The following is a 143,695-nucleotide window of genomic DNA, read 5'->3' on the forward strand; positions in this document are numbered from 1 at the left end:
CTGGATTTTAATTTGTTTGTGTAGATGAATGGAAAATGAATGAAATCAAATAAAGGAGATAAATGGTTACAATAACTATTATATATATTTATGTAGTGTTTGATTCAACAATGGAAAGGAATCACTACTAAGAGCATCTCCAATGCATGGTGTCTTAGGGGGTGTCTTAGATGGTGGTCCCCACCTAAGACACACTCCTCTCCAATGCATTGGGTCTTAGAGGGTGTCTTAGATCCTCATTTCCACAAAATACATATTTCTACACTTTTATTTTTAAATTCCCAATTTCATTAAAATTAAAATTAAACATTACAATAATTAAAATAAAATTAAAGACATAATAATAAAAAAATACATAATTTTAATAATAAAAAAATTACAATAAATAAAATTAACAATAAATATTAATTTAAATACAATACAATAAATTAAATAACAATAATTAAAAATTGGGCTAAAAATTAAAAGGAATTAAAAAAGTCAAATCAATTACCTACCCACGCCACCCCACCCTTCTCTTTCTTCTTCTTCTTCCCCCATCTCTCCTCTCTCTGTAAATTTTTCGTTTTTTTTTTTAATTCTTCTTCCCCCATCTCTCTTCTCTTTTGTAATTGTTCGTTTTTTTTTTTTTTAATTTTCGCGCGTCTCCTGCACGCGATCATCTTTTCTCTCCTTCGCCCCTGGGTCTCCGCCAAGCCTCGGCTTCGAACCACCCTGGTTCTCCAACGCGGCGCAGCAATGGAAGGCCCGGATCGACGCCTCCTTCAATCCGGGCGTTGGAGATGCTCTAAGAAATTTCAAGGGGTAATAAATTGGGTGATTGAGCTACCCTTAAGTAAGGTAATAGTTAACTCATTATCCAAACCAAACAATATATAATGAATTTAATTAATTTAATCCATTTCTAACCTCCAAAAACGTCAAACCAAACATGGGCTTAATTTGTAAGATTTAAAGTCGGAGTGGACTACATAAATGAGAGCCAAGTAATATATTTGGTAGGTCACCTTAGATCATTTTCTTTAAGTTACCACAAATAATATTTTGGAGTTTTATTTTCATCACTAATAACTTTAACATGAGATCAGGAAAAGCCATGCAAATCAATATCTTCGACCCGGCCATCCACCCAATCTCTCCTTTCTCTCCACATGCTCATATATATTCAAATATATCATTTTTTATTGTCCTCTAGCTTGATGTCATGGATAAACAGCATGATATATATACACCATAATCTTTGGAAGAGCACTATATTTGTTTATCTCCTCAATAAATAGATCATATTGTTTCTTATAACTGTTGTAAGTGATCAAGTAAAGAGTAGAGCCTTGTGGCCTCCTAATTAAAATGAGCAGATATAAAGACAAAACAAATAAGTCATATATATCTTAAAAATGAGGAAAATTTGACATTACTTTTTTTTTCAAAGTTGATACTCTTTGTAAGTAATTAACTCCAGTGAATTATAGAATTTAGTAATTCAGATCAGATGTTAAATAGAACGATATGACCTAAATTTAGGTTGGTTCTGAAAGAGGGAAAAATAAAGAAAACAAATGACCTAATTCTATTACACTGCTAGCTTAGTTGAATACAGCTGAAGCTAATGACTTTTGCTGGTTACCAAATCATTATAGTTTTATATTTTATTTTCATAAGTGCTACTGTTCCACTTTTTGGCTTATCTCCATCAAGAGAAAAGGCCTCACGCAATTAGCACTATGTATTTAAATGTGTGCAAATTAGGTCATGAAAAAACTCAAATCCAATGATCTTTGTTGATGTTTCCCATTTAGGTCCTTTCCAATATTAACATAATATTGGTGTTGCTTAAATTAATTGCACTACAATGATTTTCCAAAATTAATTAAAAAATAAACTATTTTAAAAGTAGGAAAAATTAAAGGTATCTCAAGTTCAACTATCATGGAATGTTAGTCTTGCTTATGATACTTCAACTTTCATATATCATTATAAAATTAAATTACTGGCCAGTGTTGGATAAATTAATCAATCAAAACAGGACCACATGATTAATTCATCAACGTTTCTAGAATGCCCTCTGCTCTGCTGCTTGGGAACTTGATATGTAATTTACTGTATAATTTATAATATATATTAGCTATATATAAGTTGAGATTTACGTTTTAATACATATAGTGACAAGGTAACTTTATTTGTGGATTGTGGTTTTGATAATCGTACATCATCGTGCTACATGACGTTGTTTACCACCTTACACGTAGATGTCACTAGCTTAAGTTGTGATATGTATGTTTATATATACACATGCCTTTTTATATAGTTATATTGATTTCATTCAAATTGGCTAACGAATCACGATTTTTTTAGAATCACACTATATTATTTTGGGTTCAAAGGAAAGCTGTGTTTTTATTTGAACCCACAATGGAACTTGCACGCATCATGCTATTGTAATAATTACTCAAAGTGCAAAGTTAATGCTATATATTGAGATTAGTTGAAGTGGAGCATACACCTAACTACATATCGTTTAGTACATCATTAGGGATAATTGATAATTGTACGAAATTTTTTTTTAAAAAAATTGTATTTAAATGCATAACTTTTAGTTTGTGTACAAAATTAGAATTAATTTAATAAAAAATTTGTGTACTTAAGCATATATATATAATTATCTGAAAAATTGCTCTCATCAGGTTGCAAGGAGTAGATATTAGTTACATACTTGAAAAGCTATGAATATGGATATATCAAGGATTATAGTTGTGATTTGTGAAATTATTATTATTATTATTATTATTATTATTATTATTATTATTATTATTTCAAAAAAATTGTAGTACTAGAAAGGTCAGACCAATAAAAGAGAAAACGTACGCAAGAATTTGATAAAATCATGAAATTCGAATGAACTTATTAGGCCCGGTATACATCGACACGAGTAATTGGTAAAAGCTTTAGGCCTAACTTTAATATTATTACCTAATCCTATGTACTACTCCGTAACTCCAATGTTGATTGACTAAAATTTAATATTTAATTTATAAATTACAATATGGTAGTTAAAATATCCAGACATTGATGTCGACTTGTCCGCTCTACCAAATTAACTGTCGTATCAGATGATATGGAATTCCAATTTGCATGCTTACACCAAACTTAATTGCAGTTTTTCATAATCAAACTAAGATATTGATTTATCTCAAGATTCTCAGATTATATTATGATTAGCTCCACAAATCCACTTAATTAATTATATACTACTGATCAGCATGATAGATTAGAGGATCATACTTTGCTAAGAGGGTGTTTGGCTGAGCTTATAAGCTCCTCAAAACAGCTTATAAGCTGTTTAAAGAGCTTATAAGCTTCTTCAAAGTGTTTGGTAAAATAAGCTCTTCAACAGCTTATAAGCTCCAAAAATAAGCTCCAAGAGCTTATAAGCTCCCCGAAAAATAAGTTCATCTACCCCAACTTATTTTTTTATAATCTCATATGCAAAAATCTTTTTACAAATATTTTTCAACTATAATTTATTATTTCATCATATATCATTTAAGTTCATTTTTCTTCGATTTTCTCTCTCTAAAAAAAATTCCCTCTCTCTAGCAAAAAAATTCTCTCTCTCTCTCTAGCTTATAAGCTCAATTATCCAAACACTTTGACAACTTATAAGCTCCAAGAACTTATAAGCTCTTTAAAATAAGCTTAGTCAAACACCCTCTAAGTATAATTGCATAAAATAAAGATAATAGTAGTAATTATTATTATAATAAATTTTTGTAAAAAATTTGTATGGTGTGCAGGAACTTCATAGTCATGTGTATCCACGATTAAGTTGTTTAAATATATATGTTAAAATAAATTAATAAAAATCTCGAATAATTTATTCACAAAGGAGAGTGACTAATTTTCAACATTAACTCTGCCAAATGTCAAGTTCACCTCTTGTAAAAACTAAATACGTGAATTTGAAGTTGGAAAAGTGTTAGTTCATTTTCCACGATATATTAATTATTATAAATATATTCGAGGATAATGATTAAAAATTGAATGTGGATTTAAGGGGGAAAATATACTGTATAAGGTTTGATGTGTCTTGTGGTGGCAAGTTGCCCATTACATTGGAACGAAACGATAATTAAGATTTGTATATGGCCTATCAATTTCAACGGCTGCGTGTCATCTGTTCCACGATTTCTGTTTTATTTTATTTTATTTTATTTTATTTTATTTTATTTTTCATTGGTACGGCTCTCGTGCCATGCATGTACGGATCATGGTATATTTATAATTTATAATTTAAAAAAATAAAAAAACTATGCCAAAATATATATATGAATTTTTAGAAATTTATGAGAATTCGAATACAATTTATTACGCATGAATTCGCGAACAATTTTTTTTATAAATTTTTTAAATTACATTTTTTGCTTACTAAAATAAGAAATATGGAAAAATAAAAGATGCATGGATAATCTACTAAACAAATCTATCATTTATTTACTTACAATCTCTTCTTAACACAATAATACTTAAAAATGATATACTAGTATATATCATAAACATAAAAATTTAAAAATTGATAACAAATAAAAACCTTATTTAACATAAAAACTACAAGTCTTGCACTAATCTATAGAATAGCTACTTAAAGTATAAAGTAACTTCACTTTTGTTTTTCAAATAATTAAGAACCCTTAATTATTGTGAAAATGAATAATCAGTTTCAATCATTCGATCGTGAAGGCTTATGGTGAATGCATCACTCGGATTGAAATCTCACAACGAGATTTTCCTTTTCAAATGCAATAAACAACAACTTTATATGTCAAATGCAGTATTATCACGTTGTTATAAAAAAATATGGTTCTCATAAACCAATTGATTATATTAGTGTGAGAATATCAATACATAATTTTAAAATACTAACAAATATACATACAGATATCAAGACTTAATTTAATAATAATAAAGAGTATGGAGGTGGTCTTGGGAGAATTTGGTTGTACAATACATATGTGTTCTAATTAAATTTTAATTGAGTATGAATAAATTGTAATTCATAATTAATGAACCTCATCGAAAATTAGTGATTGGATGGATGCACCACATTCAGATGCCATGAGTTTTTGCAAAACTGATATAAATAAAGATATACTCCCTCCGTCTCACTGTATCTGAGACTCTTTCTATTTTAGGCGTCCCACTGTAAGTGAGACCTTTCCATATAAGGCAATAATTAACTTAAAATTAGGGGACCTTAATTACCATCTAAAAATAATTGAACCCTAAATTTCGATACCCCCTTCCCCCTTAGTGTATTCCAGCCTGGCACTTAGTTTTTTGCCTCTCTCGATTCTTCTCTCCAGAAACCCTATTATCTCCATTTTCGCCTCTCTCCCCTCTGAATCTACGCCGCCGCCCTCTCTCCTCTCTAAATCTATGGCCGATAATATTTTCGCCCACGAATCTTGACACATTTCCAAATAAGGTAATAATTATTATCTTCCCTCTCATACTTTATCACTTTTATTACCTTATATCTCCTACTTTATCACTTTTATACTTTATTACCTACACACTTAAAACACTAATCTACAATTTCTTAATTTCCGTGCCGAAACCAAACGTGTCAAGATTCGTGAGACGGAGAGAGTATTAGTAGTTAATTAGACAACTCAAATATAAAAAGTGTTTAGCCTAATTAATAAATAAATTAGCCCAATTTATATAATACCAAGCCTCAATCAATTTAACATCATTCGAGGCCTAAGTTTAATTAAATGTCAGCCCAATTCTGAATTAGAAGAAAATGGCCCATGATTCGAACCCAACCAATTTGATATGTAATTAAGGGCCCAACAGCATTTCCCTTTCTTTCTTAAATCAACACCAACGCCGACTCAGCACCATTTGTATATTCCTTGTGATTTAGGTGTAAGTATTTTCTTGTTGTTAAAAGAGCTCAAACATTCATATTTGTGTGGTTTGTAAAAGTAAGGCAGTGTATTGGTCTGTTGTTTTGAGAATTGAAATCAGGGGTAGCTCAGTTCTTACCCCTTTAGATTTATGGAATGAGAATTTAATGAACGGAGGAATTGTTGTGCCACCTTTACTACCTCCTTGAAGATACTACTAGGGGTGTCTATTCGGGACGCGGGTATCGGGTTACCCGTCCCGAACCCGATATCCGATCGGGTACCGGGTACCCGATACCCGCAATAAACGGGAATCGGGACGGGAGCGGGTATCAGATTTTCAAATTCCACGGGTATCGGGTATACCCGTCGGGGACCGGGTATACCCGGATACCCGCATCCAATATTAATATAATATAAATTTTATATTTTTTTATTAATTTTTAATAATACTAGTAAATAGTAAATCAATAATTAGTTTAGTAAAAAAACTAAAATTTCTACGGTACCCTAAAATCTAATTCACTGTTCACAGCCTCCCTCAAACCAGCCGCGGCCCCTCTGCCTCCCACCCACCCACCGTCCGAGCCGAGCCGTCGACGCCTTCTCACCCGCGCCGGTAAGTTTTTTTTTTCAAGAGTCGGCGCCTTCATAGCCTGCGAAATTGCAAATGATATTTGTAATTTTGTAAATGTGTAATGTGTTTCCAGATTTTTTGAGTTTGAGGTATTAGTTTAGTGTGTTGCAATCACATTTCTTACTTCTTAATGTGATTGCTTTATTTCTTTTTTCACCATCTCCGCTGGACGGCTGCATTCACTTTTCCCTTTGCATTATTACAAGATATAGAACTTTCATATATGTTCCAGTTTGTGTGTAATTTATACTCAATAATTTAATAAGTTTTGTGACGTTGTAGGAGTTAGTGGTAGTGCTTAGCAAGAGATTAGTGAAGAAAATATAGCAAAAGAGGCGGGTATGCGGGTACCCTAATACCCGCGTCGGGTATTAGGGTACCCGACGGTCGCAGCGGGACGGGTATCGGGTGCAGGTTTCAGCCAAAAGTCGGGGTCGGGTACCCGCAATTTTCGGGTAGGGTACCCGCCCCGCCCCGAATAGACACCCCTAGATACTACTACTAGTAGCATATAAAATTAATTCATATATTCACAAAATCAAATTTCAATGCATAAAATTTAAATAGCTTAGTGGGAATTAAAATAATATTTATTTTCTTCCTCCAGGCATGAATTGTCTTATGCTTCTAAATTTAAAAATTATTATAAAACTTAGTAAGAAATAACGGGGCATTAAAACTTAGTAAGAAATAATATTTTTTTTTTCCCGTTCTCTCTCTTTAAAAATGTCGAAAAAAAAAAGGTTCACGAAGGACAATTCGCCTGCAGCCCAACTTATTAAAAATCGTAAAATTACAAAAACAAAATTTTACGATAACTGGAGTATTAATAGTTAATTGTTATAAAAAGAAAATTCCACAACGACGGTGAGTGGCGGCCATAAATGGCTTCTCACTCACGGCGGAGCTACCAGAATAATGTTCTTGCTAGGAAAATAAATATCTCTCAAATTAATGTTACAAATAGTTTCTCAATTAATACAGGTAGGATACTATTTACTAACATTTCGGGCTATAAGAAGTAGGGGTTTTATTATTTTATAAAGAACTAGTACGTTCATTGTGCAATTTAGGATAGACAGCAAAATTAAACTATATATTTAAATAAATATAAATATTAAATAAAATTAAAATATAATTTCAAAATAAAATAAAATAATTCACATCAATTATTCAATAAAATTTAATTTAAAAATATAAATTTCCAACTGTGTATAAAATGTAATGATAATTATAATCATTAAATATTTTAAATTATTTGATAATAAAAATTAGTACAATTACACATTATTATAAGGGAGAGTTTACTTTAATAGTAAATTTTTCATTGGAAAAATGATGGATAAGAAAAAAATGAGGAAACATTATCATTTTCTCTCTTTTTTTATCATATATTTGCTAAAAACATTTCAGATCGATTAATGGCGAGAGGCTCGTTGTTGGCATCAGTCCTAATTGCTCAACTAATTATACTTAATTGTGAGGGGATTAACATTAACGAGGTCCCCTTCACATCTGTTGCAGATGCAATACCAGAAAGGGCAGGCAATTATTTTAATCTTATGTCACAAAGTTTATAGCCTTCAAAAAAAAAAAAATGAGAGAGAGAGAATTTTATAGTCTTCCAAGTATACGATTATCTGGGTATATTTCTTTTAGAAGAAAAAAAATATACATGCTATTATTTGGTTATTCTTCGTCTTATCTATACTATATTTAAAAGGCAAGATTTCAATTTGAAATCAATTTCAAATTAATTTCAAAATTGAGTGGCACCCCAACCTCAGGATAATATTTAGGGTTGTACACGAGCCGAGCTAAGCCGAATACTAGCAGGCTTGAGCTTGGCTCGTTTAAATATTCGGGTGTTCGAACTCGGCTCGAGCTCGATGCAAGCTTTTTCTTGTTGATCGAGCTCGGCTCGGGTGTTGCTCGATAATGTCAAATTCGAGCTTGAGCTCGAGCTCGACTCATTAGATGTTCGTATATATGATGTTCGAGCTCGAATTCATTATAAATTTAAGAAAAGTTTCTTAATTAATAGATATATTACTCGAGCTCGAGTTCGACTCGTTTAAGGCTCGTGCGCTAATTCGATTGAAGGCTCGACTGAAGGTTCGTGAACAAGCTCGAGCTCAACGAGCCGAGTACTGTTAGGCTCGAGCTTGGCTCGGTGAAAATCTCGAGCTTGAAATCAGGCTCGAGCTCGGCTCGTTTACTATCGAATCAAGCTCCGAATGTGCATTTTTCTAGCCGAATCTCGAATAGTTTGCGAGTAGCTCTGTTTATTTACAGCCCTAATAATATTATCCAACATTGGAAAGAAAATGAGTGAAAATGGGTTGCCCCAAAAAATATCTCACTTTGCTCGGAGAAAATTTTATATCATAGTAAACATGTGAAAATGATGGAAAATGATATTTTTTTCTCTCTTTTTCCCATCAAAATACTTATCTATTCTATCTGACTCTCTCCTCATTTACTTTACCTTTATTTATTTTATCTATATATTTTTTTTTAATTTACACGCTCCATTTTTTTGGGACAGATGAAATAATACATATTATAATTTTTAAATAATCATGCAAAAGAGGAAGAAAACAAAAGTAATTTAATTTTATGACTAAAAAATGATAAATACATTATTCTAAAAATGATAAATACTTCATTCGTCCCTCAAATAACTTTCTTGGAGGGAGAAGTACATGTTTTAAGATGAAATTATTGAATATATTAGAAATGATAAAAAAAATGTTATAATTAATATTGAAAGATGTTATATTAGTATTGAGAGTGATAAAAAAAATTAAGAGTAATAAGGTATTATTATTAGTGGTGAGATAATATCTTAAAATGTAAAGTAAAATTATTTGAGGGACGATCCAAAAATAAAAGTTAGATTTTTTTTTTTTGTTGGAACAAATGAGTATTATTTTCGCACTGTTGATATACTTTCCGGCTAAAACCTGCGGTCTTCTAAGGGCATCCACAATGGGGGTGCGGAAGTCGGTGCGCACCCCCCCTCCCGCGCAAGCACCCCCTCCCTTTCGAGCCGTCTTCTTCTGCTTCAGCTCCCATAGGTGCAGAGATGGTTTTGGTTGGGTGCGTGTATATCACCGTCCAATCACACAATTTTTGGGTATTTTTTTCTTTAAAAAAAATCTAAACTCACCGTTGGTAGAAGGCTGTTGTTGGCGTGAATTTGTGAAATAGCCGTTCCCAACAGCTATTTCATGTTATTATTATTATTATTATTATTATTATTATTATTATTATTATTATTATTTTTCAATTTTCCTTCATAAATACTACATTTTCCCCCATTTTCATTCACTCATATTATATTTTCTCATTTATATTCTCTCATTCAAAAAATATGTCATTTTCTAATAATTCTTCGTCGAATTCGTCCTCCGACGAAGAAGTGACAAACCAAGGTCATCTTCCATTTCCTGATCCGAATGTCGATCCCGGTTTATTTTTTATGCAGCTTGCTTCCAATTTCATACAAGTAGCGAGTACTTTTAAATTTGATCATCCGCGTCAACCAAAGATGAAGAGTCAAGTCATTCATTGTTATCGTGAAGGCGGTGGTAATCGACTTTATAGGGATTATTTTGCTCCCGAACCGGTGTATGGCCCTCAGTTTTTCCGCTGTCTTTTTCGCATAAGTCGGGAGTTGTTTCTACGCATTGTCAACAGGCTAGAAGTTGATCCATACTTCCAACAACGCGCTGACACCTGTGGCCGTGTTGGATTCTAACCGATCCAGAAGTGTACATCAGCAATTCGTCAATTGGCGTACGGTACTGTCGCTGATTGCTGCAACGAGTATCTCCGTATAGGAGAAACGACGACCTTGGCATGCTTGAAGAAATTCTGTAAAGTCGTTGTTTGTATTTTTGGCAGTCAATATTTGAGGAGGCCAACCACCGTCGATGTTTAAAGACCATTAGCAATGCACGAGGTGAAACATGGGTTCCCTGGAATGTTGGGGAGCCTAGACTGTATGCACTGGACTTGGAAGAATTGTCCGGTGGCTTGGCACGATGCTTACACTCGAGGGGATCACGACTAGCTCACAATTATACTTGAGGCCGTTGCTTCTCAAAATTTGTGGATCCGACACGCCTTCTTTGGAGTCGCTGGCTCAAACAATTACATCAATGTTCTCAACCAGTCGACGTTGTTCAACGACATCCTTTCGGGAAATGAAGCAGCAATGCAATTTGTCGTCAACAGCTCCCACCACACTCGAGGCTACTACCTCATCGATGACATCTACCCAAAGTGGCCGATATTCGTGAAAAGCTTTGCTTTTCCAAGCGACGCGAAGAAGCAGAGGTTCAAAGTGATGCAAGAAGCTGCAAGAAAGGATGTGGAACGAGCTTTTGGTGTTCTTCAACTTCGTTGGAATATTGTCAAAGGTTCGGCTCGTTTATGGAAGAATGAGCATATGAGCAGTATCATGTTTGCGTGCATCATATTGCACAACATGATAATTGAGGATGAAGGGGCGGACACAATCGATTGGAAAGTCGAGGCTGGCGGTGAGGGATCAAGCAGCGGTCCTCATACAGAGTTCAACACTGGAGCACCGTCGGATTTTGCTGCCTATATGGCCCAAAGCTCAAACCTCAAGGACAGCCGTTTGCACGCTCGACTCTGCGACGATTTAGTCGAGCATATATGGGCACGCTTTGGTCCCATCAAGTCATAGGTCGTAGATTCAATTTTCTCAAAATTATTGTAATGTTTATTTTAATTTTTTTAATTAATGTAATATTTGCCTTTTATTTTAATGAAAATTAAGTTGTTAACTTTAATGTTAAACTTAGTTTAAAATAACATTAAAATTAAATATAAAATGAAAATAAAAATTTAAGAGTTGAGGGGTGTGATTATCCCATTATGGAGGGTGTGTTCTTAAATGGCGGGGACCATATTTAAAAGTCCACCTTGGCTCTCTATTGTGGATGGCATAAATTACTGATATGGTCAAGTTGCAAAGAGCTCCACATTCAACATTAAGGTAATAGGCTCGCCGTTGTCACCTTTAGGCGAGTTAATGCAATTGGATTTGTCATAAAACAATTCACTTATCTTTTTAAAATCAATTGGAGTAATAGTGTAAAATTGCAAGCGATTGACGACGCTTCACTTTGTCATCCACTGTCGGCGCATCATTCTTTTCCATCGCCATTTTTTCAACCAAATTCACCTTCGCCAACTCTACCTTACATTTCACTGCCGACTGCGGCCCGGTGGAGGCGTTTTTCGAACTCAAAGAATAAGGAAATTGGGGATTTTTTTTTGGTTAGGGTTAACATAGAGGTCATTATCACGTATAACACCCTATATTCGACTTGGGCTCACCTAAACCCCCGAAGTCCTTAATTTCGTGCAATTATATCATCTGCCCTAACGTCAACTAAACGTCGTCTGTTTTCAATTTTTTTTTTAATTTTAATCGGTGGGCTTTTCGTTCTCTCTATCCTTCCTGTTACTCCCTCCCTTGCCACTTCCCTCTGAGTATTGCATAAGACTTAGAAGTGCCTAATTATGGCTTATACAAACTCTTCTTCTCCATCTCCTTGTTGATCTGGACAATGGAGTGGATGCTTTGCAACCCGGATTTGAGCTTAGAATCTTCCATCAACAAATCTTGTGACATCAAAGTCACAAGAGGGATAACATTCTCCCTTGCGAAATCCTCTTGATCCAAGGGGTAGTGCTCTGCCATTCTCGCCATCAAATTTGCAACCCTACCTGAACCTTCATGGTTGAATCGCCTAAAACTTGTACAATAGTTGGAACCCCAGATTCATCAATGATTGCTCGAACCCTTAATACATCATTAGCTAAATTATAGAGTGCGGAAGCAGCGACAACTTGCTCCTCTGGCGAAGAACTATACTTTAACAACTTCAACAATGGCGGAATACTGCGTTCTTCGACTATAGTCTACTTGTTATCTTTGGCTAATAAAGCTAACACATTCACAACTTCGATTTTATCCGGCAATTGACCCATATACAGTGAAGAATCGAAAGACCAAACCCAAGAAATCATAGGATCGTTACTAGCGATGGAGGGTAAAGTGAGGACGATACCTCCGCCGCCCGCTTCGTAGACGCTGAGGACCCATTTCATGTCCGCCGGGGAAGAGTCGAGAAGGTTGTGCAGCTTCCTGAATTCCGCGTTGGAAACGATGGTGCCCACCGATTAAAATTAAAAAAAATTGAAAATAGACGACGTTTAGTCGACGTTATGGTAGAGGGTTTAATTGCATGAAATTAAAGACTTCGGGAGTTTAGTTGAGCCCAAGTCGACTATAGAGTGATATACGTGATAAGGGCCTATATGTTAGGGGCGTATTTGATACTTAACCATTTTTTCTTTAATAGTATGGTATTTAAAGAATGAGACATTTTTGCCTATGAACACTTTATATATTATGGTAATTTTACGAACCAAGTTAATTTTAGAGTTGAAAATTTGATACTTCCCCATCACAATCCAATAGACCTAGAGCTTAGACGTGAATATTAAGAAATGAATAATTTATACTCCCTCTGTCCCGCTCAAGATGCTACATATTCCTTTTTGGACCGTCCCAACCAAGATGCTACATTTCTATATTTGGCAAAAATAAAGAATTTTAAACACTTAATTAACACTAATTAAGTACTTCTTTATTACATTCTCTCTCCTACTTTATCACTTTATTATCTTCTCTCTTACTTTATCACTTCATTATTTTCTCTCTCCCACTTTATCACTTTATTATTACACACTTAAAACATTAATCTACAACTCCTTAAATCCCGTGTCGAAAAGTAAATGTAGCGTCTTGACCGGGACGGAGGGAGTAATAAAATAAGAGAGATAAATTTATTTTTTTAAGAATATATTTATCCAAAAAATAAGAGATAATTATGTGTGAGATACAATGACATTTTGATGTAAATAATGATTTATGTGAGGATATTTGTTATGTATTGACTTTTCATTTTAAGATGTGATCTACTGAAATGAGACGCCCAAATACAAAAAATGACCTATTGAATTGGGACAGATCAAATTTCAATAGAGACAGATGAAATACAAATGATATAAAGTCAATAATTTCAAATTAAAAAAAAAATAATTTAAAAATAATAGTACAAAAATAATTCAAGATTTATAACAAATATTTAAACTTAAAAAAACTATGTTTATCCACCTAAACCAAAATTTGGACGGGACTCATCCATTCCCATGGATTAATTACTACAATGATACTTTTTGTTTAATTAAAAAGAAAAATTGGAAAAAGAAAGGCTTTATCTGGAAAACCGCGATCGGAAAAAAGCAAAACAAACACGCCACACACCCGCCCTCCTTAGACACGATTACTCCATCATTTCGATCACTCCGAACCCGTCCCGCCACCTTCTACGACGCCGTTCCATCGATTATCCGGGTCGGATCTATATATCGAATTCGGACCCAAACGCGATCGGCGATTATGGGAAAACTCTACGTGCAGATGGCGCCACCGGCGGATCTGAACCGGAACACCGAGTGGTTCACCTATCCCGGTGTATGGACTACCTACATATTGATTCTCTTCTTCTCATGGCTTGTCGTTCTGTCCGTCACCAATTGCACCCCCGGCATGGCGTGGACGATCGTCAATGTCTGCCATTTCCTCGTATGTTATCGCCGCTCAATTTTTGTCTCTTCTAATTATTATGTTTGGGGGAAAGATGGGGAGGTGGTTTATCTTGGATTTAATTTGGGCGTTTTGTGCACTAGGGTTAGGTGGTTATTATTTTGGCGTAGGTTCTGTATCCGCGCCCGATTGTAGCTCGGATCTCCTGTACGCCAACATGATGCTCGAATTTCGGCTTGAGTTCTTTTATTTGTTTTAATTGTTAGATAATTAAATCCGGGATGACTCAAATTGGATAATTTGTCAATTTGTAATTGTTGAGTCGGTCTCGATTTTAGATTTGAGAACTGGCAACTGCGAATGTGTTAGAGGTGCAGCTCAAATAAGCTTATTGGCTATTAACCCTAGCCAAGATGTGAGCTGCTTGGTTCATTGTAGCCCGATGTTTATGTGATTGTTCTTGGACTGTCCTTGGTACGTTGTTATATACTTTTTCTAACCCAGAATGGTCTCTGATTTATGGCTCTTTCGGGCCATTCTTGGTGTCCTGAACATGGTTACATTTTTGAATATATGATTCTTTAATGGGCTGCTTTTTGGACTCTCAACTGGTGAGAAGTTTTTGTGCTGGGCTTTGGTCTATTAATAAAATTGGGGCTATGACTAGGCGACTCAAAAATCGTATAGCTGTTGGTTGTGCTTGTTTCTCACATGAACGGATGAGCTAGAAAGTGGTGCGTACTAGTGTTTGTGGAGGGTGCTTCTGATATGGTAGTGGTTCTTGCATCTGATCTATTTTAGAATTTTGTTGACATGATCACTTTCTCCTTCCGATGTTGCATTCCTGGAATTTGATGTTTAGAATGCTTTTGCACCCTACTATAATAGTACTCCCTCCGTCCCCGAAATAACTTCCTAGGAGGGGGGTGGGGGGCATGGGTTTTAAGACAAAAAAGGTGAAAAGTAAGGGTAAATCAGGTATTGAGAGTGGTGAAAAGGTGAAAAGTGAGCGTAAATGGGGTATTGTTAGTGGTGGGTATAGACCAAAAATAGAAAGGGAAGTTTTTTGGGGACATACCAAAAAGGAAAGTTAGGAAGTTATTTATGGGATGGAAGGAGTTGATACTATCATCCTTTTCCATATTGCCTAGTAGGCAGACCAATGGATTCTTGGCCATTGGGAACTCAGCGGGAGAGACTCTAGTATCAAATATTCAAAATGTTTGTTGAGTTTGCTTATGTAGAGATTTGTATGGTGTCTCTTTACTGCTTGTCCAAGAACAGTACTCTTGTTGCATGCAGTGTGATAGTTTTAAATCTAACAACATATAGGAGTGTGTGTGTGTGTGTGTTTCTGCAAACCATGAAGTTCTTCTACATATGATTTTAAGCTTGTTTTTAGATGAAGACCAATAGCCTCCTTGATGTGCCTACAACTGAACTTTTTTCTGCTGGCTGAAGATTAGTGGGGGTTCTTTCTGACATGACAGTTTTGGTTCTATGTGTAGGTAACTTACCACTTCTTCCACTGGAAAAAAGGAACTCCTTTTGGTGATGATCAGGGAATCTATAATAGCTTGACATGGTGGGAGCAGATTGACAATGGAAAGCAGCTCACTCGCAACAGAAAGTTCCTCACAGTTGTTCCAGTCGTTCTGTAAGCACTCACCTCCTTCAGTTTTGTTGTTTTATATTGAGAACAATGCTATATATCTATATCTCTTGAGATTATATATGAGAATGAGGACTGCTGTGTATTTGATTACAATATCTGGTGGCTTCACCCTGATATTGATATAGTTTTAGTCACCCTCTGCTGTGATAAAAAACTAAAATGTCATGTGTCAATGGGATAACTACTTTTCTGGTAAGGTGGCTGTCAAATGAGTCTTGAATGACTTCTAAATTCTTAAAGAAACAACATAGTAACAAGGTGCTTTTCTGACTATACTTCTGTTGTGAAAGAAATTTGGTATTTCTTCTTTGTTTCTTGCTACATAATAATCATGTTCCTTTTTTTCATTTGCTCTGTTGACAGTTACTTGATAGCCTCACACACGACGGATTACCAATACCCAATGCTGCTCTTCAACACAGTGGCAGTGCTTGTGTTGGTTGTTGCCAAGTTCCCTAATATGCACAAGGTCCGAATCTTCGGAATCAATGGGGATATGTGAACTGCCACTTCTTCCAACAGTTCATCTTAACTTAGTAGTTGGAAAATGCTTGATCCTCACAATTTCTGTAAAGAAGGTTATGCATCTTTGGTTTATAGAGTCTGCATCTGGAACTGATGAGTACGTTTTGGTCTATGTAGCATATTTTGCTCTACTGTTTTTATGGGCACCCTTAAACTGAGAAGCACTAAATTGTAAACAAGTTGTTTATTCACACTAGAAATTTTGTATACTTGGAAGATCACTATGTTATCAGTGTCTTGCTCTGGCTTATAATCGATCTTCGTATCATTGACTGCTCTTATTGGCTGAAAATCATGCATATCAAGGGGTGAACTACTTCAATACTTCCACCAGTACTTGTCACTCAATCATTTTATGCTCTATTTTTCGAATTCTTGATTCTTGATAACTAGGAATTGTTGGTCAACCTAGAAAAGCACTTTTCTTACCTCTGTAAATACACTTTTCGAATTTTGTTTACTTCTGTTTTTGACATAGATTTGCATGAATATTTCTGGGTACAGTTTCATTTAGGCAATGTTTGGAAGGACCCTTGAATGCTAGCTCCAAATTAGTGTATAGTGTTTGTGTCGGACTTTATATTGTGGTCTGAACGTTAAGTTGTGGGACATGTTTGCTATGATTGACACTCATGACTTATGGCTATATATGTAATTAATCAGCCAAACAATTGATTAGGTGAGATTTTGGGTTGAGGCAGGTAAATTTGAATAGGCTTTTACGCACTATAATATAATTTAGGTCTGATTTCAAATGACTATCGAAGTTTATGGATAAAACACCTTATTTATAAAGTGATGAATTGCTTATATATTTTCATAATTTAAAAATAATTCCTAATTTATCTTCTAAAATAAAATTTTATTTTATCCAAATATCTCTCTCTATATATATATCTATAGAAAAATCGGATTTAGAATTCCCCTGCATTCGGGAGTTGAAAATGTATGTGGGCTCTCAAGAATTCAAACTCACACTGTGGCCATTGCAAGTGTTTCTTTTTTTATGATGTAATTGATTACTCTTATTTGAAGTGCTTTCTTAGCTGGAAGAATCTCAGTCAAGATGTGACCATTATTATAAACATGGACCTTAAAGACTTCCATCTAGGGATCGGGGCTTCTTTTTCCCCTTCGGTGGGTTGTGAGTGAGGCTATTTAAAATAAGATCAACTTTTCATTACACCTTGAGAGAATAGTGAAAATATCTTATTTTATAATTAATTTTATGATAGAATATATGATGTCAAATTTCTCATTTTCTCTATATGATCGATGTAAATAATTCTTTACATTAAGTCTTCTCATTTCATGCTTTAGTTAGAGGTGTAAATTGGTACACTTCCTTGATGCAAGAGCTCTGAGGGCTGGTGATAATATGCACTTTAACACAACAATGATAATATGCCATAAGAAATGGGGAACATTACCTCATGCTGCTAATATCATTTCCCTGCAGCTTTAAGCTTTACGGTGGACAATTATATACATATAGCAAATGTTAATTAATTATGCAGATAATTAATAAATCGAGTGTAAAAGCTAAAATTCTTGATAAAAATTTCGAGCGCTAGCTTTATTGTCTCCTCTTTCGAATGATTCAAGTACACAGAACAGTACATGAAGAAGATGAATTTGTGGTTGTCACCCCCATTTATGAAGCTAATTGAAGACACATAATTCTCAAACATTTAAGAGGAGAATAATTAATACAATAATGTGCACAAAATAAGCAACAACTTTAATTTTGGTAAGATAACGAATAGTACTAGAAGCTCACTTTAAGCAATTGAAGCTACCTAGTTGGCCTCAATTACTACTTAAAAGTGAAATTAAAAAAAAAAAAAAACACTAAGAAATACATAAACACTTTATGCAGTATGTATGTTAGTTCTGAACAACTCCCAAACAGCTAACCAACCATGACACTAGAGAAATTAAGAAAAAGATTGACAAAAAACAAGAAATAAATTTGGAATTAACTTTTTTTATAAAAAGAAAAGGTTCTTCACCAAGAAGCTCCACCTAACATTCCATTCCAGAATCCATTGGAATTCTCGTGGCCCTTATCTTGATCTTGATCGCTGGAGTTTCGTCTGGCTGCACCCAACGTAAACATGAGGCTTCCAATATTAGCGTTATTCTCTTGAGGCACGTTGTACGAGCTCTCCGTTCGGCTCCCACCGACGGCGACGGGGAACGACAGCTGCGGCGGCTTGCATTCTTGGAACGGGAAACCAGCTGATGCGAAGATGGCACTGTTTTGATCGTGAAGAGGAAAGAAGCCCCTGGCTGCAATGCCGCCGTTGGTGAAGAAATTTAGGGGTGAGAGAGGAGTAGTGGTTGTGGAAGAGGAAGTGTTTGCATTGCTGGTGTCGAGGAAGTGGGTGTAATCAGGTTGGAACCCTAGATTGAGATCCTGGCCGGCTTGGTCATGGATTTTAGGGTTAGGGTTTTGAGATGAGAATGGAGGGTTGAGATCAGGGAGCTTGTGAGGGGTGATGATTGAGGAGGAGGAGGAAGATCTCTTGTTCTTGCGAGAACCGCCGCCGACGGGAACATTCCTTAGGGTTCCGCCCTCGGTCCAGTAGCGGCGGCAGGTCTTGCAGAAGTATCTAGGCTGGGTGAGGCTGTAGTTGTTGTAGTAGCAGAATTTGGTGTTTGTGGAGTGGCATCTTGGGCAATTTATGGCTTGATCTTTCTGTGGCCTCACTTTCCTTTCTGTTGATGGCTTGCTGCTGCATGCATTTGGACCACCTTCTGCCATGGATCTTGCAACTCCGAATTCCTTAAGGAAAAACAAAAAGGTGAAATTAATCATCAATTTCTCAGATTTGCTGGAAAAAAAGATGTGTTTGGGATTGGTGAAAAATGCTAGAAAATGTTTTTTTTTGGAAAAGAAGAAGAAGAAGAAGCTATTCCTAGCTAGAAAACTAGGATGAAGAGAGAATTGGAACCTTTTTCCTAATTATTGAAAAATATCAATTACTAACACATGCACCTTATTTGGATAAATTTTAAGAATTCTGGAGGAAAAAAAAGGTACAAGCTAGGTGAAGAACAAAAATGGAGAAAGAATGTAATTAAATATAGAGTGATTTGTTTCCTCTCTTGTATATATCTAAGAGAGGTTAAAAATTCAGCAAAAAAGTGAGTTCACAAAGCAAATAAAATAAAAATCAAGGCTATGTGTACATAAACCCTAGCTAGTTCTACGCAAAAGAGTTTTTTGTTTTTATAACAGAAATCAAGAAAAAGTTAAAAACTCTTCGCACCTGCGTCCATTGAGCACTATCCATGGATGTTTCTGAAGAAGGAAAAAAAGGGGGGGTTATTACAAAAAGGCAAAGTGATGGAGAAAATTCACCTAGTTTGTCTGCAGCTGTCTTTGATGCAAGGAAAGAATGTTTTTGAGTTGTTTGTATGTTGGCTTTCTTTTTTTTGAGTTGGCTAACTTTATGGATGATGGGAGGAAAAAGGGGAAATGCTGTGGATTGTTTGTTTTGACTGCACTCATATCAAATAGATAATAATATAAATTTTTAATATAGTGTGAACTTTTTTGTACTAATCTTATTTAATTCTCTGGTTAGTGCTATGTGAATGTATATCTTCTCTGGTGGGTTTCTGCTTTTTTGACTCTTGAGATATGTATTCTTCATATTTGATCCCCACTTTGTTATATATTGATTAATTATTTTCTCAGATTATGGTTTGGTCAATTTGTTCTCCATCCAATTAATTCATGGATGTTTCCTCGGTGATTTTTTATTAAGAAAATGAAAACAGGAAAAATCCTCTGAACTTTCCTAATTCTTATGGATTACAAAAGGGGTTAATTAAAACTTAAAAGGGTACATTGTCATAGTTTAGAGATTTGAAATTTAAAAATAAAAGGCATCATTGTTCCACAAAGACACATATTAGACCATCTTTTCTTTCTTTATGCTTTATTGATGGATAGTTCTTCCTTTTTATGCTTCTAAAGGGGTGATGTGTTTGCATGTTCAAAACCATCATCATCACAAGAAAACCCTTTTTCTTTAAGGGGAAAGTGACTAAATGAGAATGATATAATTACATGCATGAAAAAATTAATTTATTTCATGACTTCATAAATATTAGTATTACATAATATATGTACACACATATATCAAAATAATCTTGAAGAAATCTTTTAAGCATTAAACATCCATCGTTTCTAACTCTCTTTTCCCAACTGATAAATCATTCTTCAACTACTTTTAAAGATGAGTCCAAGAGAGATTGCTTACCAACCAAAGCATTTTGCAATTTATCTTTTTGCTACTTGTTTGCATATATCTTTTGCATGCGTGTAACTTTCTATAATGACCATCATATATGTGGGAAATTTTATTCCCACACTTGAGTATTTTGCAAAAGGGATATGATCGTCGTTGAATAAATATGTAATATTACAAACAAACCATTAAAGTCCAAAATCTATCTATATTAATTCTCTCTATAAATAGTTTAGTTTCATCATTGTATATACATGTGTTAATCAGGTGCTAATTAAACCGATGTAACTAAAAGAACCAGATATATGAGACCGATTATTGAAATAAGATAGGGATTTTTACTAATCTCATGCGATATTTAGAGTATTTGGAATTGGTACACAGGAAATTCCAACACCTGCTAAGTTGCTAACTCCTATTTATATTTGACATTCTTAGCTATCTCTTTCTTAATGCTTCATTGATCAATTTTGTTGTGCTTTTCTTCTATATAAAATGACCATTTTGCTTAGTAAAATGTAGATGATAATCAGTGGCGACTCTAGGATTTGTCATTAAGGGGTGCTGGATTTATTGAAATATGACGTCTGAAAATATTTGTACGGTCCCGAACTAAATTTTTTTGAGCATTCCATACGGTTCATTTTTATATCTAAATATAGTCTAAATAGACTTAATTTTTTTTTAGGAAAAAATGGACTTTATTAGAATTAGAATCAATCACTTAATATAATAAATAGCTATTCGTAATTTCATTAATTCAACAACAACTACATTCAAAGCATATAAAGTGAACTACTTAATTCGATGCATTTTTTTTTTAATTACTTCACCTTCTAAAAAAATAAACTAATTTATTAATAATTCATAATTTTACTTTAACTCGATGATTGACTCAATATTCAATATTAAAAATTAACTAAGAAAGAGAAATGAGACAAAACTATCACAACTTTAACAAACTAATATAACAAATCACTGTAAAATGTTAAGCAATTAATGTGGATATATAATTATTAAAATAATGTATATTTTTTCTTGCATTTCTTTATATATATATATATATATATATATATATATATGTATATTTAAAAAAATGGGATAATTGTACCCTCTTGCACCCATGTACGTCCGCCCCTGGTTCGAAGGTAATGTTTTAGAGCAGTGATATTTTATACTGCTTATTTTCGTATTTTTATTGCAGTATAGATTATGAATCTAGGTCTAGAATTTCGTGTTCTTATTTGCGTTGCGTGAAACCGATTTCGCACGAACAAGAAGGATCATGCGAACTTCATATGTTTGCATGAAGTTCACACATTCGCATGGACGCGTGAATTTCGCTCTTGCATGAATGAGTGAATGTCTCTTTCTCTCTTAAGTGTGCATTTCACATGATCTCGTAACAATCCAATATTTGTGTGCGATTAATATTTTACTAATAAAGTTATACTCCCTCTGTCCCAATCTAATAGGCCACAAGGTCTGGGCATAGATGTTAATCGAGAAATGAATAGTTTATAATAAAATAGGAGAGTCAAAGTATTTTTTTAGGCTATATTTGTTCAAAAAATATGAGAGAGAAACGGAGATATTATTTTTTAAGTGAAATGAGAGATCATTATGTGTGGGCCACAATGACATTTGGTGTAAATAATTAATGAGTTATGTAGGAGTTTTTGTTATGTATTGATTTTTCATTTTAGAAAGTGACCTATTGAAATGGGACGTCCAAAAAAAGAAACGTGACATATTAAATTGGGATCGGGGGAGGGGAGGGTATGAATTACGTAATGTAGATGACCACAAAATTTATGATATTAACACATGAAGGTTCACTGAGAAATTATACTCATGTGAGAGAATCATTCAATATATTCCTAACAATCCGAGATAGAGTGAACGACAATGTGTTGCTCGCATTCGAATTGGCCCTCAATCTTTAACCTCTTCACGTGCGCGGGATGACAAATGGATGTGGTCTCTTGGGGATGATAACTTGACATGGAGTGCCGTTAGTAAGGCTACGAGAGCCAATGATCCTATTTATAGCACTAGAGGGGCATTTAGAGTTGATAAAGGAAATGGTGTTATTGGATCGAGTTCGAGAAGACTCTTAGATGAGGATGAGGATGAGGATGAGGATGAGGATGGGGCGGAGATGGAGATAGAATGGGACATTGGTGAAGAAAAAGTTGATGAAAGAGATGGAAATGATGCATTTTATGTTTATGATCATTGATTAATGATTAGTTGCTTGAGATTTGATCGTACTTTAAGACTTAATTATTTGTGTGTTTTGAGTATTTGTGTGTTTCAAATTAAGTATTCGTGTGTTTAGTAGAAAATATATTATAGGTCAATATATCATAATTTTTATACTTTAGGTACGCCTCATCTACGAAAAGCCAGCACATGCGTTGAAAGCCATGCGCCTAGGCTCCAGGCCAGTTTGAGCATCGATGCACCTTGTGCCTTTTAAAACCAAGCATAAATCGAATATCTATGCTGCTTAGATTGAAAGTACAAATCTGCCCAAGTTCACAACTAGCGAATTCTTTCACCAACTCACTTGCTTTTCTCTCATACATTTGTCCTTAAATTTCAAATGTACAACTTTCTGTAGCCAAACTGCAACATAAGCATTTCATAAAACAAGATAGGTACATAAATTCCTCAGTCAAGATACTCCTTCCATCAACATAAATAAAACGAATGACATGCATACAGTAACAAATAAGAACACCAGAAAAAGAAAATCACTTCAAACATACTAATAATTTTGAATTCTCCAAATCTTGTTACAATTCAAACTTCAAAAATAAATTGTATCAGACTATTGGAGTAGTTAAGATCGTATAAAGAATAACGAAAACTAAAAAGCTTACATCCATTAATTAGTGATTACCATTTTAAGGCTTTGAAATAGGGGAATGAGAAGATTATGATAATAGATCTCCATGGACAAGGCAAATAAATGGAGAGATACAACGATAGAGAGAGAGATAGGATGACATAGAGAATGAAGGGGAGAGAGAGAGATGAATCGTAGAAGTAATCACGAAGGAGCGGCAGCTCAGACGATGACAAAGGCACGACAACGACAATGATTCTTGCCAAACGGGATAGAATTGAAAGAGGGAGAAATTGAAACCCTAGATATTTAGGAGTCTTGAGGTTTAGGGGTAAAAGTAGAAAATGATAGAGGGGAAATGATCATCATTTTTCTCATCACACCAAAAGCTGCGAGAACCGATAAAATTATCGGAGAAGGAAGAGGGATAGAGATGCGGTAGAGAGAGAGCGCGCGAGCGCACAAGGTGAAGGGGAGAAAGAGAGAGAAGGGAAAAAGAATTTTGTTTTAAAATTAAGGGTTAAGTACCAATTTTCCCCCAATCGATGGCGTCCCTATCGCGTACAGGACCCTATAGTCAGTGTTAGAGTTGTTTACTACCTCAACGTGGCAAAATCGAACCAATTTCCTTCCCCCCCCCGCGCATTTTAACGGACACTAACGCCGTTAATTTTTTATTTTTATTTTTAATTATAGTGGACTCCAACTCGCCTTCTCTCTCAAAATTCCGGCCAGGGTCACCACCGTCTGCCTCGTCTCTCCTCTTCTTCTCCGGCGACAAGTGACCATCGCCAGCCCGAAGGTCGCCGCCCTCGTTCTCCTTACCCTCTCGCCTTCTACCCTCCACCCAATGGCTCCCCTCTGCTCTTCACACACACACCACATCAAACAGATACACACATACAGACACCTCACCATCGTCTTTTGCCTATCCGGCGGGGGCCGCTGTTGGCCATAGCCTCAACGCCTCCTCCCTCCCCCCCACATTCCTCTCTCTTCTTCCCTAGCTTCTCTTTCTAAACCAAGCTACAGCAGCACTGCGGCCGCTGTCCTCGGCTCTTCTCTACTGGCCCAACAACATGCTCTGAAATAAAATTGAGAAGAAGCTCAAGGTTGGGAAAATGGATTGAGCAGAAAGCTTAAAATGGATTGTGTGTATAATTGAACAGGCGAGTGAAAGAAAAATTTAAAAATAAGAAACCCTAGATCTATTTTGATTTGGGGAAAGGGAATAAGAGAAGAAGTGATGGAAAATGAGAGAAGAGAAGAAATGACGGGGATGGAGAGAAGCCAGCCTCGCCGCGCCGAAGGCGGCGAGAATCGGCGATGTTCGTTGGAATCTGTGTGTGCGTGTTTGATGTGGTGTGTGTGTGTGTGTATGAAGAACAGAGATGAAAATGGTGAAGAACAAAAAAAAAAATATTTTTTCTAACGGCGTTAGTGTCCGTTAAAACGCAGGGGGACAATTGGTTCGATTTTGCCACGTTGAGGTAGTAAACAGCTCTAACCCTGACTATAGGGTCATGTACGCGATATGGACGCCATCGATAGGGGAAAATTGGTACTTAACCCTAAAATTAAAAGGAGGATCCAATAAATTAAAAAATATATTAAATCATGATCGATGCTTATAGATAACAGTTGATTTAATGGTTGAAATAAGTGTTATATACAAATTAATAAATGCACTCATACATAATATATGGCTTAACGGTTCTGTAACACCGTTATATATGTTATTAAAAGATAACATTCATACGTAACATATGACATGATATTGTATATATGCATATCGATAACACTGCATACGTAAAGGATATTTATTAAAGTGTTATCTTTCACAAAATTTGGATTCACGCATAACAAATTTTCAAAATATTCGTTATGTATGAGTGTTTTCCTAGTAGTGTGATTTGGAGCGGTACTCAAACTAACCTTGGTCAAAGACGATAGCCTCAAGCACAATCCTCTGTCTCCGGAATTTGTTCCATTGTGCCCATGGTCCAACGAAGTTTCTATTCTGAACAGTACTCTCTGATCAGGTTACGACGTCTTGCTTCAGTGCTTGACATATGACCTTCTCTTCATTTAAGCTTTTTTAACCCACAAGCTTCTAATTATCTTCACTATATATTCAGTTGTGCTCATTTCCACTTTCATCATGCTCTGCTTCAATAGTGTGTCCTCTCAGATACAAACTACACGCATAACACATAAAAAAATTTCACAGTATCCAGACAACAGAATAATGATTGATGAATTGAAATTTAATATAACACAAAGCAATTAAAAACATAGAACAAATCAAATAATAAACAACTCTGACCCTAGGAATGCACTATCATTAATTAAACACATGCATTCAATCTATTGATTCAATTACCAATTTAATCCAGCCCTGATGAAAGATCACAACACTATTCATAAGCTTCTCTAACGAACACCTATGAACGTAGATTAATAAATCCCTTATCGCATTCAAGACTCAAATTAATAAATTAACTCTTAACAGCACACAAAGAATAACTTCCTATAGCTTTACCTGTCGCATTCAAGACTCAAGGCTAACACTATATCACGCATTCCTGAATCGACTGAACAATTATCACATTCATGACTCAAACTGAACAGCTAGACATGTAAACTATTGATCAGATAATTCACAAGATAATAAGTATCAGGAATCATGAATCACAAGCTGGAGGGCAAAATGATATCAATAAATCAAACACACATATTTAATTAACTATGTACAAACCCTAGGTTCAGATTAAGAAAACTAGCCAGACATAGCAAAATAAAACATAAACATAATTAAAAAGAACACAATTATAAAAATTAAATTAAATAAAATTCTGAATAAAACTGATGAACAATCTTGAATCTTCAATCCTTGCAGAAATCCGATCCAAGTTCTAAAAACTAGAAAGTAATGAAATATAAAAGTTATAAATCTAAGAAATAAAGTTGGGAACCCTAAATAGGTCAAAAGAAGACCTATATATAGGTACAGGAGATAAATACAATGTAGAACTCGAAAATACTGATAAAATCCAAAAATCTAGCAAAATCCCGAAAATTCGGAAATTCCCGTCAGGCACTATTCACTGCTGCGTGCAAATTTCCTATTTCGGTCATATCTTTCTCGTTCGAACTCCGATTTGCGAACAGTTTGCGCCTATGAACTTGTATCTAGACGAATTACAACTTTCATTAAGACCACCGGTCCAAATTCAGACTACATATTTCTGTAAAATTCATCAAAGTACGAACAAGTAACATATTTCACAAGATAAAGCAATTTAAGCACAAAATAATCATCAAACACTCAATTTCCTATAAAATTAACATCTTATGAACACTAAAAACCATGAAAACATGAGTGTTATCAACAGGCTTTCAAGTAATTGATTCTAAGTTTAGGATAAAACAGGGGTTACCTATATTTATAAGAGAGTTTAGGAAATCAGTAAAACTGATTTTACAACGATTGAGTACTCTCTTCTTCGATTCAAAGTTTTGTCTAAGTTAGGGCTGGCTTGTAATTTTGACAGATCTTCAACGCATGTCTTTGAATCGGTGAAGATTGAAGGCGATCCTCGAGCTCTATTTATATGTGAGGTCCCGAATATATTCATTGGAGAGATGGTCTTCAGGATTCCAGCCGTTGTGAGATGTTCTGTGCTTTGGGCTGAGGCTTCAATCTTCTTTGCTCCTAATTGGTCGAAGGTTTGAATCTTTTTTGTCCTTGGAGCAGCGTGCTTCTGAACTTTAGCACGAAAAAGGAAAGTTGGTGTACTGAAAAAGGACGATCTTCATATCTGATGCATTAAATGCTGTTGCAGGAGCATTTAATGCGGGTGCCAACATTTCAGTCTGATGAAGAATGTTGACTGATATACTCAAGTTGAAGCTCCGTTGTTTACACGTGAGATTTTATGTTTAGCTGAGGAATCAGTTAGAGCTTTTGTCCTTTACTTGAGCAGTCGTTGTCTTCAGTTAAATTGTCTTCCAATTTAACTGAACGTCTCAGTTCACGATGTCCTTTGTATTATCAGCGTCTTCCTTCAATTATACTAACTTTAGTCGAGCTTTGATCTTCTAAGTCTTCAGTCTTCAGTTTCTTCGGTCTTCAATATGGAGAAATTTCAGTTACCTGTAACCTTTAGTCTAGCTAAAAGATTGAACTCTAACAGTTGAGTTCAAATACAGATGCTAGTCTAGGATAAGAGAAATCTAAGGGTTTTGGGATCATCAAAATTGGGATAGGATATTTCTTCTATTTCCCAACAGTTAGGCCAACATTAGGTGAATTTCCGATTGCCAACTGAGCTCTAGTTTTGCCGAAAGTCAAACTCAGGTGAAAATTGCAACAAAAATATAAATTCATGTATTTTTTTACTTAATTGAAAGTTCATGTGAAAATTGCAACTTTTTCCAAAGTTCGTGTATTTTTTGGCCATGACCCTCATTTAAAAAATACAAATTTTGATCATTTTTTTACGTTTTAAGACTGTTTTGCCCTTAATTAAGGCGGATCAGATTCGAATTTGCGTGTGTATCAATTTACTTGAATTTTTTTTTCTATCGGTACTTTTGGCACTATTACCTAGCCCGTGCACAAATTCGAATTCAGTCCGTCCTAATTAAGTGCAAAATAATTCTAAAATATAAAAAATGATTAGATTTTGTGTTTTTCAAATTAGTAATCAAAATTTGTGTTTCCTTCTTTAAAATAGCCACGCGGATATATTTTTTATATATAATATATTGCTCAATGATGCAACTAATATTTATTTTCCAAAAGCTAAATATTGTTTGAAAAAAACAATTAAGAAGAAAAGTCGAAAATATTGTGTGCTACCATGCAGCATGTCATCAAATATTTAGAATTATCCTTTGTAATTACGATTAATCTCCAGAGTGTATATGAACCTTGGGTTTACTAAAAAAGTAGTTCAGTTCCAACAACGGGCTTTGGGCCAGGCCCAATTTTACTACCGAAACTATCCCTGATCTTGTAAGCCCAAAATGCTGCCGAGAACTTGGGTCGCCGCCGCCGGCAATGGCAACGAGCAGCGCGGCGACGGCGGAGGCGTCTTGTTACTTGCTTATTTACCGATAATTGAATTCTGAATTTTCTCAGCTGAGTGACTTCTCCTGATTCCTTTCGTATGTTTTGTCTTTCGCTTGTTTCTCGTATTCATAATGAATAAATGCTAGATTTTTAATGTTAATTGGGTACAGGGGCGGAGCCAGACTTTCGACTCAGGGGGTCCAAATTTTTTTTTTCAAAAAAATAATAATTAAATAAAAAAATTTAAAAAATAAATAATAATAATTAATATAATTATAATGTTATTTAAATTATATAGCAAGTTAAAAAAAAATAAACATAATTATTTAAAAAAAAAGTCCAATATAACAATTAGCAAGCATATTAATAACCAAGCACAAGTTATATTGTAAAGTCAATACCCAAAATCATCATTTGCAAGCTCTACAGAAGCGGGGCAGAAAACTAGAAAAGTCTCAAATTATAGCATATATTTTCTTTAGAAAAGACATACCTTACCATTTAGCAACATTACCTTTGTTCTGTCACAATATACATAATACATCATACCAGAAATATTGTCTGTAAATGCATTTGAATTATTATTATAGCAGATGAGATAACCACCACATTAATCGTCTAGCATCACTAAACTAGTACGATAATTTATTGTTTTATTTTTTGGAAGGACACTGGAATAAATTTATGTGAACATGAACTTCCCCCACACCCCTTAAATAAAACTAGAGTAACAGTGGGTAAGGAGCAAGGACTAAGGAACATGAACTTCCCCCACACCCCCTTGAATAAATTTATGTGAGCATTGAGCTATAATTGACCAAGAATAGGAAGCACAACATTTACTTGCGGAGCAACGAAAGGCAAATGAACCGATGGGTCTAGCGAAGTTAAAGATTGAAATTCGCAGAAGTTAGGGATTGGAATTCCAATTAGAAAAATTAGATAAAATTAATATTTTTTATTTTTTTTAAATATATTTGTAAAATTACTAAAATACCCCTGGGATTTTTGGAAATTCCAGGGGGGTCCAGTGACCCCACTGCCCCCCCTGGCTCCGCCCCTGATTGGGTACACATATTTTGTTTCTGCTTTGCTATTTGGATTGTGAGTTGCAATGGTCTTGAGGGAGATCTTGCATGCAGCTTTAGTTCATGCTTGTTTCATGTATCAGAGTATATTGTTCCAATCAGCTATTATTGGGATATTTATTGATCTCGATATTGCAGAATCTGGCTGATGATCTTCTAAATAGAGTTAACATATGTCTTATATATGTTGGGTTCTTGTTATTCTCTTATGCCTTTGAAATTTGGTTTGCAATGTATAAAAAAATATGATATGTGTACTTTGCTCTTATGCTATTGTGTACAATATGTCACCTCGACTTAGAGTTTCTTCATCAAGTGTGTAACAATTTGAGCTGCCATCTTTGATCCTTAAATCTACACTACTATAGCTGCTAACCTGCTAAACTTCATTTGTTGATCATCATCTTCCTAAAATCTTTACCCTGTCTTGCTTCGTGGGCTCGTGTTTGACGTTGAGTAGTGAGAGGCTGGTGATACTGTTTTCAGAAAAGACTAATGAAAGATGAGGCTGATGTGTGTCTTGTGATTAAGTAAATGTTTAGAATCTCATCGACTCATTTCATTCAGACTCGGAATCAAGAAATAAAGTTACATGCAAACATCATTGCAGATTCAACTTACTTGCTCTCTTTTTTTGTGATTGATGCTGTAGTCTTTCTGTCCACCACCTTAACTGACTAATACTTGCACAACTAATCCTCAATTATCATTATTATTATGCTTCTTCAAAAGAATGTTTGTCTTCCTTGCAAAACATCTCGCTCGAATGAGTGTCTCAGTCATGAAATTTTTTTCAGGAGCAATAAACTCCTTGTCTGAGTTGTGGGACACTCATTTGAGCAGGATGCTTTCCAATGAAGATACTCGTAATACCATATCATGTTTCTGAGAGGAACTCGGCCTATTTATACTTGTGCTCGGGGGTTTATCGAGTAAATAGTTGGCAGCTCAGTTACTCTTATCTTATTGTGAGAACTTTTAGCCTGTTATTGTTTAACTGAGAGGATATTAAAAAGGTTGGAAAACTATATTTCATTGTCTTTTGTTATGTCTCTTTAGAGATGCAGTACAGAGAATAATTGTACTTACAACAAGGTATTTGTCAGTACATCAAGTTAGTACCCTCCTTTTGCTACTATAAATACATGGATTTGTTGGACTAATTATGAAATAGATTCGATCTTCTCCCTCTTGAATTTGAGTTGTTAAGGTATGCGTTTACATAATCTTAGTTACCGTGTAATTTCTCTTCTACACTTACTGATGGTTTAATCTGCATCTTATTGTTTGAGGATAGCCATGGTTTTGGGGCCACTTATACTTTTCGCATGAGCTCTGAGCTTCGAGCAGCAGAGAGAATTGATTCAATAAGGTACTTTTCAGCATATTCAGCTCGCAGTTCATATGACCCATTGACACATGTCAATGAACTAAGCGATCCACTTATTGATCTTAGGTTTTCTTGAGACGCATATACTAAAAGTAAACGAGAAAAGGCAATGCCTTGTCCCAGAGTTTATTAAATCTCGACTTCTTTTAAACATTTTTGAACCAAACAAAAATAGAATGAAAATGCCATGTGATGTTGGTTAGTTTGTCACTTTTGTAGTACAGAAGTTTTTACTCTGATATATATGCCTTGAAGAATCAAGTTGGCATTTAATTAATTAAAAGTTTATAGTACATACTTTCCATTTTTAATAGGTACATTCAGCATCTTCTACTTCATGCCTTCTTTATTAAATATGTCACCATCATCATGTGCTTACAGTAATTTACAGCTTCTCTTCCCTCTGCCTTGTTTTTTGAAAAGGGTATCATTATAGCTTACTTTCAATATCACCATGTTTGTCTTCTCAACGTGCATTCATATAATTAAGATGTGTGTCGTCACCATTCATCAATATACAACGGCTTCTTATCGGCGAAAAAGCTAACAAAATGAATCTAGAAACAGAGAGATTTTTATTGAGACAACCAAGCCATACATAGACATAATACACACTTGTCCGAAAGAATCCAATCATGGAAAAGATCAAAAGCCCTCCTCGTGATTCTTGTTTTTCATCTTCTAGCACCGAGGGTAATCAGCTGGAGGGTGGGGGAGGGTCTCGAGTGGTCCTTGCCCATTCTTGACAATAATTGCCACAGACAAACCCCATGATAAATGTATCTCCAGATGGCAATGCATAAACCAGACCCCTGCACCACATTCATAAAGTCTCATCAAGTTTGTCTCGGGCAATGATGCAGATGTCTGTGTTAGTATATGTGTCTAAGAGCGTGTGGATGTCTCGTAAATGTATTTTCTTATGCAGCATATATTTGATCCATCAATTTTCTGGTTATGCATAACATTATATTAGGTAAATAATCGATGCCAGGACTGATTTTAAGTAGATGCAATACCTGGATTATCAGCTGTAAATCTAATTGCTGCCCATCCACCAACAGGAACTCCAATGGTGTTCATGTAAGGCGGATCCATCAAGTTGAAATTAGCCGTATCCGGATTGTAGTTACCCGTGCCATACCCCACGACGTAGAAACTGTAGCCATGAAGATGAATTGGATGATTCTCAGTCGAGACAGTGCCAGTATCCTGCAAAATGAGTTGAACCCTTGTCCCATACTCAAGCACAAACAACCTCGTCCCATTCATCGCGTTGGTGTCATTAGGAGCATTGTTAGGCGCCCCGTTAACAAAATCGTAAAATTTTAAGGGTGCCCCGGGGAAATCATCAGTGAAGTAGCCAGCTTTATCCCTGTAATAAGCTTCTAAAAGTGAAACATTAGGTCTAATGAAACTTATATTGTTCATGGAAGCAGCAAACACCCCACCATTAGTGCCTTGGCAGTTTTTCTTGGGGTTTTTTCTATTACACTTATTCACATTCACACCTATGGTGACAAACAAGTTCTTGTCAATTACTTTAGGAACATCCGAGGTGTTGAGGCCCCGGAGCCCGTCCATTACAGTTTTAACGGCAAGATTGTCGTTGAAACTAGGTAGCATGGCTGGTAAAGATATGCTGTTTGGTGTTGCACCTAGGTACTGAAAATATCCTACTGAGGTTATGTTCTGAAACGGTACGTTTCTTGCAGACATGTATGGCCCGACAGCCATGGAGTATCTACTTATGGGCTGATCTGCTGTGACGAGGACGTTGAGGGTCTGGCCCGGCGCGAGCATCACCTTGTCGGTGTGGAGCGCCTTTGTGTACTCTGCATCTGCTTCGACTATGGTGAGCTTGTGATTAGCAATTGCAAAGAAGTTTTCTGTGTTCAATCCCGCGTTGATCAACCTCAGCAGGTAGGTCTTCCCGGGTACCACGTTCATCCTGTACACATCTAAGGAACGTTTCTGCTTAATTTACCTTTTTCTTACATCTCATGTAACTATTTTTATCCTTATTACTCCTAGACTTGAGGCTTACCGTTGACGGAGCAGTTATAGTTGGGGCCGGGGTGGCCGTTGATCGTGTAAGCATCAGCGATGGGAGCGCCTCCGCCGCTAGCTAAAACTGCCTGCTCGATCTTTAGAGGATCTCTCAACCAATATTCCCCTATATATATTGATTGCAACATTAATCTCAACGTATGATGTTTTAAAGTATTTTTGGAAGGGATTTGAAATGAGGAGAAGTGAAGCAACCTAGAATAACAATATGCTCCTGGTAGGGGTAAGGGAAAGGGTAGGGTACACCGGGTCTGGGGTAAACGATCAAGGCACCATAAACCGTAGCCCGGAGCCACGAGACATGAGCATGCCAGAAAAAGGTGCCCTTTTGTTGAACCAGGGTGAACTCGTAACTGAAAGTCTGCCCCGGTTGGATCGGACATTGTGTCACGTAAGATGGGCCGTCGGACCAGCACGACAACCGTTGTCGGACCCCATGCCTGGATTACTCAAATTAGTTTTACAACAAACAAACAATGCTTTGTCTTACAACATTTTCATTTTCTTTGGAACATAACCTTATTTATTATTCCGGGCATCATTTCGTAATTGAGAAAGTGAAGTATTTTGAGTATACCAGTGAATTGTGGCATTGTGAGGCGTCAAATTGGAGACTCGGATGATGAGACGATCGTCTTCTTGAGCGTAAACCACTGGACCGGGGTACATCTCATTAATGGTCACGATCTCCTTGCTGTTGCACAACTTCGTCACCCTCTTCGTTTGCACCTATATATGTTCATGCTAGGATTAGATCAAATAAAAACTCATTTTAAGATATAAACTGGATTCATCATTTCATAGTCCCAGTTCAAATCCCATAGAGGGAGAATTTTTCATTTTTCTGAATTTGTCACTTTTACATTGTAAATTCATGGTTCATAATTTCTATTTTAAAGTGTGTTTGTAGCCTATCTACTTCCCATAGTTAATTAAGAGAGAGAGAGAGAGAGAGAGAGTACCTTGAAGTCGTAGAATCTGGTGGAAGCCCCGCCAGGCCATCTCTTGATTCCATGAACGCTATGAGAGATGGAAAGCAAACTCAACAATGCACACACGAGGGCAGTGGTTGTGACTGCCATGCATGAGAGAGAGAGAGATGGTTCAATCTAACTCAAGTGAAGGGCTTTTTAATGTAGCAAACAACCAAATTAATAAATAAAACCTATCCAATTACGATGCATGTACGAGTTTTTTTTTTATATAAAGTTGATGAAGAGTTGGATGAAAAATATGATTATTTAAGAATAATGTCTGTCAGCTCAGCTTCCATGCATGATTGCAGCTTTTGTTATGTTTTTTCTTTTGATTAATTCACTGATTCATGCAATTCTACTGAGAAATACTCAAAGAATTTATGCAGATCCATTGTTATCAATAACAGTTGTCGTGTTATAATTAATTAGATGAATGAATTATATCAAGTAGATTTCTCAGCGTAGGGAGGTAAATTTGATCCAAAATAATCACATTTATATTAATCCCATCAAGTAAGATAGAGCTTTCCTAGATATCTTAGCTAAACTTATTCTACTATTTTGTTTTGTATTTTCCAACTTTGATTTTGTCTTAAGTAATTAATAAATGTGTTTCCGCAGTTATATTTCTACTGTGGGATCAGTTTACTAAAGCAGTTGGCCTAAACAAGCCCATGCAAAACGTATAAGCTAAGCCCATTAATGATTGTAAATTATTTAAAAGCACCAAATTCATAATTAAATATTTTTGAAGCTTGACTTTGATGTACTGTATCCACCGGTTACTCTAATTTCCTCTATATACAAATATATGTTCATTGTCAAAATCAGAATCTCAGATAATCAATTGCTCATGCGTATGCATTTTGTTATTAAGCGAACTGGTAGTTGGAATATATTCATATAATATATCTATATATATATATATATATAGTGTGTGTCTGTGTGTGTGTCTGTGTGTAAATGTCATGCTTCAAAGTTTTTATTTTATAAAAGAGCGTTTGCAGGAGGAAAAAAAATCCCAGTTATATGCGCTGACAAATTGAAATTACATAAGGATTGAGTGTTACAGTATAACTAACTTTAACAAATCTTAAAAATTAATGCACAAAAATTTAACGGCTTAGACACTTTTTCTTCTTACTTCACATATTTAAATCTTGTCGCATCTTGCTATTATAGTTACTTTGAATTGTCAATTTCTTGTCTCTGTTTGAAATAAAAGAGATGATCTTTTAACTTAATTTGATGAATCCTTTAATTTTCAAGTTTTACAAATTTCCGGAGTTACAAAGAAACTTGTTCAAAGAAATGGCTATTTATTGCTAATGATGATTGGGTACTAATTAAATTTACAAAGAATTGTTGGCTCTTATTTTGACTACACAACAATCTTTATGCCTTGAAAATTCTAATAGTATTCAATTTCAACCAATCGATCTACAACAACTATAAATAAATGAAAGTCACCGATAGAGTTGTAAATGAATCCAAATAGATAGCTTGGCTTCTACTTAGGGGGTGTTGCTCCAAAAAAAGAGTAATGTATCACGAGTTTAATTATAAGTTGTTAAAGTATAATTGGATAATTGAGATTGTAAATTAGAGTGTGAAAATCCTAGTAAGAGAGATGAAATTGAGGAGTTATAAAATTGCAAGTACATATGAATTTATAGTAAAATTATTTTTGTAAAATAATTGTTGGTTAAAATATTATGAAAAAATAAGTTGGGTTGAATAAATTATCTTTCAAGGAGATTATAAGTTGCACGAGCTTATCTTTATAGTTGATAGTTGTTTAGGGGTGGGGCAGGGGGGTCACTGGGCCCCCTGGGATTTTCAAATATAGTAGGGGTATTTTCGTAATTTTATATTAAAAAATATAAAAATGATTTTATCTTCATCATAATCGTGCTGAGCTATTTTATATTGTAATTGATATGTAAGTTTTAGAGCTAAGACATTTTGAAGAAGTGAACACATTATTGATTGAGTGATTTAAATTTAAAATGCCCTATTTAGGAAGTTATTATAATGAAGGCCAATTAAGAAAATGCCATCTTTTATCGAAAGTCTGGCTTCGCCCCTGTTTAGGAAGTTATTATAATGAAGGTCAGTTAAGAAAATCTTTTGTTGTATATGATTTCGTAAGCTTATAATCTAGTTTGTATACTCTGGAGTTGTAAAGTTTACTCTGGTGAAGTTGCCAGAGCAGAGGAATCACTGCTGGCAGACCAGAGGAATCGGTACGCCAGAGGAATCGGTTCGTCAGAGGATTCGCTGCTGGCAGACCAGAGGAATCGGTACGCCAGAGGAATCGGTTCGTCAGAGGATTCGCTGCTGGCAGACCAGAGGACTCGGTTCGCCAGAGGAATCGGTTCGTCAGAGGAATCGGTCTTCTGCCAGAGCAGAGAGATCGCGCCGCTGGCAGAGCAGAGAGGTCGCGCTGATGCCAGAGTCAGAGCCGAGGCATATCAGAGTCAGAGTTGCCAAGGCAGAGTCAACACTCCAGAGACAGAGTCAAAGTTTCTTTTGCAGAGCTAACTGTTTTGCATAACGGTTTCTTTGATGGTTGTTTACAGCTCGTTATTTTCAAAGTTTGCTATATAATGAGCAATTGGGTGTCTAATGTAAAAAAAAAACACCAGTCAACACTTGTAACACCTTGTAAAATTCTCAGTTCGCGAATCAATAGTAGAAGTTCCCTTTCTTGGTCCCGTGGATGTAGGGTTTCAGCCCGAACCACGTAAATCTTTTGTGTTCATCGCAATTTCTTCGTCAATTCTTAACAAGTGGCGCCGTCTGTGGGAATTCTTGATCCACAACCGACGCAGGAATGTCGATGCCACGAATTGAGACCGAGAAGTTTACGGGGAAAAATGATTTTGGGTTATGGCGTATCAAGATGCGTGCATTGTTAACCCAGCAAGGTTTGGCGGCAGCTCTAAAAGGGGATGATGAATCTTCTTCATCGGCGGTTACAAGGGATTCCGCGGCAGCTGTGGAGGCAGAACTCAAGAAAGCAGAAATGCGTGAGAGGGCCCATAGCCTTATCATCCTATGCCTAGGTGATAAGGTTTTGAGGGAGGTAGCCAGGGAGAAATCTGCAGCGGCGGTGTGGGCAAAGTTGGAGGCGATTTACATGACGAAATCGCTTGCGAATCGGTTGTTCTTGAAGCAAAAGTTGTACTCCTACAGAATCTTGGATGGAAAATCGATTGATGATCAATTGGAGATATTCAATAAGATCATTGATGATCTTGAAAATGTTGATGTGCGAATAGGAGATGAGGATCAAGCAATTATCCTACTCAATGCTCTCCCGAGTTCATATGATCAACTCAAGGATGCTATGTTGTATGGGATAGAAAGTGACATCACAGTGGATGAGGTTCAGTCTGCTCTGAAATCTAAGGAACTGCAGAAGGCATCATCAACATCAGCTCACAAGAAAGAGTCTGTTGGTGAGGGCTTGGCTGTAAAACAGAAAGGGGATAAATCCAAGAAATCCAAGAAGGAATTCAAGAAGGGTAAACAGGAGAAGGGAAACAAGAACTCTGATGATGATATTCAAACTTGCTATCACTGCAAGAAGCCGGGCCATTGGAAGAGGGACTGCCACATTTGGAAGAAAAACCAAAAGCAGTCCAACACTACCAAGAAGCAAGAGCCCAAGGAGCAAGAGCAGTGTGACACTGCAGAGGCTTTGAATGTGATGCAAGGTGATTTGGATGACCAATGGATACTGGATTCAGGGTGCTCTTTCCACATGTGTCCAGTTAAAAGTTGGTTTACTGATTTTCAATTTCAATCGGAAGGAACAGTGGTTCTTGGAAATAACCAGACCTGTGAAATCAAAGGAAAGGGGAGTATAAAGTTCAGACTGCATGATGGCACCATCAGGACTTTGATGGAGGTGAGGTACATCCCTAGTCTAAAAAAGAATCTGATATCCCTTGGATCTCTTGAAACGAAGGGGTATGAATGGAGATCTGTAAAGGGTGGAGTTGTTGTCACCAAAGACAACAAGGTCATTTTGAAGGGGATGAGGAGGAATGATTTGTATTACTTAGAAGCCACAGCCATCACAGGGCAGTCTGACTCCATGAAGAAGGATGATTCAATCTTGTGGCATAAAAGATTGGCTCATGTTGGAGAGAAAGGGCTCAATCAGTTGCTGAAACAGAACAAGATCAGTAACCCTATTCCATTCAAGGTGGACATATGTGAGCAGTGCATCTTAAGCAAAAGTAAGAGACTCCCATTTGATACAGGTAAACATACATCTAAAGCTCCTCTGGATTATGTTTACTCTGATTTGTGGGGACCAACACAAACTGAAAGTCTTGGAAAAGGGAGATATTATATGTCTATAATGGATGATTACTCTAGGAAGTTGTGGATTTTCATCTTGAAGGATAAAACTGAGGCACTAGAGAAATTCAAAGTGTGGTGTAATGAGGTGGAGACTGAAAAGGCAACCAAGGTGAAGTGCCTGAGGACTGATAATGGTTTGGAATTTGTGTCCAAGGAATTCAATGATTTCTGCTCTGGAAGGGGAATCCAGAGACACAAGACAGTCCCAGGAACTCCACAGCAGAATGGGGTTGTTGAGAGGATGAATAGGACCATTCTGGAAAGGATAAGGTGTATGTTGTTTGACTCAGGGATGCCAAAGAAATTCTGGGCAGAGGCTGCTGTCACTGCAGCCTATTTGATCAACAAATCTCCTTCATCCGCTATTGAATTCAGAATTCCAGATGAGCTCTGGTATGGTTCTACATCCAACTATTCACATTTGAAGATTTTTGGGTGCAGAGCATACATACATGTCAGACAAGAGAAGCTTGAACCAAGGGCCTTAAAATGTGTGATGTTGGGCTACCCCAAGGGTGTGAAGGGGTACAAGTTGTGGTGCACTGAACCAGGAATGGGGAGAGTATACATCAGCAGAGATGTAGTTTTTGATGAAGCTCTCATACCTTATAAAGTAGGATCTGATCCAGAGAAAGAAAATGCAGATGGTAAAATTTTGTTGGATGAATTGTTTGATAGAAACCATGCTGATAATGAATCAGGTGGAGCAACTGAAGTCTCTCAACAAGCTGCAGATGATGAAGATGTTGGGAGCAGCTCTGATAATCTAAGCTCATACCAACTAGCAAGGGATCGAGCAAGGAGGCAGCCCAAGCCACCTCAGAGATATAACCAAGCTGAGATGGTATACTTTGCTTTGAGCATTGCAGAGGAGCTGGAGTATCAGGAGCCCAAATCCTATGCAGAGGCTATGAAGGGACCAGAGAGAGAACAATGGCTCTTAGCCATGAAGGAGGAGATGAACTCTCTTGAAAGGAATGGTACCTGGATACTGGTGTCAAAGCCACTGAACAAGAAATTAGTAAGCTGCAAATGGATCTTCAAAAAGAAGATTGAGGTTATTGGGAAGGAGCAGACCAGGTACAAAGCAAGATTGGTGGCAAGAGGTTTCACTTAAAAGGAGGGAATTGATTATAATGAAGTATTCTCACCTGTGGTTAAGCATACTTCCATCAGAGTTATGCTGTCAGTTGTAGCTCAGTTTGATATGGAGCTTGAGCAGATGGATGTTAAAACCGCATTTCTACATGGAGAGTTGGAGGAGGAGATCCATATGGTCCAGCCTGAGGGGTTTGTACATCCAGAGACAAGCAACAAGGTGTGTTTACTTCAGAAAAGCTTATATGGTCTCAAACAGAGTTCAAGGCAATGGTACAAAAGGTTTGATGAGCATATGGAGTTGATGGGATTCACAAAGTCTGCATATGATAGCTGCGTTTATTTGAAGAAAATGAATGAAGTTACTGTTGCATATTTGCTGCTATATGTAGATGACATGTTAATAGCTAGCAAAGATAAGGCTGAAATCAAGGTAATCAAAGATGGTTTGAATCAAGAGTTTGAAATGAAAGATCTTGGTGCAGCCAAAAGGATTCTTGGGATGGATATCGTGAGAGACAGGAAGGCTGGAAAGCTATGGTTATGTCAAAAAGATTACATATTGAAGATGTTAAGGAAATTCAATATGCATGAATCAAAGGCTGTTACAGTGCCCCTAGCTGTTCATCTGCAACTTTCAGATAAACAGAAACCAAAGAATGACACAGAGAGACACCAAATGATAAATATACCTTACTCAAATTTAGTGGGAAGCTTGATGTACACAATGGTCTGCACTAGGCCAGACATTGCACAAGCTATAAGTGTTATGAGCAGGTATATGGTGGATCCTGGTAGAGAGCATTGGGAAGCTCTCAAGAAGGTGCTGAGGTACTTAAAGGGCAGTGCAGACAGAGCTGTTTTGTTCCAGAGGAAGGAAGACATCAGCAAGCCTTTCTTGATGGGATACACTGACTCTGACTATGCTGCTAACACAGACAACAGGAGATCTCAGTCAGGTTACATTTTCACACTCTTTGGATCAGCTGTTAGTTGGAAATCTTCATTACAATCTGTAGTTGCATTATCAACCACTGAAGCAGAGTACATGGCTGCAACCGAAGCTGTCAAAGAAGCTGTGTGGCTCAAAGGATTAGTGCACGATTTTGGTATTGAGGAAAGTTCTGTAACTTTGAAGTGTGACAGTCAGAGTGCTTTGTATCTTATGGAACATCAAACTTTTCATGAGAGATCTAAGCACATAGATGTCAGAATGCATTTCATAAGGGATATAGTTGATCAAGGACTGGTGAAGATGGAAAAAGTTGGGACAGAGGAGAATGCAGCTGATGCGCTGACTAAGGCTTTGCCTACTGCGAAGTTTGAGCATTGTCTTAAGTTGGTAAATCTGCTGATTTGAAGTTTGATATAGAATTAAAATGTTTCGGAGAAAGAACTGGAGCCTTTGTTATTGTTGTCGATTATTAGCTTAGAAATCAGGTGGAGATTTGTTGTATATGATTTCGTAAGCTTATAATCTAGTTTGTATACTCTGGAGTTGTAAAGTTTACTCTGGTGAAGTTGCCAGAGCAGAGGAATCACTGCTGGCAGACCAGAGGAATCGGTACGCTAGAGGAATCGGTTCGTCAGAGGATTCGCTGCTGGCAGACCAGAGGAATTGGTACGCCAGAGGAATCGGTTCGTCAGAGGATTCGCTGCTGGCAGACCAGAGGACTCGGTTCGCCAGAGGAATCGGTTCGTCAGAGGAATCGGTCTTCTGCCAGAGCAGAGAGATCGCGCCGCTGGCAGAGCAGAGAGGTCGCGCTGATGCCAGAGTCAGAGCCGAGGCATATCAGAGTCAGAGTTGCCAAGGCAGAGTCAACACTCCAGAGACAGAGTCAAAGTTTCTTTTGCAGAGCTAACTGTTTTGCATAACGGTTTCTTTGATGGTTGTTTACAGCTCGTTATTTTCAAAGTTTGCTATATAATGAGCAATTGGGTGTCTAATGTAAAAAAAAAAACACCAGTCAACACTTGTAACACCTTGTAAAATTCTCAGTTCGCGAATCAATAGTAGAAGTTCCCTTTCTTGGTCCCGTGGATGTAGGGTTTCAGCCCGAACCACGTAAATCTTTTGTGTTCATCGCAATTTCTTCGTCAATTCTTAACATCTTTCATAATTGAGATCGAAGCTGGAACTCGACTTAAGAGAATCATTAAGCTTGTGCTTAGCCTGAGTTCAATTTATAGATTTAAACAAGCCTATATCTTGAGCTCGACTCGCTAAGAAGATATTGAAGGAGAAAATATTCAAGATGACTCCATGAATCTTATTACAAATTTTGATTTGGAATGACACTTAGCTTGGACTACAAACTTATCAAGTCTGTCACCTTCTTCAATAAAGTTGAGACACAACACATGATTAACCCATACTAGTATATGCAATACTAATTCTTTTATGGATGAACAAGTAATTTAAAAAAAAAATGAACAAGTAATTTATTTTTTCTTTTTATGGATGAACAAGTAATTTTAAAGATGTCCCCAAGGGGACACCAAGCGACAGTGAGGTCTCGAGTTCAAACCCCACTGCTCCCCATCCCCAACTCTCCCAAATCAAAAAAGAAGAAGAAGTAATTTTAAAGATTGTGTAACTGTAAACTCGAACATCAGTAGGGATGGCAACGGGCCGGATCTGGACCGGGTCTGGCCAATACCAGATCCAGATCCGTTTTCATATACTAGATCCAGATCCAGATCCGTGGATCTGAAAATTTTGGATCCAGATCCAGATCCGTCAGATCTGCGGGTCCACGGGTCCAGATCCATGGATCTACTATTTTTAAATTAAATTAAAAAAAATTCACAAAATCAACAACATCTAATTTCCATCATGAAAAATATAACACAAAATACTTTTATCTAATTACTTTTAGTTTTTATTCTTTTGAATATAATTTATTTATTATTTTTAATTTAGTTAATATTATTATTAAACTAAATATAAAATATAAAATATATATATAAAATAAAACGGATCCACGGGTCGGATCTGGGCCGGATCCGGATCTAATATTTCAAGATCCAGATCCATATCCGTTTTTAAAACTGAGATCCAGATCCATCGGATCCAAAAAATTGAGATCCAGATCCATGAAAACGGATCTGGATCCACGGATCTGGACCGGGTCCAAGATCTACTGCCATCCCTAAACATGAGACAGTCTCATGCATTAACCACACCCACTACTACTATTACTATATATGCAACATTATTTTACTGTTGAATCTTGATTGCTCAGTCAAAGTCAAATTGAAAGCTATGTCAATAATTCATGTACAACACTTTGATAAATTTAAAGCAACTCAAACATTGGCAATCCAACTCAAACGCAAACACAAAATCAATTGACAATAATTCACTACATTTTGAAAAATATATATTTGGGAAAAGCACATTGCATTTGAGCCAAGAGTTCTACTAAAAAAAAGGATGTAACTATCGATATTATAGTTTAAATTGAATGAACATCAATTTTGAAATATTGAATTATTGAAATGTTGAGCATTTTTATCTTTTTATTTTATTTTATTTTATTGAATTAGTGATAAACAAAAGGGTGTTTTCGTGTAATTAAATTATTTTGGCGAACATGTTTATAGAAATGATTTAGATGGTCATGAAATTAAATAAACTATACTTCAATTTGGTCGGGATACTGGGTAGTCAGTCAGAAATTACATCGGTTGTAATTACGTATTTTAATATTTATCTTTCTCTTTATCTTATTTGTAGATGGATAAATTTCCTAAAAAAATGTCATTGTGAGAAACATGGGTGAATATGAGGACTGTAACTACGTTGGTAGGGCTGCAACGGTGGTTGCAATTTTAAATGTTGATATTATTAACTTGGAATACCAAATTAACTATGTATTGCCCGAGGAATGATGATCATCTACCTACAAGGTATTTTATCTATCAAAGAGTTAGCCGGGTAGATTAAAAAATATCCAATTTGTGGGGATGAAGATATTGCACAACAATCATGTAGTGTATATATGTTGAATCACAACATATTGAATTAGGTCTTGTAGTAGAACAGTCGAGACAAAAAGTCTACGTCCCTTCGTATAAATGCCCTCGGTCTTGAGAGTATAGATATGATTCACAATCTTCACAGCAGGTTGATGAAGGGGTTGGAAGTAATTCAGAGATGTCGGTCTGAATTGGTTGGCTGATGGCAAACAATGTAAGCAAAATACTCCTTCTTGGCAAATCAATACATCACAGTCCTGGACACCTAGGATCAACAACAAATTCACGCGGGTGTCCAAGATTGACATCACACTACATTACAATTCTGGGGAGACTAGGATCAACCACAAACCGCAGCGCGTGATGAAGAGTAGTTGAACATTGCTTCGTTGTCCATGATGCCTTAGGAACACGGTGCAACCGCACATGGAGATCATCAGCTTACCCATGGATGAAGATGAGGCGGGTGAAGACGAAACCGATTCGAATGCTACTGAAGATACGAATGGTGAGCAAATAAGCCTGTCATAAATGTTGAATAGGCCTATCAATTTCATAGTCAGTCTGTCATAAACTCATGATGAGACAGAGATCATGAAGCTCAAGGTAATTGTTAACGAGCTACAACGTGAATTCGGTGTGCGCATCAAGTACGATGCCGATTTGCGGGCACGAAATCAGGAGATTGAGATGATATACGGTCAACATGATCAATTGTTTCTTATGCTGCCTAAATATCTTCACATGTTAAGGTAGGAGAACCTCGGGTCATTAGTGAAGATACATGTAGGATCCGATGGATGAATTCCATCACTTATTTATTGCCCTCGAGGCAACTATTGGGTGTTTCATATTTTCACTGGTGATCATCATCAAGGAGACACACCTGAAGGGTAAAAGTAATAGTTGATGAATTCAAAATCAACACCTAACTATAAAGCGATAAATGACCCGAGGATTTACGTGGTTCGATCGTTAGATCTACATCCACGGTGGGTTTTTGAGGTTTTCACTATACTTTTTGTGTTTACAATTTACATGGTGAGAAAATGAGTCCAAAGTCTCCTAAACTAATAATAAAATGTCCTATTTATAGCCATAAGAGTAAAACTAGAGCACTTGGGCCCATTTGACCCCTAAGGCCCATTAATTTAAATATTGGGCCTAAGCCCTTATTACATGAGTCTTGAGCTTGGAGCTGAGTCGTTGAACTGCCAAGATAATTCTCGATTGATAAGGTCAGCCCTGTCAAGTCAGCGCTACACAAAATATTTGAAATAATAGTAATAATTGTGTCAATAATAATAATATAAAAGAAAGATTTCAGTCATGTTAATTGCGTAGAGTTGATGCAGAGTTTACTCCTCATCACCACAATTAATTATCAAAAGAAAACAATTCATAATTAAATTCTAGTACGAAGCTACGATTAATTATCAAATGTCATGATTATTATAAATTATTAATCCACTATTATTATGAATTATCGAAAGAAAATAATATAAATTCCACGATTAATTATGAAGTCATGATTAATTATCATAAGAAAACAAATCATAATTAAATAAGTATGAAATCCCGATTAATTATGAATACTAAATTCATAAATTAGATCACTATCAATCAATAGAATTATAAAAATTAACAACAAATCAAGAGGTAGCCGATCGGCAATAAAATTATAAAAATTAACAAGTAATCAAGAAGTAGCCTATCAACGCTTGTAGGTAGCCGGTCGTGATTCACGATCGGCTATCACAAATTAATCATAAATCACACCATCAACTACATGCTTGAGGAGCTAATTTAGTTTAAAACAAATACGAACAATTACAAATAATATGTAATTCATGCTCAATACATCCTAAAAAATATAATGAATGCGATCATATAATTAAGACTTTAATTTTAAAACTCTAAAACATACTTTAAATTAATACTAACGTTAAATTTCCTAAAGATTCGAATAAAGAACCTGTAAAAAATAAGTCATTATAGTAGATTAAACTCGAGCTTTGACCGCGGATTGATTCTTTCTTTCTCTCTCTCACCGTGAACTAGCCGTGGGTCTTTTTGTTTTGGATGAGGTAGTCATTTGAGGATGTGGTAGGAATTTTTGGAGGTGTTAACTGTGGGCTGTGGTAGGGTATTTATTAGGTTTTTTAAAAAAAATTGGGTGGGGGCTATATGATTAAATTCAAAAGGTAAGGGAATATTAGGTAGCCATTGATTCTTTAATTGCATTGCATTGTTTTCATTAAAAAAATTGGAGGTAGCTGCTCCTTTAATTGAGGTAGTCGGCTGAACATTTGACCTAGCTGCACGACTACCTCAAATATAAGGGGCCGACAACCTCAAGATAATCACTGTTGGAATGTGAATTTTGAGTAGTTGTGCATTAAATTCAAAAAAATATATAAAACACAATCATTTTCAGTCATATAGAGTAATATATATCATAAAATTTTTGTTCAAATGTATAAGATGGTGTAAGACATTTATTTTGTAGAGGAACTTGAGAATATACTTTGCCTTTTATGGATAGATATCAATATATCATATTCACAATAACTTTGTATGCGAATATAGATTTAAGATTAAATATGTGCTTACTGCCAAAAAATATATAAACAAATATGTGCTTATCTCTCTCTAAAAAAGATTACATATGGATTAGAAATCTTTTTAGGCGTGCTACGAGAGGATCACTTTCTCACTGCAGCGGGTCCTCCAAAAACTATTCTTTTTCATGGATTCTTCTTCTAACTAGGCTTGAGGAACAATTAGTAAAGAGGGTTTCCACAATACAATTCATGAATCCTAAAAAGAAACTAGTTCCACTTTTTCCGATTAAATTTCTATAACACAAAGCGGCAAACTGAATTCGATCACAACATCCGTCCCTAATATTTCTCATGGCATATTATGTGATTGTTATTTGTTAGTAAAATAAATAACGAAGAGAGAGAGAGAAAAAATCTAAACTAAAATTGAACATGTAAGATGGTAAGGATATAGTTTTGTAGACTTTCCTTTTCCTTACTTTTTTTCACGCAGAAACCGATAGGAGAAAGAAAATTTATACAACCAACGCGACATAAAACTGAAAGTTTTACGCTACATGATCAAACCATTGTCGAATTATTACAGAGCCCAATTTTGCAGACTAATAAATAAACAACATATAGTAACGTAATTTAATTATGATACACAGGCATGTATAATTAGATGCATCAAAGAGGCATAGGAATAGTTATAGGGTAATGGAGCTTATCGATGGAAATGCGGTGGTGGGAGGAGGCTTCGGAAGGGAATTTGGTAAACATAAGGGGGCGATCGTCGGCCTCCTCGTCGACGTCGAAGTCCAGCGTTGATATGTTAATACACGAACACTTCTCCAGAGACGAGAAGAAGGCCGCAGCCACGCTCGCCCCCACCCAGCTCGCCACCTTCTCGCACTTCATCAACAAAGGATTTCTCTTCTTTTTTAGGCGATGGATATATATCAAGAGGAGTAACTCAAGGGCTAATAATATTCCGTGCCTTGTAACGGCCGGTTTTGTTTTTCAAATGCCTTAGCTGGAAAGGAAGCAAAGGCGTTTTAAGTAATTCTGAGTAAAAGCACACGGTTTGGCTAGATCAAAGCGTCACTAGAAATAAAATAAAGTCGAGAGCTGAGAATTAAATACTACTCCTACATCAAAAGCCTCAACTTGTTTATGAGTATAATCATTGAAAAGCTGGGACTGAATGCCACATGAGCTGTTTATGATCGGAGAATTAATCACACTACTTAAAAAGAACAGATCCAGCACTTGTAGCCTATTATGGAGTATATTAACAAATAGTATGAATTTACATTTTCAACTGAAGCAAGCAGTAATTAATGGAATTTCATAGTTGGTCTAATTTCCATCTTATGCAACTAAAGATTATCTTTTATTGAAGAAACATGAGAAGAGCCACATGTTTCTAGAGTTTGTACCATTTTTGAAGGCAGTGTATGATTATCTTGAGTAGCAAGCTAGTAGGTCCATGAGGCAGAGCGGGTGAGCCTTGGCTTTGCAATCTTCTTGTCCTCTTCAAGAGATATGATGAGCAGATTGGATGGGTTCTCTATCATAAGCTTTGCGACCAGATATCCTGCAATCGACCATGTTTGGTGCTTCCTCGCCTGCTTTCCAATGTACCGCCCTGTGATTCCATCATAGTATTCGGGCCATCCATCTTTTGAGAGACGTTGTTCAATCAACTCTATCGCTCTCTTAGCAATTTGAGGCCTTCCAGTCTTTATGCTTGCAGCTGTGAGTAGCCACAAAAGAACTGCAAAGAAATGCCATTCTTACACATTGAAAGAGGAACCTTACTCATACCAACCATATGCTACAGTGTAGTCATAGACTATGATACATTAAATGACAAACTGTGAATAAGAAATCAGTATGAGGAAAGCTTTGTCACCGAATATTATCTATGAAAAACAATAAATCTAATTTTCGAACAAGCAGGTAACATGCTTCAGAGGAAAACTTTTACAAAGTTCTGTTGAGTACCTGGCCAAGAACCACCATTGTGATAACTCCATCTCGTGTTCTTTGGATCACAGCCGGTTACATTCTTCCATTCATGTCCTTCAAGTGCTGGATATGCAATTTTCAGGGGCATCTCCCCAATCAAGTCTGTCCAACGCTCCTCAATCAAATCCATAACTGCTGTAGCCTGTGCTGGTGTAGCTAAACAGCTCAAAATAGCAATGCAGTTTCCAACCAAGAACCACCTAAAATCCATGCGAGCTGGGCTTACATTGCCAATGAAATACCCACCCCTCAGTGGCATGAATTCGAACACCCAGTCTGGGATGGATTCAGGAATGACATTGAATTTGTTGACAGCAGTGTGAGAATATTCCTCAGTTTTGTAGCGATATATGTTGTTCAGTTGAGTGAAGTCAAGCCAGTAGTAATTTTGCATATGGTAACTCAGAGCAGTAATCCGTTTATCAATACGCTCAATCAACTCCTTACCATCATGCTCTGGTTTAAGCAATTGTCTCGCACACCTCAGAGCAAAAAAGAAGAGTGCCTGGATCTCAATTGGATAACCATAAACCCCCTGTCCATAATGCAAGTAAAGGCTACATCAGCTCAAATGCAATAACTCACTAGCAAAATCACAAAAGCCGGCAAATATAGTCTTTGAAGATGATTTTAACTATAAATTTCAGACATCATCTACATCATATGCAGTTTAACTTCAGGGTACACCAATCAGCACACTCAAGCATCATTAAGCTACTTCAACATCAATCAAATACAAACATGGAGATAAGAGATGTAGAGAGATTTCTACCATCCGCCTGTCGATCATGCTGCATCCATCTGCACATAAGAGTGTAGGAAATGTATCAAATCCATCCGATAGACACAGGTTAAGTATTAATTTGATTCCTCTCTGGACTTCAGGTAGCTCTGAGAGAGAGTAATCGTGTGTGCATTTAGTATATGAACGCAGCAATATAATCCACCAGAACCCAGAATCCACGGGTGCAACTCTTCCAATCGCACTGCCTCCAAAGTCTGCTTGTAAAACCTCCTTCTGCCGGATAGGGTCTTGGATAACCTTGAAACTGGCAGGCATAACACCTTCTCCAAGTGTAAAGTTATCTATCCTCTTCTCCCATCCCTGGAGGTGGAGGGTCTTCAGCAGAAAATTTTTCACTATCTCTACATCAGCATCATTTCTCATCAGGCAAGCCAACCCAGAAGGAACAAAGTCTCTCACAAATACCTGCAAATATAGGAGCTGTCAGAAGTGATATAGGGAGCAATTATCTACCAAATTCAGGATCGCAGCATGAGTTGTATCAATAATTATGTGAATTAAATGACTCAACAGCATCTTAAAATTTGATGACATTTTGAATCTGTAGTAATCGGTGAACAATCTAACCTGAAACAGAGAATGACGCCAGCGTGAATCGTGGAGCATGCGATGTAGATATCAACCACCAAAGCAACATAACATTACCAACAAAAGTAATTCAAACGAAAAACATAAGGTTCATAAACTAGAGAGACATACCAAAACAATATACAGAACAGAACAAACAAAGGCCGTGAACAGTGTTAAATGTGATTGATGCTATAGATTACAACGCGGTGTTAACATACAATTGTGCATCAGAAAAGTCAAAACTCAATACGCTTTTAAAACAGGGATAATATAACGTAAGCATCGCTTAGATATTTTCAGATTTTGAATTATAAGCTTTAGTGGAAACATGTCTAAATAGCTACCTGATTGTAGTTCAAGGTCTCGCTTCCTGGATCATCATTGGCTGCAATTGTACCAACACGCTGTCCTTTGAAGTAAACGTATGATTTGCTGAGCAGTTCCCACGCCTCCTCGATCATTGACGCAGCGGAGCCATTTTCCCCGCCACCGTTTCCGATCGGCGAATCCATATGATTCTCCAGACTCATCCCCACGCTAGGCGATGGTTTCAGAACCGACGTCGTCTTACCTCCACTAGTATTAGCCACCACCTCCGACTCTCCGCTGTCTGCCGTTCCACCGTTGGAACTGCTGGGGAACACCACATTTACGCTCAATTTCACGTTGTCCTTGCGAAGTTTTCCGGTATTCTCCACCGTGTCAGCTGAGATACCGAGATCGGAGCGAGTAGTCGAAACGTCGCGGACGATATTCTTCCACGCATCGGCGACAGTTTCCGGAATTTCTGTTTCCTCCGACGGAAGGTTTCCCAGTAACAGATCGGAACGATCGGCGATGACCTCGAGAGAAGACGCCGGAGACATTATGCAGAGAGAGAAAGTTAGGAAGTATAGAGTTGTGGTAGGAGAGATAGAGTATTAGAGAGAGAGAGAGAAGAGGAAAACTGGGAGTAAACTCATGCAGAAATGATAAATCACGGAGTATTTATGAAGGGGGTGGTGATCAATGAAGTAGTTTCCTACGGTTCGGCTGGATACAGTTCTGCATGAAATGTATCAAAGACGCTTGATTATAAAAAGTTAAAATTTTAAAGGTTTTAACTTCGCATAGAGAAACAGGAGAGAAATGCAGGCGATATGACGTGTGATTTTCATTTTGGCGGTTAACGAGGAAGGAGAATTTGAGAGGCCTTCTAACACCACGCGACTGCAGTGCACTGGTATGGCTACTTTGAAAGCCTATGGTAGTGTTAGAGCCTATAATCTCATGGCACGTGTTGATCCTCTAGCAATTTCCAAATTTAAAAAGAAATGAAATAAAATAGCTAATCCATATATCTATCTATATATCATATGAAAACATAGTTTATACTTCCTCGTTCCCAATAAAAGTGACCATTTTTTCTTTTTGGTGTGTCCCATTATTTATGTCCACTTTCTAAAATAAGGAACAATTTAAATTAATTAAGATCATTAAACAACTTATTAAGTAAACCCTAACATAGTCTACTTAAGTCTATTTTTCACCATCATTTCATCTAACCCTAGCTGCCCACTCTCTTAGCTCTCTCTCTCATTGTTGTTGCCTCTGAATCTAAGGTTTTGGTTGCTCTCCCGCCGTTCAATCGTCATTGAATCGTCGTTGCCCCTCTGAATCTTGGGTTTTCACCCTCGATTCATCGTTGACCGGAGCCTTTTGCCACTTTGGGTCTAAGGTTTTAACCCATCGCGATGATGAAGAAGCAAACTTCCGATGTTCCGGCTTCACCGGAGCCCGTCGCCTCTCTGAGCGGCGTCCTGTTGTACGCACCTTTCGTCGTCGATTCTCCCTTGATTCGGCGGAGATTGTGCAGCGAGAGCTCCCCCTTTCATCCCGCTGCCTCCACTTACTCTCCGACGAAGTCGGAGCCCGTCGCCTCTCTGAGCGGCAACCTGTTGCCTCATGCTCCTCCCGCCGTGGAGTCTCCGTCGATGCGGCGGCGATTGGTGTTCGATCCGCCATTGGTTGAGAAAAAATGTCAGATCAAGGGCTCCCCCATCGCATGTGATTCTCCACTGTCACCGTGGTCCCTTGGACCGTTCGTCTCAGCCGATTTACTAGATGATGCGGACTCTGGTGGCTGGACGCAAGTCCCGGAAATGAAGGAGCAGCCTGTGATGAAGAAGAAACTTACAAGATTCCAAATCTTGAAGCAGATGTTTCCTTATTCGGTGATGTCGCAGCCCGATATAGCCAGTGATAGCGTATACCAAGTATCGTACGACTAATAAAAGAAATGGTGAAAGAAACAGAATATACATCTTGTTTTAGCAGAAGCATTTGCAAACTTTACTCATTTTCAAGAAAGATTTTAAGACCAAAACATTTCCATACTTGGTTGAAACATAAATAAGTAATTGGAGACTTAGCAAGGGTTTGAAAAGTATTCTCCCTTATGGGATATTACAGACATAAGCAAATTGAATAAAAGAGTTTCATTAGAGTTATGCAGCGAGATTCGTTACTATATGTGTGAAGACATATAGCAGGGAGTTCAGTTACTTATAGAGTCAAAGCGTATAAAGATAAATGTGAGACATAGGAAGATACGGCTAACTGACAGTTCCAATAGCCTTCACCCATCATCGCGCCAAGCAAGACCTGCACATTTAGAAATATATGCAGGGCTGAGTACCAAAAAGCACTCAGTGGACTCATGCCAGAAATAATTGCAATGTTGCTCTTAGAGCTATATGTCAACCTTGTCCATTTCAATGCATCAATAAGATAAGTGAGATTAAAAATACATGTTCATGTTTTTCTGTCATAAACTCATTTGCATCATCATAATAATATCATTAGTCTGCAGACAATGTATATATTCAAGGTATGTGCCAACTATGAGAACTCATATATCATATATATATATTAGGTGAAGAGAAGGAGACCTCCTTCAAATCACCGTGATCAGCCGACTAGAGACGGCTCACGATCACCTCTGCGCGCAAAACCTTTACTGTCATATAAATCAGTCAAAGGCCAATATCTTGCATCGTGATCATAATCATTTCTTTCATAGAGGCAACATACCACATTTCATTCTCATCAATAATAAATATGACAAGATGACAATTTTCATAATACTTCAACATGCTTCATTTTCAAAAGATTTGCATTTGAACTCATTATCATGGTAACTTGCCATAATAGAGTTAGAATAAAGTCCACCTGTCTCAAGGACGTAGAGCTCAGAGTCGTACTAACGTCGGCCGTCACTCGAACCTTTGGTGGCGCACGCAATTTAGATTGCCATGTGACAAAATAAACTCTAGTTAGAAATTAATCTAACTAATATCTAATACTTATACTTTCATCATATGCATAATCTCATCTTATAACTTCTCCACTATTTACCCAATTGGACCTCCCAAGTAATTTGATATCTTATCCAATTAAAAGACTCTCAATCCTATAGGTAAATAACACTCAAATTATTCACATAGTCATTCATACTTCAAATTAATCAATTATTCCACATAGTACATTTTTACAATTTATCTCAATAGTAAAATGACTTAAAAGTCACTCCATGAAACTTGAAATCTTTTTCCCTAGTAAGTAAATTCTAAAATATTCATGTAAGCTATGGAATATATATATATATATATATATATATATATATAAGAGTTTTTCCACTCAAATATTCTTTTCAAACCTTTAAAAGTCCAAACCAATCATTTTCTATAAGAATTGTGGCAATTAAATCTCATAAATCCTTTTCGAAAAATTCCAAAAGTTCTTAATATATATATATATATATATATATATATATATATATGCCAGTAGCATTTTCATGAAATAATATGGTGTATACCATCACCAAAACTTTAAAATTCTCAATACAATTTCAAAAGTAAGAAAAATTTTTGAACACATATACAACTTACTACTTCTGCATTGTCTCGTCTTTAAAGAATAAACTGTTTCATCTTAGAACTCTCATGGATTCGAGAATAATACCGTTGAAAACCTCTTTGAGTCTAGTTTCATTTAAAAAAAAGTAGATTGAAAAAATCCAAGTGGTTTAAGAGATATGGATGTTTTCCCACAGTCTACCAGATTCGGTAGTTTCGGATGACTGGAAGTTAAGATTTTTGAAAAATAGTAAACGTTTCCAAAATGGCTTGAAATTTGGTGTGTATCTTAATAACACAATTATCTTTCTACCATAAAAATTTGAGGGGTAGAATATTTTGGAAAGCTACTGAAAAGTGTGACTCCAGTGACTGCCCTTCCAAATTTTCGGTAGAAATTTGCAGTAGAAGTTTTATAATTTAAAAATGAAGTAAACGAAGTCCAAAAATGGCTTGAAATTTTACAAGTATGTTCAAGAAACCTCTATCTACACACTATAAAAGTTTCAAGATTTTTGGACAATGAAAACCTCATCGACTCAGTAGTACAGAAGCTTAGTGAAGAATTCTCAAATGGTTGAAAAACCAAAGCTTATATAATTTCAAAGTCTACTTCACATATATCCTCATAGATCTATAATTTTCACCAATATACTCATGCTTTTTCATACCAAGAACTCATCATGCTTCACATAACACACATAGCCCTTAAGGGTGACCAAGAAAAATATTCCACTCATGTGCATCCAACATGTAGAGGTACATAAACTTGTGAGTTAAAAGAATGCTTGAAGAAATCTATGGCTTCTTCTCCTTCTCTATTTACGAAAATCTTAAACAAGAGAGGAAGGATTATCATGCTTCAATATATACATGCTTATTCATCTTATACCTACATATACACATATCATAAGATGAGGATATGAGCTTACTTCCAACAAAATCAAAGAAGGTGGATTAGAGGATGCCTAGGGTTTTCTTGAAGATGAACACTTTTAGAAACCTTTGCTCTTGCTATATTTGGTGGAACAAGAAGAAAATGGGGTAAAGTGAAGAGGGGGAGGGACGACCGAAGCTTATGAAGAAAAAAGGGGAGCTTGTCTTGATGAGAGGTGATGGGATGGTGTGATCTTATCACATAAATGTATAATCTTGTAGGGAGCATGCTTGATGATGATCTATGGAGATTTAGGCCATAGGGAGGTGAAGGGTGAGGTATCGTGAGGTAAGAGAAGAAGGAGAGAGAGAAGAGAGAAGAAGAGAAGAGAGAAAAGAAAAGAGAGAAGAGGGAGAGATGAGAGAGATCGAGAGTTGAGGGGGAGGGAGGAGAGAGAGATAGAACATGGTTTGTGATGAATTGAGGGGAGTTGTCTACTAGATGTAGGTAAGTGTAGTACTTTAGGTTATTAGATTACTATGCATGCATGTATTAGACATGTGGTGTTTAATGTAGGAAAATAAATAAATAAATAAGAGAGATAGAGAAATTAGAGAACCGAAAATGTGAGGAAGAAATTAGGGAATTTATCTTTCATCTTGTGTGTAGGAATATGACCCATGAAAATATATATATACATGTGTGCGGAAAATATATCTCAATTATGATATTACTAATATCATAATAACAATGCATCAATAATTCATATGTGAATATTCTACCAAGTAAAATATTTATATCACATAGACATTTCAATAAAAATATAGGGCGAAGATAGGTTTCTCAATAATAGAATTTATAAGGCCCGAGAAAATAATACTGTCTCCTAATAAACTCTCAATAAATCTTATCTCATTTATTCGCCCGCGTGCATAAATACTTTCTAGATGCTATTTAAAAACTCAAATTAAGTCTGAGCTAGGGCACAAATAGCTCTAAAAAATACGGGGTGTTACAAGTGAGAAGTTTCCTTTTAGCACTTGTTCTCTGATTTTTTATGTGCTTAAAGTGGGGATTGAAGCATGCATTGTTTGTTGATGGTATAAATCTTGCTGAAATGATGAATCCTATGTGACAAATTTCTTTGATGCTTGTTTTTAATGTTGTCTAAGAAATAATTTGAAAGCAGCATTGGTTAGTTGATTGTTTTATGGTATATGACCGCCTGGTGCCTCATATATGTCGATGTATTGGGTGTGAAATAGTTTAAGGCCGTCCGATGCCTTCATAATTGTTGATGTATAGGGTGTGAAATGGTTTGAGACCGTCTGGTGCCTCATATATGTTGATGTGTTGGGTGTTTGATTGATTTATAAGGCTGCACATTTGGTTTCCTATACTACCATCATTTCCTATTAAAAAACTTGCATTCATATGAACTTGCATTTCCTTTACAAAAATTGAAGCTGCATTGCCTTTACAAAAATTGAACTACGACATGCATTGCAACCACATTTGGTTTTTACAAAAACTCCACAACCAAATTCTAAATTCCTAACTGTCCAAACTAATTTAGGATTCCTGCTTCGTGTGGGTATCCCATCTTAGCCATCAACCCTTCAACTTGATGCATTGGTGCATTCTCATTCATATATTTGAAGCACTCTTCCACTAACTCTAGTGGAACATGTAAGTTTGTAGGCAGCTCATTAGCCCTCATAAGTCCATCCTTTTTCAAATAGGGGATCTTGTATGCATTGTGCCCTCTTTGCTTCATGATTTCCACCATACAAGCTTGTAAACTCAAAAAAATCTTGTTGAGAGTATGAGGAGAGAGCTGTGCATATGATTCCTCGACTGCCTTTGTCAATTGGTCAACATTGTAGCATGCTGATTTTGTTTGGATACTTTGAATAGCTCGAAACCATCCGAAGTCATTCACATTTGTGTCGGGTGAATTTGGGGGTTGATGAACTATTCAAATTTCAAATCCATCCAAAGTGGCAGCAGCCCTAAACTCACGGTCTGAGTCATGTATATGCGGTTTGGCATTATCCTGCTGAATGTATATGACTTTGCTTACATTTTGAGGCCCCTTGGCCCTAATAATTGGCAGCATTTGATGTGTGTTTGACAATACCAACAAAAAATTCATTTTAAAACAATAACACTAAATAGCAGCCCCACAATGTATACAAACAATAGGCTCAGCTCATACCTTGTTAATGAAACTGTCTTTACCTTGTTAATGAAACTGTCTTTCATGACTTCTTTTGTCACAGACTGAATTGGCTTCGTCTCTGAAGTCCCCACTGCCCTATTTTTACTGTTTTTTTGAGTTGGTACCTTCTGTATGAATGGGAAGATACCAATCTTTCCATCAAAAAGAACTTCACCATCATCTGAAAAATGTGGCCTGCAAATGGCACACAAAAATATAACCTTTTCAATGAAGCTCTTACTCTTGCATGTCCGGTGAGGATCTCCTTCACCGGGTGTAAGGTAAAACCTATGTGCAGCCTTTGTTATGTAGAACCATTTCTCGTTAATATGCACTGTGTTGTTCATGGCCTTCAACTTTAACGCCATCATGATTTGATCAAACTCCAATGCTTCTAATGAAAACTGTAGTCGAAGCAATTTATTCGGGGCTGTCAAGTCAGACTTAATTGCGCTTGTGTGGGCTCTGATCAGCCCTTGATTAACCCACCTCCAAACTGTGTTTTTGCTTCGATTGATCCCCACGGCCAGCCTACGTATTGTCGATCATTTTTGTTGATCTAAGCTTTGTATTAGCTCTAGGTCTACATGAACTCTCTTCCTTCTAGGTGCATTTGGTTTTGCACTTGTAAGATAAATTTGCTCACCTTTGTCTTGTTGTTTATTAGCTGCAGCCCAAAGACGAGTGACGGTCCGCTTCGAGGACTTGAAGACGGTGACAGCCTCCTTCATGGCTCCACTCCTTGGCTTGCCGTTTTTCAGATTTTGTAGTAGATATTGGACGATTCGATTCATCTCTTGGTTTGACAGATTTTTGCTCACCATTGTTGGTGATTTTTTTAGAATTGTGAAGGGAATAGTTATGTATAGGAACATCCCTTATTTATAGATGAATGTAGAGGGAATTTCAAAATCTATTTTGAGTTTTGGGAGCTTGTAAAAATTGCCGCCCAAATTTGGATTTGCATTTCTATGGAAAAAAGTGCATCTGCCGCCAGAATTTTGGTAAAGTGTTGTTCCAGAATTTTTTTTTCTTTTTTTTATAGTGTAGAATTTGGTTAAGTGTTCCAAATTTAAATTAATTTAAATTTTAATTTCGATTTCCAGATTTTATTTAATCAAATTTAAAATTTGTAAATGAAAATGAATTTAAATTTACTAATGTTAAAAAATGGAAAAAGTAGTTACAAGAGGTAGTTGGGATTAGCTCACTAATAAAGTCATTAAAAAAGTGGACCACACATGATTTAATCTTAACTAGCACTTTCTTAATCTCCGTGCCCAAAAAAAAGTAGCCACTTTTATTGGGACGGAGGGAGTAGAAGTTATTTTTTCCCAACAAAATTTAAAATTACAATTTCAGCAATAATTAACAAATTTCTCTCTCTCACACACGTTCTCTCTCCCCCTCTCCCACACGTTCTACCACAATCTGTCTGAGGCAATGGTTATTTATAAAAAAATCGTTCAATCCCTCTATCAACAGTGAAGCTATAAAGTTATTCCTCTCTCAATTTTTCAAAAACCCAAGCCATTATCCATGCAAAAGAATATGGTTCTGTAGGAACCATAGTTTGACGTATGATCCATTTGCCCGTGACCCATTCCGGATGCCAAACAAGTACATACAAAAATCACAAGTGCCTATTGCAAGGGTTCGAAACTTACTCGCAAATTCGACGATCAAAGACTCCAGTGTTGATCTTCCAACTTGTTCCCACGGTAGAGCTCGACGTTGGGTGGCAACGTGCTTCAAGCCCTCTCCCTCAAAGTTGGCGTCTCCTCACTCTCACAATCTTGCTCTCACGTGTGTGATTAATTAATTAGGTTTAGGGTTGTCTTATTACTTATACTAGGTATTAGACATACCTAAATAATAAGCCCAAAACATAATTAAATCAAACCAAGCCCAAAGGCTTAAGAGAGGAGGGGACGCCCCACTTAAGGAGTTGAACCTTTATTGGGCCAAGCGGGGATCTACTAGCTTGAATAAAGTTTGGCCTCCCAGTGCTCGATTTTCTTATTCAGCCCAGAATAAAATCGAGACACAAGTATTAATTTATTCCACTAGAAAATTAATACTGAATTACCTCTTTATTCTTTAGGTGAGTCGGGGCTAGTATTAGACTTAATTAATCCCCGTGTTTAAGATATCCAATATCCATTAATTAATTAATTTCTCTGATGATCAATTAATTAATTAATTATTCGTTTAATTATAAACGACATCTCGAGTGCTACCACTTAAACTTATCATCGTATTGGAACTAATTCCACCTGCAGGGTTTAATACGATAAACTTATTAAGTTCCTCGAGAGGATATTATCATCCTGTTATTAGCAGGACACGGTTCCTTATTGCAATATAATCGCATGTCAAATAATAATTGCTATCACCCAAAGTATCGAGTATATTGAGCTTCAAGAGAACTCTCACCCATGATAAATCAAAGCAATAATCAATCTATTATTCACAGAGATTAATCCAACTAAGGTTAAGACTATTTAAGTCGCCGAGATCTTGATTCTTAATTAGTCAGAATATAAGAATTCATCTCACTGTGATCCTGTTCAATACACGAAGGTACTAGCATAAATAAATAGCCAAGACAAACTATTTATCCCTTTATGCTACAATCTAAACCAGCAACTCGCCTATAGTTGCCTCGATTGTGAACTCCATTTATATCTCAACTTTTTCCAATTATATGATCTTCTGTGATCTACAACACACCATATAATCTATAGTATGAGATAAATTGGACTATAAAAGGATTATGCAATAACAATATTTCAGATAGAAGAATCACAGTGAACAAAGGAATCAATGTATACAAGCATAAAGTCTTGCTTTCAGTATACAACCCTTCAGGTTCAACCTCTCTCCAAAACTCTGAACAACTAGAATTTAAGTCAACAATGAATTTATAGATGATTTATACCCTTTCGCTTTTTTCATTCATTGAATAAATTAAATTATGTCATTGGGGGTTAAGGCTTAGATGTCAATGCGATTGAGGTTAATATTGTTGTTTATTTGGCAGCAATGAGAAAACAGCTAGGGTGCTACTCGGCGTTATTTCACCATCGCTTGACGTTGGCTTGATGCCGGTGTATCAGTGTTATTGCCTTGAACAGTTTGTCGGTCATGGATTTCTCGACGAAGTGGACTTCCGCAAAGGTACATGGCTTTTGGTGATATTTTTTACATTTTTCTTTTTCCGTTCATTGTGCTTCTTTTGGTTTCTCTTTCTTACATATTTGACTTGACAAATCAACCTCTTTTTATTTTAAAACATTGCGAATTGATATTAGGTTCAATTCGTAATCCAAATATGATACTCTAACATTTACGTAATTACATATTTTGAATTTCTAGAGAAAAAGATAGATAAATTAGATAGTTTGAGAAATTTCACTTATTGTTTTCAATTCAAGAGGTTTCTTCAGATTCTATTGTGATTATCATCTGTTAAGTTCCCTGCAAATGTTTTGACTGAAGTTCTTGAACTTGCTTATGAGGTAAATATATAGATCCCTTATTCTGTTGAGCTATTTCCACTTCATGTGGATGGTCCCACAAGCCAACAAAATTTGACAATGGTTGTGGAGATGAAATATTGCATTTATTGCAATAGTTCCCATCATGATTTTGGAGTGAAATTGGCAGCAACAAAATAGATGCAGTCCACCTTAATTTTCGGCAATGCGGCAATTACAAGATCTACCAGTCTCCTCCTATGAGTTCATTCTACAATTGCAACTGTAGGTGACTATAGAGGAAGAAATTTGCAGCCCAAATTTCACTATAAATTGAACTCATTCTGCAGAAGAATGAGTGTACAAGAGAAGAGAATTGTGAGGCAATAAGAGAGTTTGGTGAATGCATTTTGAGAGAAAAAAAAAGTATGAGGAAAAATCATAGGATTTTTTTATCTCTCTTAAAATAGTAGCTCAGTCTTCTTATGTGTTTTCCAGTTATTAAACTTGAGATTTGTGTTTCCCCTATTTTGTGTAGGGGGAATTTTGTAAGCCTACTATATACATAGTGGAAGATTTCTAGACTACGGTCTTGTGATTTTTCCCAATTTGGGTTTTCCACGTAAATAATTCTTGTCTCATATTTTCTTATATTTTTCACCAAATATTTTTCTTGGTTTGGTCCCATTTTGTAATCCACCAAGAGGGAAAAAAATTATCTAGTTCTGTTGTGCAAGTGTCATTTATTTTGACACTCTTGAATATTTATTCACCACTTTTTCAACAAGTGGTATCAGAGCCACCTTGGTTCTGAGGTGGATTAAAAATGGAGGAATCGTCGTCGCTTGGTGGTATGTTCAAATTGAGCGGATCAAATTACTCAATTTAGAAGCCGACCATGTTGGATCTTCTCTATTGTAAGGATCTCTATTTGCCCTTACATGGAGATGATGCCAAACCAAAGGATATGAGTGATGATGAATGACTCATCATGCATAGGAAAACAGTTGGTTACGTCCGGCGCTTCATTGAACACATTATTTTTCATCATTTTGCTAATGAGGAAAAAGATGACGTTCTTTGGAAGAAAATGAAAGTTATGTTTGAAAGGAAAAACGCCTTAAACAAAACTTCCATCATTAGAAAAATCATTCGCTTGCAATATGTAGAGGGTGCCAACATGACAGAGCACCTAAATGCATATCAGGGTCTTATAAACCAATCCATCAACATGAAGATTTCTCTTGATGATGAAGTCGTATCTTTATTGCTACTCAGTTCATTGCCGGACAATTGGGACACTCTTCTAGTGTTAATCAGCAACTCAGCTCCAGGTGGAGCACTGACCTTGCATATGGTCAAAGATTGTCTTCTTAGTGAAGAATCCAAAAAAAAAAAAAAAACAGATCAAGAACGTTCTTCTGAAATAAAGACGATGATTGCTGAAAACGGAGATGGAGGGAGAAGTAAAAGTAAAAGCTCTCAATACTCGAGAGATAAATCTAGGGGAAAATCTAAATTCAGAAAAGACTTCAAATGCCATTATTGCGGTGGTCCAAACCACTATGAGAGAGACTACAGAAAGAATAAAAGAGATCAAGAGCGTTGGAATAATGAAAAAGCTGAGAAAGACACAGCAGTGGAAATAATGAATAAAGAGACTTCGTCCCATTAATAATGGCTTATTACTTTTCGATATGAATATTAAGAAGAATACTAATTAGAAGATAAAAGTGATTTAAAGGAAAATATTATCATTAAACAGACAAAAAGGAAAATGAGTGTTATTGAGACATTGCAATTTACAAATGTTAATTAGGCAACAAAGATACAATACAAAAATCTGCTATGCAAGTTCAACTAATCGTTGTCCACATTATCGCGTACGATTGATCTATTCAGCCCCTATTTTGCACACAGCTAAACTGTAACTAAGTGTCACTCGACACATCTCGCAGCTAATTCCGATAATGGCGGAGGCTACTCGTCCCCCGCCGCCGCCGCTCGATGTCGCCTCCCGCTTACCGCTCCACTTAATCAAATCCGAGATTATTCCGCCCGCCCCCTCACGATCCGGCTCCGGATCCGCGGCGGCCGCCGATTTCCTGCTCGACTTCGCCGGGCACTCATGGATCGCCTACGGCGCCGCCTCTCTCGTAGTCATATCTCACTTCCCAGACCCTCAATCAGAGGCCGAAACGAGAATCGGGCCGATATATCGTCAAGTGATCGAGCTATCTCGAGAGGCCGACGCTCACGTCTCAGCCGTGTGTTGGTCCCCTGCGACGCCGTCCGTTGGCGAGCTCGCGGTGGCGTTGGGTGATCGCATTGTGTTGCTATCGTATAGCGAGGATGAAAATTCAACCAGTAAGTTCGTGATGTCGATTGTGTGACTTGAATTTCTGTTTTGAGTTTATCTTAAATGAGTGAAATTAGATGAGAGAGTGATTGCGATTGCTTATTAATTGAGAAACAATAACGCATGAGTTAAATTTGTGTACGAAATTAGGAATAATCCCGATGAAACTTTAAGCATTTACTCTTTGGCGTTTTATTTTGGAGTTTAGAGTTCTGAATCACTGGTAAAATGATTGTGGAGCTATAAATTTATGCGTGTGCATGCAGAAGCCGTTATAGTTAAGCATGTGCCAACTGAACTTGGGATATGCTAAAATGCATGGAACTCGCGGGAGCAGCTTCATATTTGTTTGGTTTGTTTGTTTGTTTCTATTTTTTTCCCGTCAAATATTTATTTGATTTATTTTCTTAATTAGGTTACATCAGAATTGAAACTCAGAGATATTGGGCATGTATAGGATCTAAGACCCTGCATTATTTACTTCTGTATATGTGATGATGGTAGAAAAAATTTATGGTTGAAAATTTTGAGCATCTAAATAGAACATTGTTTTGTAGAGTAATGTTAGAAGCTAATGTGGAGGACAGCGAGTGAAGGAAGCAAGCTCTAAACTTGATTTAATTATAGAAAGAGACATGTTGCCCCAAGGTGTCCAAATTAACGAATTTATACTGCACAATCTTTTTTAAAGGCCGGGATTGAAGCATGATACTGGTTTTCCCTATTTATCGTCTAAATCTTAATATCAAAGTAACACCATTGGATGGTCAGCTAGCACAAACATAAGCCATAACAGCTAGTTAAACCCACCAGTGCTGTTGCAGTGTTTCTTTTTGTGAGGATGCTTGCTTAAACTCTCTCTTTCTCTCCCTGACACACACACACACACACATTAAAAAGCCCTGGCCTAAGTAAGGAACGAATAATCATCTATCTCACTTTTTAGTCTAATCTAAGACACACTTCTTATCCACCCCTGGAAATAAAAGAAATGAATCTATCAGCAGTGGTAAGATTGGTTTTCTTTTCATAATCAGCTGCTGTGTGGGTTGTGAGTAGCAACCTAGTATATATCTCTGTTCGGGTAAAAAGCATATTTGGTGGTCTTAGACACTGGTAGTGACTATTGAGCTTTTCCTTTAGTTCTGACAACGTTTAAGTTTATCGCTCCCCCTAGCTCCCTCTCCCTTGGAATCGAATATGAACTTATTTACTGAGATTCAGGTTCTTTTTGTTGGAGGCAGACTACAATGCTTATCTTATCCATGAAGGTTGAGGCCATCCAGTGGACAGGTTCAGGAGATGGAATAATTTCAGGAGGCACTGATGTTGTAATGTGGAGAAGGAAGGAGAAGTCATGGGAAATAGCTTGGTCATTCAAACCAAAAATCCCTCAAGCTCTTGTCTCTACCACCTGGGCTGCCTATGGTCTTTCAGCTACTGCACCATGCAGCGAAGTACAAATTGGAGGTTCGTCTGCTCTCCCCAATGATGCAAGAGATTGTGTATTAGTTTTTCAATTTGATGGGCATTCTAAATATCCACAACACGAGCTGCGTCATCCAATGCCTGTTGGGATGATACAGTGGAGGCCATCAACGGGAAAACCATCAAGTAAGCATGCTAGGCATGCCCAGAGGTCAGTCTTGTTAACTTGCTGCCTTGATGGAGCTGTTAGATTATGGGGTGAAATTGATGACGGGAGGATTAGAAGAAATGTAAAGGATAATAATGACCAGAAAGCAAAGTTATCTTTTTGTGTCCTTGCTGTAATTGAGGTAAGCCAAACCCTGAATGGTATTCTAGGCTCTGATGTCTTTGTAAGCTGGGCAATGGATGTTGAAGGCGTGATGGTTAATGATAAAGAAGTGTGCTACTATTCATGCTCAGACAATCTTCAGCATGATACAGCTTCTAGATGTGAGTGGTTAATTGGTTTTGGTCCTGAAAGAGTGATAACGATGTGGGCTATTCACTGTCTTGATGATTTTGCTCCAGTGAGATTCCCGAGGGTTACTTTATGGAAGATGCAGGATCTAATCAGTTCTGTAATGGAAGCAAGCCAATTGCTTATGCATAAAGTTTGTATCATGAGGACTCAAGTTTCTGGCTCTCCCGCTCTTTGCTCGCTGGTTCAATTGTCACCTTGTAATTCGTTCTCTTGGTGGCAATTATATTCTCAAACCTCAGCTAGCATAGAATGGGAATCTTCTAGTGAAAATCATGCCAAAAGTACTTCAGCAGCTTGTGCCAAAGGAGTGGTAGAAGTTGAAGGTCACAGCAGTACAATTTTACAAATTGCAATTCATCCTTTTTCTTTTGAAACTGAACTTGCTGCCTCCTTAGATAGAAACGGAATACTTCTTTTCTGGTCATTTTCAACCTTTTTCAATAGTCATATAGGCCGGCCAATATCTACTCCCTCTTGGAAATTCTGTGGAAAACCTGCTGTTATCGATCACTCTCCTAAATACACATGCTTGAGTTGGGCCCCCACAGTGCTAGGTGACAATAATGTTCTTCTCATGGGGCATTCAAATGGCATCGATTGCTTTGTGGTTAAGATTTTGAAAAACAATGAACAGAAGATCACTTATCACAGTTTATTTTCTTTGCCCTTCGTTATTGAAGGCCATGAGCAAGGGCTAACTAGAGTGAGCTCCATCCCTTTGCCTTGCAACTGTAATGGAAACTCTGTTTCTAGTAAATTTCTGCTGATAGCATTATGGATGGACAGTTTTAAGGCTTTATCATGGGAAATAACCATCCATTGCGATGATTCCCAGGGGAGCTGTTCGAATGAGCACTGGAAAACATTTGAAAGTTATTTGTCTGGTAAGAAGTACTTGGTTGCAGTTGACCCTTCCTCATCAATCATTCCTTTAACTAACAACGATGACAAGGTTACAAGTTGTGCTGTAGTCTGCCCCAGTGACTTGATTTCATCTTCAAAACAAAAGCTGAGTTCTGCCGATGAGATTGGCAGTACTTGCTATGCATATCATATGATAACTGGTTGCTTCAATGGCAGCTTAAAACTGTGGAGGAGCATGCCAGTTGATTCTTTGATCTCAGAAAAGAAGTGGGCTCTTGTTGGTCTCCTTACTTCTCAGCAAGGACCTATACTAAATGTCACTATGAGTCCCTGTGGTCAAAAGATTGCTTCAGCCTCCAAAACTAGTCAACTGAATTATTCTACCATACTTTGCATATGGGAATGCATGCATGTAAAAGGTGTGGGCAGCTTCATGCTGGAAGATAAACTATGTTTTGATGGGGAGATTGTTGCTTTTAATTGGTTAAAACTGGGAATTGGTCAGCTATTACTTGCTGTTTGTTTACGAAATGAGTTGCGGATATATGCTTCACGACGCCGTGGGGGTCAAGGCGTATTAAAATCCAAGAAACCTTTGGAAGAAAATGCTTGGATATGCATTGCAGCTAATAGTAATCTACCTCCTATTTCTGACTTTCTTTGGGGCCCTAAAGGCACAGCTGTAGTAGTTCACGGCAAGTATTTTAGTCTTTTCAGTCACTTTTTGTCATTATCTGATTGCACTGGCTCCCATGACAGTGTGCATTGTCCAACTTTTACTGATTCTAAAAGAGTACCATCGAGCATTGGAGGCAAATATGAGTCGCAGCCCCCTGCAAAGATGGACAATGAGGATGAATTGAACTCAATCGTAAATGGCGAGAGCTGCCAGTGGATGTACAATTATGCCACCAAAAAATGTTTCTGGAGTATGTCAGAAATAGCAGAAATGATAGGAGGATCTTTGCCTCTATTTCACCCTGAGGCTCTCTTGAATAACTTGTGTTCAGGTACTGCTGGTTATGAAATGGTTAATAATATTTATGTTACTAAAGTTTTTGTGCCCCTTTTTTCTTTAAACTGATGACGAATGGTGCACCTGTTTAAATGAGCATGAACACCAATGTACAATAATGAATCCCCAATTCAAAATAGTTTCTGTCCAAATGACCTCAAACTTATGAGATGCTGGTTCCAAAAAATAACAGTTTCAGGAGGCACACATGGAAATTCATCAACTACCTGTTTCTGAGTTGTTTAAAATTTGAAACTTTAAAGCAGAACTTATCTTCTTTTAACTCCTTGTTATTTCCCAATCTGAAATCTATTTGGAGAAAACCATAGTCGACACAATAGCCCTAGCTGGAGATTTGTCATCTTCTTGAATGGCATTAAGGGAGTACATATATTAAAAAGATATATTTAATGACATTGATTCCTTTTGCTTTGTCATCTTGTTCTACTTCGAACTTCATTTCTTGCTCTTAGTAGTTACAACATTTAAAATTTTATCATTACCTTTCTTTACCGTATTGTTTTCTGGCTTTAGGTAACTGGAAACGTGCATTTATAGCTTTACGCCATCTTGTTAAACATCTAGCTTCTGCCAGTTTGTCTGAACAAGGTCATGGTGCTAAATTGCCTAGCAGTTTAGTTTCACCAGTTCCCTTGGCAGATTATCTTGAAGGGATTCTTCCAATCCATTCAAGTGATAATGTATTTCATTGGAGCACTTCTCAACTTCAAACGGGTTTATTTAACTTTGTCCCCGGGGATGGTTCTGGTGCTCAAAATTCCACCATGACTTCATCGCTATCAAAATCTGAATTTGATGTCTTCATTGAATCTCTTGAGATGTTGTACTCTTATAAGCGCATAAATATAGATGAAAAGATGCAGGCCATTGCACTCATTGGCCTTCTACGAGAAGTTGGTAATGCTAACTCAACTTCTGCTTATGGAAGTCTAGATGAACCTGGTAGGAGGTAAGTTTGGATTAATACTACTATTATTATTCATTTTTACGCTGGCAATTTTTTTCCCAGTTTTATGCACTCAATGGCAGTTTGTTATCAATTCACCTGCCTTTTTCTCTTTGAAGATTTTGGGTTGCAGTGAAGTTCCAGCAACTATATTTTGCTCAAAGATTTAGTAGGTTGCCTCTGGTGGAAGAGTTTGTTGTTTCTCCAGGACTGATTGGGTGGGCTTTTCATTCAGATTGCCATGACAATTTGTTTAATTCGCTACTATCAACAGAGCCATCTTGGGAAGAAATGCGCAGTATGGGTGTTGGGTTCTGGTATACGAATGTATCACAGTTGAGGGTTAAGGTATGGTGTGAGCTAATGCTAAAAAGTAGACTAAATGTTTGCAGTTGCTTTTGCTCTTCTTCTTAACTTTGTCATAATCTGAATGGGAAAAGATTAATGTGCAGACACCACACCAAGTAAAATGCTCTCATATGTAGCTAATAACTCTCTGCATTCTACATGTTGCCATGTGCAGGTTGCATATTTATAGATCTGCATGTGATACATTTCATTAGAACAAATACTCATTGATACTTCTTACTCTTCTTAGCTATATATATATGTATATATCTTTGTGCGTTATTAGATCTCAATCATTTGCATAGAAAGATATTTTCCCCCTTCCGTACTTTTTAGTTTGGAAGGATTTATTTGTAAATAATATATCACTTAAGATATGAGTTTAACATCGTAAATAGAGATGTTCAACTGTTCGGAACCACATGAGGCAGAACCGAAACCAAATCGTCATATTGGCAGTTAGCGTACAGTTTTGCAACTGCCGGTTTAGACGATTTTTATTCTTTAATTCTAAATTTTAATATTATGACCAACTAGAACTGAATTGTTGAGCGCCTCTATCTTATTATCGATTTTGTAAGATTCATGAAAGGGTGTATGTCTTGCCTCTTAGTCACTCTTATCTTTTATTAAGATCTATTTTTTAATTTATTTTAATCAAGAAGTAGGGGTTTGACAGTGTCTTTCTTACTGCAGATGGAAAAGCTGGCTAGACAACAGTATATGAAGAAGAAAGATCCTAAGGCCTGTTTACTCCTTTATATTGTGTTGAACAGGCTTCAAGTTTTGGCTGGCCTCTTCAAAATAAGCAAAGATGAAAAGGACAAACCATTAGCGGGATTTCTCTTTAGAAACTTTCAGGTATCTGATGATCTATCACAAATATCTTTAACCAGGAATATGGTAAAAGCTTCAAACTCTGCAGCTGCCAATTTTGAGTGTCAAAACACCCATACCCTTATGCAGTTAATTTGTAATTCATAAAGTGAGATTGTATTAGATCGACAAACTTTGGGCACTTCTGGCTAACATAGGTCTCAGAGAAATGTATGCATTTTGTTCTCCTTCTCTCACCAAAACCCTTGTGGCTAGCTAGTTATCAACCTATCGACACTACTTAGTGCCCTCTCGAGGAATTTACTTATATTTTGTACTTATATAGCTAACCAGTAATCCTGTTAATGAAACTTGACCACAATTATTTTAGGAAACTCTGTTTCTCAGATGTTTGAGTGAGTCTTGTCTTTTACATTGGAGAATGTAACGTTTGCATTATGAATAGATAATTTTTGTTATTATCACTTTGATGGTCCTACAGAAGTTACTCCTCCAGATGGTGTCATATTGTTCCCTTGATTTAAATGAGTTATTTGGACCAACTTTTTTTATAGGATGATAAACATAAGGCTGCAGCTATTAAAAATGCTTATGTTCTATTGGGAAAACATCAACTAGAGTTAGCAGTAGCTTTCTTTTTGCTTGGAGGAGATGCTTCTTCAGCCGTGACAGTCTGTGCCAAAAACCTTGGAGATGAACAGCTTGCTCTTGTAATATGTCGTCTCCTGGAGGGATGTGGTGGACCTTTAGAACGCAATCTCATTGTGAAGTTTCTCCTCCCATCTGCACTATCAATAGGCGACTTTTGGATGGCAAGTTTTCTAGAGGTAATGACAATCTCTACAACATTATAACCTATATTTATACGTCAGGTTCATCTATCATGTCCCTTATATTGATATTGTTGAATGGACTGTCTCATTATTTTGGGAGCAGTGGCTATTGGGAAATTATGCCCAATCTTTTTTCAGAATGCTTGGTGCTGAAGTGGATTCTGAGGTCAATATTTCTGTCCTTTCATCTTCTCATACCTGTTTTCTGGATCCAAGTATTGGTCAATATTGCCTGATGTTGGCAACCAAAACTAAATTGAAAAATGCTATTGGGGAGCTTAATGCTGCTAATCTCTGTCGGTGGGCATCTCTGATGAATATTACTTCCTTCAGAAGATGTGGGCTACCTGTAAGTGTCTCTACACAATTTGTTTGGACTTATGTTTAGGCTGATATTACAATTCTTATGTTTATGCTTTTATATTTATTTCCCGCATTGCACGTATGCTATAACTTCAACCCTGATATAATTAATAGGCTGTAGGCAATAGCATATGTTGATGATGATTATAGACTATGGAAACAGAATTAACTCTACTTACAGATTCCGACTTCTTTATGGTTGTGACATTATGATTAAGGATTATAAAATTTGCTCTTTTTATTATAAGTATAGCTTGGCGAAGTAATTATTAGCACACCAAACTTCTCTGCTTGCCCATCTGTAGAGTTTATCTTCAAAGATGATTTATAAATTAAAAGGAGTAATGGTCAGTTCTATTTTGTTTCCCAATAAGCTTGAAGCTTTGGAGTGCCTTTTGTCATCTGTTAGCATATTTGGTGGCTCTACCTCTACCCATGGGAGCTTCAAGCATAACCCAACTGGCGATCTTCCTGCTGAATTGACAAAACCATCTATGTATGAGAACTCCTCAAACTGGATGTCGGAAGAGACATCTAGCCATATCGTATCAAATTGCAAGTTATATTTGGCATTGCAGTACATGTCAGCCTTGATGAAAGAACATCCAAGCTGTTTAGAAAATGATAGGCCATCATCTTTCAAAGAGGTTATAAACCTGGAGGTTGACCGTCAGAACTTTGAGAAATTACTGAAGGAATTTGAAGACAAATTGACAGGAGCTATTGCATATTTTCAGCAGAAGTTCTCCTTGGTTCCTCTTCATTTAATTACTATGGTAAATATTTTTGATTTGAATGAGTGCATTCTAATTATTTTGGGGTTATCTAAACTTTCTTGTTTTCCTTACACAGATTGTATCATCTCTGTGCCATAATGGTCTAGACTTTGTTGGACACTACATATTACAAGGTTATGCTCCAAAGTTCCTGTCGCAAGAAAAGAGTAATGGACCTGATAAATTATTTTGGTTTCCATCCGATCTGTTTAAAGCTACTGAAGAAATGTTCTCACTGTATGTGAAATATGTTGTTGCCTCTTGCAAAAACTGCTCCAGATCAACATATTTGACCGTGGATAGTCTTGCTAGTGAAGGCAGGTTATGCTGGCTTACTGTTTGGGGTTTGTCCAATCAGGGCATAACAGAAACATTTAGGTGCCTGAGAGCCATGTTACAGTTGTTCCTAGGATCCCAAGCCGTAGATTTTCAGAAGTTACTTTTATTTATTCTCAGTTTGTTTGAATACCATATACTTTTTGCTTCAGCTTGGCTTCAAAAGAATTTCAAAGCTATTATTGTATCTATTGGACCTGTTCTGTCTAATTTACTGGAGGAAAGTAACTCCTATGGGTTGAAGATGGAGGACCTGAATAAACTTATTACTGAGATTATGGAGATGCTTGCTCGTGATTTAGTATATGTTGAGTCAGGACCACATACTGAAATCACAGGACTAAAGCAGGAACCAACTGGAGCAGTTTCTGATAACAAGGCCTGGCGTATTATCACTGCTTCTTTTTGGGTGCACATGTCTAAATTCTTGGAACATCAACTCACTACATTGCCTGAAGTACCTGAAGTAATTTTTTCTTCCCAGCCTTTTCATGTATTAGAACTTGATGGAAATAATCTACAGCAACAGGCCAGATCGGCCTCTAGCACTTTGGTTCAATTTCTAAAGCTCACGTGCTCATATGTTTCCTTTTATTGTTCAAAGCAATTTGCAACATACCTGCTTCAAGAAGCAAATACTTTGAACAAAAATAACCTTTCATGCTTTGAAGATGGTCTGTATCAACCAGAAGGGGGCAATAATCATCCAATGATTGAATATCCAGAACCGTTAGACAAAGTCAAAGAGTTGCCAGATCTTGAGAAATTAAGGCATATTTTTGCTGGTTCCAAAATCCTCCGTGGAGCCTTTCAGCAAGAGTATCGCAATTGGCTACCATATATTAAGCAGAAGTCATCTAGCGGATGGAGTTATGCATATGCAAGCATCACAGCAGAGTTTGGATCTGAGGAAACTTGGGATAAAGAAGATGGATTTGGTAGTCCTCGTGCAATTGGATCACCTTTAGCATGTCTGACCCCAGATCATCCTTTTAAAACTTCTGATGACCACGATTCATACGATCCAAAGAGGGTTATGCCTTTTCAAAATCCTAAAGAAGTATGTAGAAGAAATGGAGAACTTTTGGAGGTACCTCTTTTACCCTATCCTATCCCTAAATATGGTTTGCAATTGCATATGAATTCTATATTTCGTCTCAACTGCTTTAATTTTTGGAGCAGGCTCTGTGTATAAACTCCATCAATCAGTCCCAAGCTGCACTTGCTAGCAATAAGAAGGTTTGTATCTGTGGTTTGATTTGTTTATGTTTTGCTTTGTCTGAACTGAAAGGGCTGTCTAGTACATGCAAACTTCTGGAGCTTAGCTGCTATTGGTTATTCAAATTTGTCTTTAAGTACAAATGAAAAACCAGGGACCTCTGTTATTACTCAGTTGTTAGCTGTGGTACGGTGCAAAACATTTTAGATTAGTGGAGGATAAATACTAATTTGACTTGGAAGGATCCGTTGTCTGTGGCCCTGCCCTGTGGGTTTGAGTCACTGTGAGCCTATTGCAGTTTAGGTAGCTTTAGACTCTGGTATCTTTATCTTTCTTGCTCTACTTACCTTTAATTTTAGAATGGAGTAAATATCTGTAGACATAACTTGTCTTCAGTTTTACGAAGCAGAGTACAATTTATCTTTTTTGTAATTTTATATCTGGTCAACCTTTTGTCAACATTCTTTAAGCTAAATTTGCTTTCTGCTGTTCTCTAGGTATTTCCTGTGTTCACATGGGTGCTTGTCCCTTGATATGGCAAAAAGTCCCCTTGTAATAAATTAGGGTTAATTGCGTACAAATTACTTAACTTGCAAACAATTCTCATTATTCACACCAATTTTAAAATTTGTATCTAAATTAGTCAACTATTAATTTCTTCTCATTTTTCTATCTCGCCCTCTGGCCAAATTTAGTGCTGAAGTGGCCATCTGAAATCCTACATGTCCAAATCCGCCGATTACTTAAACGACGTCGGTTTGCAAAGATAGCAAAATGGGCGAGAGATAACATCATTTCAGACGGCCATTTCGGCACTAAGTTTGGCGAGAAAATGGGCGAGATAGCAAAATGAGAAGAAATTAATAGTTTTGTATTTAGATACATATTTTAAAGTTGGTGTGCAAAATGAGAATCGTTTGAAAGTTCAGTAATTTATATGCAATTAACCCAATAAATTATTTCTTGATCGGTTTTCCATCATGCATATGCTAATATTTTCCAGTTCAGGGGATAGTATTTTTCAACTGGGAAGATGGGATTCCTGATAGATATAAAGCTGAATGTATTTGGGGAGAAGCTGACTGGCCCCGTAATGGCTGGGCAGGATGCGAGTCCACGCCAGTTCCTTCATACGTTTCTTCTGGTGCGAGCTTGGGAAGTAAGAAGGGTACACACCTTGGGTTGGGAGGAGCCACAATTGGTACGGGCTCCTTGGCTAGACCAGGAGGAGAATTAACAGGTGGTGGAGCCTTTGGCATTCCAGGATATGCTGGAATGGGAGCATCCAGCCTTGATTGGGGTCTCCAAGAAAGTTTTGATGAGTTCCTCGACCCACCTGCCACAATTGATAATATAAGGACAAGCGCATTTGCATCACATCCATGCAGGCCTTTCTTCTTGGTTGGATCTAGCAATACTCACATATACCTTTGGGAGGTATGTTTCTGTACTTCCATCTTTTACCCCTTGCCTCTTCTACTTTAAATCTTACACTTCTGCCCTCAATCCTTTGATTTATAAATATTTGCCCCCGCGTGATTTTGTTTCTATTGACCTTTTTGATTTTGTATTCAAGATTTGATTTATACCCTTGTACTTTCTTAAAGAAAGTAAATAAAAAAATATTAGAAAACCTTTCGCTTCCTGCTTTATTGATCAAAGGGCAACGTTTGGTAGAAATAGAGGTACAGGAGGCAAGTATAGAAATTAAACTACAGTGGATAAAGTTTAAAAAATGCAAGTCCAGGAAGCAAAATATGCAGTTTCATAAAAGTCCCTCTTATTGATCTCTGTCTCATTGATTTCCCATGAAAGTTAATCTAAAATATGGTGACTTTCAGTTTGGGAAGGACACAGCCTCTGCAACCTATGGAGTACTTCCGGCTGCAAATGTTCCTCCACCCTATGCTCTTGCCTCTGTGTCTGCTGCACGATTTGACCACTGTGGACACAGATTTGTGACTGCCACATTAGATGGAACTGTATGCACGTGGCAGCTTGAAGTGGGAGGAAGAAGTAACATTCATCCTACAGAATCTTCTGTCTGCTTTAACAATCATACTGCGTGAGTAATTACTCTAAAAATTTAAACTGCTGATAATGACTGCAATTAATAACTATAACTCTATACTTTCCTGAGACTTTCTGCCAGAAGTGACATAAAAACAGTACATTTTTTTGCCCATTCAGTGGATCCCTTGAAATCTTGCTCTTATTCTTTTAGCTGGTTCCTAATCTGCCTTTTTTCTTTCCTAGGGAGAAAAAATCTGTTTCTTGATTTTTCTTTTTTAGCTTTGTTGTACAAGGAATTTATTGTATGCTGGTTTCTAAATCACTTGAAAATTTGCTCGTATGCTTTTTCCTTGACAGCCAATTACCACTGGCATTTATATGCTCCAGGTCCTTATCCCTTGCTTTTTAGTTGCCTTCTGATTTCATCTCGTTATTGTAGGGATGTCACTTATGTTACAGCAAGTGGATCAATTATTGCTGCAGCAGGATACAGCTCTAATGGCGTTAATGTTGTTGTATGGGACACACTTGCTCCTCCAGCTACGTCTCAAGCTTCAATAATGTGTCATGAAGGTGTGTTTCATTTAAGTTTCTGGTGAACTATTTCCAGATTTTGTTACATTTTAAGAATGTATCCTTTCTTTATCCAGGAGGTGCTCGCTCCCTTGCTGTTTTCGATAATGACATAGGGAGTGGTTCTGTTTCTCCTCTTATTTTAACTGGTGGAAAAGGTGGTGATGTTGGGCTTCACGACTTCCGTTACATAGCTACAGGAAGGACTAAGAAACACAAGCACTTGGACCCTGGGGAACATAATATGAATGCTTCATCTTCTGTTGATATGCGAAGCAAAACCGGTGACCAAAATAGGAATGGAATGCTTTGGTACATTCCAAAGGCTCACTCAGGTACTGTAACTTGTATATATTAGCTCAAATACGCCAGAGCTTTAAACTGACACTATCATTATCTGCATGAAGGGAGTATCACCAAAATATCTACAATTCCAAATACCAGTTTCTTCTTGACTGGGAGCAAGGATGGAGATGTGAAGCTTTGGGATGCAAAGAGGGCTAAGTTAGTATTTCACTGGCCAAAATTGCATGAAAGGCACACCTTCTTGCAACCTAGCTCTCGTGGTTTTGGTGGAGTTGTTCGGGTAATTCAAAGACGTTACTGTTATTTTAGTTAAAAGAGTCTGAAGTGCCATTTTAATAGTCTATTATGACTCATGAGCACTTCCTGTTTCAAAATGTAGAACTAAATGTCCACCCCTTCTTTTGCAGGCTGCAGTAACAGACATTCAAGTTGTTTCTAATGGCTTCCTTACATGTGGAGGAGATGGTATTGTAAAATACGTAGGATTTCAAGGATCTCCACTGAAGACGACAAATTAAGATCCAACTCCATTGTTGTCTCATATGCAAACAGGTATCAGACTTCATCTCAGCAATGCAAAATTCTAGGTTCCCTTGTTCTATCCAGAATTTCAACATTGGCAGTAGTGACCTGTTTCCAGACTTGGCCATGGAGCAAACTCTGAAGCAGTTTGATTTTCTTAACCAATCTCAGCATCTACACTCTCCAATTTAATGGGGACTGAACTGGTAGCGGCCATAGACACCATCATTCAGTTTTGAGAGATTACGCGTAAAGTCTAGCTCCTGCGCATTTGAAGTCATCCAAGCTTGCATGCAGTTGGCTGCAAAGATAGGTACTTGTTTCTTTGTGTTATCCATCAATAGCAAAAAAATTGATATACCAAACGGCAGCTGTTGCAGTACTAGAGCTGCTAGACTATGGTGGAAGCTTTGTATAGTGTTTTTCAAACATAAATTGGGCACATACATGTCAAGTTTGTATGCAATGTACATTATTTTCAAATTTGTAGAAGTACTTTGTGCGCAGATATATATTCTATATTTGCAATAGATAAAATCAAATGCGATTTTATTTTTATTATTTTTGTAGTGTGGCCTTCGTATATATCCCTTTTTTTAGTTTGGTGAAATACAGAGTCTCAATGAGCCAACTGATAAGTAGAGTGACATGTAACTGATATTAATTTGTTTATTAGACGTGATATTATTATTATTATTATTATTATTATTATTATTATTATTATTATTATTATTATTATTATTATTATTTCCTTTTTAGAATGTGATATTCATCTTTGAAGGTAAGAAGACTTGGACAGAGGTCGAGATTCTGAGTCAAATTGAATCGAAACGGGTGGAGTTTGACAAGTGTTGAAACAGCCTCACTGACAAAAGCATGGATTCCGGCTCCTCATGAGTGGTTCAAATTAGATACCGACATCCATTAGTAGGGGTTGGAATTGGATCCACCTTCATGCAACTTTTGTATCACCTTCTTTACTCGATTGCCACATATGGGAGACACTAGGCATGCTCCTAATTAATAAAACTGCAACAAATATGTGTTACTCTCACTTGCGACTGCGTATATGGGACACACTAGCTATCATCTTTTAGACCGTAAAATTTAGGGGGGTGTATTCGTTGTGGATTTCCACAGACTTTAAAAAGTCCATGGAATTCACATAGATTCCAGACGACTTTCAAAGAATTCGTGGTTGGATTTCACCACGATTTTCACTGATTTTCGAAGACTTTACGGGATAATTTTGGAATTGAATTCCATGAAACTAGGGCCCGCGGAGAACCAGCGCCCGCTAGAAAAGACCCAGCGACCGCTGAGTTCCAGCGAGCGCTGGAAACCCAGCGACCGCTGGGTTCCAGCGAGCCGCTGACCACCGGACGAGCAGCAGCAACTCCAGGCTGTCGATCTCAGGCAGCTCCAGAGAGATGGGGATACTGTTTGATGATGCTGTGGTAATTCGGCAGTCCGAGAAAGAAGAAGAGCCCAGTGTTATTACCGTAAATTGTCCAGACAAGACCGGCCTGGGTTCTGATCTTTGCCGCATAATTCTCTTCTTTGGCCTCACTCTTGTCAGAACTGGAATGTTTGATTTAACGCCCACCAAACTCAATTTTATTTATGAAATTCGCTATTGTTCTTGATGAGATTTTTCTGCATGTTATAATTTTGTAACTCTTTCATAGGATTCAACCTCGCATATTGCTAAATCTCTCTAGGTGTTGAACTTGATTTTTTTTCCCTTCATTTGTTTGTATTTAGCTGTAGCCAAATTACTCTCCCAACTGAAATCGAGCAAGGTGTTTGAAAGCTGTTTCCTCCTCTTGGACAAGATTGTTTAGTTTTTAGCTGAGATGATAAATTTTGTGTTTACTGTTTTGTTGGGTGCAGATGTATCTACGGATGGAAAATGGTGCTACATAGTGTTCTGGGTAGTGGGAAGAGCGAATACGCGGTGGGGTTTGCTGAAGAAGAGACTGATGGAGGCATGTCCCTCCTCTTCCTTGGCTTCTGGAATTCTCTTTTATACCGACTCAGAGAGTTTTTGGCAAATGTCACGGAGGTTCTTTGCGAGCTCGAGCTGACAATTAAAAGAGTAAAGGTTTCGACAACTCCAGATGGGAAAGCTTTTCCCCTTTTTTTATCTCTCTGCAACCTTTCTTCAGTAAGTTTGATTGAACGATTGCTGAGTTCCAGCGCTCGCTGGCTTCTTGGCGTCGGGCGCTGGAACTCAGCGCTCGCTTAAAACTTCATGGATTTCAATTCTCGTGGTTCTTGGCCGGATTTCATCGTGTGTATTTTTTGGATGAAATCCATGAAAGTCATTCCAGATTTTAAGTCAATGGAATAACGAATACATCTAGATTTGTATGGATTTTAAAAAGTCTTGAACGAATACACCTAGATTTATATGGACTTTTAAAAGTCTTGAACGAATACACCCAGATTTCTGCAGACTTTTAAAAGTCTTGAACGAATACACCCAGACTTTTAAAATCCATAGAAATCCATCAAATTCCACAACGAATACACCTCCCTTAGTAAAAGTAGGTGAGACCCTTGTTCTATTTTAGTTATTTTAATAATTTTTATCTCACTCACAATACACTCAATCATTTTATTAAAATTCGTGTCACTCTCAAATAGACATTAAAAGCTGGGACGGATGGAGTATATTTTTCCTATAATATATTTACTAAAGGGTTAATTACGCCAAAAATAATGAACTATACCCCAATTTCCAAATTTACCATGAACTTTTTTTTTTTATCAGCAATTCCATGAATTTAAAGAGTTGATCAATTTTCCATGCTTTCTAAAAATCCCCAAATTTATAGCTGACATGGCATTTTAAAGTGATCTGAAATCTGATATGGCATCGCCGGACGGAAATCAAAACGACGTCGCTTAGTAGGGGGTAAAACGACGTCGTTTTGAGCCCAAACCTCTCTTTCCCAGAGAGGGGGTGGTGGAATTCGCCGAAAATCGAGCAGCAGCAGTCGAGCCCAAACCCCACTGCTGCATCTGGGAGGCGGCGGATCTGCAGAGATGGTTGGTGGGGGCGGATCTGGTTTTGCGAAGGTGGGGGAAGGCGGTGGGTGGTGGAGAGAGAAGGTTGGTGGCGAAAATCGAGCAAATCTGGTGGTTCGCAGCAGTAGTTGGGATGGTGGTTGCGAAGGATGCCGAAAATCGAGCAGCAGCAATCGATGGTGGTTCGCAGAGATGGTTGGTGGAGGCAGATCTGGTTTTGCGAGGGTAGGGGAAAGCGGTGCGTGGCGGAAAGAGAAGGGGCGGTGGAGTCCGCCGGAAATCGAGCAGCAGCAGTCGAGCCCAAGTTCGCAGAGGTGGTTGGTGGCGCCAGATCTGGTTTTGCGAGGGTAGGGGAAGGCGGTGCGTGGTGGAGAGAGAATGGGCGGTGGAGTCCGCCGGAAATCGAGCAGCAACAGTCGAGCCCAAGTTCGCAGAGGTGGTTGGTGGCGCCAGATCTGGTTTTGCGAGGGTGGGGGAAGGCGGTGGGCGCGCGGTGGAGAAAGCTATCCTTTTCTGATGACGGCGGCGGTGGAGGAGCAGCCACCTGTGTGGTGGCGGCTGTAATGGCTGGAGGGAGCCATGGCTGCCGGCAACCTCCGATGGACTTCCACGGTGGAGGAGCAGCCACCTTTGTTTATTTTTTGTCTTTTTTTTTGTTTTTTTTTCCAAGTGTCAATCATACAGTCCAATAGGCGCCATGTCAGCTTAGTAATACCATGTAGGCGACACGTCAGCTCGGAACATCACCGGAGCAAAAAAGCATGGAAAAATTTATCAACCTTTTAAATTCATGGAATTGCTGACAAAAAAAAAAGTTCATGGTAAATTTGGAAATTGGGGTATAGTTCATGGTTTTTGGCGTAATTAACCCTTTACTAAACGATATACTCCCTCCGTCCCGGCTTTTGGTATCCAGTTGAGAACGGCACGAGTTTTAATAAAGTGATTGATGTGTTGTGAGTTTTATAAGGGTCCCACATTTTATGTGAGAGTTAAAATAATTAAAGTGGAGTAAGGGCCCCACCTGCTTTTACTAAAAATAGAAATGGATACCAAAATGTGGGACGATCAAAAAAGGAAAGTTGGATACTAAAAGCTGGGACGGAGGGAGTATTATACTTCCTCCGTGCCGGCACCAATGAAGTCACTGACCACGTGCCGCCTCGGGTGGCCAGCTCTGCACATAGCACGCGTGCCACTCGGTCCGGCACGCTGGAGATGCTCTAATAAGGCATGTTTACTCCTTTATGGGTATATTGAGTTTGGGTGGCCTCTTCAAAATAAGCAAATATGAAAAAGGGTAAACCATTCTCTTTAGAAACTCTCAGGTATCTGATGATCTATCACAATTATCCTCAAACTGATCTACAACTGCCAAAAACCTATCCTTATCTTATTTTGTAATTCATAAAGTGGGATTGTATGCAAACAGATTAACAAATTCTTGAAGAATTATCCTCAATATCACAACACACACAAAAAATAGAGGAAACATCATTACTCCTGTAATGCCAATTCATTGAGTAAAAGGACAAATTAAGTTTGAGTGTAATCGAGGTTGAAGCTTATAAAATTTTCCATGCTCTTTGAAATTTATTTCTTTCTTTCTTAGTTTTCTATTCAAATTGATATGACACAATATTAATGTCAACAAGGTTTCGTGGTGTAGTTGGTTATCACGTCAGTCTAACACACTGAAGGTCTCCGGTTCGAGTCCGGGCGAAGCCATTTTTTCAATTTTCAGTTATTTTTATTTCCCAGTTCACGCTCTCAACGACGTCGTTCCATCTCATACCATTCTCTCTTTTTATTTCATTTTACCGCAACTATCTATATTGACTGAAATCAGATTTCCCGCAGAAATTCACCACCCAGCTGTCGCTAGCTCACCGCAGATTCGTAACTATGTCGGAGAGCCGGTCGCGGCGGAGCTCAGCCCAATCCAAGGCTGACCTCTCGGCGTCGCTGCGGCGCGCTTGGTACCATTTGAGGCTGTCGGTCCGTGATCCGACTCGGGTGCGCACTTGGGACGCCGTCGTTTTGACGGCAGCTAGCCCTGAGCAAGCCGAGCTCTACAACTGGCAGCTCAACCGCGCCAAGAGAATGGGCCGCATTGCGCCATCCACCGTCACTCTCGCCGTTCCTGACCCCGACGGCCAGCGCATCGGCTCCGGCGCTGCCACTCTTAATGCTATTTTCGCTCTCGCGAAGCACCTCCACCACCTCGATTCTGCGGTATGCTGTAGAATTTCAGCTATTGTGATTCCTTCTGATCGTTATTAATTGATTATTCAAGTAATCTTCATTGTCTGTGACTGTAGTATTGCTAAATTGCCTATCTTAGTGCTCTTTGATCTGCGGTATTGTAGAATATCATCCATTACGATTTCTCATATCGTTATCAGTTAATTATTCAAGTAATCTAGATTGTCTGTGACCGTAGTATAGCTAAATTGCCTGTTATCTTAGTTCTGCTAATGCGGCAGGCGTGGTTAGAATCATGTCAAATATCTTGTAGAATTCATGCATGCTTTCTGTTACTATACTTTAGATAGAATAGGTGGGGGGCAATGAGGCGAACTGTTAGCCTACATCATGATAATTCAATCTTAGTAGGCCTGTCTTTGTAGAACTCGGCTTGTTCTTTTTTCATCTTGCACTGGACCTTAATTGGCCTGCGGTGCTCACTTCAGTTTGTCAGTTAGCTATTACTTATTAGACACCTTCTTTGACAAGCAGATGTCAGGAATGAGTGACTGCAGCTCTACCTCTTCAATCTCTAAAAGCTCTAGTGAAATTCCACTTCTTTCCCTCGTCGAAGTTATAAAAAAGAAGCATGTCTTACTCCTTCATGCTGGAGGAGACTCTAAGAGGGTTCCATGGGCTAATCCAATGGGGAAGGTTTTCCTTCCGCTTCCATATCTGGCAGCAGATGATCCTGATGGTCCAGTACCCCTGCTCTTCGATCATATACTTGCAATTGCTTCTTGTGCAAGACAAGATTTTCAGAACAAAGGTTACTTGTTCTGTCCAACAAACTGTAATAAGATATTTTCAGGACTCAAGCTTGGCTGCACCATATTTGATACTATCACTTGTGATGGTTGTTAAGTGTGCATCATAGACTAGGCTAGAGTCCTTATGGATAACATTCTGTCATCTAGCAAGATTGTATTAATAATGGAGATTTCAAATAACAGGTGGGATGTTCATAATGACTGGGGATGTTCTTCCTTGTTTTGATGCTTTCAGCATGGTTCTTCCCGAAGATACAGCCTCTATTGTTACTGTTCCTATAACTCTTGACATTGCTTCCAACCATGGAGTTATTGTGGCATCCAAATGTGAGTCAACAAATGCTAACAGTCAGGTCCATTTGGTTGATAATTTGCTTCAAAAGCCTAGCTTAGAGGAGCTTGTCAATCACCAAGCAATCCTTGACGATGGCAGAACATTACTTGACACTGGAATTATAGCTGTCAAAGGTAAAGCATGGGTGGATCTTGCTACGCTTGCCTGTTCCAGCCAACCAATGATTTCAGGACTTCTGCACAGCAAGAAAGAGGTTACCAAATTTTCCTTCATGATTTCTTTGCTTGCCATTATGCAGTTGCGCTTGTCTACAACAGGGCTTTTTCGATCTGCTTCTTGCATTGATGTTTCAGAGACTCCAGCTCTTAGGCTTCTTGGAGCCTCTGTCTTCTCTTCTAACTATTATCTTGTGCAGATGAGCCTATATGAAGATTTGGTAGCAGCCTGGGTGCCTGCTAAGCATGAATGGTTGAAGCGACGCCCTTTGGGTGAAGAACTTGTCGCAGCACTGGGAAAGCAAAAGATGTTCAGCTATTGTGCTTGTATGTTGAGTGAGGTTAAGTTTATGTGATATTAATAGATTCTTAAGTTTATACCCCATTTATTATGTTTGGGTTTTTACATACTAACCGCACTTATATGTATATTGGGCATCAGTTTTTGTTTCTTATGCCAATATATTTGATTCCTTCTTGTCTCATTTTTGTGCAGATGATCTCTTGTTCTTGCACTTTGGAACCTCAAGTGAAGTTCTTGATCACCTTAATGGTACTGGTTCTGGACTTGTTGGTAGGAGGCACCTCTGTTCGATTCCAGCCACTACAGTGTCTGACATTGCCGCCTCAGCTATAATTATCTCTAGCAAGATAGCTCCTGGTGTCTCTATTGGTGAGGAATCACTTGTGTACGATTCTGCTATTTTAACCAGTGTCCAAATCGGTTCTCAGTCAATAGTTGTTGGCGTAAATGTTCCTGAACTCCAGCAAACTATGAGTGGGAACTTATTGAAGTTCATGCTTCCAGATCGTCATTGTCTCTGGGAGGTTCCGTTGGTGGGACGTGCCGAAAGAATTATAGTATATTGTGGTCTGCATGATAATCCAAAAAACTCGCTTCCAAATGATGGGACTTTTTGTGGGAAACCCTGGAAAAAGGTTTTGGGCGATTTAGGAATTCAAGATACTGATCTATGGGGTGCAAAAGAAAGCAAGGACATGTGTTTGTGGAATGCTAAAATATTTCCTGTACTTTCCTATTATAAGATGCTACAATTGGCAATGTGGCTTATGGGATTAGGTAAACAACGTGATGAATACCTCCTTGATTTATGGAAAAGGTCTGACAGGATCAGTCTGGAGGAGCTGCATAGATCAATTGACTTCTCTAACATGTGGATAGGCTCCACTAATCACCAAGCAGATCTTACAGCAGGGATTGTTGCGGCTTGCCTTAATTTTGGTTTGCTTGGCCGTAATCTATCTCAGTTGTGCCAAGAGATTTTGCAAAAAGAAGCCACTGGTGTTGAAATATGTCAAGAATTCCTGTCCCTGTGCCCTCACCTTCAAGCTCAAAATCCTCAAATTCTTCCAAAAAGCAGGGCTCACCAGGTTCACCTTGATCTTCTGCTAGTGTGTGATGAGAAAGAGATGGCTGCTGAAATGGAACACAAAGTATGGGCCGCTGTTGCTGATGAAACTGCTTCAGCAGTGAGATATGGCTTTGAAGGTAGTGAGAATATCTTAAATGGTTTATCTATTAGTGGAGCATGTATCTAATTCTGTAACTGCTGTAAATAAGTAAAAACTATCCTCATCATTCAGTACATCGATATTAATCTTTTTTTGCATTCACATCTGGTATAGAGCATGAAGCTAGCACGTCTAATAGTATTCTGGAGCAACCTTTTCATCATAAGAAGGTGAAGGTGGAGTTACCTGTTCGAGTAGATTTTGTCGGTGGTTGGAGCGACACTCCTCCATGGAGCTTGGAGCGTTCTGGCTGTGTACTGAACATGGCCATTACACTAGGAGGTTCACTTCCTGTTGGTACAGTTGTAGAAACAATGACAAGGCCCGGACTCTTGTTTAATGATGATGCAGGAAATGAGTTATACATCGACAATATTACCTCCATAGCTCCTCCATTTGACAGCAGTGATCATTTCCGGCTTGTCAAATCTGCATTGTTTGTCACTGATATCAAAACTAAGAAGAATCTTCAATCTACTGGTTTGCACATAAAGACATGGGCCAAAGTCCCTCGTGGTAGCGGCCTGGGCACTTCTAGTATCTTATCAGCAGCAGTTGTCAAAGCTCTTCTTCGATTAACCAATGGAGATGACAGTAATGAAAATGTCGCCAGACTCGTACTAGTCTTGGAACAGGTCATGGGTACTGGGGGTGGCTGGCAGGATCAGGTTGGCGGTCTCTACCCCGGCATCAAATTTACTTCGAGCGTTCCTGGAATCCCATTGCGGCTTCAAGTCAATCCTCTGCTCGCTTCGCCTCAACTGATTACGGAGTTGCAGCAACGGCTTCTCGTTGTATTTACTGGTCAGGTATCAGAACATCACACATGCCCTTTTTCCTCGTAGGCATTCCCCAAATTGTCTGAGATTGACAAAAAACATACATTTCCTACATAAGAAAGAAATATTTTCTGATATGACAATGCAGGTGCGACTTGCTCACCAAGTCCTACAGAAGGTGGTGATTCGCTATCTCCAACGTGACAACCTACTCGTCTCGAGCATCAGGCGCCTCGTCGAACTAGCAAAGGTCGGAAGGGAAGCTTTGATGAACCGCGATCTAGACGAGCTGGGGGACGTAATGCAGGAAGCGTGGCGGCTGCATCAGGAGCTCGATCCATACTGCAGCAACGAATTTGTCGATGCGCTGTTCACGTTTGCCAATCCATACTGCCGAGGATGCAAACTTGTTGGCGCTGGAGGTGGTGGATTCGCACTGATGCTGGCTAAAACTGCTGAATCTGCAAAGGAACTGAAGCATTTGCTTGCTGAAAATCCTGACTTTGATGTGCAAATCTACGATTGGGAAATTTATTTAGGTAAGTAGCTGAATCTCTCACACGCCTAAATTATAAATGAGTTCATATATTGATTTGCCAGCATCCGCTATTCGTGGGGTGCATTTAGTTATATCAATCCAGATGTGTTGCTCGCATATATTGATATTATTGAACAATTAATCTATTCATTCTATAAAAAAATAAAAATAATAATAATAATCTATTCATACATGTAATTACATAATACCCTTCTACATAACATGTGAATCAAATCAGTTCAGTTGTTAATTATCAACTGTCATGACTAATTTTACCCGTCTATAAATTGGCGGTTGAAATTGAGTTTGGAGGATTTTGTGTTTCTTTTTCCCTTTTTCTATAAAATTAGTTTAGAAATAAATAATTGTTTTGATTCTCATATAATCGCCAACATGAACAATATATATGCATCAAATGTTTTGGCATTAGAAGTAATCGTGCCTAACTTATTTCCATCTTTTTATTAACTAAAAAGCAAATACAAACTTACGAACTAAATCAACTCTTGAACTAAATATAAACTCTGTTTAACCATAGCTAAATACTAATTTTTTCAATCCTCCAAAATTCAAACACTCTCGCAAAAAATTACTCCTTTCGTCCAGCTAACTTGATCAACTTTTTTTAGATACGAGATTTAAGTAATTAGTGTTTTAAGTGTGTTTGATAATAAAATGAATAAGTGATTAGATGTTTCCTTATTTATATTTATTTCATATAAAGAAATTGATCAACTTAGTTGGGACGATCCAAAAGATAATATTGATCAAGTTAATTGAGATGGAGGGGGTAATATGTTTTTCATACCTCAGTACTGAGCTCATTGGTTTTAGTTCTTTTTTATTTTCCTTCAAGAAAAAATAATTATTCTTAAAAATAAATCTGAGTATCTATTTTGAAGCAATCAAAATACAGACTCTGTTTGAGCACAGTTTCATAGTTTTCTCAATCATATGAGACCTAATCTTCTTTTACTTCAATCATCGAATTTTAGCGTGTCTTCTTTTATACTATCATTTGGGTCGGTGCTATGCATGATAAATATTTTTATATTTATTTATATATATATATATATATATATATATATAGAATAGATACTATCTTATTTATCATATAAGTATTATAAATACAATTAAAAAAATATAATTTTATTCTAATATATAAATAAAATCTCATAATAACTTAAGTTAAATACATAAATGAATAGTAAATATTAAGTATAGTTACTTAACTTTTTTCAAATATTGGAACAATACTATTTAAAATAAAAAATGTGTAGCTAAAATATTTAAACTATAAATATGTGTGTATATATATATATATATATATATATATATATATATATACTCCCTCCGTCCCTGAAATGGCTTCCTCTTTGGGGACGGCACGGGTTTTAATAAAAAGTTGTAAAGTGTATTGATAGTGGAGAAAAAGTGATATAATTATTATTGGAAGTTGTGAAAAGTGTTATAATTAGTATTGGGAGTGGTGAAAAGTGAAAAGTAAGAATAAATAAAGTATTATTAGTGGTGGGGTAGGTTTCCAAAAATGGAAAGAAAGAAAGAGGAAGTTATTTGGGGGACGTCCCAAAATGAAAAAAGAGGAAGTTATTTTAGGGACGGAGGGAGTATATATATATAGGGAGAGGTTCAAATAAGAACCACTAAATAAAATTAGAACGGAGAACCATTTTAAGCCATTCGATCATCAAGATCTACGGTGGATGCATCATCTTGGTGGATGAATGCAGATCCTGGGTTCGAATCCTGAAGGGAGCAAAATTTTTATTATTTTCGGATGCATTAAATTTAATAGCGAATGCATTAATTTATATAGCAGATGCATTGATTTTAATGGTTCTTATGTTCTCACGATAAGTGTGGTTCTCATTATAACCACACCCTATATATATATATATACACTCTATATATATAGGGGTGAGCTAAAATAAAAACACATTTTAGAATATAAAATAGGAACCATTTTCAAACTTTAGATCATCAAAATCTACGGTTGATTCATCACCTTGTTGGATGAATTCATAGTCCCGATTCGAATCTCACAAGTAGTAAAAAAAATTATTTTTCGCAATTCATACATTTACACAACGAATTTATATTTGTTCTACATAGAATTTATATATTTTAGATCGATACAAATATACATAATAAATTATATGCTAGAAAATTGTATAACTTACATAATAAATTTCTTTATATATATATATATATATATATATATATATATACATATATATATATATATATATATATATAGGAGTGGGCTACCATAAAAACACTCTTAAGTGTATAAAATATGGATAAAATCCATCCATCTATTACACTTAAATCAACGGCCCAGATCTTAGATTTAGTAGACTGACGATTCTTGGTGGTTACACCTATAATTCGTAATGGTAATAGGAATAAGGGTATAATTGACAGACTAAAAACTTGAAGATATGGAAAGATTTCTTTTCCATATCATAAATGATTTCTTTGAGAATGGGCAAATTAATATTAACCAACAAATTGAAGATCAGATATTTTGAATTAGGAGAAGATTAAAAATTGGTATAACATTTACTCTTGTGAATTCTGAATTGTGAAGTATATTTCTTTGATATTACGAATTTTTAAGTTTGTGATTACGAATCTGATATATGGTGTTAGGAATTAATTTGTTATATGAATCTGAATTAGTTTTGTTCTAATCTTACGAATTTTTAAGTTTGTATTAAAAAATTGATTCATGGTGAATGGAATTAATTTGCTATATGAATCTGAAATAATTTTCGTTTCTAATATTACGAATTTTTAAGTTTGTGATTACGAATCTGATTCATGGTGCTAGGAATTAATTTGTTATATGAATCTGAATTAGTTTTGTTCTAATCTTACGAATATTTAAGTATGCATTACAAATCACATGACGATGCATAGTTTTGTGAATGTCAATTTTTGGATTACGAATTTTTTTTATGATACAAGAAAAAATTTAATTTTAGGTTAGATGTGTTTAATAGGTGAGGTAACGTGTTTAATGATTAATGAATAAATGAAAAAAAAAAAGATTTGGTCACTAAAACAAGAAGATTTGATGAAAATAATTAGGAAGAAAATTACTAGCATGTCCTCTACATCATTTTCGTATTTTATTTAATAAATTATTAAGCTAATTTCAAGCCATTAGATCAATCAAGATCTAATGGACAAGATTCATCCATATTTTATACATACATATATATATATATAGGGAAGGGATCAAAAAAGAAATGCAAATGTAGGGAGAATGAGGAAACAATCCTGAGCATTAATTTTGATTGATCCAACGGCTTAATATTTCCTTCCAATATTGCTGGCGTGTTTAGTAGGAAGGTTATATTTGTAATATACTTTTTTTTGTTAACTATTATTCCTAATTTTAAGGTAGATTTGATTTTTTATTTATAGAGTCTAATATCTCAAGATCTGTCTAAATCACACCATCTCTCTTATCAAAATCGAAAATGCAGTTGGTCAATAAAACAATGTTTTTTATTCATCCAAATTTTTTATTGTTCAAATAACTTTAATGTGTAATCACAAATTAATATTATCTGAATAAATAATAGAATTTTCACCTAATTTATATTTTTGTTAATCCATTAATTAATTATGCAGAATTTAAGTCTTAATCACTTAAATAAAATTAGTAATTCATGTAAGATTTTATTTTTTTCATTAGTATGTTTGTATCATTTTAACTTTTTTCATTAGTATGTTTGCGTATCAAGAGTTATTTCAAAACCTATACATATTAATTTTCTTTTTTTGTGCGATTATTTTAATTGTATTGTATTTGAATATTGTTCAAAATGTACCTAAATAAGAATTAATTTTTACGAATAAGGATATTAATTTGCCGAATAACTTTCTTTGTGTGATTAACAATAATTATATTGTATTTGAATAGTGTTCAAGATGTACATAAATAAGAATTATATTTTTGCGAATAAGGATATTAATTTGCTGAATACCTTTCTCTTTACGATAAACAATAATTATATTGTACTTGAATATTGTAAAAACATACCAAAATATTTTTGCGAATAAGGATATTAATTTTCTGAATAACTACTCATAAATTGTGAATAAAGAAAATATTTTGTTGAATAAAGTATGATTATTCATTAATATATCATATTCGAATATTGTTCAATACGTACCGAATAAAAATCATATTCATGCGAATAAGGAACATAGTTTGCTGAATAATTTATATGAAACTCATAAATTGTGAATAAGGACAATATTATACTGAATAAAGTAATATTATTCATGAATATAATATGTAACCACTAATCACAATTTTGAATTCATACGCTAACAAAACCATCAAATCATATATAGGATCAATAATAATCACTTAATTAATACTCATGTGTTTTACAATTGTAAACGCACATAGACGTGAACACAGTTGAAGAGCTTGACATCTTTGTTCTCAATTTCAATGGCATACATGGTAGAAAACCTTATACATGCCCGGTGGCTCCAACCCATGCCCCTTTTGCTAATATATATAAGATCAGACGATCATTCACTTCGACGGCTCCGAGCAACAGCCACTCACGCGACAACTCCAAGCAGGAAAATCAGAAACCAACACCTTTCCTGTTCAGATCCAGAAATATATGTCTAAACCTCCGCTGATTATCTCAAAAACTGGAACGCCACACACCCAAAAACATATACTCATACCTTTCTTCTTTAGAATATCTCAGAATTAACATCCTCACAGTTCGTAAAAAAAAAAAACATCGAATAACTTGTTGAAAAATGGCTTCCGAATGAACTCCAATGATAGGAAAAAAAAAAAAGCAGAGAAAGGAGAGGACAGATTCTGGTGAACAATTCTTGAAAAATAAATTGAAATTTCCACCGTCAATCCTCTGGATTACTTTTGATTCTTTGAATCCTTGAATCCTCTAGATAATAAATCCCGTGATTGATGGGAGTTGGCATGAGAGAGATTAAATTCATAAGGTAACTTACAAATTTGCCCTTCTGTAAAATCTTGTTCAATAAATAAGGTAAAATTAATAAATAAAAAAATGAAATCAGACTACATCTGACCGTTTATTGTACCCGAATGAATGGCTAGGATTTGTGAGCCGGGAGGCCTAAGGGTAATGGTTCGGCCGGAATCCTTGAGACCTCCTAACTCAGCTCTGTCAACCTTGGTCCTTGACGAGTACTCTTTTTCCTCAGCTGTTTTGAGGTTTTAACGAGGCTCGACCCTTAGTCTGCAGCTTTGTGCTTTCAATGATTTTTGTTTTCCGTTGTTGTTTCTTTTCTTTTTAATAAAATCTTATTTCAGCAGAATGACTAGGATTTATTCATCATTCTATACACATAGGAAATTCTCTATAGATCTCTACCCTATATATATATATATATATATATGTGTGTGTGTGTGTGTGTGTGTGTGTTTGCGCGCGTGCACGTGAAATTAAAAGGCATAAATTAAGAATTTAGAAAAAGGAAAAAGAACGATTAAGTAAAACGCACCCCTAATGTTTATATTGAAAATCAAATATGTTCTTAACGTTCACAAATTTGGGCAACTAGGTCCCTAACATTTACAGTCGTTAGATGGAGAAATTTATTTGTCCTAATTTTAAAAGGTTAAGGATTTATTTGTTTCAATTTATAAATATTAGGGACTTAATTACATAAAATATTATGTTAAGGATCTATTTATTTTTTGCTATAAATGTTAGGGTATATTTGCTATTTAACCCTCGAATATTTGGGTATTTTACTGTTTCTTTTTCTTTTCGTGAAAGCCAATATTTGGCCGATTATTTTATTCTAATATTTCTATGTGAAATCTGTAGATTGCCTAATTCAACATCCAAAAGTCGACTTTAGACTAATTTAAGCAATTAATGTCACCTATAGTTCTGAACTGTAGTTGAATTTCATGCAACCAATCCGTCATGTCAAAATTTAACTATAGTCTATGTTAATGCAATGATATCATTTTTTCTTTAGTTTGGGATAATCAATGAAAACTAGGGCAGTGTAAACGAGTCAAGTCGAGTCGGATACTAATAGGCTGAGCTCGCCTCGTTTAAATATTCTAGTTCAAGCTCGAGTCAAATTTTATTTTGTTGATTGAGCTCGGCTCGTCACCCACTTACCAAGCTCGAGTTAGATTAGAGCTCGACTCGGGTGATGCTCGATAATATTGAATTCGAGCTCGACTCGTTATATGTTCGTATATATGATGTTCGAGCTTGAATTAGTTATAAATTTAAGAAAAACTTCTTAATTAATATATTACTTGAGCTCGAGTTCGACTCGTTTAAGGCTCGTGCACTAACTCGATTGAAGAGTCGACTGAAGGTTCGTGAACAAGCTCGCAAATATGTTCGCGAACAATCGAATCTGAATATATTCGCGAGCTCAATGAGCCGAGTACTGTCAGGCTCGAGCTCGGTTTGATAAAAATTTCGAGCTCAAAATCAGGCTCAAGCTCAGCTCGTTTATTATCGAATCGAGCTTCAAACAATTTTTTTAAAATTTAATTTCGAATAACTTGCGAGTAGCTCTATTCATTTACAATCCTATAGGTAATAAGAGGAAATCATTTTACGTTGAAGCTATATTTTATTGAGGTGGCGTAATAGGGTTGGCTATAGAAATACTGAAATACTCAAATACAGGAGGTGAAATGCTCAAATTTGTTTGCATATGTAGTAATGAAATAATTGTTACTTTGGAAATGCCGGAAAGAGTGGTTGAAATTGGGTGATTCACTTTATTAGATAATACGACTAAATCTCATAGTCATCCCAGCTATTATTATGGAGTATTCAATTTCAAATTAGTGCAACTAAGATATGTTTAATTTCCCCTTTGACAACTATGATGTTTGTAATGTTTTGATTTTCGTTGAGTCGCTTTCCGACGCAAGGCGGTCTTTTTATTTCGTGATCATAAAAATATCAAATTGGCAAATTCCATCAATGCCATAAAGCAAAATTCCAAACTAGCTAATATTTGGTGGTCCTGAATATATGGATTTTTCAAAGTAATTTACACTGATCTCACCATTTTTACTTGAGTTATTTCTCATTTAAAAAACAAAAAATGAATACATTACACATTAAACGTTTTTAAAGCCGACCATTTCATATATTGCAAATATTGTAATTTAGTGATACAAATTATACTATTTTCTATTTCCCAACTAAAAAGAAAACGATTGCAGTTCTAAATTTATAGATACGTTTTGACTTATAATCAAGGAGCAAACAACATAAAATATAATGCAATATAATTTTCTTCGCTATAAATTAAAGTGAAGTAGACGGGAGTCTAAAATAAAATCATTATATATAATATTACTATTTTACTAATATCCGAAAATATATTTATATACGTAAGCACGTAACTCTTTGTAATGATATGAGAAAATAAATAACTCGTGTTGTGTTTGTGTATATGTTAAAAAATACTAAAATATTTGGGTATATAATTTAATTGGCCTTTGCACCAACCAAAGATCAAAATGTAGTTGTATTGGCATATGAATGGAGGACAAAAACCACTTGATACGCCGCGTTTGCAAGTGAACGCGCCAACCCAAACAATATCCTCTGCAATCATTCATTCCTTTGAATTCAATACTAACAAAACAAAACCAACTCTCTCTCCTATCTCTCTCTAGATCAGGGAAATCCCAACTTTTGTAACGTTTCAACCGGATCCACACTTCTTCTCTCTCTCTCTCTATCTCTACCTCGATTCTGTTTCAATTGAACTTTTCAGGTTTCTTTCTCGCTTTATCTCTCTATTTTATCAGCTCCCTATCATGCAATGTTTATGTGTGATGGTTAATTTTTTTTTTTTTTGACGAATTTAATTCAGCTGAATCTCGAGGATAATTCATTCGAGTTTTTTTGTTTAATCTGTGCTTATCGGTTGCGTGTAGTTTAATTTGTTCTTCATTTGACTTTGAGGTTTGGCTTTCCTGGTGTTCATCAATCATCAGTATGTTAATTCTTCTGTAATGTACTTTTTGATTGGCAATTTCACTGTTTTAGTGGTAGATTATATTGAAATTCTCTAATTGTCTAGTTAACAGATTTTGCGAAGAAATTTCTTGATTGCGTGTGATGCCAGTTTCCTCTGATAATGATTTTCGGTCCGCTGTCTTCTGAATGTGATGAACTTCATTGTCTGATCATTTCATTGTGGACACTATATATAAAGTCACAACTCTTTCATCTTCTTCCCAATCGCAATCCTTTTCTCGATTAACATAGTTGTACTGGCCTCCAGCTGAATATTCTTTTGAAGAAAATGTTGTGCATTTAATTTGGGGGAGATTTCTTTTCAATAAAACCTCTCATTGAAATTGCAGGATAATGGGTGAAAAATGGCACTAGCTGAAGCTAGGGCGGTTTTGCACAGGACAGCTAACCGATGCATGGTACAGGAAGATGCAAAAAGAGCTCCAAAATTCGCTTATTGCTCGTCAATACCCACTTCTGTTAAACAGGCTGATACAGTCTCTAGTGCATCCAGAGGCCAAGATGTTCCCATTGGAGTCTCCATGCCTTTTAATCTAAATTTATCCCCCAAATCAAAATGGTGGCTGTACCCGCAACAAAATTATGGGCATCGGAAGGCTTCAACGGATCAACAGTTTACATCTTCGGAATGTAGTATGGAAATCTGCCAAAAGCACGAAAGATCTGGAGCTTTAGCAAGGAATGGGGATAGTCCTGCCCATATGGATCAAACTACTTCTAAGAAATTGTCGTGTGATAATCAGGGTAGAACTATGGAAACTGGTGACAAGTGGGAGTTTGTAGTTAAAGAGGAAGGCCTTAGACCATTCTCCTCATGGAATTGCCAAGATCCCTTAAAGCTCGAAGTCAAAGAGGATGATAGACAACTACAAACAGTTAAAGATCTTGGTCCTGAGGTTCCAAAAAGTGCTGATGAGATTTCTTTTGATCCCAAGTCGTGGATAGGGGCAGAAAGAAATGCTCCTTGGTGGCGAACAGCAGATACTGATGAATTGGCTTCACTGGTTGCACAGAAGTCGCTTGACTACATAGAGAATTGTGACCTTCCCATGCCTCAGAACAGTCATGTGAAGAAGGATGTGGATGTAAACATATCCTGTTTTAGCTCATTGTCAAATCCGAAGCATGACGCTGTGGGCTGCCCGACTTGTGGAAGTGCCTGCAACAAAGATTTTGTGTTATCAGAGGGTCAATCAGCATCCACTACAGAGAAGCCCTTAAGGTAATTTGCTCCTTTTTTAAAAAAACAAATTGTTCTTATCCTGCCACATTCAACTGTTCATGAGAACAATGTGTTTTTAACAATTTCTGTAAACCTTCAACTCTTTCTGTTTGTGGCCTTTCATAATTTCCTTAACGATTATCCTCCACTTGATGTTAATTTTAAATAATACGTAAAAATGAAAATTGCACCAGAAGATCTCATTTGGTGAGAAAGTTGGCATGTGGCTCGAGGATTTCAGGCTAAATTTTCTTAACTAGAGCTCTACTGATGATTTTGTGACCTCAAAAAACAGTGATATCCCGACTCTTGAAACAATGGTTGAGAACAACCCAAGCAAGGCCCAACTAATGGAAGCACTATGTCATTCCCAAACTCGTGCAAGAGAAGCTGAGAGGGCAGCAAAACAAGCCTGTGCAGAGAAAGAGCATGTCGTCAAGCTTGTATTTAGGCAAGCATCTCAGCTGTTCGCCTATAAACAGTGGCTCCAGCTTCTACAACTCGAGAGCATGTATCTCCAGTTCCTGAACAGCTCAAGCCAGTCGGTGGTCTTCATGCCTACACTACCTTGGACACCTCAAAGAATTAAGAAGGTGCAGACGGCCAGAGACGCGTCCTCTAGTAGGAAATGCGCCAAAAAATGCAGTCCTCCGCATGAAGCTAGTAAGTATACAGTTGCTTTCACCATAGGGCTAGGACTAGCTGGTGCTGGATTCTTGCTGGGATGGTCCATCGCGTGGATGTTTCCGAGTTGGTAAAAGGACGTGCAGTCTGTATATCTACTGCGGCTTGAGAATTTTGTGGACTTTATGCGCTTATATGAGGTTAATTGAGCTGTATTTTCCACTTTCTTGTACATAAGTAAGTGTATGCTTAAATTTCAGATTTTTTAGACTTTGAGTTTCCTTTAATTTCTCATTTATCTAGCAATGTTGTAAATGTGATGGAGATGGGAATTCTGTATGTACTTACAATACAATTGGGCTTAATTAAGGATGGAGTTGTAGCATTTTCTGGCTGTTAATAATTTATTTATTTTTTGCTTCAATGAAGGTATTTTACATTCTTGCTTATGATGATCATATAATCATGGGAGAAGTAGCAAATTGCATCCCATCAATATATATTTTCTTCTATTTCTTAAGTTGTCCTAATAACTGAGTCGTCCATGCATCATTTTGATGTCCAAATCCCTTGTCGTGCTTTGCCTGTTGCCACATAATAAAGGCACAGTGAATGATCGCCCTTGGGTTGCAATTGTAATACTAATAGTAATACTACCAATACCATTTTTCTTCTACCTCTTTTCAACCTGTTTGTGCTTGCAAAAACTTGTGCCTTTTTCACTTAATAAATTCAGCCTTCTGAATCTGTATTTTTTCCTTGCCATCTTTTAATGCATGTTTTGTTAATGCGCCACTGCAGTCTACAGTTAATACAAATATGAATAACATTAATATATACAATTACTGGCCTTGTTTTAAAAATATGTAATTTGGAGGTTTATCATCGACTAAGTCTATCTATGGACTATGGAGATGGAGGAAGTAATTAGGATTGCGTAATACCGTCAAATTATCCATGATTTAGGCCTATGCTATGCGACGAGCCCATTTATTCTGGCCCACATATAAACCCATCTTAAAATCTAACCCGACCCGGCTTCACGGAATACGGCAGTCCGCAGCTATTCCCAATTTCCCACACACACGATCAACTCAAACACACACACACACACACACACACACACACACAAATTGGAAAGATGCCTGTGATGGAGAAGCTCAGGATGTTCGTGGTACAAGAGCCCGTAGTGGCGGCTTCCTGCCTCATCGCCGGTGTTGGTCTGTATCTCTTTTCTTACCTTTACCATCATTACCTGTCTTTTCTCCTTCATCTTCATGCTACCTCAATCTATTTTCACGCATTCAAAATTTCATGCCTGTTGCTGGATTGCATTTTGCTTCCATACTTGAGTTTCTGCTTAAATTCATCACTCATATCATATTAGAGATAGAGCTAATGGATTTGGAATTTGCCGATTCAATCTGCTCCAATTGGGATGTATTTCTTTAAAAAAAATCCCACGCAATAGAAGCCCTAATTCCAGCTTGAGACCAATATTTGATTGTTACGAAATTCATTTTGGAATTCAAATCATGAATTTTTGCTACCATACAAATTATGTCAAAGTTCAAGACTGGATTAGTTCGATGCACATCATGCACTGGAATTTGGTGAACTGCTCTTTTCCTTGTCCTAAAGATTAGAGAAAATATTAAGGCTGTATTGTTTCGATGCACTAGAATTTTGAATACAGATTTGGCATTTGTTCAAGGCAGAATTTTTATTAATCATTGAGTCGTTATGGGTAGCCTTTCAATGAGAAGTTAGTAGATAGTAAAGTGAGGATCTTGTTTTCTAGATATAATAAGAATGGTCTGTCTTTTGTGTGATATCTCGTATGTGGATCATATCTTACTCAATGTCTGAAAGGAATGATGCAGACATCTCTATAATAGTAACAATTTGTGTCTTGTTTCGTGAAAAACAATACATCCATTTCTAAGAGACTTGGCATTTGGGAATTTGCAGGCCTATTCCTTCCAGCTGTGGTGAGGCCTATACTGGACTCGTATGGCACATCCAACGAAGCTCCTAAGACTTGCATGAGTGATGTAAGTGAATTCGTTGCATTAGGCGCCTTTACCTCCGTTTTATGTGCTGTTGGTTTTCAGCATGAATATTGGCAGAGACATTCTGCTGCCAGTATGATTTTCTTTCACTGATCACTCCACTTCATCTGTTACCAGTACCAACTTACCATGCTTTGGATTAATGTGGAATAGCATAATAAACCAATGGTTAGCCATATTTATAGAAGTATATCTCTTTCTGTAGTAGAAGCTAGTCTTGCTCCTGCTTCCGTTGCTCTCTCATCCGCTCGTAGTTTCCTCTCGGATACACACTACTATGTTCTCCCTTAATCCCTTAAGTGTGTGCATCACTTTTGGTGGCACGGGTTTTTAATAAATGTTAGGTGAATGTGTTGTGAGTGGAAAAGGGGACCCACTTTCTTGTAGTGTTATGTGGTGGAGTAGTGTCCAAAAATGGAAAATGCCTTCTTGTGGGATATCCCAAAACGGTAAAAAGTGCACACTCTTATGGGGTGGAGGGAGTATTCTTTAGATCCACTTCGATCAGCTGTATTGCTGTCCCTAGCACATGGAACTCATCTAGTATATAATCACATATGCACTACAGAAGAACAATAGTAGAAAAGTCGAGGCTTAATGCACATCATCTATGCCCCTCAACTGCTTTCTTGGGGTATCATTGTGCTTCTTCTTTTTGCAGTTTCCGATGATATTAAGTGTTGCTCCCACCACCTATTAGTCCTGCGCTGCTGATTTTCTGTCTTAACGCTTAGATAGCCAATGCCTCTTTGATACTAAACTGAATAATACATAATTCACAATTGGTTTATTCTGAATTTTGACCCTATTGAGATTTTTTTGTCCAAAGTTAAAAATATTGCATGTACTTATCTTTGTTTTTCACGAGTCAAAAATTTCGGCCAACTTAAGCCGATGCGTCTTCAAGAAACAGCATCAAATCCAATGATATGCCTACAAACAACATGAAATGCTTTTTGAAATGCTGAAAACCAACGAAAAACTCTCTTAAGTTGTTCGGAACTTGTGACTTGAGCTATCAAGGGAACAATGGGTCAAAGTTCGGGTGCTAACCACCATTTCTTATCTGTTTGGCTGCGGCGTGCAAGCCAGTAACTAGACTTTTTGAATGTCAGTACACAGGTTTGAGCTCTCTTCTGTTTTTCAATCTGCAGATAGTTGCTACTATGATTGAAAAGAAGAGATAAATATCAGCTTCAGCGATTTTTCTGTTCTTCTGCAGCTCCATGAGAATAAATTTAACTGAAATCTGTATGTTCCATAAATGTATCTTTTACATTCTACATTGTAAAAGGATCGTAAAACTTATTTGTCACTGCACCAAATCTTCAGTTCCATGATTGTTGTATGTTCTTTTTATTTTGTTTTTCATTAATAAAATCTCTGTTTCTTGCTGCCAACTATCCATTGCTCTAGTTGGAATCTTCATGTTGCTCTATAATGTAAAATAACTACATATTGTTTTATTTTTGGATGTGACGCTATTATGGCATAGGGCTTTCTCATTTTGTGATAATTATTTTGTGACCGGCCCGTCAAATGGTAAAATTTGTATTCCCATTTTTACTTTCGGATTATAACTGTTTTCTTCCCTTATTTACTTTATTGTTCTGGGAAATAAAATACCACAAAACAGGAATTAGCATTAAATTATTATTCACTACAGAGTAAAGTTACAGTAAAATTCAAGAGTGCTTGGGAAAAATGGGTATGAAAAAGGAATATAAGTCACAAAATTATATATTTATGTTAATATTAATAGCCTCAGCAAACATTAACATCAGTTCGAAACAGCAAGAGTTTCGAACCTCATTTTTTTTGCTTTTTGCTAATGATTTATACAATTCATTACATATCGCTCCTTGAATTCCGACCTTCTTTATTTGATTTCTTGCTGCCTTTCCAGTGTATGACTTGCTTTATGCCATGACAAAAACTAGTCTGTAATTAAGTATAGAGAAGCAAAGAGTTAGCTAATATATACCATTAAATAATAAAAGAACTATGAGATAAATATAAAAATAAAAATAAACCCAGACCCACTATTTCTTCTCGTCTTTCAAATCTAACAACAGTAATTCACAGCTGTGAGTGCCTGTGTTCTGCAGAATTCTGCCTACCATTGATAAAATTATGGACTGTGTTTTCAACAATTATTTTATGTTTTATTATCTGTTGAAAACTTAAGGTTATGGTGTTATAGTCAGGGTCCCCTCCTTTATATCTCCCACATGACTGTATTAAATTTTGCAACTATATGCCAAAAAATAATGATAATAGTAATGAATCTCAGTGACAACTGTATTTATGAGAACAAGTATATAAATAAAAAAACCATCAAAACTGCTGTACATATAAATATACGGAGTAACAATTTTCTACAATTAAAATTTAGTATACATTTTCCCAGCCAAATCCTATATCTCTACGAAGCAGGTTTATTTATTATTAATGTATGTATTAATTCCAACTGCTATAACTAACTACTTCAATTAAAATAGGTTACTTAGATTCTTGCACATTGGAACATCAATCGTCCAGTAAAAGATAATTTTAGAATTTTTAACTACACAAACACATAATATATCGCCATCGCTTACGTAGTTTCTAGAAGGGATATTCTTTCTTATAGTCCTTACTTTGACTTTATTGTAACTTTTTAATTTGAACTCGATAATATTATACTCCCTCCGTCCCATTATTCATGGCTCGTATTCCTTTTTGGGCCGTCCCAAGCTACTTGGCTCGTTTCCTTTTTGGGACATAATTAAGGAACTATTAACAACTTAATTAAGGCAACTATATAAGGCAAAATTAGAAACCCTAAATCTACCCAACCCCCCTCCCGCCGCTCTCTGCTCTCTCTCTCTCATATGCGCCGCCTCCACCATCCTCCACCACCCTCAAGCCTCTCGCCTCCTCCACCGTCTCCACCACCCTCCTGCGCCCTCCATCATCCTCGGACCTCTCGCCTCCGCCGCCTCCACCATTCTCCTGTGCGCTCCACCGCCTCCACCATCCTCCTGCGCGCCTCCACCACCCTCAACCCTCCCGTCTCCTGCGCCGCTACCACCATCCTCCTGCGCGCTCCACCGCCTCCACCACCCTCAGGCCTCTCGACTCCTGCGCCGCCTCCACCGCCTCCACCACCCTCCTGCCTCGTGCCTCGAACACCCTCCACCGCCTCGCGTCTCCACCACCCTCCCACGCCGCCTCCACTGCAAAACCCTAAGATTTCTTTTTGTAGAGGTTCCACCGCCTCCACCCTCCACTACCTCTATCCAAACAGATTTCTGATTTTGGTTGTTTTGATTTTGAAATTTTAATTTTTGATTTTTGTTGATTTTGAAGTTTTGAGTGTTGATTTTTGCTGCTGTTGTTGTTGGCTCTGTTGCTGTTAATCGGAGCATTTTTTGGGGAAAATGGTGTTGTTGGCTCTGTTGCAGATTTTGGGGGAAAATGGTGGTGTTGTAGATGGTGGTTGTAACCTCGCCGGTGTTAAGAGTGGCGGCGCCGGCACCGGATTTTGGGGGGGAAATGGCGGTATTGTAGATACTGTGTACTTGATTAACAACTACTAAAATCAATTTAAGATAACACTAATTATATGACTCACACCTTATTTCCCTTAATTTTTGTCTCCTAAATACCCGTGCCGAAAAGTTTTGAGTCATGATTAACGGGACGGAGGGAGTAATATAGTACTCCATATTTTTATTTATATTGTTCATTTAATAGCTTAAATTAAATTACCAATAAACAATTGTTTCCTCAAAAAACAAAGATCATCATAACCAATAATATATCTAAAAATAACACGAAATGTTTTTTAATTAATTGGTGAAAAAACAATGTAAATTATCAACATAAAATGTGAAATGAAAACTTACCCATAATTGGGTAGGCTTAGCATGAGAAATATTGGAGAAGCTTCCATTTCTCTTGATTTGCACCCCACAGTTATTCTTGACAGCCGCAAACATATCCTCGCTGTCACAACTACTAACCGCCGACGGCGAAAATCTGCAACTACCGCCGCCGCCAACCTCCCTCTTACCCCCCTTGAATTTACCAAAAAACCCTCTCCCTTTCCCCTTCTTGGCGCCGAGCAGGGCCTCGAATGCGGTGCCCTCGGGGCTGCCGAAGGAGTCGGCGCCGTCTCTGGTGAATCGGAACGACGAGAATTTGGGGCGGGCGACGTTGTAGGGCCCGTCGAGGACGGTGGTGGGGGAGGGCGTTTTGGTAAATTTGTCGGCCGGGTTCATGCAGGGCGGGAGCTCCAGCGACTTGGCGGGTTCGGGTCGGGCGATGGCGATGCAGTGACGTGGCTTCCCGGGCTGCTCCTCCCATTTGAACGGGATGGTGGCTGACGCTTGGAACGGCGGCGTTGATGGATGCTCCGGCGATTCGGGCATCTCTGCAAATGCGAGCTTTAGTGTAGGAAAACTTGCCTCATTTTCACCCTCTTCTCCCATGTTTTTCTTTCTTTCTTTCTTTCTTTCTTGAGAGAGAGAGAGAGTAAGTGGAATTTGGATTTGGATTTGGATGTGGGAAATATAGAGGTGATATATTGTGCTTCACTTTGACTTTACATAAAGCCGTATTTATAGCCATTATAAAATCTTGCTTTGTTTTATTTTGATATCATAGAAATTTGCCAGTTGTTATTTTTCATGTGCTCTGAACAGGGAATTAAACCCGCAACTCTATCACTTTAAAGCAAGCACTTTGCTACTTAATTGTACTCCCTCACCCTACAAAAAATAATTCTACTTACCCATTTTTATTTCAGAAACAAAAATAAAAATCTCATTTATTTTTTTGAACTATCACTTTTTGAATTATCTTTATTCTACTTTTTAATTTGTATGAATATTTTTTTTATTATCCCTTCAAAGTACACATTTATTTTATTTACAACAACTTTATTAAAACTCGTATCCATTATGATATGAAACTCATTTTCATTGACGAAGGGAATACATTTCTCATATATATATATGAATAGAATCATGTAGTACCATGTCCTTAACTAGTACGTAGTACCCAATCTTGACCACACATTTTGGACATGTGGCGCATTAAGATTGTGACACGTGCAAGGAGCTTCCAAAGCAAAATCTATTGAGGGGTAAAATCGGAATATATTTTTCGGATATTAAAAAATAATAATAATAATAATAATAATAATTTTTTAAATTTTCTCAAAATTGACATACTTTACATGCATATAATATCACATAAAAATGCATAACTTTGAACAGAAAAATGCATTTCATTTTTACAAATTTGGTATTTTCGCCACCCCACCCTACCCCACCCCCAACCCTCCCCACCATCACCCCCTACCCCACCCCCTCCCCCCACGAAAAAAACAAACAAACATGTTTCACATCCATATAAAATCACACAAAAATGCATAAAGTTTCATATAAAAATGCATTAAATTGTACAAAAAATGCATTTCATTTTTACAAAATCTGGTAATTTTTGCCACCCCAAATACCAAATTTGTAAAAATAAGTGCATTTTTCTGTTAAAAGTTATGTATGTGTGAGACTTTATGCATTTTTGTGTGAAATTATATGCATGTAATATATATATATATATATATATATATATATGTTTTGATAAAATCTAAAAAAATATTTAATTTTTATTTTTAATATCCAATTTTTGTTTTCCAATTTTACCCCTCTTCAGATTTTGCCTTGGAACCTTCTTGTCACGTGTCACAATTTTGATGCGTGATATGTGTATTTTAGTTGTTCATATTCTTGGATTATTTGTGTTTTAATGGAATTTAATATACACATTTAGGTGATTTTTAGTGCAGGAATTGAAGAAATTGATGTTGATGGAATGGATAGAAGAAAGATGAAAAGAAAGATTTTCTATTGGAATGAGATTTGGCATGATTCATTTATATACGGATTAGCATATTAATATGTAATCATCATTATTATAATCAGGCAATTGAAGCCATAAGAGTGGCGGATCAATTAGTGGGCTAAAACTTAATTATTTTGGCCTATTAAGTTGATAGTGCCCTAGAATTGTTTTTAAGGTTAGGAATTACTTTAGGACGGACATTAGGAAGCTTAGGACGCAAGTGGGGATTTTGAGTTAAGAGTTTTATTTGATTAGCTTATCATCTGGCGGCTGGAGTTTTTGAAATTTGGGGACGGCAAGACAGAAGATTTGGCAGAAAGAAGAAAATATTTGTTTGAGAGATTTGTTCCTTCGTTTTCTTTTATTTTCGTAGTTTAGACTTATTATTAGATTTCAAGATTTTGATCGGTACGGTGTTATCGGTAACAGCTTATTATTTCAGTTTATTCGATTATTAATTATGTTTGTTTTATTTGGTTTTATTGTGTTTTATTTTGATACTATGAGTAGCTAATTTCTTGATTCAGTGAGAATAATAAAGCACTAGTCTAAAATCTGTGAGATCTAATTGTGTGTTTAATTGATTCAATTGGATTTTGATTTGTTTCCTGAGCAAAGTGCTTTAATCTGGTTTGCTTGAGCCTGATTACCTTAAGTTAATTTAAATTAGTGTCAATTAGTTCCCCCAATTCGTAATTGTTGGAATCGGGCTAATTAGTGACGAAGCTATCGTATCGGTAGTAGGGAATAAATTGGTAGATGAATTATTACTTGCGTTTCTTGGATAATTTGTCTAAATTGAGTTCCTTATCTTAATGCTATTGAAACACTAAATCTAGGTTGGGCGTCTACAGCTAGGTTATGTTTTAATAAGGAAAATGGTGAAGTTTGACGTCTACAGCTGACTATCAATAAAGTAAGTGGAATAGCTGACTATCGATAAGTAAGTGGAACTGGGGTACGTCCGCTGCATTCACGGTATCCTATAACTAGTTGGTCCATAAGAATTGATTTATCTTTGCGTATATGATCAGAACAGTGACTAGTGTGGATTTATTCGAAGCCGAATCCGTTTTATTCTTGATTTATCTCTTGTTTGCTATTTAGTTTATTTATTGTTTTTCTTAGTTTATAATTAATCTCTCCAATTTAAGGCATGGTGGCTACACCAAACTTAACCTTTAGGAAATTGATTGCATTTATCCGTTCACTGTGGTTCGACCCTACTTATTGCTATACTAATTTAATTCTTAGTAAGATTGCAGGAATTATTTGGTGGTAGACGACGATCACCAATACGCCACGTGTCCAAAATGTATGGTCAAGATTGGGTATTACGTACTATCTAAGGACATGGTACTACGGGAACCCAATATATATATATATATATATATATATATATATATATTTCAATGACTGTGTAGATGGTTCTATGCTGTCAATCATCTTATATAGACCCAAAACTAGTTCTGACTCAAGATAAAGTTCGATATATGTTGTCTAAATATATATCCTGTGAATATTTTTAATAATAATGATTTTTTTTTCATCATATATTGTGTGTAGGAATTTTTTAAAATAAAATAGATAAATATAAGGAGCAATAAGCCATTTCTTATTATATTAAAAAGTGTTTATTACTCATTTATTTTCTTTTCAAATAAATTTAGTAATATTGGACTTACTTTGAATTATTCTTTTCATTAAAAAAAATAGAAAAACTAGATTAAAAAAAATTGAAATTTTATCTTTTATTTTACCATTTTTTATAACAAAATTCACTTCGTTTTAAGGTAGACATTGCTTTTAGCTTGTTGATCTTAGGGCTGACGTGGCATGAGTGAGTCTAAGTCTGAGCACGAGCCAATAGTGTTACTAATTGATTTATCTTATTGAACAATTGTTTTCGTTGTCTGTCAGCTAGCCTTTACCTTGCTGAACTGATTCATTAGTCAGCTAGTTGATCAGTCTTAATCAGCTTACTCATTATCAGCTGAGCCAATGTTTTAAAAAATTAAATCGGGAACTGAGATGTTTTCTTGTAGTACCATGAGGCGTAGGAACCGATTCAAGGCGTAAGCCTTTAAGAAAAATTATAGGTTCATAAATATAATAAGTTCATAACAAAATAACTAATACCATAATGTCAAAAGCTATAATAGAATATCAACTTACAGTTATAAGCTATATAATAATAGGTTCATAGCAAAATAACTAATACCACCACAAGTCCAAAAACCATATTATAGTTTATAACTAATAATCTAACTTAATAATCATCATCTCCTCCACTTTCATCCTCATCCACAAGTCTATGCCCAACCTCTTTTTCTAGTCCTACATTTAAACATATCAATATAAATAAGTAAATAATTAGAACATACAATAACTTTTAATTAAAACTAACTTTTAAAAGTACTTTTCTTCGATACTTCACTTCTTCCTCTCTTTCTTGGTATGGAAGAACTTGTCCCCTCATCCATATGATCTGCCTCAATATCATCGGAGTTAGCATCATCAACATCAATATCATCTTCGCCATTTGGATTGGCTATCCACTCATCATCGGAAGCTACGTCTTCAACAACCAAAGGATCGTCCTTCTCCTTTCTTAATTGCCTCTTCAAATGTCTATGCTTCAACCGTTTATTGTACATAATGTACACTAACTTGTTGAGGGCCATGTGCTTAGACGATTCATTTTCTTTGTATGCACTTGATTGAATGTACTCCAGTTACGTTCACAAGCCGAGGCCGAGCAAGTAAGCCCAAGAATTCTCTTTGCAAATGCTTTGAGATGGGGAACTTCATCTCCAAAATGTTCCCACCGATCAACTGTTGAATATAATATAATGATTAGATTAAGCACAAATAAGCTAGTTAAGATAAGTAATTAATAATTAATTGCTAAACTAACTACTAACCAGGTGCACAAGATGTGTATGTTGACATAGATGCTCTCGAGCCAAATAACCCTCTCTTGTTTTTATACTCGTCAAGTTGGACATCGACCTTCAAATAAGTGTCGTTATCCTTGATCATCATCTCCATACAATTAAACAACCCCTTTTTAATCTCCGCATGCTCGGAAACATTCTCACTCCATCTAAATCGTGGATTCAATAATAAGCAATTGTGTGAAGGTCACGGTGCAATTACTTCTCCCACTTATCATCGATGATATTCCAAATCTCCTTGTAGGCACCTACTTGGCTATCTTTTCTTTGGCTTCATCCATAGCAGCGTAGATAAATTCCATCACCGGTGCCCTTTCACCGTCAACCACTCTCAACACATCCACAAGAGGCTTTGTGGTCTTAATAGAATAAACCACACTAGCCCAAAATGAATTATCACTCATGATAATTTTTATCACAGCTTTTCCTTCATCATTTTTTGCCCACGCACATCTTGTCTAATCTTTTGAAATGAACATCTGCTGCAGCGGCTGTTTCAACTCATACATGCTCTCCAATGTAAGATAGGCAGTCGCGAATCGAGTGGCAGCTGGTCGGAGAAGATCTTTCGTAGCAAACTTTCTTGTTAAGCTCAAAATCCACTTATGGTTGTGGATGTAATTAGTTACCCTCTTTGCTTTAAGTAAAGCATTCTTGTGTTGTGGCAGTTCCCCGATATTTTCAAGCATTAGATCAATGCAATGGGCTGCACACAGAGTCTAATATAAGCTAGTCCTCTTCTCCATTAACAAACGCCCGACCGCTTTGTATGCGGCTGCATTATCTGTTATCACCTGCACAACATGCTCCTCTCCGATTTCTTCAACAACTTCATCAAGTAACTCAAACAACTTCTGGGCATTTTTCACAACGTCACTTGCATCCACAGTTTTCAAAAACACTATTCCATATTGATTGTTAACGAGAAAATTGATCAGATTTTTGTTTCTCATGTCTGACCAACCATCCGATAACAATGAAACTCCTGTGTTCCAAGTTGCTTTGATCTCATCTACAATGTCAGATGTCGTCTTTACTTCTTCTTTGAGGATCCATGTTCTCATCTCATGCATTGATGGAGGCTTCAATCCTCGACCGTAAAACCCAATTGAGCGCACCATGCTAACGAACAATGGACTTCTAACGCAATTAAATGGGATTGTGTTCTCAAGGAAGAACCTCCCAATATCTAGACAAATTCAACTACGGTGCTCTTTAGCCGTTGCACTTGGAGGGACTACTTTGCCATCTTTTAACTCATTAGCAAGAAATCGATCCATAGGGCCTCTGCTACCTCTCTCGATGCCTGCTGGGAATGAATCTTTGGGCAGATCAACACCAAAATAGGCTCCACCATCTACCATATCATCGAATTCTCATTGTTTGGTGTGTTTTAATTCCGCAAATGCTTTTAAATATTCGTTCATCGAGTTCTTAACGTCATCAGGTACGCGTGAACAGGGAGCCACGTTCTTCTGATTGCAAGCCAAATGATCCTTGACTCTCTTAACTCCCCCTGATTTCCTTACTACAAAATTTGCACTTCAAATATTTGTATCCTTTCTTTGCACCTTCTGTCGGCACTTCCATTGGAATTGCATAATTCCATGCAGGGTCTTTCCATTGTGAGCCACTCATATTGAAGATTCGAAGGCTTCAAATACCATAACGAAATAATAATAATTAATAATACAGCTAATACTAAAGATTTGAAAGAACATCATAACGGGAATAAATAAAAATTGTAAGTTTGTAACATAATTTTGTATGGAGCAGGAAACATGAATCATAATCTGAAAACAATAATTTTGTGTATTATATTATGTATAGCATATTCAAGTAGAAGAAGGTGTAAAGCAAGATTTGCATGATGCAAGCATAATCAGAGATTAAGATTTCAGAAAGTTATAGAGTAAAGTTTTGTGTTTAAGCAGAATTTGAGGCAAGCATAATCAGAGATGAAGATTTTAGAAAGTAGAACTAAGAAGTGAGAACTTTACCTTTTGTTGAAGAAGTACTGTGAATGGAAGGTTGAAGTTGAATCGCTGAAGCAGAACAGACCAATGGACACTGGCGAGTTGTAGTGAAGAGATGAAGCGACGTTCTGATTCTTGTTGTAGTGTTTACGTGACTCTTTGTCTTACCATAGTATATTAGACTATTAGGTATTAATTAAAAATAATATGTAAGGCTTTACTATATTAAACTGCGATTTTATTAATAAAGGAAAAGAAAAAAACCAAAGAAACCCTTGAGAGCACAGGAGAAGCAGACTAAGGGCCGAGCCTCGTTAAAACCTTTCTACGGAAAACCCATAGGGAAAGACCGTAGAAAGGAAAAAGAGTGCCCGTCTAAAAAAATGAAAAGAAGGGGGGCGAGAGCGGAGGGTTAATTTTCCGGAACTCCGGCCTAACCATCGTCCCCAAACCAACCCGGCTCTCACCCCGCAAAAAACTCTGTGAAATCTCCGATTGCGCGATCTGCCCAACAAGCAACGACCATGCCAAAAGCAACTCCAGAAACCAAAGCCGCAGCGCAGCTCATCAATGCAGCCCCTCCCACGATCGCCATCCAAACATAAACTTCCAGCTAACCTGCGATCCGAATATGACTATGACAAGAAATATCCAGTCTAACAGCATCATGAATCACCTCAATCTCATGAGGCCACCAGCCCTCATGTCGCTCATCTGTGGCTAAAATATCAGCCACTTTATTCCCCTCGCGATAGATATGAGAAATTTGAATTTGAAAATCCTTTAGGAGCAAAAGAATCCTTTTCCAAATAGCCGCAAAGCGCCACGGAACCGAGGTTGATCTCTCATCCAGGAGATGCACGATATAGGTTGAGTCAGACTCAATCCAAAGTTGACGCCAGTGTCTTGCATGAGCAATCTGAATTGCCGTAATCACAGCAAGAAGTTCAGCTTCAAACGCAAAACCGATGCCTCCTTTCACATGAAAGCAACCCCTGACCCAACTGAACTTATCTCTGAAGACACCTCCGGCACCGATCTTGCCAGGAGCACCAAGCGCCGAGCCGTCGGTATTAACCTTAATCCAATTATTGACGGGAGGCCACCAATAAACATTGATAAACTCCGGCGGAGGATACGCCCGCGGTCTGACCCCAATATTTTTAACCACCAAAAGATCATCACAAGAATTATGCATTGAACCTAATTTAGTGAAATTATTCTCCATATCCAAAAAAGATACCTTGACCACCTGCAGGAAACGCATAGGGGCAAAGCTCTCATCCTCAAAAATGCATCTGTTCCGTTGACTCCACAAACTCCAAATCAAAGTAATGATTCCTGCTTTCCAGAAGCAAGCAATCTGAGGACTCATCTTCTGATTCCAAGCGTAAACAAAGAAACTGTGAATGTCCGAAGCATCCAACATATGAGCCTGCTGAAACCAATCCAAAAACTTGTGCCAAAGAGGGCGCACCTTCGAGCACTGCCAAAAAATATGATCCATGGACTCCCCTTCAGCCATACAAAAAACGCAACGATTAGGCATAATCAAACCATGCTGAATAAGCCTGTCAAAAGTCGGCATTCTGCCCTGAAGGATCCGCCAACTAACCAGAGAACGACGTACCGGAATATGCTTCTCCCAAAGCCAAGTCCCCCATTTGACTTTAGGAAATCTGTGACAGTGATGAGAAAAAGCCAAGGCCGAAGTAACATTCCCATGAAGAGACGGCTTCCAATATCGAATATCAGAATCATCACCAACCTGAGCAAGAATGATCTTACAAACAATCTCAGGGAAGGTATCCACAAAACTTTGAGTAAAATGCCAGATACCATCATAAAAGTACTCAGCAACCGACTGAGTAAGAAAATCTCGCATGAAGTGAGGGACACCACATTTATCAGCAATCAGAAAACCCAACCAATCATCTGTCCAGAAGTTAACCAACTGGCCATTACCGACACTACAATAAGTATCACTGATTAATTGAGGAATTTCGTTGCGGAGACTCATCCAGATTGAAGAAGGGGCAGCAACCGCTTTAGTCTGACCAAACGGCGTGAGATACCTGTCGCGCATGATGTCATAACCAAAATCCGTACCACAAATCACTTTCCAAGCCCGTTTCATGAGAAAGCAACTATTTATCATAGAGAAAGATCTAACATCCAACCCACCTTCCTCTTTGATAGCACAAATTATATCCCAAGCCACCGTGCAGTTGGGCTTCTTCTGAGCATTCCCAGTCCAGATAAAGTTGCGACAATGTGCATCTAACTCCTTTAACAGAGAGCGAGGCCACCTGTAAATCATCATGGAGTGAGTTAGAGAACTCTGAATAACAGATTTAACAAGACATATCCGACCCGCCATCGATAAATGTTTCCCACGCCATCTGGAAAATTTATTCACAATCTTATCATGAATCGGACGAAAAAAAGAAGCTCGAGTTCGCCCCACAAAAAGAGGAACACCTAGGTACTGAAAAGGCAGAACCCCCATCCGAAAATCCAGGTGATGTCCAATGGCCCGTCTCAAAGAGTGAGAGACCTTATCAGAAAAGAAGATATTGGACTTAGCCGGATTATAATTTTGACCAGAGATCGAACCGTAAACATGCAAGATGTTCCTGATGGTAGCAGCATTATCCACCGTCGCCTTACAAAATAGAAGAATGTCGTCCGCATATAAAAGATGCGTCGGAAAAAGACTCCCACGTCTCATACTCATGGGAACAAGCTGACCGGAAGCAACACAATTGTGAAAAAGAGAACTCAGAACATCCTCAGCAATACCAAACAAGATAGGCGACAGAGGATCACCTTGCCTAACACCCCGGGAGCAAGCAAAATAGCCATGAGAGCTGCTGTTATATAAAATGGACAGACGTGCCGAACGAAGAATGATATCAATCCATCTCACAAACTTACTGTCATAGCCTCCCACTCTCAACACTTTGAGAAGAAAATCCCAACGAAGAGTATCAAAAGCTTTAGTGATGTCAATTTTACATGCCATATTAATGCCACCCCCGGTGCGCCGCATGCAATTCACCCCCTCCGAACCGAGCATAATGCAATCATGAATCGAACGTCCACTAATGAAGCCAAACTGATTAGCTGTCACATATCTGGCGGCCACAACACTCAACCGCGTGGCAAGGATCTTGGGAATAATTTTATAGAAGAAGTTAGAGAGCACAATTGGTCTAAGATCCGTGACCGATTGGACTTCCTCTTTCTTGGGGAGCAGAACCATACGGCTTGAATTACAACCATTCGGTAAGTAAGATTTCTGAAAAAATGTGCGAACCGCCCTAAAGATATCCTCCTTGATAATTCCCCAACAGTGATGAAAGAACTTTCCAGAGAAGCCGTCAGGACCAGGCGAACTAGAGGCATCCATACCAACAACAGCCGCCGTGATCTCAGCCTCATCGGGGATTTTTGTGAGGAGGGCATTATGATAATCATCAAGAACAGAATCAATATTCGCCTCAATCTCCACAATGTCAACATCAGCATGATTATCCTCTTCAAAAAGATTGGAAAAGTATTGCACAATGTGCTGACTGATCGTGACCTGATCATAAACCACATTACCCCCAATATTAAGGTGAGAAACCACATGAGGTTTTCTCTTGTATCTCAGCATACTGTGGAAGAAGGCAGTATTTCTATCACCATCATGCAACCAAGTCACTCTACTTTTCTGCTGGAGCAAACTATTCTGTCTAGCGAGGGCCGTATTAACTTTAGCTTGAATAGCCACCTCTGCGTCAAAAAGCTCCTCAGTGTAACCTTGCGACGCAATCTGACCCTGAACATGTAACAACTCCGCATTAGCTTCCGTAATCATGCTGTCCACCTGTCGAAACACATTTTTATTCCAAATCTTCAGATCACCACGAAGACGTTTAAGTTTCATCATGACAGCGAAAATAGGGCAGTTGCTGTCCATATTCTGCTTCCAAGACTCCGCAACCAAATCATGAAAACCACCATGAAGCGTCCACATATGCAGGAATTTAAAAAATCTCTGACCTGTAACAATAGAACTGCTGCAACGCAAAATAATGGGCGAATGATCCGAGGAGATCCTAGGAAGGACCTGCAAATGTACGTCAGCCCACCTATCCACAAACTCCTCAGAAATAAGAGCCCGATCAATAGTCGATTCAACATGAGAGGGCATAAAACGTCTACCAGACCAAGTGAACTTGAGACCCACCGAAGGCGGTTCAATAAAACCAGTAGTTTCAATAAACTCCCTGAATTCCTGACAAGAGGTAGCACTCGGCATACAGTCACTGCTACGCTCATGAGCACCTTTGACCGCATTGAAGTCGCCAATAAAAATAGAGGGACCATTAACATGGTCCAACAGATCGATCCAAAGTCTTCGGCGCAGAATATGAGAGTTCGCCCCATGGACAATCGCCACCTTGAAATTACAGTTATTAAGAATGCACTCCAGAGTCACCACCTGCTCAGAAGAGAAAACAACAGTAGTAATCACATTCGGATGAACAAAACACCAAATATTAGAACGTTTATTCACTCTCGCATTTTGATGACAAGGAACAACATTAAGGGAATTCCAAAAAGAAGCAGGAACTTTAGAAAACTTAGCTTTAGGCTCAATGATGCCCATCACCATAGGGGAGAAAGATCGACAGTGCTCTTTGAGTATGAGTTTAGACTCGTCCGTAAGCCCCCGGACGTTCCAAACAAGGATATTCATTAAAATCATTGATGATGTGTGGATCGGGCATCCTCCCGTTCCACTTCACTAGCCCAACTCTTTGCAGAAACATTATTCATAGTTTGCATGCTGGTATTTTTTTCCTTAATGATGGCAAAATCCCTCGGTTTCTGCCCTGAAGCGATCGCTTCTGTCAAATGTCTGTTAATTAGCAGCTCAGCTGAAGATGGCCGAGAGTTGTCCAGCTGCTCCGTTTTTCTGAGTCTCTCTTTGATGCTATCCTCTGGTCGAGTTGACACTTTCTTTTTCTGTCCTGGTGGCCTTCCCCGTTTCTTAAGCGGCGGATCCAACTCCGGGCATTTGTTATCCACAGTACTTGCAATTCTGTTCACTTTCATGGTTGTCTCCAGAACTTGTAAATTAATTCTTTTGTCTGCTCCCTTATGCACAATTTCGGACTCCCGCATATGAGAGCTCTCAATCATTGTATCAGTAGAAGTAGGAGTGCGAGGAACCGGCTGTATCATATCTGCTGCCACAGCGTCGCTATGCTCAACAACCTGATCATGCTTGGGCGAAGGGGCTGGTACAGCAATATCTTGCAAAGTCTCCAAAGCTTGATTCTCAAATTCTTGTTCGTCAAAAACCGTATCAGCTGCAGAGCTCGTGTAACCGTCCGATTCTGAGTCAGAATTCTCCGTATCAAGTTGCTCTTCCTCATTCCTTAACTCATCATCAGTGGGAACTAAGACTTTTTCCAAAAGATCTGGCCCATACAAATCTTCCAAAGGTTGTGTCAGCGACTCATCCACCCCTTTTGCCGAATGAGTTGAGTTTTCCGGTTGCTCCTTCTCCCTCCAACGATTCTCTTCCTTTCCTTTCTCTTTCTCTTGGGGTTTACTAACAGGAGCCGAAGCCGGCTTCTTTGCTTCCCCCTTTCTGCATCGTGAAATCGTATGTCCTGTGATCTTGCATCGAGAACAATAATGAGGCAAATTTTCGTAGCTAAATTCGACATAAAAGGAGCCCTCGTCACAGTTAATTAGCAGCGAATCCGGCAACTGAAGAGATAAATCGACCTCAATTAATATTCGAGCAAAGTGTCCAAACTCCCCTTGGATCGAAGCTTTATCAAGCTTTAAAGGTAGCCCAATATGTCTTCCAATCCCAGCAATAACCTCAAGATGACGGCATTCGACAGGAAGATTATATATTCGAACCCATACCTGACAAAGCGAGGAGATCTCACGATAGGGGTCGAAAATTTTTGTCCATTCCCTTATTCGAACCGATCCGGACGGCAGTTCCCATAACAGATGTTGTTTAACTCTAGCTTTGTCTTCTGGGATCGAGAAATTCAAAATAAAGAAGCCTTTTCCCATAGCAATCAGACGCCAGCTCTCTTGAATGTTCCATAACTTCTGCAAATCTTGTTTGAGTTCCAAGTTGGGTTTGGGTTTCTCTCCCTTGCGAAGAAGCACTCTCCCGATCAAAGCATGTTTAAATTCCTCGACCTGTTTTTTGTAAAGTGCTGAGGGGATGGTGAGAGCAATTTCCTCCCCATGTTTCTCCGGCTTAAGCGCACAGAACATGTGCGCCGGAACATCTTGTTTACGGACCGAACTCGGTCCCAAAACCTTTGCGTATGATGGCTTGTCACTCTGAATCGTAGCAGTTACTTCTTTAGCAGCAACATCCGCTGTGACGCTCTGAGATATCGTGGATTTTCCACGAGCATTAGGCGAAACCGTAGTCGGGCTTGATGTTTCACGGCGAGGCGGGTCAAAGTTCGCCGATATTTTCGGCATAGCGAGGCAGGAGGGATCTCTGATATCAGCCATGGAGGCGGCTGCATGAACTCCAGTCATCGGCGACGTCATCTTTTCCGATCAACGTATGACTAAGGTGTTCCAACATATGATATCCTTCTTAGACATTTTATCAAACACCTTGCGCGCAATCAAGATCCCCAATTTTCATGAAGGTGTGGAGAGCGATAGCAGAGGGAAAATCATCGAAGAGTGAGGGTGACCCGACGGCGGCTGGGCTGTCGCGAAGGACGGTCTGGAAGGCTGCTACCCGCGGCGGAAGGGGCTGGCGCGAAGGCTGGTGCTGGAACCCGGCTGGACTATCGCGACTCTCGCCGGAAGGGAGACGAACGTCACGCACCTGGGCTGTCGGTCGTGGACGGCGGGCAGACGACATCGACGAGCGGACGACGGCCGGACAGCTGAAGGTCAGAGATGGGTCCAGGCTCCCAAACTCGAAGCAGAGATGTAGTGGATAGTAGGGGAGAAAAGCAGAAATTCTACAAAGGAATAAAGATAAAGCCTATGAGTAATTAGGTTAAAATTGATAAAGTCCATTCAAATTGGGCTGAAAAGTCAGATTCTAACTGAGGCTTAAGCCTCAAAAGAATAGCCTCAGATGCGATTTTTGAAGGATTGGAACTAAGGCGCGCCTCAGTTCCTAACCCTCAAAGGATTTTTAAAACATTGGGCTGAGCAATTTAACACTCTGAGAAAATGAGCAAAGCTGTAATTTGGTGTATTCCCCCTACACCAGAACATACTCATCTCGGGATCAATAATTAGTATCAGAGCAGACGTTTTTCTTGACAACTGCTTCTGTAGTTTAAGTCTCTCATAAAAGATCCCCGAAAATCTTTTATTGTCAATTCATGTTATGTACATCTTTGTTTTGAAGTACACCTGATACAACAGAGCAGGTGATTTAGTCAAGTCCTGCATATGAAGTTTAGATCCTTTACAACTGATCTTGAAAATCATTCAACTTGAAATTCAAAATTTTCCTTGTAATTAAACTACTTTTGTCTAAAATACTATTGAAAATCTCTATTGCAAAAAGATTTTTCATTCATCCAATAGTGTATAAACTGTCATTATAAACTCACAAATTCCATGCAGAAATCAAACCCTTCTACAAGTGAATGATGATGTTCAAAATCTATTAATCAAAAACTCTTTCATTGAAGAGGAAGCTCAAAGGATATCTGGTAGAAGTGATCAACAAGAAGCATAAAGCTTTAACTACAAGCTATTGTCCGATGGTTCCTCGCTGAGACACAAAAAGAGATATACAATCTCATGGTCAAGTGATTTGAGAAGATGGAAATAAAGCTCAACAAATACAAAAGACTCATTCAAGATGATCGCACTCAAAAATTAAGGATCAATAAGGCTTCCAGAGAATCATCGAGCTCAGATGATGAAGGCAACCTCCTCTTTACCAGCAAAGCGCAAGACAATTCACTCAACTATCAAGACAACATAGCTTCGTTGATCTTAATCACAGGCTTAATGAGTAAGAGTTAACATCTAAGCATCAATTTATGTTCATATCTAAAATTGTTCTTATGTCATAACAAGAAGCAAACTCAGGGGAACCTCCCCTGAAAATGAGAAGATTGAGCAAATCAAGATAGATCATGAGAAGATGCTCAAACTGCTCCATTAAGCTCAGCATGAGATTGACTATCTGAAGAACAAGCTTCAACAAACTGAAGGCAGCCATGCTAAAGAAATCGAAGAGCTCAAGAAAGAGAACTCCGAACTGATATACAAGATTGAGCTTGGTGATAGAATCAGCAGAGATAAGAAAAGGAGTTTGAAGAAGCTTGTGGAAAATATTGCAAAATCTATCATGAAGCTGAAACAACACATGATGAGGAGTAAAATGTGCACTGTCCCAGCCTTGAAGATTCCAGCACTGACCTTCGGATAACGAGGAAAGGTTGACCCAAGGGCTCTGCAAGAAAGCCATAAAGAGGGACTTGTGGGAACGTGACTAAAATAATCCCACGCTAGTATGGGTACAGCGCTGCGATAAGGGCTGGGCTGAAACCAAAGTAGCAGGGCTGAAAGACAATGGTGACTAGGTTGGTTCTACCGGGAACAAAGAGCGCAAGGGCGGGGCTGCCTCCGAGTATACTTGGGAATTCTTCTAACTTAGTTTAGGTCAAGATTGCGACCCCCTAAATTTACCTCTTTACCCCTTTGTATCTCTCTATAAGTAGGGCGCATCATCCCACCTTGTAATTTGACGTGATTTTGAATACAACAGCGTTCCTTTTCTCATTGGTTATTCTCTAAATTCTCGCTTCATACACAACAGGTGAACTTTCTTAATCCATTCAAATAACCCACCGAAAACAAACTAATCAACACAAACTCTACTCAAAGCTGAACTCTCCAGAGAAAATGCTCATCAACGACATAGTTTCTTCCAGAATAAGAATGGTGGAAACTTTACAAAGACTACTCAACAAATTAAGCTCTTCAATCCACCAATACGACATTTGCAAAAGCTTATGGACAGCAAGTGGATGGTGAACATGACTCCAAACTAATTCTGGACATGCTACAGACTGCAGATGTAAACTCATGCAATCACTATACTCATCTGTTCAACCAGTCTACCAGCTCAAGCTAAGGAGCACAAGGAAATTATGCTGGAAGAACAGAAGACCAGAAAGATGATGTTGTTGTCACAGCCCAAAACCATTTATTTTCCTTACAAGTTTTATCTGAAAATTATTAAATTTTTAGTTGATGAAAAAAAATTATTATTATTTATTGAATTTTTGATTTGTTTAGACGCACCCCTAATTGATAAAATGACTTTAAATTTTAAAATTTGACCTTTAAATATAAGACTTACACACATATATATAAAATTATACAATTATTGATATTTATTTGTATAGTTATCTATAGTAAAATAAATAAATAACTTGATTTATATAAGGAATATATATATGTATATATACATGCATGAAAAATAAATTATAACTAATAAATAATTAAAATATTACTTTATGCATGTAGTAAAATTTATATTTTTTTTTGGAAAATAGTATTTTTTTCATTTACCAAAAGCATGTCAAATCACCACTTACAACAAGAAAACATAGAATAAACGCCTTAGTTCACAAATATTTTGTGAACTTTAGGGTTCAACTCTCCTCTCACCACCATCATCAATTTGTAAAAATTATATTTATATGCATGCAATATACATAATACACGTATATATGTATTATACTAATTAAAAATTGAGTTTAAACTAAAAGGTACATATAGTATTTTATAGCATAAAAATATACAAGATATACATCCCATATAATATGGTACACGTGTAAACATTTTAAATTAACTAAGAAGGCCTATACATCTATAAAGCTAAACCTATTCAGTGACTAATCAAAGCTATGAAGTTTCATGTATAAATAGAATATGAACTCATTCTTAAACAGTATCAAATAAATTGAGTTTCGAGCACGGTAAAGGTAAACAAATCAATTCATACATTTTTACATTATATATATATATATATATATATATATATATATATATCACAAGCACACACGAATTACATGCAATATATATAAATTTATTTAATTATATATTTTGTATAATAATTTTATTTAAATTTACTTGAATATTTATAAATTATTGCTTTATTTTATCAAATTAGGTGCGGTGCAACTAAAACGTTGACTTTGATTTGAATTGCTCGAGTTAATTCTCAAAGATCAAGTTTCAGGTGTGGGATTTATTTAAATGTATGCCGTGGTTATTTATTGTCCATTTTAATAATATGTGTTATGACGTATATGTTGAGGATATCGCTAGGGGCCCGTAAATAGGGTCCAGGACTTCACCGTCCTTGGATTGCCACAATGCGATTTGAGGTTTATTTTGAGGATGTCGCCAGGGGCCCGTAAATAGAGTCCATGACTTTAATAGTCCTTGGGTTGCCACAGTGCGAATATTGAGAATATATATGAAGTGACCGTATGTGTTTACCGTGTTATTATCTTGGACAATTATTGCATGTTCCCACACTGAGTGTACCCTATATGCTCATCCCACATTTAACATTTTCAGGTTTTAAAGGTCGGAGGCGCGTGGAAGGTCGAATGGCGGATCAAATATTTTGAATTTAGTATTACTTAAAAATGTTATTTTGGATAAAGTATTTTAAATAAAAATTTATTTCATGATTTTCTCATTAAATATTTATTTATAGTCATGATTTTTCCGCATGCGTATTCATTAAAAATTAAATTGGATTTGGGTGTCACAAAGAATAGGGGATTCGAGCCTATATTGGGAAACCTTCAGCAGTTGCTTCAGCGATGATTAATGTTCCAAAGACAATGGAATCAGCATACCAACAAGTGGTATCAACTACAGAGACTTAATAATTGATATCAACAACTGATGTAATTACTTGAAGGGGAACTTCATGCCAAAAACATCAGTGAACTCTGCATCATCGAGACATAAAGTGCATTAAAAATTGTCATGCAAATGAATCATTGAATTTGTATATTCAAATACTCAACAAATGATATCAACAAGTGGCATCATACATTAGCACGACATAAAGCTGTGAAGACTCCAAGCTGAAGATTGATGCTCAAGGAAAATCAACACAAACATCATTCATGAAGAAAGCTGAAATATAAATCAGTCTTACAAGATGGTGCTGATCAGACAAATTCTCCCCGACGACTTCAGAAGTCTATACCTTACATCAAGGGGGAACACTTTCAAGCTTGATATCAACTCAACGTCTACAAATCAAGGGACTCATGCTCGTTTGTTAAGAAAATTATTTTCACCAATAGTTGAAATCAGTTACCATACCAACTCTTGGTATCAGGTACAAAATTTCAAATTATGAAATTAAATATGAAGCACATAACGTTGATTCAAGAATGAGCACAAGGATACCAGCTCAACTACCACATCAACATATGATATCTATGAAGATGACAATGAACCAGAAGTGAGTATTGCTGAAGTGAAAAAGATTTCCTCCAAACTCATCAGAAGAATCTGCCATAGAGAAAGAGGGAACATCATCAGCATCGTAAGAAGCTCTGTGAACCTTATCAATATTGAAATCAGTTCAATCCTCATGCTGACAATGCAGATGCTCGATGAACACTTACATCAGCTTGACAAACTGTACAATTCAAGACTATCTGCATGAAAATCAACACTTCTAAAGTGATTCCCATCAACAAAGCAAATCTACAAACTGATCAACAAGATGATCAGACAGGCTGATCTACCAGCAAGCAGACTAGTCAGTTTGACGAGACTTACTGAGATGAGGGGGAACACTCCGAGATAAGCTACCTCTGCCAAACTAACTATATCATCAGTTTGACAAGTTCAACAGTTGACGACTAAAGAGGTATTTATTATTAAATGTGGTTTAATATTAAAAAAGAAAGAGAAAAGACCTAAGAAAAAAGTTGAGGAAGTCGTGGACTGACTCTCAGCCAGCTCCACCTCATTCGCCCAACTTTTATTGGCAACCGAATCCATCACCCTCAGGCTGCCACGCTTATGGCGATCAACAACATAATTGCTTTGTTTCAGACCCGTATCCACAGATTTTCTGAGGCGAGCCTTGATATTCTCCTCCTATTGCTTCAAAGCATTGTTGTGACTGCGAGCTTGTTCATGTTTAGGAGGCCTCCCACGCCCTCTCTTAACCGTAGTATCCGCACTAGGCTGCCCCAACGATTTTTGAAATCTTTCAATCTTCATTTGATCTTCAACAGCAATCAATTTCTTATCACGAACCGTCTCCTCATAAGTCATGTGTGTTTGAGTTCCAAAAGACTCCTGCTGAACAGGCAAACTGCACGCTCGCAGCCCCTCCTCTAACAAATTCGAATGTTCTTGCTGTCTCGAAGACGAAGCATTTGGAAAATGCTTCTCCTGATCATCCTGCTCTTCTAACTCCAGCATCACCGACTGCCCAACTTCAGAACTCGTCTGCTTCCGTAACCCAACAGGCGGACCAAGATCATTTTGAAATTCCGGACTGTCATCAAACACCTGATGTACTTGCTCACGCTGAGAAGATTGAGAACCTTGCTGTTGTCCAGCTTCAACAGGCTCAAGAAGACTCTTCTTCTGTTGTCTAATATCCTCAGGCTGCTGCCTAAAATCGCTCGTCTTCTCCTTCTCTTCCAGAAAATGATTATGCTGCGAAAAATTCCTTGGAGTTTCATCAAACACTTGGTTCTCAGCACATAAGTGTTGCATATCCATCTCAAGCCTACCCGCATGAGGCGGAGTACACGTCAAAGCTCTTCCCTGAACCGGATTAACATCAGCCACATCTGCTTCATCCTCCGTTTCACACTCCTCCACCACGCCTTCCCTGTGATCAACCAAATTGCAACCCAAGGAATTGATTAATTCAGCCTTTTGCGGTCGTTTCGAAGACGCCGACACTAAAGTTTTTTCAAGAATATCCGCGACAGATTTATGGACTAAAGAGGTATTTATTGATTACTACACCAGAATATTAGTAAACTGCCCTGAAACTCAAAAACTCTTAAATACTCATGCTCTCACATGTATTTATGCACCTTAATAAATTCATGTGTATGAGTAACTGAGTTCATGTGAAAAGATTCTACTCCCTCCGTCCATGAAATAAACTCTCATTTGATGATCGACGCGGAAACTAAGAAAATTGATAAAGGTGTTTTGAGTGAAATATAAGGATAGTTGACTAAAGTGATAAAGTTATTGTGAGGTGGGCCCTTGAATGGTAAATGATAGTAAATATAGAATATAAAAATGATAAATGTGTTGTGGGGTGGGCCCATGAATGGTAAAGAGTAGTAAACATAAAATAGAAAAATGATAATGGTGTTGTGGATGGGCCCATGAGTGGTAAAGGATAATAAATGTAGGAATAAGAGAGGACATAATTGTCCAAAAAATAGAGTAGGAGTTTATTTCATGGACAAATATTTAAGGGTAAGTAGGAGTTTATATCATAGACGGAGGGAGTACTTGTTTCCAAATGTTCAGTATAGAATCTTACTACATCTTGTATCACTATATTAATTTCAGATTTGCAATCAACATCAATTATACGTTTGAATATCTGAATTTAATTGTAGTAAATGTCTCATATGGTTTAAACCAAATTTTGGATGTTACACAAAAATTAATGGATTTGACCTGTTGCGTATGTATTCAATTCAAAGATTTATTTTTCAAAAATATTATTGTCTCATTTATGATAAAAATAGACACACTCTCGGAAATTGCATACAAATCTCTTCAAAATATATCAACAGAGTCAAATCTTATTGAAACTGCATACCAAATTTTTCGATATACAGGGCTAAAAAGTTGACATGTCACATCCGAGGCAACATGCGCATCAATAAAGGCTTCGAGGCATCCACGACCACTACCACTCGCAGAGCGTCTCCTACACGTATTGAAAAGCCTCAAGCTATAAATACCAGAACTCAACACATTTAAGCCATATCACTTTCGAAAAGCTCAATGCAATCTCCAAAAACAAATTCTCTCAAACTTTTCACTCTACTCTACTCAGCAAACAAAATGCTCTTGCCTTTTCTAAGCATAATACTTCAAGGCAAGCATCCACCAACTAAGGGGCTTGCTGACCGCCCAATGGGAAAATTGGAGATGTAAATGCTCACAGAGAGGTTGCAAGCAAAACTTATTCCATTCCATGCTTCCTCCTTACAAATTGATAACGAGGTTAGATAGGTCGTCCATGCCATGGCCCTACAAAGATAATACAGCCTAGCATGCAGTCGTCATCTCATTAATCATCCTATATGACCTGAGCAAGTTTACGGTTACTGATATCCAAATAAGCCTAATCTAACTGTGAGTAAAGTTAGTGATTGACTACTCAAAAGCTAACTAGTTAGACATATAACTCACTTGTGCGGAATGTGGTTGTTGGTTACTCGCTTTACAAATCTTTCTAAGTCAGATTTTCAGTTTTGTCAGTTTTCAGTTTAAGATCAAAAAGCTGAAAGCAGTTTTCTATGCTGATGCATTGTACTACTTGTTCGTTATGCAAATAAGATAAGTAGAAACATAATCATGCAATACTGAAAGTAAATACAGAGAGTAAATACGCAGTTAGTTTATAATGGTTCTGAGCTAACTCGTACATCCACTTCCCTTTGTGACATGGGAATTTACTAACTTCATAATTCCTTATTTTTAAGCTGCAAGTCAGCCTATCAGTCGGGCTTCTTAAGCCAGCTGAAAATTCACTTTTTAATATAGAAGTGACTCGTTGAAACTGCAACCGTTGGATACCTATTAGATTTCAGTCAGTTTTATGAATTGCTGCTTACTCTTTAATTCTCATATTTCAGTCCATCTTACTACATGCGGCTTACTCTCTGAACGACTTACTTCTACTCAAACATCAGTCTCAAGCTGAAGGTGTGATTAAGTACAAGTGGGGGTTCTCCAACTAGCAAGCACACTGTTATAATAAAAATATTGGGTATGAAGTGTGCTCGTTTCTAGGCTTAAGATACACAATATGATGCCTAGAACTAAGAGAATGTATGTACTCTTTATTCTGGAAAGGTTGAGCTTGCAATTCCAATTCAGAGTTTGTTTACACTATGGACTCCCTTCTTCGAAAATATGTTGTAATCTTATGGATGAAAGCTTGAAGGCTTGACCACTTGTGGAATCAAATTAGTAGAGTTTCTGGTAATCACTCCGTTGAATGTCTCAAAATATTTATGGACGAGGGTTTGAATATTTTCGCTGGAGAAAACATCTTCAAATCATCGACCGTTGGATTCGAAAAATCTTCTCGTTTGACACAATGAAAGACTGTGTCAAGATTATGTGCATTCATACGCTAATGAGTAGACGCCTCTGCGAAATCCTTGTACTATGATGTACTTTCTTATGCAAAAGCAAGATACTCATTTAATATCAAATCTGTAACATTAAATGTCTTCTTTACTTCGTCACGCCTTGTAGGTTGATTTATGTTTTTTCTATGTCTCTCACTACAACATCACCACTCTCATGGCATAGCATGCAGATATGGTAATCTTGACCTCTCGTAGTAGCCTTATTTGCAAAAACCCTTGCGAATAAAAACAACCTTGACTTTTGCTTTTCCTTCTTCGGACTTTAGAAGTTATGTGGCATGTTTGGATTGGGCAAAGCCTTTAATTAAGTTGGATGTCATCAGCTGATCTCTTAGTACTAGAAGAACTTATCGATTCTTCAGCTGACCTTGTAGACTGCTCGACTAATCCATCAGTTCACTCACCAAATTGATATCATGTAAATATAAGAAGCACGCTCCCTAACATTTGAGCTGCAATCTACGAGATAAAACTTTGACTTATCATCACCAGTTTCAGGGGTTTTGAGATCTTAATCAAAACATTATTTTCTCAATACTTTTGAATCCATTTCAATGCAGCAAATATATCAGTACCTTTAATTAGCTAATAAATACTGCAGTTTCTACAATAGATTAACCAGATCTCTCTAGACTGTAAAGTGTAAACTAACTTATTCTATAAGAAAATGGCAATGTGATATTCTATAATGTAGAGTATCAAATTATTTACAATAAAAGTAATAATTAATTAAATACTTCCTCCGTCCCAATATTATTGTCCCATAGCTTTTGGGAACGAAGATTAAGAAATGTGTAAAAAGTAGATAAAGTGAGTTGATGGAAATTATTTAAATATTAGGTATAGAGAGAAAGAGAGAATATATTACCAAAAAGGGAATGAGACATTTGTATTGAGACGTCCGGGACATTACTATTGAAACGAAGGAGTATGAAAATCATGTGATATAATAATAATTCTCTTAAACAATAAAATTTTATAATACTAAATAATAATAAAGCATGTTTTGCAGTATATAAATTTAAATCATCGAAATCTCGAACTCCAACTTAAGCAAAAGCTAGCGACCACCAATAACCTTATTTTTTCATGCATATCCTTTAATATTAATGCGTCCTCCCATGTTGCTAAGTCCACTCGATGACAACTTTATTTGCAGTAGTTAAGAATGTAATGATATTTTGTGAAATTATGATTATTAATTAGTGGTCTTGTAATATTAGTGCATTGGATTCTATTGTACGGATAGCGAATGTCAGCTCTTTTCAGTTTATCAACTCGTATCCCTTGGATTTTACCTGCTCGTGAACATAATAATATCCGACAACATTTACACTTTCATTCTGGATTTAATTTTTTATTTCATGTTATTTTTTAAAAGTAAAAAATATATATATTTTTCCCTGAAAATATTACTCGTATTTTAGAATTTAAAAAACTTCAGATGGGAAACGAAAGTGAAGCATTCGAAATTGAAAGGGGTGTTGTGTTGACTGTAAAAGTAAGAAGATAACAGCCTTTGATTTTCAATTTCAAATTAAAGATTGAAATAAAATATATGCAAAGAGAAAAAAAGGAAAAAGAAAAATGGCAGTAAAGTAGACAAACGATGCAACCTTTTCTCGACTTTTTTTTTTTTTTGGTTTTCACACACAGAGCATATATAAATAAATAAACAGACGGTTCGAATTTTTGACATTTCTCATATATTGGTACATAGAGATTATCTTTATGAATGTTATAACTGAATGTGATTCACACGTTATTATAGAATTTTATCGAAATTTCGAAGTCGAAAATCTCGTACTAAAAGAGTAAAAGTCACATCATCTTTTTGTTTGTCGAGAACAAAAAGGAAACTCCAAACGAAAGAAGAAACTTTGTCTTTGAAGCAGGCCTTTTGCATTTGAACTAATTCCAATAAATGTAGAATATATGTCTAGTGTGTTTTGGTCAAACGGTAAATGGTCTAAAACCAAAGATCTTAGGTTTGAGTCTTCTGTGAAGTGATCTTTAAATTTTTTATTTAATACTGTTAATTTTTTGGCTAAAATAAAAATACTTCTTAAAATATAAAATATAAACAATTTTCAGCCCTTAGATCATTAAGATCTACGGTTGATTCGTAACCCTATTGGATTATTCGTGGTCCTGAGTTCTAATCTCAAAGGTAGCAAAAATTTATTTTTCACAATTCGTAATCCTGTTGGATGAATTCATACGTGTTCTACATAAAATTCGTACATTGAAAATCATTTTTATTTTTATTTTATGAAGTGTTTTCACGGTAGTCTTTCCCTATATATATATATATATGTGTGTGTGTGTGTGTGTGTGTGTGAAAAAGTTATATTAAGAATGCTATCTTTCGTGAGAAATGAGAATGATTGAATAAGCCAACATATAGTGTTGCATAAGCTGCTTGTAATGACTAAATAACGAAATTCAATTAATTAGATAGAATTTTCGCTCCCTCCAAAATTCGCACACAGGTAAAAATATTATTCAGTCATTACAGCAGCTTATGCAACACTATATACTGGCTTATTCAATCATTCTCATTTCTCACGAAATATAGCATTCTTAGTATAACTCATCCATATATATAAGAATATTTTGAAATATGTCATCGTGAAGGATAACAATTATCTATAGTAACCGATTCCAAGTTTTTATTTTGAAAATATCACAACCAATGAAATATATATTAAAGGGTTAATAGCCGGAAAATACACCAACTATTTTCAGATTTGCATATTGCACATGACCTTCAAAAATAGCTTCAGAATACATGACATTTTGATTTAGTTGCAATTTGCACCCGGCGGAAATTCCGACCACTCTTATGTTTGACTGGCGATGACGTGGAACTATTTTAAACTACATGGCATTACACGTGGCATTTATTACACGGTGGCAAGCCACGCGTTCAAAACAGCGTCATTTTGTTAGGGAGAAAAAATAAAAAAAATAAAGAAAAATGTGATCTTGGACCTTGTTTTTCTTCTTCAATCTCTTGCCCGATTTGGGGCGGCGGCGAGAGTATTTCTGTCATTTCAAAAGCGGTGAAAGCGGGTTTCAGCAGCAGCAGATTTCAAGGGTTTGCAGATTTACAGATCTAGGATTTTTCTTTTTGGTGGCTGAGGATTTGGGGATTTTTGGTGGCTGAGGATTTGGGGATCCGTGGTGGTGTTGCGGCGATGATGTTGTGGTGGTCGAAGATTCGTGACCACCTGGAACACCAGCAGCCGGCGGCGGGGGCAAGGGGCGTGAAGCAGCAGGTGAGCTATGGCGGAGATTCGTGACCATCTCCACCACACCACACGGCCTCTAATTTCGTTCCAAAACGCCTCTACTCAAGCAACCCCGCTCTGACGCCCCGCCATTGCGACTTCCTCATCGACGCCGCTAACTCCCGCCGCCTCACCTACTCCGTCTTCCTCCTCCAAGTCGACGCTGCTGCCCTCGCTCCGCGGCTCCTCTCGTCTCCCTCACAATCGATGTTGGTCTTCTAGCTCTTTATCCTGCTCCCTCTCCCTCAACCTCTCTCGACACCTGCAACTCCGACCATCTAGGGCTTTAGGGCTTGGATTGGTGGCGGAAAAACGAGGAGGGGAGGTGGTGAATGGAATTGGGGCTTTAGGGCTTGGATTGGCGGCGGGAAAACGAGGAGGAGAGGTAGTGGCTGGAATTGGGGCTTTAGGGCTTGGATCTGCTTCGGCCCTTCTTCCGGCGACCTCTGCTTTGACCCTTCTTCCGGCCGCAGACGACCTCTTTTTTATTTATTTTTAATTTAAAAGAGCATGACAAAAAGACGTCGTATTACTACCCCTCGCCGATCGTCCACGTCAACAAAATTCGACAGCCACGTCAACACCGATCAAGGTGGTGGTCAACGCATGTGCACATTACAATTAAATTAAAAGGTGGTGTATTCTGGAGCTATTTTTGAAGGTCGTGTGCAATATGCAAATTCGAAAATAGTTGGTGTATTTTCCGGCTATTAACCCTATATTAAAAAGAATCCAACAGTATCTTAAGATAACTCGCCTTTTAATAATGAAATGCACAAAACCTCTATAAAATACATTGTATTCAATTTGATCTAAAGATATTAATATATTCATGTATTAAGCAATACATTGTAACTACTTAAATACTGGTGATGCTATTTGGATCAATTTGATCCGGATCAAATGAAATAAATATTTAATTTTCAACATAAAATGACATTCTTATCTCTTATACATTTTTCACTCCATAATTTTAATATATATATATATATATATATATATAGGGGAGGGCTAAAATAAAAATATTTCTTAAAATATATAATATAAACAATTTTCAGCCCTTAGATCATCAAGATCTACGGTTGATTCGTAACCATGTTGGATGAATTCGTGGTCCTGAGTACAAATTCCAAAGGTAGCAAAAATTTATTTTTCACAATTCGTAACCCTGTTGGATGAATTCATACGTGTTCTACATAAAATTCGTACATTGAAAAACGTTTTTATTTTTATTTTTATTTTTATTTTAAGAAGTGTTTTCACCGTAGCCCTTCTATATATATATATATATATATATATATATATATATATAGGGGAGGGCTATTCAGAAAACTCCTCTTAGACTATAAACTATAAACTAATTAAAATGTATGAATTATATGTAGAACACTCATGAATCCGCTGTGTAAATGTATGAATTATGGAAATTAAATTTTTTGCTACCTATGGGATTCGAACTCAGGACCATGAATTATTCCAACAAGGTGATGAATTAACTGTAGATCTTGATGATCCAAGGGTTGAAAATGGTTCCTATTTTATAGTCTAACTTTGATTTTTATTTTAGCCTTCCCCTATATATATATATATATATATATATATATATAGGGGTGGGCTATAATAAAAACACATCTTTTTGTAAAAACTAAAAACGGCTGAATTCTATGTAGAACACGTATGAATTAGCTGTGTAACTGTATGAATTCAGCCAATTCATACGTGTTCTACATGGAATTCAGGACCTTTCGCAATTCATACAGTTACACAGCTAATTCATACGTGTTTTACATAGAATTCAGCCGTTTTTAGTTTGTACAAAAAGAGGTGTTTTTATTATAGCCCACCTATATATATATATATATATGTGTGTGTGTGTGTGTGTGTGTGTGTGTGTGTGTGGAAGGGCTACCGTGAAAACACTTCTTAAAATAAAAATAAAAACGGCTAAAATGTATGAATTCTATGTAGAACACGTATGAATTAGCTGTGTAACTGTATGAATTGCGAAATTCATACGTGTTCTACATAGAATTCAGTCGAACTCAGGACCTTTCGCAATTCATACAGTTACACAGCCAATTCATAAGTGTTCTACATAGAATTCGGCCGTTTTTAGTTTTTACAAAAAGATATGTTTTTATTATAGCCCACTCCTATATATATATATATATATATATATATATAGGGGAACTAAAATAAGTACACTTCTTAAGATATAAAATAAGAATCATTTTCAGTCTTTAGATCATCAAGATCTACGGTTGATTCGTAACCATGTTAGATGGATTTATGGTCCTGAGTTCGAATTCAAAATAGCAAAAATTTATTTTTCATAATTCATACCTTTATACAGCGAATTCATACGTGTTCTACATAAAATTCATACATTGAAAATTGCTCTTATTTCTTATTTTAAGATGTGTTCTCACGGTAGCCAAACCCTATATATATATATATATATATATATATATATATATGTATATTGGAAACAAAAATTCATTAAATGTTAGTATTTTCAATAAGAATTTTGACTGATTCAATTGAATAATAATTCATCATTAAAATTTCTTTAAAATTACCATTAAGTGGATATTTTTATTTTTAAAAAATGGTAATGTATTTTAATTAAAATACATAATTTTTCATTCCATTTACAAAACTATGTTAAATTATTTAATTAAAATAATACTATATATAATTAAAATTTTCAATTTAATTTAATATATAGAAGAAAAACAATGGTAAACTTTTACTAGGGGTATTTAAGGTTAAACATATTTGTACTTTTAATATTGTGACTGTTTTGTCCTCATTGATCCGGATCACTTTGATCCATATAGATTTATTCATGTATGATCAAGCCAAAAATGATTCAATATCACTAAAAGCAATTGTGCAAAAGGAAGCATTGAAAGCGGCAATAACTCTTCACAACTTTTTATTGCTACTCGTGAAGAGAATATTAAATTTTTAGATGCAATTAGAAATGTTATGGATGAAATCCACCTAAATTTCAATATTTAAAAAAAAATAAATCAAAGAACAATATATTTATATTTTAACAAGTTACTATAATATTTATAATTGTAATATTTTAAGAGTATTAAATTATAATATTGCTGGGGCCTGTACATTTATAAAGTGATTCTCCAAAAAAAAATTATTATCTTATTAAAATTGGTGATTTTTTTGAATTAGCTCAAGTTGGCATAGGAGAAGTTTATCTAGTATAGAGAGTTTACTAATTTATCAAGTACTCCCTCCGTTCATGAAAAAACTTCATATCTTTTCTTTTTGGGGCGTCCACAAAAAAACTTCCTACCTATTTTTGGACTATGCCCACCACTTATAATTACTTATTTTTCACTTTTTCACAACTCTCAATATTAATTATAACACATTTTCACCACTCTTAATACACTCAACAACTTTTTCTCTACTCTCAATACACTCAACAACCTTTTTCTTAAAACTCGTGTCACTCCCTCCTAGGAAGTTCTTTCATGGACGGAGGAAGTATTATTTTTAAAAAATTATATAGCAAATTTATACGCAATACTAATAAAATATTCATTTTGCTATATAAAAAAAGACTCACCAACATAAAAAAGAAAAAAAATATATAATCACTTATAATGTACCTTTGTTATTATAGTAATTCATAACACAAAGCTCATTAATCATGAATTGACCCTAATTTAGCTACAATTTATAATTACAAAGATTGTTAATCGTGCATTGACCTTTTTTTTTTCAAGTAAAGACACTCAGAGGGTGAGGGGTTAGGCAGACCCTCAATCTATACATAAACTATCAACCAATATTCCATACACGACGGTGCCCAAAAATGACAATGCCCCGCAGAAACAACAAGGAAAAAACAAAAGTAAACAGACCAGAAACATAGCAGGATGTAGCCAAAGAATGACTACATCCGAAAGATAAAGAAAACTAAATCAAAAAGGAAACAAACCAAAACAGACTAGCTATCATCATGAAATCTGAACCTAAAGTAATGATAGTCAAGTTGATCCATCCTAACCAGAGCAAGAAAATGACGAGGCGTAGAAAACAATCGAAAATAGTCAACGTCTGAACCTGATATCCTTTCCTCGCCATAAAATCAGCTGGCCGGTTTCCCTCGCGATGGATATGAGTGAAACGAGCCTGCCGATGCTGAGAAAGCAGATGGATCCATGCGACAGTGTGACGGATACTAGTATGACTGGTGGACGTCGTATTCTACCAAATAATTCCTGCAATACTATCAAGAATTAAGTGAGTATAATGATAAGCAGGGTTGAACCACAGAGAGCAGGTAAAATCATCAAATTCCCTAAAGACCTAATTTGGTGTAGCCACCACGCCTTAAATTTGAGAAAATAATTATCAACTAAAAAGCAAATTAAATCAAATAAAATACTCTAGAAAATAATCAATAAAAGGTAACTCGGCTCGAATAAATCCACACTAATTCAATTCTCTGATCATCGACGCAAAGATAAATTAATCCCTATCAACCAACCAGTTATAGGATACTGTGATACGCACTGACATACCTCAATTCCTACTTACTGTGTCGATAAACAGCTGGAGACGCCAGACCTAGATTTAATATTCTAATAGCATTAAGAGGAAGGAACTTAGTTTAGACCAATTATCATAGATACGCTAGTAATAATCAATCCACCAATTTATTACTACTACGAACACGGTAGTTTTATCACTAATCAGCCCTATTCCAACAATTACGGATTGGAGGTGCTAATTGACTGTAATCCAATTAAACCTAAGTTGGTCAGACTTAAATAAAATCAGAATTATCGTGAAACACAAGGAATTAATCGAAATCAATAGGAACCAATTTTAAAACCAATTAGGTCTCACAGATTAATAAATCAATGTTTCATTATTCTCGCCGAATTAAAAGGTTTAACTACTCACGATTAAACTAAGAACAATAAAATAAACAAAGATGAACATAAAAACAATAGAAATAAGTAAATAAAAGTCACCACTTTTGGATTAAAGAAAACCGTCTGTCGCAATTCTCCAATACAGCCGCAATAGGTCAAGCAAGAATAATTAACCAAAAATCTCAAAAAAACAATCTTGAAGGAAACGAAGCAATACTCTAAAAACTCCTTAATTGTCTTAAACAAAAGTCAACTTAAAATACCTAACACACTACTAACTTGCGGCTGTCCAAGTTCAAGAGAAAACAAAATTAAAACCTAACTCCAAAAGCAATAATCATCTCTCCTCATTAATCTCCTAATCCCCTATATACTAGGAATAAGTGACGGCTAGGAGAATTTAAAACTAAGGGAATCAATCCCTAAGGTGGCCGCACCCTCTCCTAATCATGGGCTTCGGCCCTTACAAAATAAGGACCAAAAGATTAAATTAAAATAAGAGTTTTGGACTTATTAAATGTAAAGATAAATATGCCCAAGCCCAATCTCTAAACTCCTCCATCTTTCATGCAATTCTTCATCAAAACCACGACTTCCACTATCTTCTTCCATCCACGAACTTCCTCCGAATTTCATGCAATTTCTATGTCAAAAGCCAACGACTTGGGTAATATCAAGGAAAAATTAGCGGCAAACGATACGAAAATAGATAACTAAATCACACACATCAATTACTGTGATGTCCAGTAGACATGAGCAAGACGATCGTAGCCGCATCCATCTCAACCTAGGTAGGGTAGCTAACTCAGCATCAAAACTAGAATCACCAGTGTTCAGCTTCACCCTCACCCATGGAGACTCCGGAGGGAGCCAGCGCACTAAAGTGGATCGAAGAGTCCGCCTCACGGGAGGAGCTGAAGGCATGAAATCAACTGGAGGGACACAACCTTGTGCTTATGATTATTCATTTCCATCCAGACAAACCACGTACATAACCAAACAAGGAACCAAAAAGGAGATATGTCTCTTGTCTGCCCTGGGGAAGGCGCGCAGCTAGTGACCTAGTCTACGTGCAATATCTGTGCTCGTGTGAGACGATGTGTGCACAGCAGGAAACCAAGAGTCAAAATGAGCCAAGACAATAAAGACAACCTCACTCCACAGAAAGACTTGCAAGCAAGACTCGTACTGAGGGGACACAAAACAAAGATACATGGAGGCAAGGGAAATGTCTCGCGACTGGAGACGAGAATCAATAGGAAGACGATCAAAAAGCAGACGCCACAGAAAAACAGGGATAGAGGAAGTATAAAAAAGCTTTATAATCATGATTTAGGGGCAAAACAGTATAAAAATACCTTTTTATCTTTACATTTGCAAAATGAATTTTATATTTCTTAATGAAAGAACAAATAATTTGAAAAATATGTGAGGCGGGATTTGAATTTGAGATTTTCTTTAACGGGAAGTGGATATTTTGATAAACTAAATCCGATATGAATCCGAATTAACTCAAACAATAATTTGTTTGAACTCAATTTGATAGCATACATTTTGCACACTGCCTCACCTAAATAATCATGCTCGATTATAATGGAAACAAAGAAATTATAATGTCTCGGGCACGTTTACTATTATGGATTTGATTAATTTAACGCACAAAGCGCCAAATATGTCACCCAACAATTAATTATTAGCATTCCTTCAGTCAAAAAATGATTTCATTTCGCATGAACATGATAAGCACTTTAATCATCCTTTTCTCTTTTGTGTTGTAAAAAGATTTAACGTTTTCTGTCAATTTTAGAGAGATGCAATAGATAGATGAACCGGAACGATTTCGTAGCCCAAATAATAGGTCTTAATATATATATAATATATATATTTTTTCTATCTTAAAAATAAAATTGGGTTTGGCCTGAAACTGAGATATGGGCCCAATCAAATTTCAGCTTTCTTTATAGACAAAAGAGGCCCAATTTTAAGACAGATTTAAAGGACTTAAACTTTTTGCAAAAGCAGTTAGAATAATTTATTTTAACGGGGCCTCCCAATAGATAAAAAAGGTTTTTTTTTTTTTTAATGTAAAATGAAAATTTACTGAATGATAATACGTCGACACTGAATGATAATACGATATACCACATCGGTTCCACATGAAAGTATGAAATTGTATATAAGAGGGGGTCAACCCTTTACTTTTAACCATGATTTTGGGTTAACTTAGGGCTCCCTAACTTATAAATCTAACAATTTGGTCCAACCTACCGGATCCGAAAATTTACGGGAAAGGGCTACCTGGGGTGAGTATCGCACGACTCCAGGGGACTCGAAGGCGACCTGCTTGGGTCGATCAAAGGCTCCCTAGAGTGAGAGCCGTTCGTGGACGTCCGGTCTTAATGGGGGATGGATTGTTACGATATCCCACATCGATTTCACATAAAAGTGTGGAATGATATATAAGAAGGAGGGGGTCAACCCTTTTACCATTGACCATAGTTTTGGGTTAAGTTAGGGCTTCCTAACTTATATGTCTACCAATTTGGATAGAATAGATTAAATTGGTAAAATTGATAGAATTAAAAAACAATTAATAATCAATTTAATTTTAGAGTGATAAATAATATTTAATTGTAAGATTAGAGTGTTAGTCGAGTTAGCTACCACGAACCGAATCATGCAAACCAAACACTTGATTAAGGTGATTTTCTTTTTTAGAGTATACCATTATTAATGGGACAAACGAAAGAGTAAAGTGAATCTTTCTCAATGGAACAGATGAGTTGAGTATTATTTTATCAATCATGTCTCATCACTCAAATCCACCACCTCCATAATGAAAAATATATGCAACTAAAGTGTTTGAACCAATGAACTTACTCTCTGTTGTCCTAATTTAATAATCCACAAAGTATGAGCATGAATATTAAAAATGAATAGTTTATAATGAAATATGTGAGAGAAAATATTTTTATTAAGATATTTTTGTCAATAAAGTAGGAGAGAATATATTCTTTTTTAAATGAAAAACTAGATGATTATTTAAAAGCCCAATGACATCTATATAAAGAGGAGTTTTTTTTCTCCATTTTTTCCCTCTCTTTTTTCTCTCAAATTTTCCACCAAATTTTCACTATTTTTCTTTTCTTTTTTTATAATTTTAATTCTTTTCTAAACATCATCAAATTTTATTTATGAAAAAATATTCAGTATACATCTTAAATTTAAATTTGTGACAATATCTTTAATATGATAAAAAAAACATCAAAAATGAATTTAAAACGAAAAAGTTATGAAAAAAGTTAAAATATTTTATTTTCTCTCTCTTCATTAAAATTTTATAATTCTTTATTTATATTTGTGTATAAAATTTTTTTTATTATTTACTATGTCGTGTATTACTCTATAATAATAATGTGTAATGTTAATTTTCATTATCAAATAATTTAAAATTATATAATAACTATAATTATCATTACACTTTATATAAAGTTGAAAATCTACATTTTTATTGAGTAATTGATGTGGATTATTTTAATTTATTTTATTTTTAAAATATATTTTATATTTATATACTCCATATATTATAAATCTATTTAATATTTATATTTATTTATTCAAATATGTCGTTAATTTCAATATTCGTCGTGCATCGCACGAATGGTCGTACTAGTTTGATGTAAATATGAGTTGAGCGAGGGTGTTTGAAATGTATTGATTTTTCATTTGAAAAATTAACCTATTAAATTGGGAGATGAAAAATAAGAAAATGTGCCCTATTGATTTGGAAGGATGAAGTATAATTTAGTGGTACTTATTCGAGTATTAGTCTTAATCTCACATCCTCCAACTCGATAAATAAAAATTTGTATCAACGACCTATAATACTGTAGATCCATCTTTAGTATTCCCTTCGTGAATAAAAAATTTACCACATTGTGGATGACACGAGTTTTAATAAAATGTAAATAGAGTTATTAGTGAAGTAAGGGGTGCCACTAAAATGTGAGAGTAGTTGTATGAATCCTACTACTATAAATAGAAATGTCAAATTTTTTATAGACGAACCAAAAAGAAAATTGTGGCAATTTTTTTATAGACTGATAGAGTAACATAAAACGACATATAGTGCTTAATTATAAACTACCAATGCGTACATTTAAAAAATATTCTTGCGTTACAGTTTGAATTTTGACATACATGTATACTTAATATTAATACATACTATATCCTAATTTTTTAGAAATATATTTAAAGTCATATTTCACCGGATTCTACAGAAGAGGGTGTTGGCTACCCCGGCGAATAAAACCAGAGAAAAGGTCTTCAGAGATAGAGAGAGTAACTTTTATCGAGAAAAAGAAGAAAAAAAGTAGAGATAAGAAAGAAATTTGGTTTCAAGAATTCTATTATCTTCATTTTGAAGACAAAGATTGGACGAGGGAGAAAGAGAGACATGTTGAGAAATAACAATCAGATACATCATGAAGAATAACGAAAAAGTTAGCATATTTATGTGATCCGTTAAATAAAGACCAATTAAATTAAAGATAAAAATAAAAGAATATAAAAAAAAATAAAAAAATTTATAAGTATTTGATGAAATAAAAAACAACAATATAAGAGATCTCTAAATGTATTTTGCCATATTAATATAACATAATTTTTTATATACATGTATACTTAATATCTTTTTTTAGTGAAACACAAATATTTTCAAAGTATAGAATCTTAATTTCAGCCGTTGATCTTATCTAATCTAACGGTCATCGTTCGTTCGTTTAACGTTCAACGCGGAATTGTGTTGAACTTATACAGGGTTCGAACCCCCAAACGTTCAACAAATTATTTGTCACACCCCAATTCTTGAAGGAATAAACTATAATCGAGATGCGACTAAAATCATAGAAATAAACAAGGGAAGAACCTTGTGAAATTCATATAATAGGATAAAAAGTCGGGCAACGCCCTTTGAGTGAAGAAAGATAGAAATCAAATGATACTAATCACAAGTTTGGTTTCATGCTTCTGATAACCAACGTTAAATAACACATTGCTAGAAGTTGAAAGTCGAAGCTCGATAAGAAACATAATTTAACATAAAAGTCTTAAGTTAGAGAAGTATAAGACAAATAAGAGCTAGTGCAACAGCGGAAGACAAAATACGGAGTTGAACCCTAGCCTCAGCTCTGCCCCGTCAGCACCGACCAATCAACCTGAAAAATATTTGAAAGTATTTTTGGGCTAAATACTAATGTACTTAGTGGGCTACAACTTTTAAAACATTTCATAATTCATAAGTACAGTTTATCCAATTATACTTGACATGACTTAGAAGGTTTTAAAGTGAAATAACTTATAAGCATGTGTAAACACAAAATTTTGTATTTCAATTTGATAAAATACAAAATGCGTTACAAAGATAATTTGATAGATTTGAAGATAGATTTATGCGAGTTGCAATCTCTAGTTAATCCTCTGATTCTTCTCTTCCATTTGATTCTTGAACAAGTTCGAAGGTTCTTGAAATACTTGATTTGATGACGCCAATCCAAGGAACTTAAGTCATGATTTTGGATTGAACGTTGAACTTGATTTGATTTGAGTTGAGAAGAACGTTCTTAGAATTTTGTAAGAACGCCTTGAAGCTTTCGATCTTGGAGATTTGAAGATCTTGATCACTTGAAGATTTGAAGGTTTGATCACTTGAAGATACTTGAAGACTTGATAGAATTCTTGAAGATACTTAAAGAATACTTGAAGCTTTGATAGAATTCTTGAAGACACTTGAAGAATACTTGAAGCTTTGAATAGAATTCTTGAAGATGCTTGAAGCTCTTCAATTCTTGCAAGACTTCACTTGATACTTGATAGAATTCTTTGAACTCCTCAATCTTCCACTTCAACTTGTGATACTAGAGAGGATTCTTTATACTCTTCGATCTTCCACTCCTTCAAGTTCGTTCTAATGAGCACCCCAACACCTCTATTTATAGATTTTAGAGATGGGCTTCGTGGGCTTTATGGGCTTTGGGCCTTCATGCATGGGCCTTAGGGCTTTAGGTGTCCATAAGCCCATTAATTTATTATATTAAATATTAATCATAGATATCTATTTAATTAGGAATACAATCCCATTTAATAAAATAGAAAATATAATTGAATATTTAATTCATGAATTTACACGTGGCACGATTTAATTCGACGACAATTTAATTGTCTACAAATTGCCCCATCGAGACTTGTTTATGGACGAAATGTCTTTGGTAATAGACGAGTCTCGAAATTTATTTTGATAGTTTAAACTCTTATTGCGGAGTTCTTGATTTTGAATTTTGTAAATAGTTTATACTCGTATTTAGGAGTTCTTCATTTTCTTTGAATTTATAAATAGTTTATACTCGTATTTAGGAGTTCTTGATTTTCTTGAACTTTGTAAATAGTTTATACTCGTATTTAGGAGTTCTTCAATTTCTTTGGATTTATAAATAGTTTATACTCGTATTTAGGAGTTCTTCATTTGATTTTTGAAATTTTAAATAGTTTATACTCGTATTTAGGAGTTCTTGACTTGGATTTGTAAATAGTTTATACTCGTATTTAGGAGTTCTTGATTTTCTTGAACTTTGTAAATAGTTTATACTCGTATTTAGGAGTTCTTCAATTTCTTTGGATTTATGAATAGTTTATACTCGTATTTAGGAGTTCTTCATTTGATTTTTGAAATTTTAAATAGTTTATACTCGTATTTAGGAGTTCTTGACTTGGATTTGTAAATAGTTTATACTCGTATTTAGGAGTTCTTGATTTTCTTGAACTTTGTAAATAGTTTATACTCGTATTTAGGAGTTCTTCAATTTCTTTGGATTTATAAATAGTTTATACTCGTATTTAGGAGTTCTTCATTTGATTTTTGAAATTTTAAATAGTTTATACTCGTATTTAGGAGTTCTTGACTTGGATTTGTAAATAGTTTATACTCGTATTTAGGAGTTCTTGATTTTGAAATTTTAAATAGTTTATACTCGTATTTAGGAGTTTCTTGAATTTCTTTGAATTTTGTAAATAGTTTATACTCGTATTTAGGAGTTCTTGAATTTCTTAAACTTTGTAAATAGTTTATACTCGTATTTAGGAGTTCTTAACTTGAATTTTGGAATTTTAAATAGTTTATACTCGTATTTAGGAGTGCTTGAATTTCTTTGAATTTGTAAATAGTTTATACTCGTATTTAGGAGTTCTTGAATTTCTTAAACTTTGTAAATAGTTTATACTCGTATTTAGGATTTCTTAACTTGAATTTTGGAATTTTAAATAGTTTATACTCGTATTTAGGAGTGCTTGAATTTCTTTGAATTTGTAAATAGTTTATACTCGTATTTAGGAGTTCTTGAATTTCTTAAACTTTGTAAATAGTTTATACTCGTATTTAGGAGTTCTTAACTTGAATTTTGGAATTTTAAATAGTTTATACTCGTATTTAGGAGTGCTTGATTTGAATTTGAATTTGTAAATAGTTTATACTCGTATTCAGGAGTGTTTGATTTGAATTTGAATTTGTAAATAGTTTATACTCGTATTCAGGAGTGCTTGATTTGAATTTGAATTTGTAAATAGTTTATACTCGTATTCAGGAGTGTTTGATTTGAATTTGAATTTGTAAATAGTTTATACTCGTATTCAGGAGTGCTTGAATTTCTTTGAATTTTGTAAATAGTTTATACTCGTATTTAGGAGTTCTTCATTTTGAATTTGAATTTGTAAATAGTTTATACTCGTATTTAGGAGTTCAAAATTTTGCAAACTTGCTACGAATTTTGAGTTTTGGGCTTTACCATTTGCTTCTTTAATTAAAGCATTGCTTTTTTTTTTTTTTTTTTTGAAGGCTGGGCCCAATATTTTATATCTTGCGACCCTTTCCAGCAACACAACTCCAATTCCAACTAACTCCACTGTCATTTTATCTTTTTCGCAGCAAGTTTTTTTTTGCCCCATGACTGAAAAGGGGAGTTTTATGCATAGAGAAGTACTATGGCATTAAATGTAGTCTGCAACAATGTTTTTTTTTTTCTTGCTTGAGAGTCATTGCAGGCTGGAAAACAGCTGGAGTTTCACTCTTCATACACTGGCAGCTAGGTTTAGGGATTTGGTAGCTAGGATTTTTGGTGAGAAGTTTTCCTATAAATAGAGACAATGTTGCCACTCTTCCTCATTCAGCAGGTCAGGCCATTTCTTTTGACGCCACCTTCTACGCCTTTTAACATCTCAATCTGCAACCTTTCTCATTTAGTCAAATTTTAGCAGCCAACAACTCTCTTTTAACTTCAAATTTTAACCCCAAATTTCCATTCTCTTCATTCCACACTTAGAATTTCAGAACTGCAGAAATCTTCATTCATCCTCTGCCAAGAAGCTTCAAGGAAGTAAGTATTCTTTAACTATCTTCTTACGATCCAAATTTCACCGTTGTTTATGAGGTAGACGAGATCAGGCGGAGGCAGACTGCCCTGTTCGTCAAGGTGGAGGAGCCTTCCTCCGATGGCACTTGAGAGTTTGGGCTGAGAACGGAGATGGTGTTGAAAAGCAATACGGGTCGACAGAGCTATGAGAGACTGCTCCGATTTGCCGAACGTCTAGCAACGACAGCAGCGGCTGACTCGTATCAGCGAGCCAGAGGGAGGCGACGACCCCCACCAGTCTTTCAGGCGCGGCGGTGGCTGACCGCGTCGGAAGAAGGGAGCGCTAGGGCTCGACTTTTCTCCCTCAAATTACGATCTTCCGTTCAGAGTTGAGGAGGAAAGAAGCAGCGCCTAGGACAGCGCCGGCTCACCGGAAATCACAGGACGGCGGCGTTTTCAGGCGGAGCAACGTCGACCTTGGGGCGACAACGTCGCCTGAGATTTCAGAACCGCAGCGTAGTCATGGACGAAGGTGTCGGCCGTTAACCGGATTTCGGAGAGCAGCAACAGCGATTTCTGATTTTGACGAAATTAGGGCTTCTTTTCCATCCCTTCATCTGGCTTGAGGGAGACGAATTGAGGAGAGGAGGAAACAGCCGAGAAGCAGCGCCCTCAGCTGGCCGTCGTCCTCGCCGGAGCAGCTCGCGGCGGAGTTGCAGGCGTTGGTTTGGGGCGCGATTTCTTCATCTTCTTTGCCTTGAGGTCGGCGCTGCGGGGGCTCTTGGCGGCGTCGTGGTGGTGCAGGAAGCTTTGGGTTTGAGCATGGTGGAGTTGGAGGCTCAGCTTTCTCTGCACCAAGATGGAAATGGGAGGAGGCGCGGCTGTGAGGTTTTAAGAGAGTGGAAGAGGGCGCTGAGACGAAGCGGCGATTCCCAGAGAGAGAGAAAAATTGTTTCAGGCTGATGGGCCTCTATTTTGAGAGAGAAATTTCTGAGTTGGGCCCTTTCTTTGGAGAAAAGGAAAATTGGGCTCCTTTTTTTTTTTTTTTTTTCTTTTCATTCAGCCAATTATCTAAACAGGCCCATTTATTGCCATTCAATAATTTAAATTCGCATTTTTTTTTACTTTGATAATTGATATAAGTAAAGTCTCAATACGAATTTTTTTCTTGCAGTTGGCAGCAGCAAAAGCTTGGTGATAGCGACCTTGAAATGTTATGTACAAGATTGGCGAATTAACCAACTTCATGGAAGATTTTGCCCCAAACGAGATGCTTTGAGTATTTGCAAAGTTCGGAGTCTATTGTCATTATTTCTTTCAGTCTTGACATCTCCATCAGCCCGACTAAAGACTATCCTCAGAGAGTTCATCCAAAAAAAAATTTGGCAGCAGCCCATCTAAGATCTTATTTGAGTGATGTTTACTTTGCACTTTAGGTGGCTCAATTGGCTTTTAATCAGATTTCGGGTGCGCTCGGATCTGGGCCATTGTGAGTCCAACCTTTGAAGATTGCTGGTTACATCTTCTCTTTGCGTGCATTTGAGCAGGCTAGATGACTCAATGGTGTTCTATTATGTCTGGTGAACATGTGTTTCAACTCCACGAGCGGATTCAAACGAGATGCTTTGAGTATTTGCAAAGTTCGGAGTATTATGTATAAGATTGGCGAATTAACCAACTTCATGGAAGATTTTGCCCCAAACGAGATGCTTTGAGTATTTGCAAAGTTCGGAGTCTATTGTCATTATTTCTTTCAGTCTTGACATCTCCATCAGCCCGACTAAAGACTATCCTCAGAGAGTTCATCCAAAAAAAAAATTGGCAGCAGCCCATCTAAGATCTTATTTGAGTGATGTTTACTTTGCACTTCAGGTGGCTCAATTGGCTTTTAATCAGATTTCGGGTGCGCTCAGATCTGGGCCATTGTGAGTCCAACCTTTGAAGATTGCTGGTTACATCTTCTCTTTGCGTGCATTTGAGCAGGCTAGATGACTCAATGGTGTTCTATTATGTCTGGTGAACATGTGTTTCAACTCCACGAGCGGATTCAACTTTAGCTTGGAGAGAAGTGAAGTTGTTGATGCATAGCCGACCTCAATGGCAGATGACTCAATTCTTTGACAGGTCTTGGGTGCGCTCGGACCTGGGATTGTTCGAGTCTGGTTTGAGTGAGGTTGTCATGTTTAGCATCTCACGAAGTTGGGAGAATTCTGCACAGCGACTCGAGAAGATTGAGTCTTCTCTTCTTGATGCTTAAGCCAAGGAGAATGAAGCCATCGTCAGAATTGCTTTGATCAAGGAAGAACTTGCTATGATAGAGATGTGGGAGATGGAGATGACGTTGTTCTTCAAGCAAGATAGTGCCTCCTTTCATATTGCCCGAGGTGCAATCCCATAATTCAAAAGAGAGTTTGACAAACATAAAGTTGCACATGTTGATGAGGAAATGCTGCGGAATTTTGAAGACTTCAGAGTCACTTTTGATCTCTGCTCAGAGAACTTTTGAGGATCAAGACCCATTTGCTTAGTATTGGTGCAAACCGCAGTTTCTATCATTTCTCTCTTGATGATTCTTATTTGGTTTGTGATGGATATTTTGACATCTTCTCCAAATGCTTGTGCTTCTTTTGATGGCTTGATTTTCTTCCCAATTTGAGACATATTCGGCTTCACATAATCAACTTAAATCATAACTTTGATGATATAAATTGAAAAGAGTCAAACACAATTCATGACTGAACCTAGAAATTATCTAAGCTGCCTACGTACCCTTTTGAAAGGGATCAAGTCAAAACGTAGTTCATAGGATCAACAGGTGTTTGAGATTGGGTGCCGTGCACAGTTTATACTCATGCGGGCCAGGAGTAACATGCAGTGTAGGCTCGTGCGTCAAGGAGCTGTCTTCATACACTCCATTTTGTTGCTTTTCTTCATCTGACTCATTTTTTGGCTTTTCTGCTTTTCTATTTTTTTTTGGCTTTTTATGCTTTCCATTTTTTTTTGGCTTTTTTTTTTTTTTTTGGAACTATATACATATGTACATGCTTCAACTTCTACCACCCTTCAAGGATAGTAGTACTTCAAGAACTTTCCTTTGAGAGTGATAACAATTGGCCTCCTTGCAGCGAGGGCCATGTCTCCAATTTGAAAAGAGGGCGCTCGCACTGCTTTGTTGAAGGATCTTGAAGGAAGAGTTTGATAGTATTCCAATTTTGCTGGACTTCTAGTCTCTCTTCATCCAGAGTTTCCAGTTCTTTGGGGCTCAAGTGCGAATTCTCTTCTCCAACGACCATTTTCTCGCAGGAGGTGATATGGTTTGCTGTGACAACGTCTTCATCTTTTCGGCGAGGATCTTTGCAATCAAAACACGTCTTTATGCTTTCATTTCTCTGGCGTATGAAGGCTATATTCTCTGCAACGCTTGTTGTGATAACTCCACTTCTAACGAGACTTGCAATTTCACGACGCACTTGACTTTGAATAGTATGAGGAAGAGGAACTGGATTACTAGCACTATTAGTAGTGTAGTAAGAGGAAGCCACACTTTCTCTATCTTCTTGATCTATGGCATCTCGTGTGAAGATGGTGGTCTTCATTTGAGCTTTCATTTTTTTCCCACATGACATAATCAAAGTGGTGTATCTTTTCTTTCGAGGAGGGATCAAACTTCTCCATTTCTCTGTTATGTGCAGTTCATCACTCCCTTTTGTCTTGCTTCGTTTCCATGATTTGCCTTTGCCAAGTCTTTTAAAGACAGATACTCGTTGAGCTTCTCTTCTACCCATCCTATTGAAAATAGAAACCCTTTGGGTTCTCCGATTGCTTGAAGATTCCAGGATTTGCTTGGTGCTAGCATAGTTAGCAGTGGCTCTCTTGATGGCAATTCGAATGGGGCTTTGCACTGTATATCCCAAACCTGCTTTGGAGTTTTGGCCTGCGTTATCAGTCTTTTCCAAATGAGACCTTGACATAGAGCTTTCTTGAGGATTGTATCCAGCATTCACGAGGAGTTTATATGCCTTCGGACCAAAGTGCTTTGAGAGTTCTTTGTTTGAGAGATCTCCATGCTCTGTGATGCTACTTTGCTTTGGTCGGACAAACCCTTCAAATGGTT

The 143,695-nt window shown here is 36.8% G+C and overlaps 10 protein-coding genes, 3 long non-coding RNA genes and 1 other non-coding gene across 26 annotated transcripts; 8 read left to right on the top strand and 6 right to left on the bottom strand.

Annotated features, from left to right (window-relative positions):
* The first annotated feature begins 10,768 nt into the window (after nucleotides 1-10,768).
* LOC130998256 (uncharacterized) lies at nucleotides 10,769-11,266 on the top strand. Its single transcript, XM_057923687.1, has one exon. The coding sequence runs from the start codon at nucleotides 10,769-10,771 to the stop codon at nucleotides 11,264-11,266; it is 498 nt and encodes a 165-aa protein (XP_057779670.1).
* A 2,556-nt stretch (nucleotides 11,267-13,822) lies between these two features.
* LOC130997328 (uncharacterized) lies at nucleotides 13,823-16,671 on the top strand. The gene is made up of 3 exons (XM_057922614.1): nucleotides 13,823-14,242; nucleotides 15,712-15,860; nucleotides 16,242-16,671. Exons 1-3 carry the CDS (start codon nucleotides 14,057-14,059, stop codon nucleotides 16,378-16,380), a joined length of 474 nt encoding a protein of 157 aa, XP_057778597.1. The 5' UTR covers nucleotides 13,823-14,056; the 3' UTR covers nucleotides 16,381-16,671.
* A 1,412-nt stretch (nucleotides 16,672-18,083) lies between these two features.
* On the bottom strand, nucleotides 18,084-19,977 carry LOC130997330 (dof zinc finger protein DOF3.7-like). 2 transcript variants are annotated; one of them, XM_057922615.1, is made up of 2 exons: nucleotides 19,679-19,977; nucleotides 18,084-19,191 (listed from the first exon to the last, which is right to left on the bottom strand). In XM_057922615.1, exons 1-2 carry the CDS (start codon nucleotides 19,700-19,702, stop codon nucleotides 18,412-18,414), a joined length of 804 nt encoding a protein of 267 aa, XP_057778598.1. In that variant the 5' UTR covers nucleotides 19,703-19,977; the 3' UTR covers nucleotides 18,084-18,411. The 2 variants fall into 2 exon arrangements, with proteins under 2 accessions (XP_057778598.1, XP_057778599.1); XM_057922616.1 differs by lacking the exon at nucleotides 19,679-19,977 and adding an exon at nucleotides 19,361-19,651.
* Nucleotides 19,978-28,676: 8,699 nt separating this feature from the next.
* On the top strand, nucleotides 28,677-33,281 carry LOC130997332 (uncharacterized). Of its 2 annotated transcripts, none has more exons than XR_009093045.1 (5): nucleotides 28,677-28,691; nucleotides 30,482-30,894; nucleotides 30,982-31,056; nucleotides 32,139-32,705; nucleotides 32,790-33,078. It is a non-coding gene; the product is annotated as an uncharacterized LOC130997332 (long non-coding RNA). The 2 variants fall into 2 exon arrangements; XR_009093044.1 differs by lacking the exon at nucleotides 28,677-28,691 and adding an exon at nucleotides 33,109-33,281 and having other exon boundaries at nucleotides 30,762-30,894; nucleotides 32,790-32,997.
* LOC130997333 (uncharacterized) lies at nucleotides 29,919-30,543 on the bottom strand. Its single transcript, XR_009093046.1, has 2 exons — nucleotides 30,306-30,543; nucleotides 29,919-30,160 (listed from the first exon to the last, which is right to left on the bottom strand). It is a non-coding gene; the product is annotated as an uncharacterized LOC130997333 (long non-coding RNA).
* Nucleotides 31,627-34,603, bottom strand: LOC130997331 (laccase-6). Its single transcript, XM_057922617.1, has 6 exons — nucleotides 34,107-34,603; nucleotides 33,722-33,873; nucleotides 33,340-33,584; nucleotides 33,122-33,250; nucleotides 32,094-33,035; nucleotides 31,627-31,886 (listed from the first exon to the last, which is right to left on the bottom strand). The coding sequence occupies exons 1-6, from the start codon at nucleotides 34,224-34,226 to the stop codon at nucleotides 31,756-31,758; spliced, it is 1,719 nt and encodes a 572-aa protein (XP_057778600.1). The 5' UTR covers nucleotides 34,227-34,603; the 3' UTR covers nucleotides 31,627-31,755.
* Nucleotides 34,604-46,675: 12,072 nt separating this feature from the next.
* Nucleotides 46,676-50,668, bottom strand: LOC130997334 (probable alkaline/neutral invertase F). The gene is made up of 4 exons (XM_057922619.1): nucleotides 49,874-50,668; nucleotides 48,927-49,364; nucleotides 48,131-48,689; nucleotides 46,676-47,900 (listed from the first exon to the last, which is right to left on the bottom strand). Exons 1-4 carry the CDS (start codon nucleotides 50,393-50,395, stop codon nucleotides 47,602-47,604), a joined length of 1,818 nt encoding a protein of 605 aa, XP_057778602.1. The 5' UTR covers nucleotides 50,396-50,668; the 3' UTR covers nucleotides 46,676-47,601.
* An 11,168-nt stretch (nucleotides 50,669-61,836) lies between these two features.
* Nucleotides 61,837-77,018, top strand: LOC130997335 (uncharacterized). 10 transcript variants are annotated; one of them, XR_009093048.1, is made up of 18 exons: nucleotides 61,838-62,369; nucleotides 63,586-66,186; nucleotides 66,726-67,161; nucleotides 67,278-67,506; nucleotides 68,203-68,367; nucleotides 68,898-69,170; nucleotides 69,280-69,525; nucleotides 69,914-70,315; nucleotides 70,392-71,741; nucleotides 71,834-71,890; nucleotides 72,879-73,307; nucleotides 73,712-73,935; nucleotides 74,323-74,456; nucleotides 74,534-74,791; nucleotides 74,864-75,042; nucleotides 75,170-75,314; nucleotides 75,403-75,597; nucleotides 76,066-77,018. XR_009093048.1 is itself a non-coding variant. In XM_057922624.1 (17 exons), the coding sequence occupies exons 1-16, from the start codon at nucleotides 61,973-61,975 to the stop codon at nucleotides 75,278-75,280; spliced, it is 7,491 nt and encodes a 2,496-aa protein (XP_057778607.1). In that variant the 5' UTR covers nucleotides 61,837-61,972; the 3' UTR covers nucleotides 75,281-75,314; nucleotides 75,386-75,845. The 10 variants fall into 10 exon arrangements, 7 of the variants coding, with proteins under 7 accessions (XP_057778607.1, XP_057778604.1, XP_057778603.1 ...); XR_009093047.1 differs by having other exon boundaries at nucleotides 75,456-75,597; XR_009093049.1 differs by having other exon boundaries at nucleotides 61,837-62,369; nucleotides 75,170-75,597; nucleotides 76,074-77,018.
* A 1,007-nt stretch (nucleotides 77,019-78,025) lies between these two features.
* On the top strand, nucleotides 78,026-98,099 carry LOC130997339 (uncharacterized). Of its 2 annotated transcripts, none has more exons than XM_057922631.1 (3): nucleotides 78,026-78,029; nucleotides 95,733-95,847; nucleotides 96,599-98,099. In XM_057922631.1, the coding sequence occupies exons 2-3, from the start codon at nucleotides 95,769-95,771 to the stop codon at nucleotides 96,790-96,792; spliced, it is 273 nt and encodes a 90-aa protein (XP_057778614.1). In that variant the 5' UTR covers nucleotides 78,026-78,029; nucleotides 95,733-95,768; the 3' UTR covers nucleotides 96,793-98,099. The 2 variants fall into 2 exon arrangements, with proteins under 2 accessions (XP_057778614.1, XP_057778615.1); XM_057922632.1 differs by lacking the exon at nucleotides 78,026-78,029 and having other exon boundaries at nucleotides 95,701-95,847; nucleotides 96,599-96,681; nucleotides 97,854-98,099.
* On the top strand, nucleotides 79,972-80,045 carry TRNAV-AAC (transfer RNA valine (anticodon AAC)). The gene has a single exon. It is a non-coding gene; the product is annotated as a tRNA-Val (tRNA).
* LOC130997336 (bifunctional fucokinase/fucose pyrophosphorylase) lies at nucleotides 80,107-84,892 on the top strand. The gene is made up of 7 exons (XM_057922628.1): nucleotides 80,107-80,552; nucleotides 81,057-81,333; nucleotides 81,518-81,882; nucleotides 82,045-82,171; nucleotides 82,341-83,354; nucleotides 83,492-84,186; nucleotides 84,305-84,892. The coding sequence occupies exons 1-7, from the start codon at nucleotides 80,223-80,225 to the stop codon at nucleotides 84,701-84,703; spliced, it is 3,207 nt and encodes a 1,068-aa protein (XP_057778611.1). The 5' UTR covers nucleotides 80,107-80,222; the 3' UTR covers nucleotides 84,704-84,892.
* Nucleotides 89,022-89,839, bottom strand: LOC130997340 (uncharacterized). The gene is made up of 2 exons (XR_009093050.1): nucleotides 89,438-89,839; nucleotides 89,022-89,350 (listed from the first exon to the last, which is right to left on the bottom strand). It is a non-coding gene; the product is annotated as an uncharacterized LOC130997340 (long non-coding RNA).
* LOC130997337 (uncharacterized) lies at nucleotides 92,237-95,012 on the top strand. The gene is made up of 3 exons (XM_057922629.1): nucleotides 92,237-92,515; nucleotides 93,111-94,003; nucleotides 94,299-95,012. Exons 2-3 carry the CDS (start codon nucleotides 93,126-93,128, stop codon nucleotides 94,759-94,761), a joined length of 1,341 nt encoding a protein of 446 aa, XP_057778612.1. The 5' UTR covers nucleotides 92,237-92,515; nucleotides 93,111-93,125; the 3' UTR covers nucleotides 94,762-95,012.
* Nucleotides 98,100-98,410: 311 nt separating the features above from the next.
* Nucleotides 98,411-101,398, bottom strand: LOC130997338 (uncharacterized protein At4g00950-like). The gene is made up of 2 exons (XM_057922630.1): nucleotides 100,590-101,398; nucleotides 98,411-98,640 (listed from the first exon to the last, which is right to left on the bottom strand). Exons 1-2 carry the CDS (start codon nucleotides 101,172-101,174, stop codon nucleotides 98,548-98,550), a joined length of 678 nt encoding a protein of 225 aa, XP_057778613.1. The 5' UTR covers nucleotides 101,175-101,398; the 3' UTR covers nucleotides 98,411-98,547.
* Between the last annotated feature and the right edge of the window lie 42,297 nt (nucleotides 101,399-143,695).

This window comes from Salvia miltiorrhiza, chromosome 8, assembly GCF_028751815.1.
Source record: "Salvia miltiorrhiza cultivar Shanhuang (shh) chromosome 8, IMPLAD_Smil_shh, whole genome shotgun sequence".
NCBI lineage: Eukaryota > Viridiplantae > Streptophyta > Magnoliopsida > Lamiales > Lamiaceae > Salvia > Salvia miltiorrhiza.

Excerpts from the sequence above, each read along its gene's own strand:
- LOC130997336 (XM_057922628.1), top strand. The coding sequence starts at position 80,223 with ATGTCGGAGAGCCGGTCGCGGCGGAGCTCAGCCCAATCCAAGGCTGAC. Across the intron at positions 80,553-81,056 it reads TCCACCACCTCGATTCTGCG|ATGTCAGGAATGAGTGACTG; the intron begins GTATGCTGTAGA and ends TTTGACAAGCAG. Across the intron at positions 84,187-84,304 it reads TCGTTGTATTTACTGGTCAG|GTGCGACTTGCTCACCAAGT; the intron begins GTATCAGAACAT and ends ATGACAATGCAG.
- LOC130997335 (XM_057922620.1), top strand. The coding sequence starts at position 61,973 with ATGGCGGAGGCTACTCGTCCCCCGCCGCCGCCGCTCGATGTCGCCTCC. Across the intron at positions 71,891-72,878 it reads CACTTGCTAGCAATAAGAAG|GGGATAGTATTTTTCAACTG; the intron begins GTTTGTATCTGT and ends TTTCCAGTTCAG. Across the intron at positions 73,936-74,322 it reads TGCTTTAACAATCATACTGC|GGATGTCACTTATGTTACAG; the intron begins GTGAGTAATTAC and ends TCGTTATTGTAG.
- LOC130997330 (XM_057922615.1), bottom strand. The coding sequence starts at position 19,702 with ATGGATAGTGCTCAATGGACGCAG. Across the intron at positions 19,192-19,678 it reads ATAGTGCTCAATGGACGCAG|GAATTCGGAGTTGCAAGATC; the intron begins GTGCGAAGAGTT and ends TTTTTCCTTAAG.
- LOC130997328 (XM_057922614.1), top strand. The coding sequence starts at position 14,057 with ATGGGAAAACTCTACGTGCAGATGGCGCCACCGGCGGATCTGAACCGG. Across the intron at positions 14,243-15,711 it reads TCAATGTCTGCCATTTCCTC|GTAACTTACCACTTCTTCCA; the intron begins GTATGTTATCGC and ends TTCTATGTGTAG. Across the intron at positions 15,861-16,241 it reads ACAGTTGTTCCAGTCGTTCT|TTACTTGATAGCCTCACACA; the intron begins GTAAGCACTCAC and ends CTCTGTTGACAG.
- LOC130998256 (XM_057923687.1), top strand. The coding sequence starts at position 10,769 with ATGCAATTTGTCGTCAACAGCTCCCACCACACTCGAGGCTACTACCTC.
- LOC130997339 (XM_057922631.1), top strand. The coding sequence starts at position 95,769 with ATGCCTGTGATGGAGAAGCTCAGGATGTTCGTGGTACAAGAGCCCGTA. Across the intron at positions 95,848-96,598 it reads CTGCCTCATCGCCGGTGTTG|GCCTATTCCTTCCAGCTGTG; the intron begins GTCTGTATCTCT and ends GGGAATTTGCAG.
- LOC130997338 (XM_057922630.1), bottom strand. The coding sequence starts at position 101,174 with ATGGGAGAAGAGGGTGAAAATGAGGCAAGTTTTCCTACACTAAAGCTC. Across the intron at positions 98,641-100,589 it reads CTAAGCCTACCCAATTATGG|ACTAGTTTTTGTCATGGCAT; the intron begins GTAAGTTTTCAT and ends ACTTAATTACAG.
- LOC130997337 (XM_057922629.1), top strand. The coding sequence starts at position 93,126 with ATGGCACTAGCTGAAGCTAGGGCGGTTTTGCACAGGACAGCTAACCGA. Across the intron at positions 94,004-94,298 it reads ACTACAGAGAAGCCCTTAAG|TGATATCCCGACTCTTGAAA; the intron begins GTAATTTGCTCC and ends CTCAAAAAACAG.
- LOC130997334 (XM_057922619.1), bottom strand. The coding sequence starts at position 50,395 with ATGTCTCCGGCGTCTTCTCTCGAGGTCATCGCCGATCGTTCCGATCTG. Across the intron at positions 49,365-49,873 it reads AGACCTTGAACTACAATCAG|GTATTTGTGAGAGACTTTGT; the intron begins GTAGCTATTTAG and ends CTATATTTGCAG. Across the intron at positions 48,690-48,926 it reads GCATGATCGACAGGCGGATG|GGGGTTTATGGTTATCCAAT; the intron begins GTAGAAATCTCT and ends CATTATGGACAG.
- LOC130997331 (XM_057922617.1), bottom strand. The coding sequence starts at position 34,226 with ATGGCAGTCACAACCACTGCCCTCGTGTGTGCATTGTTGAGTTTGCTT. Across the intron at positions 33,585-33,721 it reads CACAATGCCACAATTCACTG|GCATGGGGTCCGACAACGGT; the intron begins GTATACTCAAAA and ends TGAGTAATCCAG. Across the intron at positions 31,887-32,093 it reads ATTTACAGCTGATAATCCAG|GGGTCTGGTTTATGCATTGC; the intron begins GTATTGCATCTA and ends AATGTGGTGCAG.